This window comes from Homo sapiens, chromosome 11, assembly GCF_000001405.40.
Source record: "Homo sapiens chromosome 11, GRCh38.p14 Primary Assembly".
NCBI classification, from domain to species: Eukaryota; Metazoa; Chordata; class Mammalia; order Primates; family Hominidae; genus Homo; species Homo sapiens.
In genome coordinates, this window is record NC_000011.10 from 94016321 (window position 1) to 94122595 (window position 106275).

Consider the following 106275-nt stretch of genomic DNA (forward strand, 5'->3'; position numbering starts at 1 on the left):
TGGCTTCCGAAAGTGCTGAGATTATAGGCATGAGCCACCACACTAGGCCAATAAATTTTCAATGTAGACCAAACATCCTTATAGTAGAAGAGGACAAGTCGATGCCTGGCTTTAAAGCTTCAAAGGATAGGCTCACTCTTGTTTTTGTTTGTTTTTACAAGATGGGGTCTTGCCGTCTTGCCCAGGCTGGTCTCAAACTCCTGCACTCAAGTGATCCTCCCACCTCAGCCTCCCAAGGTGCTGGGATTACAGGCATGAGCCATTGTGCCTGGCCCAAGGATAGGCTAACTATCCTAGCAGATGCTAATGCAGCTGGTGACTTTAAGTTGAAGCCAGTGCTCATTTACCATTCCAAATGTCCCAGGACCCTTAAGAATTATGCACAGTCTACTCTGTCTATACTCCCTAGATGGAATAATAATGTCTGGACAACAGTACATCTGTTTGCAGCATGGTTTACTGAATATTTTAAGTCCAGGGCTGAGACTTACTGCTAAGAAAAAAAAATTCTTTCAAAATATTACTGCTCATTAACAACGCACCTAGTGACCCAAGAGCTCTGACGGAAATGTATAATGAAATGAATGTTGTTTTCATGTCTGCTAACACAACATCCATTCCGTATGTCATAGATCAAGGAGTAACTGAATTTCAATCTTATTACTTGAGAAATACCTTTCTTGAGGCTATAGGTGCCATAGATAGTGATTCCTCTGATGAATCTGGGCAAAGTAAATTGAAAACCTTCTGGAAATAATTCACCATTCTAAATGCTGTTAAGAATATTTGTGATTCATGAGAGAAGGTCAAAATATCAACATTGACAGGAGTTTGGAAGAAGCTGATTCAAACCCTCATGGATGACTTTGAGAGGTTCAAGACTTCAATGGAGGAAGTAACTGCAGATGTGGTGGAAGCAGCAAGTGAACTACAATTAGAAGTGGAGCCTGAAGATGTGACTGAATTGTTGCAATCTCATAATAAAATTTACATGAATAAGGTGTTGCTTCTTATGGATGAACAAAGCAAGTGGTTTCTTGAAATGGAATTTACTGGTGAAGATGCTGTGAATATTGTAGAAATGACAACAAAGGATTCAGCATATTACATAAACTTAGTTGATAAAGCAGGAGCAGGGTTGGGAAAATTTATTCCAATTTTGAAAGAAGTTCTTTTATTGGTAAAATACTATTAAACAGCATCATGGGTTATAGAGTAATCTTTCATGAAAGGAAACCAAATGATGTGTCAAACTATTGTTCTTATTTTAAGAAGTTGCCACAGCCACCTCAACCTTCAGTGACCACCATCCTGATTAGTCAGCAGCCATCCACATTGAGGCAAGACCCTCCACAGCAAAAAGACTGACTCACTGAAGACTCAGGTGATTGTTAGCATTTTTAAACAATAAGGTATTTTTAAATTAAGGTGTGTACATTTTTTAGACATAATGCAATTGCACACACACTTATAGACTGTAATATTGTGTAAACATAACTTTTTTTTTTTTTTAGATAGGGTCTCCTTCTGTCAGTGAGGCTGGAGTGCAGTGGCATGATCTTAACATACTACAGCCTCGACCTCTTGGGCTCAAATGATCCCCCCACCTCAGCCTCCTGAGTAGCGGGGACTATAGGTGCACCCCACCATGCTTGGCTAATTTTTTTGTATTTTTTATGGTGACAAGTTTTGCCATGTTGCCCAGGCTGGTCTCAAACTTCTGGCCTCAAGTGATCCTCTCACCTTGGCCTCCCAAAGTGCTGGGATTACAGGTGTGAGCCACTGTACATGGCCTAAGCATAAGTTTTATACGCACTGGAAAACCAAAAAATCCATGTGATTCGCTTTATTTTGATATTCACTTTATCATGGTGGTCTGGAACCACACCTGCAATATCTTCAAGGTGTGCCTGTACCATAATTTCAATAAAATGTGATTTAACCCAGCATTATCTTTCTCTGCTATTGATGCATGATGTCAAATTTACCTTATCTGAAACCTGGTGAATGTTTTGAGGAATGGAGTGAATATTTAGAACTGGCCATCTCACATAATAAATGCTTGATAAATGGGTTTCTTGACTTTAAAAAAATGTCTGACTAGTGTTCAATGGAGTTGGAAGTATTTGCTAACATTATTACTTACACAGGTTACTTAATCAAATTTTAAACATTGTCAAACATATCTTGTATGTAACTGTGGGTTTTTAAAAATGAGTGTTGATATGATAATTCACAGGTTTCCTAATAAAATTTAGACACTGTCAAACACATTGGGCGTGGAACTGTCGCTTTTCTGAAATGAGTGTCACAGGAACACTGCATTGTCTCATACCAGTTTATTTTCTTTAGCTCCTATGGCATTCCAATGCTCTTTGAGTAACACCTTTATTGTCCTAGGATAAGGAAGAATTTAAGAGAGCTTTCCAGAACCCTATTTCATTGTTTTTAATAAATTCTTTCCCACTTTTGGCCCTCTGTAAGCAAGTTCTCTGCTACAAATAGATTAAATGCGTTGACTTCATCTGCTATAGTGACTCAGATTTCTTGACCTGATCTATTCTGCAGATCTAGTTTTTGAATCAGAAGTTAGGTAATGCCTTCTCCTGGGTTTTAATTATATGCGTTCAGTATCTTGGGTAAGAAAGTTAACTCTTTTGTCTTTTTGAGCTGTATCACTTATACCTTTTTTTTTCTCCTGTCCAAAAAGGGGGGAATATGTCCTAATAACGTCTTTGATACGCCCAAAATAGCCAGCTTCTCTGGGATGTAAGCAACAAGATATTTGGTTTGGGACATTTCCAAATTCCACAACCTTTTTTTTTTTTTTTTTTTTTTTTTTTTTTTTTTTTGTGAGACAGAGTCTCGCTCTATCATCCAGGCTAGAGTGCAGTTGTGAGATCTTGGCTCACTGCAACCTTTGCCTCCAGGGTTCAAGAGATTCTCCTGCCCCAGCCTCCCTAGTAGCTGGGACTACAGGCATGCACCAACATGCCCGGGTTATTTTTGTATTTTTAGTAGAGACAGGGTTTCACCATATTCGGCAGGCTGGTCTCGAACTCCTGACCTCAGGTGATCCACCCACCTCGGCCTCCCAAAGTGCTGAGATTATAGGCATTAGCCACTGCGCCTGGCCAGATTCCCCATACTTTGAACTCCCTACTTCTTCTGAGGCCAACCTCAGGCCTACCACGTAAGTCCTCCTCTATAGTGTCCGTTGAAGTGCCAGACTCATACGAAGCTCCCAAACTCATGTTGAAGAGGAGATTTTAGCTAAATGGAAATGTGCTGTGGCAATTATTCTACCAGTGTCCTTGATACAACAAACAAATCAGTAAATCAAAGTTGTAAAGAGCCTGGCTATGAAACAGGATACTCAGTATGTATTTTATTATTTATTTATTTATTTATTTACTTATTTTGAGAAGGAATCTTGCTCTTGTTGCCCAGGCTGGAGTGCAGTGGCACAATCTTGGCTCACTGCAACCTCCACCTCCCAGGTTCAAGCGATTCTTCTGCCTAAGCCTCCCAAGTAACTGGGATTACAGGCGCCTGCCACTACGCCCGGCTAATTTTTGTATTTTTAGTACAGACAGGGTTTCACCATGTTGGCCAGGCTGGTCTCAAACTCGTGACCACAGGTGATCTGACTGCCTTGGCCTCCCAAATTGCTGGGATTACAGACCTGAGCCACCGTGCCTGGCCTTTTATTAATTAAGATGAATGCTAATACAAACTGTGCTATGGGACATTTATAGGGTAGCTACCATTTAAAGAAAAAGAATTCTCTTACTTGAGACTGGTGGAAGGCATGGCAGATAGGACTTTGGCAAAGAATAGTGGAAAGAAAGTTGAAGACTGCGGGGAAACACAAGTCTGTGGATACACAGGTTGATACAGTCTCTCTTAGAGGGCATGAATGGGCAGGAAGGACTTTAACACTTACTTAGTACCTACCCTATGCTAGGGGCTGGGGTAAGCACTTTGCAGACATCATCTTTTAAAAAGTTCCTTAAGAATCCCTCAATCCTTCTTCTATAGTCTCCAGCTCAATGATGTTAAGTGATTCCTCCATGCCACTAAATTGGAAAGTGGTGGGAACTCACATTCAAACCCAGGTCTGACCAACTTCAAAGGCCAGGAGGCTGTTTCCTTCATTCCATGGCTGCTCCCTCAAGAGTAACTGTGCATGGGGATAAGAGTAACTCTTTTCCAAGGTTGATCAAGGTCTCTTTCAATACCGAGATTCTGGGACACAGATTAGAAGACACAGAAGAATGGCCCAGCCTTTTCCACCCAAAGACCTGTTACTGAATTTTGTCTCCATGTGTCTGAAGGGTACTTCCCCATCATCATTTTCATTCATCCTAAGAAAGGCGGCTCCCTGTGTGGAGGTGGTGGCCGCGAACATTTTGGCTGAACTGAGCAGTCAACCTTCTCATTTTTGCTGGAAGGATTTGAGAGAATATGGGGGAGATGGTACACGAGCCAGTGGAGGATTAGTGGGGTTTTATGTTGTTGTGATGAACTTTATGATGTTAGTTTGTGGTTTCACATAGCCTCATAAAACAAGCTGGATGGTGATTATGTCACTTCCTCTGCCCTCCCGACAGAGAGGAGGCCTTCTTTAGTGCCTGGAGTGTTTCCTGATGCTCCACTCAGGCCAGCTCACTTTTCAGATTTTAATGTAAGAGGTGTGGAGAAGAAAAGAAGAAGAAGGGGTGGGGGAAAGCCATCGGCTCAAGTAGTCACACTGTCATCCTGGCTGACAAATGACTGATGTCAGAGCATGGTACCGAAACGTATAGAAACAGGCCTGTTGGCTTGGGCAATACATAAATGAGCCAGTCACACATTTCTCGGATGGCTGGCAAAAGTTTTGTTGTCAAAGCAACGCCCCCATCGAGCTTGCTTTGCTTACGCAAGGCCTCAGCCTTTGCCTCTTCCCCAAACCCAAGCTACCTGAGGAGGAGGAGCTGAGTGAGGGGGAGGGACCAACAGATTTGTCCCCTGTGCAGGCTGCCTGCCTGCTTGAGTTACATCCACAAATGCCTCGGAAGCAGCCAGCTGGCTGCATCTTTCTCCTCACATTCCTGGGTCTGTCTGGGCTGGTTGGCACAGTTACCAGAACGTACTACATTGGGATTGTGGAAGAATACTGGAACTATGTACCCCAAGGGAAGAATGTTATTACTGGGAAAAGTTTCACAGAAGACAAGTGAGTGAACTTAGGGTCCTCATTGACTCCCAGGTTTGGCCTCTTTTTGACTTTGTGTGGGGAAGGTTGTATTTCTTGGGTACTTACAATGGGGGTGAGTTGATCTAGACCAAGAGAAGGTGTTTTGTTTTTTGCTTGAAGAGCCCTAGTATGGATGGGTGTGTAATCTGGAAGAGATATTCATAGCTCCATGTATTTGTTGAGCCACCTATTAATAGCCTTGCCTGTGAAGGGACATATACACAACCAGGTGTTTGACAATTTCCACCAGGTACTACTAGTAACTTCTGGGGGATTCTGTTTGTTTGTTTGTTTTTAAATGACAACACTTGGGATGAAGATTTGAGAAATTTCAAGAATTCCTTATGGTTAAAACACAGTGTTTTCTTAGTTTGTATTTCTGGAATGAAACATCATAATGGGAGATAAGTATGCTAAGTCATGTTTTTCAACGTTTAAAAGAGGGGGAAGTCACAGGAGATTTGCCTGCTATTTTCAGGGTTTCCTTGAGTCTACTTAGAATTAGCGCTTTCACTGGTAAAAAGTTTATTCCAGCTCCAAGTCATTCTTGCTGAGGGCAATATCTTATCCCAGAACCTATAGCATAGCTAGGTGAGATGGCGCCACGGTGTTCTATGTTCCTGATTTTTAATTTGGGGCAGAAAATAACCCTTTCTCCCTGCCCCCTCCAGGGCCTAGTATCTTAACCATCTAATTTGTTTCATGGATCTCCCTCTGAAGTCACCTCCTGACTCCAGAAGATGTCATGCTATTTTCAACTTTGTGGTTATTAGAACATCTTTTCAGATGTTTTGGCAACCTCTGTTGGATATTTGAATGCTTGCTTCTTTTCTGACAGGCAGAACCAGTTGCATTCTGCATCCATGTTCCATTTCCTAAAGATGAGTTTAGTTGATAAAATTCAGGAACAGCACAGGGCCTACCAGCAAGTCTTTAAGAGCCAGGGCCCCTTGTCTTTGAGGAAAGACCAAAGATCCAGTTGGCTTGGAAATACAGCTTCCAAGTTTTCTAACAAAACAAAGGTGGTATAGTCATGTTTTGTTTACCAAAGATGAAGCCTGTGCCAGACAAGCTGCCAAGGCAGACTTTTCCTTAAGCTTTGTACCTGGAAATGTAATGTCTGCAGGGCTATTTCCAAAGGAAACTCTTGATTGCTTTCAATCCCACATCTGCTGACCATTGGTGGTAGTGTCTTTACTGTGATGAATAGCTATGGGATTGAAAGGGTACCAAAAATGCCAGGAGCCTTCTCTACAAATAGAGCTCTGCTATTCTCAGAGAGGGCTCAGTAGGAAACAGTCAATGTGAGCAGCTACTGGGGATAAGAATGTTGAAAGTGTGTACACTGAGTGTAATGAATATAGCGTTTAAGCTAAATGTGATACTGGATTGCCTTTCCATAAGATTAACACCCACAGAAATTCTTCTTCCTAAAATGCCCACGTCACTATAGCTGTGTATGGGCATTTATTCTGACCCAAAAATTCTATGAGGGATTTTTCAATTCATTACTGCTTGCAGATATTATTATTCTCATTTTATGAACCAGGAACCAAGGCTCTGAGGTTAAATACTTGCCGGAGTTTATAAGTAAGTGGTAGCACCAAACTCATTGCTTTGGTTCCACAGCCCATATTTCTTTTCACCACACAATCTGTTTCTTGGTAAAGGTGATCCTTCTCCAGTGAATTAAAACAACTTTGAGGGAAGCCAAGGATCACAGTAATAAGAACTTTCTAGAAAGTCCTAATTTTTGCCAAAGGCATGTTTAGTCTCTTTTGTCACTCTTCCTAGAAGCATATTGAAAGGGATCACTGGTGGTCAGTGACCAAACAAGTTATCTGGGTTAATTCAAAACCTCAAAGAATCATAAATACTCAAGTACTACAATGCTGTTTTCACAAAGTGGGGTGCTGGAAGAAGTTGGGGTCTCTGTTGATCATTTCAACCAGAAGATGGTGCTTTGATGAAAGTACAATAAAACATATAAAAATTGCTATGGTGAAAAAGAAAATAGGCATGATGAAAACAGTTGGTTTGGCATCAGATTTGAGTGAGATGGTTTCAAAATGCATGGTCCCATATGATAGTGCGTTTGTTCTTAGAAGCAGCTGGCATGCTAAGGTGTCATACCTAGAACGCCAAGGTCCCCAAACATTTCTTTCTGGTATGCGAAGGGACAGAGTTTGTGTCAGACAGACTGCTACCTCTTGGAAGGGAAATCCAGGTGAGTATGCAGTGGACGTTGGCTTTTATCAGTGATCCCATCAGAATACTGGTTTTTATCAGTGATCCCATCAGTGCTAGTAGTTGTGGTAGGTGGCTCAGACAAGTTCCTAAAAAGGTAGGGCTGTCGTAGGTGGCTGACATTGCTTGTGGACCACAAGATATCCATCCTGGGTGTATGTGAAGATGCTGTGACTGGGACATAAGTGGAGTTCAGTGTGTGTACTCTGTGTTGTGCCATTTCCCCAGGAGCAGGAAGGAGCCATCGTGGATGATGTAATCATGCCCCTCTCTCAGCCTCCTGGAGGGTGAATAGGCTGCCTTTCTGAGGACAGTCTGTTGTTTTGGATATTCACACTTGGGCAAATGTCTGATATTTAAAGGACCAGGAGAGCCAGGTGCTCAGAATTCCACCATGAATGGAAAGAACCTGAAATAGAAATCCAGAGACCTAACTTCTAATGCTTGCTCTGCCCAACTTGCTGTGTAATCTTGAACATGTCATATAATCTCTCTGAATATCACTTTCCTTAATTTGTGTAAGAAGGGAGTTGAAATGTAATCCCTAGAGTCACTTGAGAAGTGTAATGCCAAAGCATTAGAAATAATTTTGAAACTGAATGAAAAATATCTTTCCTGACTTGCCAGTTCTAGAAAGATTTTTGCAATGGTGAAAGAAAGGAGAGAGATGATTTGCAAATGTTCAGTCCTAGAAATTAGAGTTGGAGAAGACCTGGGACTGATCGTGGGCATATGTGACAACTTTTGAAGTAGTCTTTATTTTTCTTTCTCCATTTTTTCCCCTGTCCTTTAAGAATTATCTCCAATTCCTCACTTCATACATGAAGCTTTCCCCCATGACCCTGGCTTGTACTGATCTGTTTCCTTCCTAACCACTCATGGAGCTTGGGGTCTTTATCATGAACTTGGACACTGCATTTTCTTCCCTCTGCATTGCCCTCTAATTGCTTGATGTACATTAGTCATGTCTGCAACTGCAGTAAAACACCCTGATGATAGATAAGAAGTTTTGGCGTATATTCAATAATCCCCCTTCCCTGCACGGAACTTTGTCATTGACAATATCCTATGGAGGATCCAGTACAGGGCAGGCATTCAAAATCATTGAAGTAAAAGCTAATCACCTTATCAACTGAGTTGTTCTGGTTGTTTTATCTTTGAATAAGGGGAATGGGCAAAAATCTGGGGAACAAGATGGTGGGTGCCAAAGTTTCAGTAATGTGAAAACATTTGGAAACCAAAGTTAGGCACATCCTTATGCACAAGGACGAGATCGAAAATGAATTGAAATCATTTTGCTGAGACTCTATAGCCCTCAGATGGTGCAAATTAACTTTTATGCTTGGTACCTATGCTTGATTATAGGGTTCAAAAATATAATTGAGTCTATAATCACTAATGTTTCCTAGAAAGTATAGGATTTAGGAGTTAGATTCTATTTAGAAATACTTTCTCCAGATAAATATACTTCTCCTCCTCCTTGGAGTAAATGGGGACACTGGGCTCCTTTGAGTTGCCTGGGGATGGTGTCAGTATTTTGATCTATTTATACCAGTCCTGCTCAGGCTCATAAAGTCCTTAATTAAGGTGTGTGTTTGGTGGTAAAGCCTGATCCTTAATGGAAGTAGGGTGGGGTCATCTTATTTAAAGCCACAGTTCTCACCATAGACCTCATTAGGCCATCAACACACATTCAGCCTTTTTCTTCCCAGTGAAATGCAGGGTTTTCATGGACGCTAACTCATGGGTGGAACTGCGCTTGAACATAAGTGAGGCTAGCCACTGCTCAAACCCCATTTTTGTAGAGTCTGTTAGTTGACCCAGCCACATCACTGCATCAGCCCAGTGTATGGCAAGGGGCTTTGAGTATTCTAAGAAGCAGGCCCTAGGATAGGTGTGAGAGAGAACTCACACATCTATCTGAAAGAAGGACCAACTGAGGGGAAGCAGGGAGGAGACAGAGGTTTTTGTGAGCTTTGAAATAAAGAAAAGAATATCATCTGGTAAGTGCATGGTCTAAACAAATGGTAACTTTCAAATCTCAACTTCTGTCTTATCAGCACCAAAAATATTTTGTTTGGACTGATGCCATATGAATCTCTGGGAACTGCTGTTCTACCCTATATCAGTAAGTGATTGTTTCTGGCTGCCACTAGAGACTGGAGTATAATGTCTTTAACAAATTAGGATTTTGTATTCATTTGTAGAAGAATCCAGAAGTGGGCAGTCCAAGGCTGGTGGGATAGATGGTATAACAAGATATCAGGGGCTTTCTGTATTTCTGATCCACCATCCTTAGCCTATGTGCTTTAAACCCTTTGTGGTTTCCCTCCTCAAGCACATTCATGGTCACAAGATTGCTGTTGGATCTCCAGCCATCGTGTCTACATTCCAGGAAGAAAGAGAGAAAGGCAAAAGGTAGAAGCAGAACAATTTTTGCTGCATCAGCCTTTCAAAGGGTTCTCATTGAAACCCTACCCAACCAATTTTACTTAAATCTCATTGGATACTCATAGCCACAAAGAGGACTTGAAAAAATATAACGTTTCAGCTGTGTACTTTTCTGCCTGAATAAAGATAGAATTTACCTCTGACACTAAGAAAGAAGGGGAGCATGAATATTGCAAGGCAGCTGGCAGTCCCTGCTCCCCTCCCCTACCTCAGTTCTCTCCTGTTTTCCATGATTCACAGGCATCCTCTTAGTCCCCATCTTGCTTTTCCCACCTCCATATGATGGACCCCCAAGGCCTGGTTAGCAGGATCTGAAAGATAACTCATTGACAGTATAATAAGTTAGCTAAGTGTCACTGAGTATTTACTATGCTCCAGGCATTGCTTTAAAAGGTTAGCACACCATGAAGTGGGGTGACCAATCTTCTGTCTCTGGGAGGGAGATCAGGTGGCATCGGGAGGATTTCTCCAGCCAAGTGTAGCCCAGCCTTGGTCTTAGGGAGATGCCAAGGCAGTCCAGTTTGCTGGTAAAGTATGGGGCTCTGGCATCAACTGTCACATTTAGAATTCTTGCCCCACTTTATGGGCAAGTAATTCAATCTCTCTTTGCCTCAGTTTTCTCATCAGTAAAATAGGGATAGTGACAGTACTTGCTTTGAGGGTGTATCAGTTTTCTGTGGCTGCTGTAACAAGTTACAAACTAGGTGGCTTCAAACAACAGCAATTTATTCTCCCCCAGTTTTGGAGGCCAGATGTCTGAACTGCATGTGTTGTCAGGGCCACAATGCCTCTGGAGGTTCTAAGGGAGGGGCCATTCCTTGACTCTTCCAGGTTCTGGTATCTGCCAGCATTCCTTGGCTGTGGCTGCATCACTCTGATCTCTGCCTCCATTTTCATATCGTCGTCTTCTCTCTGTGTGTCTAGCCTATCTTTGCCTCTTACTTATAAGGATGCTTTTGATGGTGTTTAGGGCCCACCCAGCTAATCCAGGATGATCTCCCCATCTCAAGATCCTTAACTTAATCACATCTGCAAAGACCCATTTTTCCAATAAGTTTCTGTGGATGAGGACTGCGGAGTTATCTTTGGGACTTAGGATCTGCACATACTCAGACACAGTGCCTGCCACTTGAGAGCACTTGATCAGCTCTCGTGGTAGCTCTGCCGTCTCACGGGGTTCTTTGGAGAGCAGGAGCCCTGGGGGAAAGACCTTGGCTGGTCACATTTTCCTCTTTTCTAACAAAGCTTTACGCTTTACCAGAAATAATCATAACTGTCATTGATTCAGCACCACTCTCCCAGTTGCTGTGTGTGTGGCTCTACACCTCTTCTCATTGAATCCTTATGATAGCTCTACCATGGTCACTGCTTTACAGCAGAGGAAACTGGTTCAGAGAGGTTAAGTCTCTTCCCCATTTCACAACCAGCAAGTGAGAGAGTTGGGATTCAAGCTCATTTTCATTCCCCCTCATCATGCCATTTGTTTTGAACACACCTTGTATATGAAGGGCTTCTGTGGAAATGAAGAGTGAAAAGGAAGGACCCAAGACATAGGTGGTGCCAGGGACCCAGAGTGAAAGAATGTATATAGAAGCACATCCAGATGGTATTAAAAATTATTAATCTAATAGGGAGGGTGCAGCTTCACCAAACTGAATGTGCAATCTCCGTCTCCACCCTTCCTTTTTCCAAGTGACATTTGTCTCAATCTCATCTTTTTTTCTCCTTGGTGAAGAACGTTCCTTCTCAAGCTCAAACAATATTTCTTGTCCTTATTGTGACTCTTATGATCTCACATGTTGGATCTGACCACACTCTCTGCTAACATTATTTTGCAGTTTATCTTCATCTTATATTTCCCTGCCCTCTACACAGACATGTGGGCTCTGGACAGTAGAGTTGGCAGTTAACATTGTAAAACTGTGTTTACTGTCAAATGCATGTTTTGCTTCCCAACTAGATGGTAAAACTCTTGCATGCAGGGACTGAGATTAATACATCTTGGCCCCAGTTTCTAGTTTTATGTCCCAGACATAGTAGATGATCAGCAATTGCTCCAAGGAAGCTATCAGAAAACATCCCTCTAAAAGATGCAGAGGTCATGGGATTGCTGGGTGGTTTATATCCCTGCAAGCTACGAACTCCTGAGAATCTAACCTGGAAGTCCAACTCTGTACTGTGTAGGGGATTCCCAAGGGCAGGTTTGTTCTGATAATGATTAATCTCCTCTGCTTTTGGAAGATATCTCCATCCACAGGATTGGCCCCAGGCACTGGCAATGTAATGTTCCAAGTCCCCATCTTGTCTTTAAGGCAGTTGTTAATGTTAACCTTCCTGGCCCCACTGGATTCTTTTGCAGCAGGAAGTAGACACCTCCTTAGCTTGAGTCAAGATGTTAGAATGCAGATTGAAAATGTTCTTGAGGAATAGTGATTGCTCAGCCCCTCGCCATGGCTACGTGATAAACAACAGATGGCTCACCAATGCAACATTCTAACAAATATACTCCATTTAAATTGGAGGTTGCTTCATGGGGATGGCTCCCTTGAAGTTACTTCCTTACTTTGTTTCTTGGGCAAATTTGCATTTTATAGAACTCAAAGGAGCTGGAGTTTCTGTTCTACTATTACAAATGCATAATATGTTCTCAATGGGTGGTTTGCTGTGTAGACACTAAAACAAACTACTTTCTCTTATTTCTATCCCTTCCCACTTCTTTTTTTACTTTCAAGCTTTTTTTCCTATTAGTTAAAAAAGTATAGGATCTCACTGTATTGCCCAGGCTAGTCTTAAACTCCTAGCCTCAAGTGATCCTCCCACCTTGGCCTCCCAAAATGCTGGGATTAGGCATGAGCCACCACACCCAGCCTCAACAAATTTTTATCAAATAGTTACTATAGTTTTTGTTTTGTGTGAAGTATCTTCCTAGGGCACCTTCATGGGTCAACCCTGTCCTACTCTTGATGTGGAGTCAGTGCAGGGGAAGAAGTCCTGGGACAAGGAGGAAGCTATGGGTTCTCTTCACTGTCTGAGCAGGAGGCTCCTCCTGCAGCAGAGGAAGAGAGGGTCTTGCAATAATAATTAAATGCCCCCACCCAGAAGTGACACGTGGCATTTCCACTCACAGCCAATTTGCCAGAACACTATGGCCCATCTAACTTGCAAAAGCAGAATCACTGTGGTCTTCTTTGGTTAGGAGGAAAGAAAAATTAGAATACGCAAGCCCTAAAAAGCTCTACTACAGGAATCATTTGGTGATCTTAGGAAAAAATACAGATACCATGGTCTTGCCAGTAGAAAGTCTGATTCCATTGCCCTGAAGTGGGGCCTGAGAATAAAAATTTGGCAAATGTTCCAAATGATTCTGATGCAAGTGGTACATGGGTGGACATTTGGGAACCACTGCTTTAGAAAACCCAATCCCCCCTTGGGGTGACTATTGGCTGTATAGGTGATAAGACTGATATGTGTCCAGGAATATGAAAAACAGTCAATGTATAACTCAGTGCCAAAATATGAAGCATACCATAAGTGCTCCAGTCCCTACAGGGACTCAGCAAACACTTCACTGCCCCTCCTGATACTTATTTTGCCTCTTATTTAGTGCCTTTGCCAGACAACTCATGGTAAGACCTGGTCTTGTGGAGGTGATGGAGAAAGGTCTTGGGCAGAGGTGGGGTCAGGACCTCTTAGCAGATTAAAAGCAGGAGTACATATGTGAAGATGTGAGCATGTGTGCTCCACATGCATCTGCATGTGTGTATACTTTTGTGTCTTCATGTGTGCAGTGGGAGAACAGGGTAGAGAAGTAGAGTCCAATGTCCATCCTTCCCTATAGGGCCTGTTGGAATGATAAGGTCCTATGAATAATAGTTTTGTATTATAGTTTTTACCCATCAGGCTGAACCCAGAGAGCATACCAGGGATTCTGAATCTAATCCTTGCTGTGCCACCTTACTGGGTGACCCATTGTCAGCTATAAAACTGGGCAACTCTGAGGCTTATTAGCAAGCTTGGGGATGACTCAGTTCTTCCTCTGCCTCTTCCTCTTCCTTCTCCTTTTGCACAGCCTGTTCAATCAGGAGTTGTATTCAGCTACTCTTTAACAGAATCCTGAAAAACAGAAGTGGTTTAAATCGATTAAAGATTTATTATTATTGCTTACATAAAAGAGAGCCAGAGGTTGGCAATCATCTGGGTCCCAGGTTCCTTTTGGCTCTCACTTGACCATTCCTAGGGTGTGACCCTCTTCCTCGTTATCTCAAGATGGCTGCTGGAGCTCCAGTCATCATGTCTACATTTCAGGCATGAATAAAGGGAAGAGAAGAGGAGAAAAATGGTGTCTTCCAGCTACACCTGGAGAAGTATCATTGAGTGACTTCTGCTTACATCTGATTGGCTAGAATTATGTCACATGACTATTCCAAGTTGCAAGCAAGTCTGAGAAATGTAACAGCCTCTATTATAAAGGTCCAGGGGTCAGGCATCCCAACTTTTATATCCCATTCTCTTGCACAGGGAAATGTAAGTCTTTGCCTTATAGAGTGGGAGAGGGCTAACTCTTGCTCCTGGGTAGACACATGCAGGCTTAGTGGATGCTTGGATACAAGAGACCCAGAATGTTCATACACAGTCCCAAGACTTCAGCCTCAATGCCTGAGAGGAGAGTTGGCAAGCCAGAGGTTGAGCAGGGATAGTGAGCAGATGCCATGCTCTCTGCTCCAGAGGCCAATCCCCTTGCAGAGCAGAACTCAATCCAACAACACCCTTTGTTGTGGCAGCTTTGTTTTTAGAAATAGAAGGCATGCAAGAGAATTTTGGCCCCTTGGAGGCCAAACAGCATGGGTCTTCTTTTTTTTTCAATAAAACGTGAGCTTGTTTTTAGTATTGAATTTGTAGGTACAGAGTAACCGCCCCTCCCCCTACAACAGTATAAAAGAGGATGAGTGAAAGTAAACTTCTCCTCCGTCCTCCCTCCCACCTGTGGCTTCAGTCTCATAGTCTGGAGGCTACACTTTGTTTCCCTGGTCACTTTCCAGATGTATTCTTTGCATATGGGTAAATGTGCATTGTTACACACACACACACACACACACACACACACACACACACAAATGGGATAATACTTTACATACGGCTCTGCAATTTGCTTTTTTTTTATTAGTATCTTGGTGATCACGCCATATCAGCACCTGTAGACCACCTTATTCTTTTCTTATGGGTATGTGGCATGAATGCCATCATTTATTTACCCAGCTGCCAGTTGAAGAACATTTTGGTCTTTCCAGGCTTTTGCTATCAAAATCATTCTCTAATTTTTTAAACAGGATTCCTCTCTTGATCACATTGTTTGGATTGGAAGCTGAACCTAGTAATTGGGGGACAGAGAACATTGCTGCCTCTGGGAGGTCTTGTCCTGTGATTCCTGGGGTTCTTCTCTAGTCAGGCCCATCTCTGGCTTCTCCATCGGGGGTCTAAACCCATGGGTTCCTTCTTGTCCCAGGACCTCCTCCCTACCACGGACTCCACCTCAAGGGTGGGATAGGGTTAACCCTGGGAAGGTTAATAATCAGATGCTCTGGGCAGATAAATAGCACGGATCTCCTTCATCTATAGGAGAGGCTGAGTACTGAGGAGAGGAGAAAGTGGTCTGGTGATGGCCATTCTTACCTCCCTTTGGCTGCAAGCCAAAAGCAGTCTACTCTACAGTTCACTGCACCAATTCTCCTTGGAATAGATTTTTGTGGCCACCTGTTAGTATTCGAGCATAACCTTTGGGGTCTCTTCACTCACCTCCCAAACCCCATCTCAAACAGCTAATCAAAGCCTCCTTTCCAATGACATACAGTGCTTACCCCACAGAAGTTCCACAGGTTGCAATTTTCTCCAACTTCAATGTCATTTCCAGTGAATTTTATCCACCCTGAAATGCTTCCAGCTCCCCAGTGATGTTCCAGTGGCCTTTAGATCTGAGACCCAGCTGCTCTACCCCTTAATCTGGCTCAGCTGAAAACCGTGGGGGATTCTCCAGCCTCCGAGGCCAAGGCCTGCTTCATTTAAAAGAGGCTTTGTTGCTGGTGGGTTTGACCTGGCTTATGATTTTATTACGTGGTCTGGGGCAGGCTGGATACCTCAGCTGGCTAGACAGCGGGAGTGATAATCACTTTTTAGCTTGACTTTTAAACCTTGCTGCGCTCTCTTTAAATTATTTTCTTTTTAATTTTGCTATGCTGTAAGCTTCAGTTTACAAATTAGAAAATGTCAAGGTGGCTGTAAACCCCATTTGTTAGCAGGTCCCAACAGTCTTTGGGAGGCATACCCAGCAAACTGAAGCCTATAAGGTTGTTATAGTAGGTAGCTAGTCAGGCATGAGCAGGGCAGGAGAGGGGTCCGCCTGACCAGGAATGTCAGGTAACCACCAGGTGATGGTCAGGCGGTTGTTAACTGTCTCTCTAAAGTAATAATTGGTCACAGTCAGTGCCAGGGAAAGGCAGTCTCCCTATAGATAGAAAAAACCTGAAACTGGTGATCAGCAGCTTCCTGATAAGATCTCAGGAGTTGGGCAAATGGGCTCAAGCAAGTGCATTGAGGGGCAAAACGGCGGAGTTTAACTGGTATATGACCTTCCAGGGACATTCCACTGGTAAGGGAAGAATGCCTCACGTGAGCATGCGTACAGCTCCAGTAAACACACCGCACCTGCTCATCTCCCAAGTGCTAGGAGGCCACTGCACATATGGACAACCCATGCCAAGGGAAGAATCAGGGGAGAAGTGACACAAGAGCCCAGAAGTATGCCAATGTATAAAACCCCAAGTCAAAAGGTCAAACTGCGCACTTGTTTTTCAAGTCGCCCGCTTGGCCCTCTTCCAAGGGTGCTTTCCTTCCTTTTGTTCCTACTCTAAAGCTTTTTAATAAACTTTCATTCCTGCTCTAAAACTTGCCTCAGTCTCTCCTTTTGCCTTATGCCCCTTAGTTGAATTGAATTCTTTCTTCTGAGGAGGCAGGGATTGAGGTTGCTGCAGGCCCATATGAATTTGCTGCTGGTAACAAGGTCATATGTTGAATTTCTGAGAGCAGCTGGGTCTCAGATCTAAACAACTCAAGTGTGTTTTCTCCCAGTAGTAAGATATGATGTCATCCAGGTGTAGAGAGGACCCGAAGACTCTGGAGCACTGTGTGGCCTGGCCATTTGTGTAGGGTAAGAAGAGCAACTATGTGCTTGGAGTGCCCCCACCCTCATATCCACAGCGGACATCTAGTGTGGATCATGGTGTTCTTCTCTCATTGAACTCAACCTTGACTTCTTTTCTAAGCAATTACCACCAATTAGATTTGGTGCACAAGATAAAATCTATTGGCTGTCCTGGACCTAGAGGGTATTCAAATATGGTAACCTATGCTTTTCAGCAAATAGAGTTTGCAACACCATCCCAGCTTTAGCTTGCCAATATGGGGACAAACTCACACTTGTTTGTTTGTTTTTAAGTGCCAAAGCCATTAAACACCAACTCTTCCAGGCGAGTTGCTGGGGCTTAGGAATAAAAAGGATGTTTAAAGGGGTATTGTCTTCAATGAGCTCACAAACCAGAGATGTGCATATCTCACTGTAACACGCTTTGGTGAGTACCATTATTAGCACATGAACAGAGCACTGTGTATGTAGAGAGGAGGAAAAGAGGAAGAGTGTGAGTCTACCTCAAAGGGTGCTTGGCAGGTAGAGAATGAGGAAGACCACTGAGGCCCAGGAAAAAGAATGTGCTGAAGTCTTAAAATGCTGAAAGGACATGGTGTGTACCAAGAAGAGAGTGTCTGATCTGGCAGAAGCATGGGGACCTGGGAGTTGGGGCAAAGAGGGAGGAAATGAGGTTGGAGAGAAAAGCTGTTGCTTCAAAGAGGACTTTTTCTGCTTTGATTTGAACCTGTGGATCCTTCTTCCCAGCTTGACTCAGATGTCCTTTCCTCCATCTGCCTAAGTGATTCTTCTACCTTCTAAGGTGGTTCCCATCTTCTGCTCCATGCGGGATGGATTCCAGGCTGCTCAATATGTTGATCTCTAGCTCCATCATCCTGAAAAGTCTGCAGGGTGGGCAAAGCCACCATTTATTATTAAGACTGCTTAGGAGCTTTGAAGTAGGAGCTGCTTTGAAGTAGGAGTGCCTGAGTCACTGTATACTAATGTGATCATCTCTTTGAGGAAATGAAGATGAAGCCCTGAAAATATCTCTTTATCTTTTTGATCTATAGTGTTTTTCCCAACCTTAATGAAGCTAACAAAGATTCATTATTTAATACAAAGGCTATCAGACCTGGTGTGACTCCATCAACAAAGGAATGTGGCTGTAAACCCTATTTGTCAGCAGGTCTGCCCCTTGTCAGAAAGAAGGGAGAGCAATGCAGAAAAGATGACATTTAAGTAAAGAAAGATAATAAAACTTCACAAAGAAAGTCCCAGACTAGACAGGCAAGCAGATGCCACCCTGGGCCACTGGGAGTAGGAGGGCCAGCTGAATCCGATACCAAGGAATAACATCCCCCAAATCAGGCATGAAGTTAAACAGAGCCCTGGTGAGCATACAGTTGTAATGACTCAGTATTCAGAGGTGGAAGGTAAGGAAGGGGCTTGATCCAGTGAGCAGAAGCAGATGAGAAAAATCATGTGGGCAGGTATGATGAAAAGGAATCAGATATAGGATCCTTCCAAAATTGTCTTCCCTAGACACAGATCTGGTCAAATACATCTGTTTAAGAATCTTCAGTGGCTCTTAGTTGAAGATACAATTACATCTAAATGCCTTAGCCAAGCACTCAAATTTCTCCACAGTTTCACTCTTATCAAATTTTCTGGTCCTATAAAGCTGCCTGTGATTTCCTGAACTGACCTCTAATTCTCTCACCTGGATACCTTTCTCAAGCTCTTCCTTCTATTTGAGTAAGGTATTGAGGTGTCTCTCCCTCTGTCCTAAATTCCCATAACACGTTCTTTTCCTACAATTCTTAGCAGTTTCCTTTGTGCAGGTAACAATGGCTTTGTTCCTTCCTCTTGACTACAAACGTACTTATTTAGAGATTGTACCTTTTTTATTATTGTACTCAAAACAACATCTAGCCCAGTACTTTGCATGCTATAAATCCTTAATCTGTACTTGTTGGAAGTCAGCAGAATGGCTTTCAAGCTTACCCAAGACTGAAACAGAGGCGATGCCTGTGGGATCTTCTGGGAGAGTTCCTTTTTTTAAAAAATCTTTTATTATACTTTAAGTTCTAGGGTTCATGTGCACAACGTGCAGGTTTGTTACACATGTATACATGTGCCATGTTGGTGTGCTGCACCCATTAACTCGTCATTTACATTAGGTATATCCTGGGAGAGTTCTTAAAGGGGTCATGCGGGGTGATAGGGGCAGCCAGAGCCTATGACAAAGGCAGGCAGAGGCTTCCTGTTGGTCCCCCTCCAGAGTGGTCATGAAAGTCTCTTTTATTTTATTTTATTTTTTGAGACGGAGTCTCACTCTGTCACCCAGGCTGGAGTGCAGTGGCGCGATCTCGGCTCACTGCAAGCTCCGCCTCCTGGGTTCACGCCATTCTCCTGACTCAGCCTCCTGAGTAGCTGGGACTACAGGCGCCCGTTACCACGCCCGGCTAATTTTTTGTATTTTTAGTAGAGACGGGGTTTCACCGTGTTAGCCAGGATGGTCTCGATCTCCTGACCTCGTGATCCGCCCGCCTCGGCCTCCCAAAGTGCTGGGATTACAGGCGTGAGCCAACGCGCCCAGCCTGAAAGTCTCTTTTAAATTTAATTTTATTTATTACTTTCCTTTTATACCACCACTGAAATGCCTGAAGTTCATGGAAGCCCTTAAGGGCGTATTTCATTAGGGTGACACAGTCATACATGAGTAGAAACTTTATATATTCTGGTCCAGGAAATATGTCCACCTCAGAAGGAGCACTGTCCCTGGGTCTGTCTCTGGACAGAATAGGAATTCAAATGAGGTACAGTTAAAGGCTGAACCCCAAGGGTCTATGAGTTTATAGCTCCACCTGCTGATGTCTGAGGCTGGGGCTTGGGACTAGACAAGGGTGCCTGACCAAGGTATCTGCCTAGGATTCTGACTTGGAGAAGGGAGAGAAGAATCAAAGAGGATCGCTGTGCCCTATGCTGAGAGGGGTGAGGGATGGGAAGAGTTGGTGCAGGACACTCTAGAGGAATTTTTGAGACTTGAGTCATCTCACAACTTTTCAGGCTCCAATGCCATAGAACAGAGCTTCTAGAGTCTTCTAGATCCAACTGGTCTACCCATCTTAGAATTACCCTGACACTCACTGTGGATCTGGAATGAACAAAACTGCATGAATTGGAGGTCAGGAGATTGAGACCATCCTGGCTAACATGGTGAAACCCCATCTCTACTAAACAAAATACAAAAAATTAGCCCGGCGTGGTGGCAGGCGCCTGTAGTCCCAGCTAGTCTGGAGGCTGAGGCAGGAGAACGGTGTGAACCCGGAAGGCGGAGGTTGCAGTGAGCCTAGATCGTGCCATTGCACTCCAGCCTGGGCAACAGAGCAAGACTCCGTCTCAAAAAAAAAAAAAAAAAAAGGGAGGAGCCAAGATGGCCGAATAGGAACAGCTCTGGTCTACAGCTCCCAGCGTGAGCGACACAGAAGACGGGTGATTTCTGCATTTCCATCTGAGGTACAGGGTTCATCTCACTAGGGAGTGCCAGACAGTGGGCGCAGGCCAGTGGGTGCGCGCACCGTGCACGAGCCGAAGCAGGGCAAGGCATTGCCTCACCTGGGAAGCGCAAGGGGTCAGGGAGTTCCCTTTCCGAGTCAAAGAAAGGGGTGACGGACGCACCTGGAAAATCGGGTCACTCCCACCCGAATATTGCGCTTTTCAGACCGGCTTAAAAAACGGCGCACCACGAGATTATATCCCGCACCTGGCTCAGAGGGTCCTACGCCCACGGAGTCTCGCTGATTGCTAGCACAGCAGTCTGAGATCAAACTGCAAGGCGGCAGCGAGGCTGGGGGAGGGGCGCCCGCCATTGCCCAGGCTTGCTTAGGTAAACAAAGCAGCCAGAAAGCTTGAACTGGGTGGAGCCCACCACAGCTCAAGGAGGCCTGCCTGCCTCTGTAGGCTCCACCTCTGGGGGCAGGGCACAGACAAACAAAAAGACAGCAGTAACCTCTGCAGACTTAAATGTCCCTGTCTGACAGCTTTGAAGAGAGCAGTGGTTCTCCCAGCATGCAGCTGGAGATCTGAGAACGGGCAGACTGCCTCCTCAAGTGGGTCCCTGACCCCTGACCCCCAAGCAGCCTAACTGGGAGGCACCCCCCCAACAGGGGCATACTGACACCTCACACAGCAGGGTATTCCAACAGACCTGCAGCTGAGGGTCCTGTCTGTTAGAAGGAAAAATAACAAACAGAAAGGACATCCACACCGAATACCCATCTGTACATCACCATCATCAAAGACGAAAAGTAGATAAAACCACAAAGATGGGGAAAAAACAGAACAGAAAAACTGGAAACTCTAAAACGCAGAGCGCCTCTCCTCCTCCAAAGGAACGCAGTTCCTCACCAGCAACGGAACAAAGCTGGATGGAGAATGATTTTGCCGAGCTGACAGAAGAAGGCTTCAGACGATCAAATTACTCTGAGCTACGGGAGGACATTCAAACCAAAGGCAAAGAAGTTGAAAACTTTGAAAAAAATTTAGAAGAATGTATAACTAGAATAACCAATACAGAGAAGTGCTTAAAGGAGCTGATGGAGCTGAAAACCAAGGCTCGAGAACTATGTGAAGAATGCAGAAGCCTCAGGAGCCGATGCGATCGACTGGAAGAAAGGGTATCAGCAATGGAAGATGAAATGAATGAAATGAAGTGAGAAGGGAAGTTTAGAGAAAAAAGAATAAAAAGAAATGAGCAAAGCCTCCAAGAAATATGGGACTATGTGAAAAGACCAAATTTACGTCCGATTGGTGTACCTGAAAGTGATGGGGAGAATGGAACCAAGTTGGAAAACACTCTGCAGGATATTATCCAGGAGAACTTCCCCAACCTAGCAAGGCAGGCCAACGTTCAGATTCAGGAAATACAGAGAACGCCACAAAGATACTCCTCGAGAAGAGCAACTCCAAGACACATAATTGTCAGATTCACCAAAGTTGAAATGAAGGAAAAAATGTTAAGGGCAGCCAGAGAGAAAGGTCGGGTTACCCTCAAAGGGAAGCCCATCAGACTAACAGCAGATCTCTCGGCAGAAACCCTACAAGCCAGAAGAGAGTGGGGGCCAATATTCAACATTCTTAAAGAAAAGAATTTTCAACCCAGAATTTCATATCCAGCCAAACTAAGCTTCATAAGTGAAGGAGAAATAAAATCCTTTACAGACAAGCAAATGCTGAGAGATTTTGTCACCACCAGGCCTGCCCTAAAAGAGCTCCTGAAGGAAGCGCTAAACATGGAAAGGAACAACCGGTACCAGCCGCTGCAAAATCATGCCAAAATGTAAAGACAATCGAGACTAGGAAGAAACTGCATCAACTAACGAGCAAAATAACCAGCTAACATCATAATGACAGGATCAAATTCACACATAACAATATTAACTTTAAATGTAAATGGACTAAATTCTCCAATTAAAAGACACAGACTGGCAAGTTGGATAAAGAGTCAAGACCCATCAGTGTGCTGTATTCAGGAAACCCATCTCACGTGCAGAGACATACATAGGCTCAAAATAAAAGGATGGAGGAAGATCTACCAAGCAAATGGAAAACAAAAAAAGGCAGGGGTTGCAATCCTAGTCTCTGATAAAACAGACTTTAAACCAACAAAGATCAAAAGAGACAAAGAAGGCCATTACATAATGGTAAAGGGATCAATTCAACAAGAGGAGCTAACTATCCTAAATATATATGCACCCAATACAGGAGCACCCAGATTCATAAAGCAAGTCCTGAGTGACCTACAAAGAGACTTAGACTCCCACACATTAATAATGGGAGACTTTAACACCTCACTGTCAACATTAGACAGATCAACGAGACAGAAAGTCAACAAGGATACCCAGGAATTGAACTCAGCTCTGCACCAAGCAGATCTAATTGACATCTACAGAACTCTCCACCCCAAATCAACAGAATATACATTTTTTTCAGCACCACACCACACCTATTCCAAAATTGACCACATAGTTGGAAGTAAAGCTCTCCTCAGCAAATGTAAAAGAACAGAAATTATAACAAACTATCTCTCAGACCACAGTGCAATCAAACTACAACTCAGGATTAAGAATCTCACTCAAAGCCGCTCAACTACATGGAAACTGAACAACCTGCTCCTGAATGACAACTGGGTACATAACGAAATGAAGGCAGAAATAAAGATGTTCTTTGAAACCAACGAGAACAAAGACACAACATACCAGAATCTCTGGGACACATTCAAAGCAGTGTGTAGAGGGAAATTTAGAGCACTAAATGCCCACAAGAGAAAGCAGGAAAGATCCAAAATTGACACCCTAACATCACAATTAAAAGAACTAGAAAAGCAAGAGCAAACACATTCAAAAGCTAGCAGAAGGCAAGAAATAACTAAAATCAGAGCAGAACTGAAGGAAATAGAGACACAAAAAACCCTTCAAAGAATTAATGAATCCAGGAGCTGGTTTTTTGAAAGGATCAACAAAATTGATAGACCACTAGCAAGACTAATAAAGAAAAAAAGAGAGAAGAATCAAATAGACACAATAAAAAATGATAAAGGGGATATCACCACCGATCCCACAGAAATACAAACTACCATCAGAGAATACTACAAACACCTCTACGCAAATAAACTAGAAAATCTAGAAGAAATGGATACATTCCTCGACACATACACTCTCCCAAGATTAAACCAGGAAGAAGTTGAATCTCTGAATAGACCAATAACAGGAGCTGAAATTGTGGCAATAATCAATAGTTTACCAACCAAAAAGAGTCCAGGACCAGATGGATTCACAGCCGAATTCTACCAGAGGTACAAGGAGGAACTGGTACCATTCCTTCTGAAACTATTCCAATCAATAGAAAAAGAGGGAATCCTCCCTAACTCATTTTATGAGGCCAGCATCATTCTGATACCAAAGCCGGGCAGGGACACAACCAAAAAAGAGAATTTTAGACCAATATCCTTGATGAACATTGATGCAAAAATCCTCAATAAAATACTGGCAAACCGAATCCAGCAGCACATCAAAAAGCTTATCCACCATGATCAAGTGGGCTTCATCCCTGGGATGCAAGGCTGGTTCAATATATGCAAATCAATAAATGTAATCCAGCATATAAACAGAGCCAAAGACAAAAACCACATGATTATCTCAATAGATGCAGAAAAAGCCTTTGACAAAATTCAACAACCCTTCATGCTAAAAACTCTCAATAAATTAGGTATTGATGGGACGTATTTCAAAATAATAAGAGCTATCTATGACAGACCCACAGCCAATATCATACTGAATGGGCAAAAACTGGAAGCATTCCCTTTGAAAACTGGCACAAGACAGGGATGCCCTCTCTCACCGCTCCTATTCAACATAGTGTTGGAAGTTCTGGCCAGGGCAATCAGGCAGGAGAAGGAAATAAAGGGTATTCAATTAGGAAAAGAGGAAGTCAAATTGTCCCTGTTTGCAGACAACATGATTGTTTATCTAGAAAACCCCATCGTCTCAGCCCAAAATCTCCTTAAGCTGATAAGCAACTTCAGCAAACTCTCAGGATACAAAATCAATGTACAAAAATCACAAGCATTCTTATAGACCAACAACAGACAAACAGAGAGCCAAATCATGAGTGAACTCCCATTCACAATTGCTTCAAAGAGAATAAAATACCTAGGAATCCAACTTACAAGGGATGTGAAGGACCTCTTCAAGGAGAACTACAAGCCACTGCTCAAGGAAATAAAAGAGGATACAAACAAATGGAAGAACATTCCATGCTCATGGGTAGGAAGAATCAATATCGTGAAAATGGCCATACTGCCCAAGGTAATTTACAGATTCAATGCCGTCCCCATCAAGCTACCAATGACTTTCTTCACAGAATTGGAAAAAACTACTTTAAAGTTCATATGGAACCAAAAAAGAGCCCGCATCGCCAAGTCAATCCTAAGCCAAAAGAACAAAGCTGGAGGCATCACACTACCTGCCTTCAAACTATACTACAAGGCTACAGTAACCAAAACAGCATGGTACTGGTACCAAAACAGAGATATAGATCAATGGAACAGAACAGAGCCCTCAGAAATAACGCCACATACCTACAACTATCTGATCTTTGACAAACCTGAGAAAAACAAGCAATGGGGAAAGGATTCCCTATTTAATAAATGGTGCTGGGAAAACTGGATAGCCATATGTAGAAAGCTGAAACTGGATCCCTTCCTTACACCTTATACAAAAATCAATTCAAGATGGATTAAAGATTTAAACGTTAGACCTAAAACCATAAAAACCCTAGAAGAAAACCTAGGCATTACCATTCAGGACATAGGCGTGGGCAAGGACTTCATGTCCAAAACACCAAAAGCAATGGCAACAAAAGCCAAAATTGACAAATGGGATCTAATTAAACTAAAGAGCTTCTGCACAGCAAAAGAAACTACCATCAGAGTGAATAGGCAACCTACAACATGGGAGAAAATTTTCGCAACCTACTCATCTGACAAAGGGCTAATATCCAGAATCTACAATGAACTCAAACAAATTTACAAGAAAAAAACAAACAACCCCATCAAAAAGTGGGCGAAGGACATGAACAGACACTTCTCAAAAGAAGACATTTATGCAGCCAAAAAACACATGAAAAAATGCTCATCATCACTGGCCATCAGAGAAATGCAAATCAAAACCACTATGAGATATCATCTCACACCAGTTAGAATGGCAATCATTAAAAAGTCAGGAAACAACAGGTGCTGGAGAGGATGTGGAGAAATAGGAACACTTTTACACTGTTGGTGGGACTGTAAACTAGTTCAACCATTGTGGAAGTCAGTGTGGCGATTCCTCAGTGATCTAGAACTAGAAATACCATTTGACCCAGCCATCCCATTACTGGGTATATACCCAAAGGACTATAAATCATGCTGCTATAAAGACACATGCACACATATGTTTATTGCGGCATTATTCACAATAGCAAAGACTTGGAACCAACCCAAATGTCCAACAATGATAGACTGGATTAAGAAAATGTGGCACATATACACCATGGAATACTATGCAGCCATACAAAATGATGAGTTCATGTCCTTTGTAGGGACATGGATGAAATTGGAAACCATCATTCTCAGTAAACTATCGCGAGAACAAAAAATCAAACACCGCATATTCTCACTCATAGGTGGGAATTGAACAATGAGATCACATGGACACAGGAAGGGGAATATCACACTTTGGGGACTGTGGTGGGGTGGGGGGAGGGGGTAGGGATAGCATTGGGAGATATACCTAATGCTAGATGACGAGTTAGTGGGTGCAGCGCACCAGCATGGCACATGTATACATATGTAACTAACCTGCACATTGTGCACATGTACCCTAAAACTTAAAGTATAATAAAAAAAAAAAAAAAAAACTGCATGAATTGCTCATTCTGGCCCAGAGTGGGTGGATTGAATACTCTGTTAGACATTAATTCCTTTGGGAAAGGCTGGGATAGGTTTCCTTTGGAAAGGATTGGGAAAGAAAAGAAAAACAGAAAAAATTATTAGGGCCACAGAAAAGTAGAACAGAGAAGTGCTCCATGATACCTGACACGTGCTTAACACATTTTTTAAATAAATTATATGAATGATTGAATTCTTGGAACTGAGTAAAAGAATAGAAAGTACAATAAAATAAAAACAGAAAAAATGAAAAGAAATAGTCTTACGATGATGAAAACAAGTAGGAGTTGATTAGAGGGGAAAAAGTCAATAGCCAAATTTAAGAGATTAGAGGAACAAACAACTCTCAGACAGACTTCCTCCTGTGGTTACCTGAAGCTCCAGACTCATGTACCAGTCCCAAGTACACAAGAAAGAGATCCTTCACAAGTCCCTGGATTTTCTCAGATTTAACCAACGAGACACTCTGTGGCTGTCCCTGAACTAATCATGGTGGCCCAGGGTAGGCTGGCTGGGGGATGAATGATATCAATTGGCCAGGTCTGGATCACAAGTCCTGCCCTAACAACAGCTTATTAGAGAAATTTGGCGTGCTTATAGGCTAGGCTGAGGCACTTGCTCCATTAGTGGGGCTGGGGGATGGAACCCCATCCGAAGCACAGAGAATGAGAGTGGGACAGGTGTGCTCTCCCACTCTGGGCACACTCCTCACTCCTCAAAGAGTGGAGTGTGTGTGCCGAGTTGCCAAAACTTAAAAATGTCTTCTACATCAACTTTTTCTATTTTTTTTTTCTTGAGTAACTCTTCATTGTTCGAGAGTATACTGAAGCATTACTTCCTTAAGGAAACTTCCCCTGACTTATCTTTGACTCCAGATTAGATGCCCCAGAACATAATGTGTGTTCTCATAACTCTCCCTTCCAGAATAGGGGCTCCTTCAAGGCAGGGGCTTTGTCTTTTTTCCTCCATATCCCTGGTACTGATGGCAGGGCTTGGTATAATTAATATTTGTTGGATAACTGAGAGAGAATAAATGCACGGACACTTGCAGGAGTGTGTCTCAGAGTAAGATGTGGCCTCTTACCCCCAAAAGGGACACAGCTACATTGGGATGGCTGCACCCAGGAGTGGTGGAGCTTTTGCTCAAGCAGAAGCCAGTATTTATGGAGCTGGAGCTAGGATGGGAGCTCCAAGCCAAGCAAATAGACCGAGAATGGGGAAGGGGGCTTCACCTCTCCAGGAGAAGATTGTCAGGCACCTCCCAAGTGGTGCTATTGTTTCAGGCTTCCAGACACCAGGGACTGAGTCTGCCCTACGTCTAGGTCCCCAGGAAGGCATCTGGTCATCTCAAGTCTTAGAATTCTGTTTTTCTCATGTCCACCCCTTTTCTTCTATTGCACCACCCACTTCTGGTCTCATAACAGTGTCTCTGCCCCTCAACTTTGCTCTGCCTTTTCCTCAACTCCTTTAAAACTTGCACACCACTGCCATAGAAGGGTCCTTGAACACATGATTATTATGTCACCCATTTTGTGAAAAACCTCAGTGAGTCTCAGTGCTTCCAAGATAAATTTTAAATTCTCCAACCCGGAATTAAACTTGTCAGTCTATCTCCGGAACTTACCTGCATCCTTATCTCTCACTCCTCACTTCCTAGACCTGTGCACCAGCCTATAACCTGCACTTCCCATTCCATCTGCACTGCTTCCTCCTCACTGTACATCAGTTGTCCCACTTAGTGTCCTCACTTTTCCCTTTTGTTATCCAATCCTACTTCTCCTTAATTCTTGCAATTGTCTGACCTCTTGTAACCACAGCAATCTTTTCATTCTCCAAACCTTTTTTTTTTTTTTTTTGAGACAGGATCTTGCTCTGTCATCCAGGCTAGAGTGCAGTGGTGCGATCTTGGCTCACCAGAGCCTTAACTTCCCAGGCTCAAGTGATCCTCCCACCTTAGCCTCCCAAAGTGGGATTACAGGCATGAGCCACTATGCCTGGCTATTTTTTTTAAGACGGAATCTTGATCTGTCACCCAGGCTGGCATGATCATGGCTCACTGCAGCCTTGATTTCCCAGGCTTGAGTGATCCTCCTGCCTCAGCATATCAGGTAGCTAGGACTACAGGCGGCCCACCACCATGCTCGGCTTTTTTGTTTGTTTGTTTGCAGAAACAGGGTCTCACTATGTTGCCCAGGCTGGTCTCAAACTCCTAGGCTCAAGAGATCTGCCTGCCTTGGCCTCCCATTGCTGGGATTACAGGTGTGGACCACTATGCCTGGCCTCCCTGAACTATTACGTTCCTAGAAATGTTGAGCCTGTATCTGTTGTATCAATCATTCACTTGACACTTAATTATCTAAGCCCATTATTTGATTACAAACTTTTGTACACCATCTAGTCACAGGCTGAGAATGCAGTAAATGTGCAATGAGTGTTAGTTAAATGAAAAAGCAAAGGGGAACATGTTGAGTGGAAAGGGGCAAATTTGTAGTGTGGCTTTAGAGTTCTTTGGATTTGTTTTAGTTTGATTGTGAATACTGCTTGTGCCCTTTGGCTTGCCACTTCATTGCTGAATCTCATTTCCACATTAGTAAATTGAGGATAATCTTCCGAGCCCTACAGAGGTTGCAGCTTATAGTGAACACCAAATGAGAGGTCATACATGCAATACTTTATAAACTCCTAGTGGTAAGCTATTAGGTCTTCTCTTTTCATTTCAATTAAAAATGTTTTTCTTCTTACTTTTAGACTTGCAACCTTATTTCTCGAAAGAGGGCCCAACAGGATAGGCAGTATTTACAAAAAGGCTGTTTACAGACGCTTCACGGATGGAACCTACTCCATAGAGATCCCCAAACCTCCCTGGCTTGGATTCCTGGGCCCCATCTTGAGGGCCGAAGTGGGTGATGTGATTGTCATTCATTTAAAGAACTTTGCTTCTCGACCTTACTCTCTGCATCCACATGGCGTTTTCTACAACAAAGATTCAGAAGGTAAATATCAATCCTTTATTACTGGGGTCTTGTCTCTATTTCATAAGTAAGGTAACTGTCAGAGTTAAAGAGATTTTAGGAGCACATTGATTACATGGATATATTTATCTTCTCTCTGTCTGCTTCTCCATCCATCTCCATCTATCTATTCTGTCTCTCTCTTCCCTTTCTTGCTTTTTTTTTTTTTTTTTTTTTGAGAGGTAGTCTCACTCTGTTGCCCAGGCTGGAATGCAGTGGCATGATATCAGCTCACTGCAACCTCCGTCTCCCTGGTTCAGGATATTCTCCTGCCTCAGCCTCTCTAGTGCTGGGATTACAGATGTGCACCATCACGCCCAGCTAATTTTTTGTATTTTTAGTAGAGAAAATATGGTTTCACCACGTTGGCCAAGCTGGTCTCAACCTCCTGACCTCAAATGATCCGCCCGCCTCAGCCTCTCAAAGTGCTGGGATTACAGGCGTGAGCCACCATGCCCGGCTCCCCTTCATGCTTTTTCTTTCCCTTATTTCCTACCTCTCCTCTTTCTTGCTCTTCTTTATGTTGACACAGAACTCCTCAGTACCTGCTCCACCACGCACCAGGAACACACTAGCTTTCTTCCTTGTCACTTAGTTGTGCCTGATTTGCACACTAGATAAAGGGCAACATGCTCCTATCTCCGGTAGCAGCCTTGGCTGTGGGTACATTTTTATCAACAGAAGCTGATCCCCACTCCTTGCTTCAGGCGGCTGTTTTTGGTGCTGCCTTTGTGAAGCAGCCCTGTCTTCCTTCTTGTGTGTATGTTAGGAGTTTCATTAGGGCAGTTTCTGGATTCCTCCCTAATTGAAAAATATTAAACAACTTTCTTAGACTTTTGAGACAGAAGTATTTCTCCAACATCAAAAATATTTTTTTTGAATCCTGTATTTCATTCTTGCTCATGACCTGGTGGAATAGGTTGAAAGGTGCTGTACCTGCTAGGTGACTGCTTCTAGGAAATGTGCCAGCACAGTGCCATTAACTCTGATGCAACTCACATTATCATCAAGGAGGAGTTTCTGGGCATTAACAAATATCCCAAGGCAGCCTAACTTGTGAGGCAGCTGCTCCAGCCATGTCTCTATAAGCAGCGAGAGGAGAGAACTCTGATGGTGAACACACAACTGGGATTGCCCTTTGTTCTGGGCTCTTTTCCTCCACCTGGAGTGCAGCCAAGATTTGGTAGTTCTTAGTTGTTGAGGATGAGCACAAAAATTGTGCCAGGTAAACTTTAAGGTGTAACTATGAATGCATTTTCTTTAATATAGTTTTTTTAACTTTTATTTTAAGTTCAGGGATATAAGTGCAGGTTCGTTACATAGGTAAACTTGTGTCATGGGGATTTGTTGTAAAGATTATTTCATCACCCAGGAATTAAGCCTAGTCCCCATTAGTTATTTTTCCTGATCCTCTCCCTCCTCCAACCCTCCACCCTCTGCTAGGCCCCAGTGTGTGTTGTTCCCCTCTATGTTTCCATGTGTTCTCATAATTTAGCTCCCACTTATAAGTGAGAATATGCGATATTTGGTTTTCTCTTCCTGTGTTAGTTTGCTAAGGATAATGGCCTCCAGCTTTATCCATGTCCCTGCAAAGGACATCATCTCATTCTTCTTATGGCTGCATAGTATTCCAAGGTGTATATGCATGTCATTTTCTTTATCCAGTTTATCACTGATGGGAGTTCAGGTTGACTCCATGTGTCTTATTTATGCTGCACGTAGCAAGTAAAGATGTACCAAGATAGTTGTGCCTGCCTTTTCAAATATGGAGAAAATAGGGGCATTTTTAAGTGTAATTTTTGTCTTCAATCCTCCATCTGTTTCTGGAAAGCATACCTTAATAGAGTTAATGGTGTCCTGAAAAATCATTTAGGCCAGTGATTCTAAAGCTTTATAGGGCTACAAATTCTTTTTTCAAAAAAATTGTGGTAAAACATATGAACATAAAATTTACCATTTTAACCATTTTCAAGTGTTCAATTCGGTGGCATTAATTACATCCACAAGGTTGTACAATCATCACCATTATCTATTTCCACAACCTTTTCATCATCCCAAACCGAAACTATATAGCCATTAATCAATACCTCTCCATTCCTCCCTTTTGCTGCCCCACTGGTAACTTCTATTCTATTTTCTATGTCTATGAATGTGCCTTTTGTGTCTGGCTTATTTCACTTAGCATAATATTTTCAATGCTTATGTATATTTTAGTATGCATCATAATGTAATTCCTTTTAAGGCTGAATACTATTCAATTGCATGTATATACCACACTTTGTTTATCCGTTCATCTGTTGATGAATGCTTTGGTTGTTTCCACATCTTGGCTATTGTGAATAATACTGCTATAAACATTGGTGCACCACAGATCTTTCTGAGCATCTGTGAGAGCCATGAGCCCTTGCACCAGAAAAATATGTATGTGCATAATTTTTTTTTGAGATGGGGTCTCGCTCTGTCACTCAGGCTGGAGTGCAGTAGTACAGTCATGGTTCATTGCAGCCTTGAACTCCTGTGCTCAAGTGATCCTCCTGCCTCACCCTCCCAAGTAGCTGGGACCACAGGCATCTGCCACTACACCTGGCTAATTTTTAAAATTTTTTCATAGAGATAGGATCTTGCTGTGTTGTCCTGGCTGGCCTCAAACTCCTGGCCTCAAGCAGTCCTCCTTCCTTGGCCTCTCAAAGTGCAGGGATAACAGTAATGAGCCACTGTGCCCAGCCTGTGGACAAAATTTTGAACCCACTTTTAAGAGGTTCTCAGAGTCCCTGAAAACATTCATAGGTCCTTAAATTAAGAACATTTCAAATGTTGTTTACCCAGGAAACCTTCTCTCTATCCTGTCTGCAGGACTGTCCCATTTCAGAAGTGTGTTGGTTTATCTCATAACACTTAATACTGGCTGGACATGGTGGCTCATGCCTATAATCCCAGCACTTTGGGAGGCCGAGGTGGGTGGATCACCTGAGGTCGGGCATTTGAGACCAGCCTGGCCAACAGGCGAAACCCCATCTCTACTAAAAATACAAAAAATTAGCCAGGAGTTGTGGCACATGCCTATAACCCCAGCTACTTGGGAGGCTGAGGCAGGATAGTCGCTTGAACCTGGGAGGTGGAGGCTGCAGTGAGCCGAGATCATGCCATTGCACTCCAGCCTGGGCAACAGAGCAAGACTCCATCTCAAAAGAAACAAAAAAAAACAAAACAAAAACAAAAACAAACCACACTTAATACTGGTATAGTAGACATACAAATGGCCAACAGGTATATTAAAAAAATGCTCAACATCACTAATCATTGGGGAAATGCAAATCAGAACTACAATGAGATCTCATCTTACCCCAGCTAAAATGGCTATTATCAAAAAGACAAAAAGTACCCCCTCCAAACCCAAAAAACAAAAACAACCAGATACTGGCAAAGACACAAAGAAAAGAGAATACTTATACACTCTTGGTGGCAATGTAAATTAGTACAGCCACTACGGAAAACAGTATGGAGATTCTTCAAAAAATGAAAACTAGAACTCCCATATGACCCAGCAGTCCCACTACTGGGCATTTATCCAAAGGAATAAACCTTTCATTGAGCACCCACCAGGTGCCAGACACTGACTCCCAGGTGCCAGACATTGACTCTGGGTCCTGAGAATAAAAGATGAATGAATCATAGGATGTAGTAAAAAAAAAAAAAAAATCAATGACCATAAGTATAAGGAGTTAATTTCAGTGCTCTTAATTCTGCTCCATTGATCTATATACTTATCCTTGGACCAATGCCACAGTGTCTTGATTACTGTGAAATTCTAGTAAGTTTTGAAATGGAGTCACATAAATCCTTCAACTTTGTTATTCTTTTCAAGGCTTTTTGGCTATTTAGGTTCTTTCCCTCCATATATATATTTGATCAGCTTATTAATTTTTACCAAAAAACATCAGCTAGGATTTTGATAGCAGTCGCTTTGCGTTAATTTGGTTGATAAATTGTAGGAAAATTCCATGTGCATTTAAAAACAAATGGCCATCTTACCAACATTGAGTCTTTCAATCCATGAACATGGAATTTAGGTCTTTAATTTCTCTCAGTAATGTTTTAGTTTTTAGTATACAAGATTTGCATTTCTTTTGTTAAATTTATTCCAAAGTATTTTATTTTTTCTGTTGATGTTATGAATGGAATAGTTTTCTTAATTTCATTTTTGGATTGTTTGGTGCTAGTGCATAGAAAGAATTAATTTTTGTATGTTGAAGTTATATTCTACTTCCTTGCTAAACTTGTTTGTTAGTAGATGTTTAGTGGATTTCTTGGAATTTTCTACATACGGACTTAAGCCATTGTGAATGAAGAGAGTTTTAATTCTTCCTTACCAGTCTGTATACCTTTACGTTTTTTCTTTTGACTTATTACACAGCTATAACCTTTAGGAAAATATGTAATATTAGTAGTGAGACCAGATATTCTTACCTTTTTCCCAATCTTAGGAAGAAAGCATTTTGTCTTCCTCCGTTAGGCATGAGGCTAGCTGTACATTTTTTTCTAGATGGCTTTTTATCAGATTGAGAAAGTTTCTTTCTTTTTTTTAATTTTGAATTTTTGTGGGAACATAGTAGATGTATATGTTTATGGGTTGCATGAGATATTTTGATACAAGCATGCAATGCATAATAATAACATCATAGTACATGGAGTATCCATCACCTCAAGCATTTATCCTTTGTGTTTCAGACAATCCAATTATACTCTTTTCGTTATTCTAAAATGCACAATTAAATTATTTTTGACTATTGTCACCCTGTTGTGCTAGCAAATAATAGGTCTTATTAATTCTTTCTAACTATTTTTTTGTATCCATTAATCATCCCCACTTCCTCCCACCTTTCCACTACCCTTCCTGGCTTCTGGTATCCATCCTTCTATTCTGTATGAGTTCAATTGTTTTAATTTTTAGTTCCCACAAACAAGTGAGAACATGTGAAGTTTGTCTTTCTGTGCCTGGCTTATTTCACTTAACATAATGACCTCCGGTTCAATCCACATTGTTGCAAATTCTTTCTTGTGGCTGAATAGTACTCCATTGTGTATATGTACCACATCTTTATCCATTTGGCTGCTTATTGACACAGTTTGCTTCCAAACCTTGGCTACTGTGAATAGTGCTGCAATAAACATGGGAGTACAGATATCTGATTTCCTTTTTGGGGGGTACATTAAAATGGGGTATGTACCCATACCAGTGGGATTTCTGGATCACATGATAGCTCTGTTTTTAGTTTTCTGTGGAAATTTCAAACTGCTCTCCCTAGTGGTTGTACTAATTTACATTCCCACCAACAATGTACAAGGGTTCCATTTTCTCCACATCCTCACTAGCATTTTTTATTGCCTGTCTGTTGAATAAAAGTCATTTTAACTGGGTTGGGAGAATATCATGTTGTAGTTTTGATTTATATTTCTCTGATGACCAATAATGTTAAGCACCTTTTCATACACCTGTTTACCATTTGTATGTCTTCTTTTGAGAAATAGCTATTCAGGTCTTTTGCCCATTTTTTAATCTGGTAATTAGATTTTTTCCTATAGTGTTCCTTATATATTCTGGTTATTAATCCCAGATAGGTAGTTTGCAAATATTTTCTCCCATTCTATGGATTGTCTCTTCACTTTGTTGATTGTTTCCTTTGCTGTGTAGAAGTGTTTTAACTTAATGTGATCCCATTTGTCCACTTGTGCCTTGGTTGCCTGGCTTGTGGGGTATTACTCAAGAAATCTTTGCCCAGACTAATGTCCTGGAGAGTTTGCCCAGTATTTTCTTGTAGCAGTTTTATAGTTTAAGGTCTTAAAGTTTTTAATCCATTTTGATTTGATTTGATTTTTGTCTATGGTGAGAGATAGGAGTCTAGTTTTATTCTTCTGCATATGGGTATCCAGTTTTCCCAGTACCATTTATTGAAGAGACTGTCTTTTCCCCAGTGTGTGTTCTTGGCACCTTTGTCAAAAGTTAGTTCACTGTAGATGTATGGATTTATTTCCAGGTTCTCTATTCTGTTCCATTTGTCTGTGTGTCTGTTTTTATGCCAGTACCATGCCATTTGGGTTACTATAGCTCTGTAGTATAATTTGAAGTCAGGTAATGTGATTCCTCCAGTTTTGTCCTTTTTACTTAGGATGGCTTTGGCTATTCTGGTTTTTTTGTGGTTCCATATAATTTTAGGAATGTTTTTTCAATCTCTGTGAAGACTGTCATTGGTATTTTGATAGGGATTGCTTTGGGCAGTATGAACATTTTAACAATATTGATTCTTCCAATCCATGAACATGAAATGTTTTTCCATTTTTTTGTCCTCTTCAATTTCTTTCATCAGTGTTTTATAGTTTTCATTATAAAGATCCTTCATTTCCTTAGTTACGTTAACTTCTAGGTATTTAATTTTATTTGTAGCTACTGTAAATGGGATTACTTTCTTGATTTCTTTTTCAGATTATTCACTGTTGGCATATCGAAATGCTACTGATTTTGTATGTTGATTTTGTATCCTGCAACTTTACTAAATTTGTAAGTTATAATAGTTTTTGGTGGAGCCGTTAGGTTTTTCCAAATGTAAGATTATATCATCTGCAAATAAGGATAATCTGACTTTTTCCTTTCCAGTTTGGATGTCCTTATTTCTTCCTCTTGTCTGATTGTTTTAGCTGGGACTGGAGGAAATTCCTTTGTATTCCTAGTTTGTTGAGAGTTTTTCACTAAGTAAGTACTGGATTTTTTTCAATACTTTTCTGTATCCATTGAGATGGTCATGTGGCTTTTCTATATCTATTGAGATATATTGATATATATTGCATTAACTAATTTTTGGATGTTAAGCCAACCTGGCAATCATGGGATAAATCCCATTTGGCCATGGCATAGAATCCTTTTTATATGCTGATGGATGCAATTTGCTAATATTTTGTTAAGAATTTTTGTGTCTAAGTCATGAAGGATATTGGTCTGTAGTTTTCTTGTGATGTTTGTATCTGATTTTGTTGTCAAGGTAATACTTGCCTCATAGAAGGAATTGGAAAGTCTCCACTCTTCTGTTTTCTGAAAGATTTTGTAAAGGATTGGCATGGATTTTTTTTTTAGTATTTGTTAGAATTTTTATATAAAACCACTGGACCTGAATTTACTTTCAGGGAGGATCTTTAGTTACTAATTCAATTTCTTGTTATAGGTATATTCCAATTTTTTATTTTTATATTTTAGTCAGTTTTGGTAACTTGTGTCTTCCTAGAAATTCGTGTGTTTCATCTCAGTTGTCTATTATTTTGGCAGAAAGTTGCCTATAATATTTCCTTATAATCCTTTTAATTTCTGTATGGTCAGTGATGTTGCCTCTTTCATTCCTGACTTTGGCAATTAGTGTTCTCTTTCTCTCTTGGCCAGTCTAAATGAAGTTGTCTCAATTTTGTTGATCTTTTCTAAGTACCAACTTTTGGTTTCATCTATTTTGTATTTTTTTTCTGTTTTCTCTTTCACTGATTTCTGTTCCAATCTTTATTTCTTCTTTCTACTTGCTTTGGGTTTGTTTTTCTCTTCCTTTTCTAGTTTCTTAAGATGAAAGCTTAGGTTATTGATTTGAGAGTTTTTTTTAACTTCTGAGATAGATGACTTAAAATCTAAATTTCCTTTTTAAGCATGGCTTTACCTGTATCTCATAAATTTTGATATTTTTGTCTTCATTTTAATTCAGTTCAAAATATTTTACAATTTCCCTTGTGATTTCTTCTTTGACCTGTGGGTTACTTAGAAGTGTATCATTTTATTTCCAAATATTTAGATGATTTCAAAGATTTCTTTCTGTAGATATTTAATTTAATTCCATTGTGATTGAAAAATATGCTTTGTATGATAGTAATCCTTTTCAATGTATTGAAACTTATTTTATGCCTAGTATGTGCTCCATTCTGGAGAATCATCCATGTGCTCTGTAAAGAGGGTATATTCTACAGTTATTGGGTGCAATGTTCCAGAGACATCATTTAGGTATAATTGGTTCATAGTATTGTTCAAGTCTCCTATATCCTTGCTGATTTTCTGTTTAGGTGTTCTATCAGTTATTGAGAGTTGAGTATTGAAATCTTCAACAATTATTGTTGAGTTGTCTATTTGTTCTTTTTTTGGGGAAGGTCTGAGTGTCATTTATTAACAACAGTTTATACAGATCTATTTTCAAAGCACAGGCACAGAGCCCTGGAGAAGAGCAGTCTCTGAACAAGGAAGCCAGGAACACAGGATGTACACATCTTTGGCAGGCATGTTTAGCCCCAGAAGGATTCAATACTTCAAGTTGGAATTCCATTGGATATTTGAGAGGGACCAAAATTGAGGGTAGAAAGAAGTCTTCAACAGGACTCAGATCTCAGTCTAGGGCTCCTCTTGCACTATCTAAGTCCATCCGGGTATTAGGACCCTGGGGGGCAACAATCAGGCCTACCCATTTCAACAGAAGCAGATTCTTCAATCTACACTCAGTTAGTTCACACTTGTTTCCACTGGTCACACAGTTAAAGAGAATCAGCCTTATAGTAAGAGACAGACCACTTTCTCTCTGACCCTCTCCAGCACCTCTCTTCAGCTTCATCTGTGCAGGAACTGCTGGGAAAATTGAGGCCTACCTTTTCAATTCAGCTGCATGTGCTTTTACCCTCAAATCTTCAATCAACGATAGGATGGAGGCTACATGTGTACTCAGGCTGACAACTGTTCTTCCCAGTCCATCACACACATTGCCCTACCTTAGTTCTGCCAATTGCAGTACCTAGGCTGGAGCTACAGTAGACCTCAAATTGGGACCTAAAGCCAGTCTGCATAGGCACTTGGGAATTTTTCGTAGGGGAGTAGATAAAAAAGTCTTTGAATATGCGAAGAAAGAAAGAGCTTCATTTGATAATTAGACATCTGAAGTGATTTTACTTTTATTTTCTTCACTTTAAGCCAATCATGAAATTTCACAGTGATTTCTCAGGTAGGAGCAGAAGGAAGACACTGTTACTCATTGGGGCTGTGGCCCAGTTGGCTTGAGGAAGTACAGGCAGGGTGGGTCCTTACTGGGGCAGCTGGAGGGGCACAGACTGCTCTGCCGGAAGGTAGGTGATGATATGAGAGCATAAGAACTGGTATGTAATATCATCTGCAGCTTCCAGCTTGTGTAGCTCAATCTGGCCATCACCTGTGGTGGCCAGTGAATTGGCACTCAGCTCAGCTGCCTTGGAGACTCCCTTGGCAGAGATGATGGCCACCTTTTTCTGCTGCTCAGATTTTCCACCATGAATCTGGCCCTCTCTGATTCCTGTTGAGCCACCTGTTTCACTCCCACCACTTCTGTGAACTCCTTCCCAAAGGTCAGATGTGTCAAGGACACATCATCCAAGATGAGCTCAAAGGTGGCTACTTAGTCTGCAAGGTCGTTGCTAACCTGCCTGGAGACCAGCTCTCTCTGGGTGATCAGTTCTCCATCATCAAAGTAAGCCATCAGTAACATGAGGATCTTTTCACATCATCCAGGATGAGCTCAAAGGTGGCTGCTTGCTCCGTAAGGTCGTTGTTAACCGGCTTGGAGACCAGCTCTCTCTGGGTGATCAGTTCTCCAGTATCAAAGTAAGCAATCGGTAACATGAGGATCTCTTAGTGATGTACAGCAGCACACGCTCATCATAGTCCTTTCCAATGCTGGTGAAGATGTGAGGAAGCTGGCTAGTGACAGGCTGGAAGACAATGCACTCTGTGATCTTGACATTCTGTAAATCTTCACTACCAGTGATGACTGGTGTGTTATGTGATCAAGAGTAGCAGTCAACGATAATTGGTTTCTGTACCCATAGGATGAGAAAATGAGTTCCTTTCCATACTGCAATGTCCTGTACTCCATGGAATCTGCCAAAGATTTAGCTCTGTGCTCAGCATCCACATAATATAAGGCAGAGCCTACCGTGCCTCCTGTAACAGCTAAGGCCAGGCCAAACTTGCCAGTGGACTCTAACACTTTGGCAGCCATGTTTCCTTCTGCTGGACCCTTTCGCAGCCAGCTTCCATTCTCTGTTCTTTAAATTAAGTCAGTTTTTCCTTCCTGTATTTTGATGCATTTTTGTTAGATATGAATACATTTATAATGTTATATTTTCCTGATATATTGACCCTTTTATCGCGACAAAATATCTTTGTCTCTAATAGCATTTCTTGTCTTAAAATCTATTTTGTCTGTTATTGATATAGCCTCTTACTTTTGCTATTTGAATTATTTTACTTTCAACTTATTTGTGTCTTTCAATGTAAGACACAATACAAACAGCATATAATAGAATTTTGCTTTTTTTCCCCCAGTTTGACAATCTCTACATTTTGATTGTGGTGTTAGACCATTCACAGTTAATGTAATTATTTATTAGTTTGATTTATATTTGTCATTTTGCTAATTATTTTCTATATGTCTTCTGTATTTTTTGTTCCTCTGGTCCTCTTTTACTGCCTTCTTTTGTGTTAAACAAATATTTCTTAGAATAATGTTTTAATTTCTGTTTATTTTTTAGCCTATATATCATTGAGTTATTTTCTTATTGGTTTGCCTCGGGATTGTAATATGCACCCTAGTTTATTACATTTACCAACTAAATTCTGGTAAAATGTAGAAGCTTTGCTCCATAAAGCTCCATTCTCTCCCCCTCCTTTGTGCTATTATTGATTATCTATCTATCTATCTATCTATCTATCTATCTATCTATCTATCTATCTATAATGCCCTTCTCTAAATAAACCCAGCAATACGTTGTTATATACTTGGTGCTTTATATTACTTTATGACTTTTAAAAAATAAAATAAAGGAAAATATATTTATAGAACCTTTTATATTAAGTCATATATTTCCCATTTCTGGTGCTTTTCATTTCTTCCTGTGAATTCAAGTTACTCTTTGGTGTCATTTCCATTTATTATGAAGTTTGATTGTCCTTTAGTATTCCTTGTAAGGCAGTTCTGCTAGTAACAAACTCACTCAGTCTTTATTTATCTAGAACATCTTGCCTTTAGTTTTGAGGGATCGTTTTGCTGGATATAGCATTCTTGGCTAATATTTCCTCCCTGGCACTTTAGGTATATCATCTCATTGTCTTCTGGGTTCGAATGTTCAGATAAGAAGTCAACCATTAATCATATTGATGCTCCCTTGTACGTGATAGGTCATTTTTGTCTATCTGATTTCAATATTATCTTTTTGTCTTCCTTTCCTCTTTCCACAGTTTAGCAATGATGTATCTATTTGTGGACCTCTTTGTATTTATCAAATTTTGGCTCATTAGGCTTCTTTGATGTGTAGGTTAATGTTTTTCATCAAATTTGGGAAATTTTTGGCCATTATTTCTTCAAATATTTATCCCACACTTTCTTTTTGTTGTTCTCCCCTCTTTCTGCAGACAACTGTTATACACATGTTAGTAAATACATTGTCCCACTGGTCTCTGAGGTTCTGTCCATTTTCTTCTATTTCCCCCACCTCTCTTTTTCAGATAGGATAATTTCTATTGATCTAGCTTTAAGTTCACTGATACTTTCTTTTGCTTTCTTGAATATATTGTTGAGCTCCTCTAGTATTTTATTTAATTTATTGTACTTTTCAATGCCAAAATTCCAATTGGATTCTTTTTAATATTTCTATTTGCTTATTAAGATTCTCTATTTGTTGAGTTGTTTTTCCCACTTTTCTTCAGCCCTTTACACATAATTCCTTTTAGTTGTTTGAACATATTTATTATAGCTGCTTTGAAGTCTTTCTCTGCTAAATTCAACCTATAAGGACATATAGAGAGATAGTTTCCACTGGCTGCCTTTTTTTCTCTATTAATCACACTTGCCTGTTTCTTTGTGTTTCTCATATTTTTGTTGTTCTTGAAAACTGGATATTTTTAAGAATATAATGTAGCATATCTGGATTCTCATTCCTTCATCAACTCTAGGTTATTTTTTTTGCTTGCTTCTTTGTTTAGTAACCTGTGGGCTAAATCTGTGGATTATCTTTCCTATAGTGTGTGGCCACTGAGATGTCTGCTTTTTTTATTATTTATTTTTATTTTTAAGCCTGGCTTCTGAGAGGTCATTCCTATGTCTGCTTAGCTCAGTGGTCAGCAAATGATTTGAAGAAGTTGTGCCTAAGCATCTTGAGCCAATAAATCTTATATTCTCTGCTAGTGGATCTGTGAGTGGTTAGAAAACCAGTGCTGTAGAATCCTACTCCTCTTAGCTGATGTTCAGCAGTTTCAAGCATAAACATTGCTATATGTTTTTATTCAATTTCTAGATACCAAAATGGTTTGTTATTTTTTTTAAATCAATTTTGTCTAACTTTATAGTTGCTTTTTTGGGAAGAGAATTTGCTGACTTCTTTGCTCTCCTTTAATAAGGTTTTGTCTTTGCTACAGCTGTAAGCTTAAAAGTCTTGAAGTCTCTGCTTAATTCAACTTAGTGTTTGCTGTGAGCCAGACACAATACTGGGTTGCAAAGAAGAGTAAATATACAGTTGTTGCTTCCAAAATATCATCCAGGGGAGGGGTAGAGAATGGAACTTAGAAGTGGGTTGAGCGGGTGGGGCTAACATTAATTGAGCAGCTATTTTATGCTAATGCCTGAGCCAGACCTCTTATATACATTCCTTCATTTAATGATAGAATGAACTAGTGCTTTCTTGACCTACATCTGAAATATGCTTAAGTATTAGGACTATTTAAAAATAAATTTTATTGTTTTTTAAATTTTATTTTTATTTTATTTGTTTTATTTCTATAGAGATGGGGTCTCGCTATGTTGCCTAGACTAGACTCAAACTCCTGGCCTCTAGCAATCCTCACATCTTGGCATCTCAAAGTGCTCATATTACAAGTGTGAGTCACTGCCTCACCTGGCCTGGTTTTTGCTTTAATATAAAAAAGTATAAAGAAGAGGAAAATTGCACACAATCTGATTCTTTACATATTCACTAAATTAGTTCAAAATAGAAAATTAAAGTGCCAAATGAACATGGTTAGAAGTTCTTAAGAGTAAAGAGGTATAAGAAGAAAAGTTAAAGCCCTGCTCACTTGTCTTTCACTCCAAAGGCAATAATCTTAAACAATTTCTATGAATTTTTCACAGACTTTTTTCTATACATATATTAGCATGTATGTATGTGTATATCCTTGCTCATTTGTATAAAAGGGATTATGCTATAATGCTTTCTGTTTTTCACTTTTTACTTTGTCTTGGAGATTTTCTCATATTAGTACATATAGTGAGACTTGCATTTAACAATTGTGCAATATCCCACCATATGAACATATCAGTTCAGTGCTGATAATTATTTAGGTTGCTTCCAGTTCATGTAATTTGAAAAATAGTTTCAAGTATGTTTGTACAATACATTATTACAAATAAAATTGCTGGTTGTATATACTTTCTTTGAATAGGAATTGGCAAGCTGTCTTCTGAAAAACTGCAAATTTTACTCTCTGCCATTTGTTTATGAATGAGCTTAATTCTCCCATGACCCCATCAATCCTCAAAATTCTCAAATCTGATGGGTAAAAAAATTGTGTAAGTTTTAAAAGCTCACACAGCCTAGAACATATATAAGCAAATAAATAGTGTTTTATACTTTCATATTGTTAATGACACCATTGATCAAAAGCCTTAATAAATTCTTTTGAAAATGACTTTCAGAACAACTTAATAAATTACCTATCTCCAAGTCACGTCTTCCTTTATATTTATACTTTATTTTTGATTCCCAGTGATATTCTTCAACTTGAGTGGTGGCACAAAGGCTCTGTTAGGGGATTCTCTCTCCTCATTTCAGTAATAGCCTTCAATAACTCCTAATAATAATAAAAACAAGGCCCATTAAGTAAATTGTGAACATAAGAATTTCTAGAACAATTGTTATTTGTAGTGATTTGTATCATATAATCAATTCAAAATAAGTGATCTCAATCGAAACTTCGAGACAAGTCCACTGCTTACCCACTCTCACTCAACTCCTGAACCTCTGTATATAAATCTCTCCATATAGAAAAGAATCTTCCAAGCCATGCATTTTATTCAGAGGGCTTTGGACAAAGGCAGTGTAAGGTAATACCACTCAGTCATATTTTATTATATATATATATATATATATATATATATATATATATATATATATATATATATATATACACGCACTGGGGTAGATCTTGAAGATACGATCATGAGCAAAAAGAAGCCTGGTATTTGCTTTAATGCAGCTTACAGTCTAACATGAGAAAGAGACATTAGTGAAGCAATCATACATACACACATATGCACACATGATATATATATGTGTGTGTATATGTATACACATATACATACTATATATGTGTGTAAATATATATATGGTGTGTGTGTATATATACACTTACATATACACACATATAATTAAAAACTTAGGCACATGTTATAAATGAATAAGATAGTTTACTGAAAGGCTACTATATACCAGGCACTGTGATAAGTGCTTTATAGATATCATATCCTACAAGTCTCAACAACTCTTAAGAGGTAGGCATTTATGATTATCACCACCTAACAGATAAGAAGCTAAGAGTCATAGAAGAGAAGGAAATTGCCCAAGCTGCATACCTAACAAGTGATGGAGGTAAGATTCCTTTCCAGGCAGTCTAATTTCAGTGGCTGTGAGCTTAACCAGTGGCTCTACTGCCCTTCTCTCAGTGTGAATGCATTTTAGATAACTGACCCAGTCCAGGGAGTTCAGGATTGCCTGAGCCAGACCATGCTGGACCTTCTAATCTATATTAAACACATTTGACCTTCATCCCAACACTGATGGGAAGCAATGAAATGATTTTAAACAGGGAACAATAGAATTATATTTAAGATTTGAAAAGATCACTCTTGTGGTAGCTTGGAAAATGGATTAGAAAGGCTAGAGGAAGGGAAGCCAACTAGGAGGTTACTACAAAGTCCAGGTGAGAGATGATGGTAGTTCAGACTAGGGATGTGATGTTGGAGATCAACATAAATAAATGGATGCATTTGAGAAGAAGCGGAGATAGGACCCTGTGGTATTTTGGAAATGGAAAGAGAGGAAAAGGAAGAAAAATGCTTCCTTTGTTTCTGGCTTGTGGCTGAATATTGGTAGTGCCTTTTACTGGGAGTAGTGGCAGTGGCTGAGGACCAAGCTTGGTAGAGGAGAGCTAATGATCCCTGGAAAAGGTTGCATTTGCAATCTTCTTGAGATTTACAAGTAGGGATGTCAAGCAGACAGTTGAATATCAGTGTAAAGTGCAGAGGTAAGGTCCTGGCTGGAGATAAACATGGGGGTCACTGGTGTGTGGCTGATGGGTGGCACTGTGGGGATGAGTGCTATCAGCTGAGGAGAAAGCACAAGGCATGGAAGGAAGAAGCCAGCGTTATACTTTGAGGATTTCTGACAAAAAAATGGCAGATACAAGAGAATGAACTGGAAAAGTGGACTGAAAAAGAGTGGTCAAAGAGTATGATGTGATGTCCTATGAGTCAAGGAGGGAGGGAGCTGACAATAGTATCAAATGCTGCTGAGATAACATAGTTTTTTTAAATGTCATTTGGATTTAATGGATGAGGGGCAGCTCTCTGGATTTTTTCCTATGTCCTGTTCCTCTATCACGTTAGATAAGTATCAAGTGAGAAAGCGGCAAATACATTAATTTAACTTTGAGTACAAATGATTCTGTCAAAATACTATTGAGTATTATATTCTCACCTCGTATTGAGAGAAAATGTAAGAAATTGTTTTAAAAAGAATGTTTTTGCATCTTTTGGAAAGCATTCTTGAAAACATTGAAGACATAATTCATTACATTACTGAATAATTTATATATAATAATTTTCTTGAAAATACTCTCTCAGAATCTAGTACTAGCAAAAAGTTCCTTTCTCTTAATGAACTAGTAAGTTTCCCTTTACTGGACAATGAAAGAGTATAAGCTAATTATATTGACCTAATATATATTAACTCTATATCTAACAATATAACCTAAATATAATCAGGAAATTCAGAGCTACAGTTAATATGAATGGGCTGTAACTAATTATGTAGCATATAGGTTTATTTGTAAAGTGGCTCATATTCTTTTTAGAATAAAAGTAATTAAAAGTATGTAAAGGAAAGTTAAGTGAATAAATAAGTAGAAAATAGTTTGTACATTATATTGCCAGTAACTTTGATGGGAAGTCAGGTATAAATAGATTCAAATTTGACTCAAGAACATGCTAGGAGTGTTACCTTAACTTAATAAAAAATGAATATTAATACTTTTCATATGGGATTGCTTTGAAAAGTAACTGTGATAATGTATACAAAGTATCCACTATAGTTGGCACATAATAAGGGCTTAACTGTTGTTGCTTTCTCATGACATCTTTCTCCAAACATCAAACCACGCTTTCATGGTAGAATTTGTTAAATGGTAACATTAGATTTTTTAGTTTTATCTTTGCTTTGGTTTGTCTTGGCCACACTGGCTCTTGCTGTGTTATTTGAATTTGTATTCCTAATGCCTAGCACATTGGTAGCATGTGTTCAATATTGAATTCACATTCTTGAATGACTGTGTAAATGAATGAATGGCAAATGGATGTGGAATGTGTGCACTTCCATCTCCTTCTCTGTCCCTTACCATCCAGCTTTTTTTTTTTTTCAGTACCAGTCTAGCTCCTCCCGTCCTTTAAGGCCCCTTAAATCTCACCTCTGTTGTAGAGCTTCTGATAACTATAATGTGCACAGACTGGTCTCTGTCCTTTTAGCCAGGTGGTTTTTATCCTATTTTTAGCAGTCGGCTTTCCTTAATTGAAAAATCATGTGCCATCTTGGTTTATGAAACAGAGAGTAAGGGGCTGTTCTGCCCCTGCCCACTCTGTGGTGGACCCTCTACCTTGTATAGCACAGGCATCCTCTGGGGTATGCCATATATTTTGACCCAAAATGACATTCAACACATTCACTTTGCTTTATTCTCCAGTTGTCCCATGTGTTTAATACGTATTCTAGTCTGCCCAACAGAACTATATGATCCCCAGAGGCAGGAAGAATGTCTTACACTTCCTTCCTATCTCTCATGAGACCTACACAGGTGGTGAATCTGAAATAAGTCCCCAAGAAGTGTTTATTCATTATTTCTTCTTAGGCTTCTCCTTCCCTTCTTGAGTCGATGTCAACTGAGGGGAATTGAAATCTTCCTGGTTGATATGGTAGCCTCATCAGAAAGAGTCCTTATTATGAACATTTATTAAGTTCCTAGTTCTGTTCAAAACACTCTGTATACATTGCCTCATTTAGTTCTTATATCCCTGTAGGATAGATATCAACATTTCAGTTTTACTGATAGAGAACAGAGACATTGAGAATTTAAGTAACTTGCCTCAAGTCCCATAGCAAATAAATTTTAATTCAGTTATGTTTGATTCCAAAGCTCTGGCCCTCTCTACTATAGCATGTGATCTCTCTGTTTTAACTATGTTTTACCTTTTTTTTTAATTTTATTTTTTGGAAGGAGCCCTATACCCAGATGGAACATCTGGAAGGAACAAAAATGATGACATGGTTCCTCCTGGGAAAAACTACACCTACGTCTGGCCGGTGAGAGAAGAATATGCACCTACTCCAGCCGATGCCAACTGCCTGACCTGGGTGTACCATTCGCACATCGACGCCCCAAAGGACATCTGCTCTGGGCTAATTGGGCCCCTGCTGGTCTGCAAGGAAGGTAAGGAGCTTTGTTTCCAGGTAACTAGGGAGTTGAAATGTGAATAAGATTCAGGTCTTATTTTGCCTACCTCCTTTGCTCCACACAGAATGTGCCTCTTCCAAATTTCTTTAGAAATTCTGACATGGAAGATCAATCTGACACCATAGCAGAGGGCAATAATTCAGATTTTTGTCTAAGAATCATCACAGCATTCTGAGACTTTATTGTTATTTTAAAAAATGATATTTCATAACACAATGTATAGAAAAGTGAGAAATTTAGTCAAATGACCAGTAATGCCTTCTGCTTCATTATTTCACCCAAATAATCATTTGCTATTTTATCCCTTATTAGTTGACTTAGCATGTCTGTAGTTTGTCAATAAAATGGACTCCCTTTAGAGACAGCCAGTCTTCCAAGTATGTGATTATGAAGATTTCTGTTTTATGACTTTTCTCTTCTATGGCTCTGTCATCTCCATTAAAGCCTTTTGCTGATTTTATATGGTGGGTTATCCTTGTAGGTATAGGTCTTCACCAAACTTCACACTTGCCTGACACTATTGGAAGGAAGCAAAGCTCATCTTGATTTAGTTCTTTCTCTCTACTCTTTTGAATGTGCCTGACAGGTATCCTGAATAGATATTCAGGGACACGGAATGATGTGGATCGAGAGTTTGTTATAATGTTTACTCTTGTGGATGAGAATCAAAGCTGGTACCTCAATGAAAATATCAAACATTTCTGCACCAACCCTGATTCAGTTGACAAGAAAGATGCTGTTTTCCAGAGGAGTAACAAAATGCATGGTGAGTACCTCCCATGTTCCCAAACGTATACCAGGCCTTTTATACTATAAGGTACTACAAGGGATAAAAAATACACAGAAATGTTGATCTGAGTTTGGCATGATTTATAACTCAGGGATGACCATGGTTAGAAAGTGATACAATACATGACACATGTTTGAACCTGAAACAATCTGAGGGGGACAGAGCAGTGGATGCATGCTAAATTGGGCATGCAGTGTGGACAAAGCCACAGGGCTTTGGGAAAATGGAGGGATCGATGTTATATTGTAATTGGAAAAGAATCGGTGCCTGAGGTGAGCCCAGAGCATGGGTGGGCTTAGACTGACTGGAAGGAGAAAGGAGAATGAAATCATCGTTCTATAATAATCCTGTGTTTTGCAACATTTTGCTTCATCCAGTAACCATTTTCTGAGCCGCTGATAAATTTTAAGAACTGAGTTATGCATGGGGTTTAAATAAGCACTTGTGAATTCATTATATTTCCCAGGCATTCTTTACATCAACAAAATTTACTGAGCATGCACTATACATCAGACTCCATATTTGTTCAAAATAGTGAACTTCTATAGTTACTTCATTAGTTGAGATGGGGCACTTACTCATGCCTGTTTTGCAAAGCAGTAGCTTAATGTAGCATTTTAGGATTTTCTTAGAGAGTTCTAGTGAACATAAAGGAAATAGTCAACCTACATATCCCACCTTATTCATTGACATATCTTCTCCTTCTATTGCTTCTCTGTCTCTCAGAATTGTTCTAACCAAGGTATCCTCAATATAGTCATAAAATCATAAGAGGAATAGAAGGAGCTGAAGATCATCTAACGTCTCCATTTTACAGAAGAGAAACTGAGGTCAAGAGACTATCAATGACTTGCCTAAGGTCAAAGTGATAATTAATGCCAGAGAGTTTCCTGAGAGAAGTCCCATAGCAAATAAATGTAAATTTGGCTGTGTTTGATTCCTAGGCACATCAAGGCATGATTGTCAGTACATTGATTATTTCCATTGTATTGCATGCCTTCTTTTTTCCTTCTAGTGGTATTTTGGCAACCTTATGTGTAGTGATTCTTGGAAAATATTTTAGGAGGAAAGGAAGTAAGGGAGAGAAGGAAAGGGGAAGGCAGGGAGGCAGAGAAAACAATGAAGGATGGAGTCAATGAAGACATAAATTCAAATCATTGCTGTGACCAGTTGTAATGCATATCCTTTACAAAATGGGAGTGATGATCTCAAATATTGCAGAAAACTACTAATTGTGATTACTTAAGACTCACCTGCCCAAATAATTCCTCTTACTCTGTATTTATTCTTTTGAAGTGAAAATGTCCAACAAAATGAAATGAATTACATAAGCAAACATAGATTACATGTATCATAAAAAGAAGCCTGTCCAGGCACAATGGCTCATGCCTATAATCCCAGCACTTTGAGAAGCAGGTGTGGGAGGATTGCTTGAGGCCAGAAGTTCAAAACCAGCCTGGGCAACATAGGTAGATCCGTTATCTACAAAAAATTCAAACAAACAACAAAAAAAATCAGCTGGGCATAGTGGCACATGCCTGTGGTCCCACCTACTTGTGATGCTGAGGTCAGAGGATTGCATTAGCCCGGGAGTTTGAGGCTGCAGTGAACTAAGTGCCACTGCACCCCAGCCTGGGTGACAGAGCAAGACCCTGTCTCAAAAAACAAAAACAAAAAACCCTAGCCTGTATGCTGAAGTAGATGTGTGTTTGCAAACAATCCTTCAAGACTGGAAAAGGGTGGGGTATTGTGGCACACGCCTGTAATCCCAGCACTTTGGGAGGCCAAGGTGGGAGGATCACTTGAGGCCAGGAGTTCAAGACCAGCCTGGCCAACATGGCAAAACCTGTCTCTACTAAAAATACAAAAATTAGCTGGTCATGGTGGTGGGCACCTGTAATCTCAGCTACTGGGGAGGCTGAGGCACAAGAATCTTTTGAACCCAGGAGACAGAGGTTGCAGTGAGCTGAGATTGTGCCACTGCACTTCAGCCTGGGTGTGACAGAGCGAGACTCCATCTCAAAAGAAAAAAAAGAGAGAGAGACTGGAAAAAGAGACCTAATCAAGTAAAGGAAAAAATTTAATTAAAAAAATCTAGACTATGGAAGATAATTAATATGTACAAGTTTTATTGATCAATTTATTTAAATTTACTAAAATAATTTAGAATTAATTGTGCTGCCTAAGTCATCAGGCATTTCAGCAACAATTGCTTTTAACTCAGTTCGAACTTAAGAAGGGATATTGTGACTTTTTAAAGCCCTGAATCAAGTTCTTTTCTGAACTTGGTCAACTCCCAGCTGCCATTTAGATGGTTTTAAAGTATTCGGTCCTGGATTTACGCCATAAACTTAATAAGATTCTGCTCCAGCAACATGTAGTAAAAACTGTTTTTCTCTTGGCTTTTTAAAGTAAACAAACAAACAAACAAAACAGTTCTCATAAATTCCTTTTAATCAATTCCTTTTCTTTCCATCTTACTACATGCTTTTGTCACTTCATTAAGTAGATACTATGTGCCAGTTTTTCTGCTAGGTCCTGATAACTGTTAAGATGAACAAGACAGGGTTTCTAGTTCCAAGGAGCACAGAATCTGGTGAAGACAGCAGATATGCCAGTGAAGGATTATGACAGAAGGTGACTGAGCCTCCTGTAAATATGAGCAGCACTCTGTTTTCTCCTGACCTCATATTGCGTTCCCACAGCAGCTCCGAGGCTGTTCTCAGTGTATGCTGATCTTCACTTTTATTGAGTGTTTTCTCTGGAAAAAGGCCAATAAAAACATTTCATTTCTCTTTTGGACAATATATATTTCTAAGAGCCAGGTTTTTCTGCACCAAAACCTTACAACCAATGGTCTGCACTGGTTTTCCAGCCATGCTTAAGCCCGTATTACCAACATTTCTGGTCCCAGTCGCCTCTGCAGGGGAGTCTCTTCCACTAGCGTGTTTCTGTTTCCAGCCCTCAATGGATACCTCTTCGGAAACTTCCCGGAGCCTGATATGTGTGTTGGAGAATCTGTGTCCTGGCACCTATTTGGAATGGGGAATGAAATAGACATCCATTCTATCTATTTCTATGGTAACACCTTCATCAGCAGAGGGCATCGGACTGATGTCGTCAACCTGTTCCCAGCCACCTTCCTTACAACAGAAATGATAGCCGAGAATCCTGGGAAGTGGATGATAACCTGCCAGGTCAGCGACCACCTACAAGGTAAAAAGGATAAAGACCAGAGTTGATATGTTTAGAATGGTACAATCAAACCACACAGTCACTAGTGCTCATCCAGTACCTACTGTTAGATAGAGCCTTGTATGTACTATATTTAATTAGGTAATAAATATACAGGAAAATATAACGCTCATCTCTTTGATATTCTATCAACAGATATTTATTGACCACTTCTGTATGAAAAAAGTGGGGAAGTGATTAAAAATTGATGAGACCTTCGAGGAACCTGTAGTATAGTTGTTAGACATAGTTAGACATTCACAAAATGAATACGATTTAAGGCAGAATGAGATAAATGCTCTTTGGGTGTTGCAGTCACTACTCTGGAGCAATCAGAGGGGCTTCCTGAGGAGCTGGCTCCTAACATGAGCCTTGAAATATGAGTAGGAACTGAATAGATGAAGAAGGAAAGAAAGACTTTTGAGGAAGCAGCATGAACTGGGAAAAACACATGTTCTTTTTGAGCAACTGTAAGTAGAGTAATAAGGTTTTAGCACTGGAAAGGACTTTCTGGATAATAAGGACCAATCCCCCCTCGAATTATTTAATTTCGTTTTGAACATCTCTTGTGAGTAGTTATAGCAGCTCATCTCATCTCTGGACTGCTCTATTGGAATGTTCTTCCTCAAATTGAGACAAAATCCATTGACCTATAGCTTCCTTCATGTCCTATGATAGGTGCATGATAAACATTTGTTGGCTTAAATGCCTGTTGAATGACCTGGTCCTGGTTTCTTCAGACATCATACACTATGTCCTTTCTTAGCTGGACCATAATGTTCCTTACAGAGAAGTGATGACAGAAGAGCCTGGGAGGCTCATCAGGCCCCTTAGCAAAGCTAAGGAGGTGGGGCTGTGTGATCCTTAGCTCTTTTGGCACACTAGTGACATAATCGGTGCAGTTATTTAAGAAGATAAATGTATGCATGCAAGAAGGACTTGATGGAGGAATTCTGACCACTGGATGCTAGTTAAGAAGCATTTGACAGTGTTAGAGGTCTAACACCTAAACGTCTGCCCTAAGATGATGAAACCAAGACAGAAAAAATATGTTAATGGAATAGACACAGAAGAAATAATGTCTGATATTTGGATACTAACTTCCCATAGTCACTAATAGGTGCAAAGATCCAGCTGCTCAGGGCTGCTTTTGTAACACATTCTTGTTCCTGTCCACCTTCCACAGTGAGTCATAGCATTAGTCAACTGCAGTATCCCAATTACATTCAACTGAAAAATTAATCAGTTAATATGTACTAGATGCTCTTCTGGGAAAACAAAGATTAACAAGAGAAGGTTTCTATTCTCAAAGAGTCTTATGCTGTTAAATCTGGGAAGAAACTGTAGATTTAAAATCAAGATATTAGCTGCCATTTGAGACTAGTAAGATCGCTAAATTAGCCCGATAGTTGTGGACATAAGCTAGTATTTATACGTTCCCTGAAATACAGTATTTCTAAATTGTCCATGCCTTCAGAAAAAAGTTATTGTAAAAAAATTAGAAAATACATATAATTGGAGGTTTTTTAACAAATAGAGACAGGGTCTTGCTATGTTGCCCAGGCTGGTCTCAAACTCCTGGGCCCAAGCAATCCTCCCACCTTAGCCTTTCAAAGTGCTGGGATTATAGGCATGAGCCACTGGATCTGGCCCCTATAAATTGGTTTTAAAATCAGTAGTTCCATAATAGAAATATTTTATATTCACATTTTGGTGAATATCTTCCCTATTTTCTATTTCTTAATATGTAAATATATATGTATTTTAAAAAATGAAATCAGTCTATTAATGCTGCACTGTAGCTAATTTTTCTCATTTACAAATATATCAGAAACACATTTTCATGTCGGTGAATATAGAGCTTACTTCATCATGGTTAATACTTCCAGTGTCCATTATAAGGAGATTACATCTTGCTTAATCAATACTCTATTGCTTAATGCTTATGTTTCCCACCAATTTTTTTGCTATTATAAACAGCACTGATGACTATTATTTATAGATGTTTGCACTTTTGTCTGAACATTTTCTTAGAAAAACTCCTAGATTTAGAATTTCTGGGTCAAAGAGTATGATTTTTTTAAAAAAGCTATGGACATACATTGCCACATTCTCTTTTGGAAATTGTTATTCTTCTACACGAAGTGTATGAGTATGGCTCTTTCCCCATTCATCTACCAACACTGAGAATTATTAGTCTTTCTAATCTTTACTAATCTGATCAATGAACAATAGTATCATTTGAAAACTGTTAAGGTTTGAGTACTATTTGAGTACTGTTAAGGTTGAACCTCTTTTTCATTTGTTTATTGGCCAATATTATTTATTTTGTGAATAAACTATTTCTGTTCCTTGCTCATTTTCTATTGGAGATTTACTTGTTTTCATCTTTATCTGTAAAAGTGATTTACGTATTAATCTTTTGTCATATGTGTCACAAATATCCCTCCTGTTGCCATTTATCCTTTTTAAAAAAACTTTCTTTATGGTCCAATTTTCTGTACAGAAGCCTAAATGTTCAAGAGCCAAATCTATCAGTCTTTTCCTATATGATTCCTTTTGTGATCATTTATGCCTCAGCTCGTGGTTTTCCTCTGTTCTGCAGCTGGTATGCTGGGGCAATACAATGTTGATAACTGCAAAAGTGATATTTTCTACCCCAAGATGAAGGGTCAACAGAGGCGCTACTTTATAGCAGCTGAAAAAATTCTTTGGGATTATGCTCCTCAAGGCTATAACAAATTCAGTGGTCTTCCTCTAAACGCCTCTGGCAGGTAAGCACCCTTTGTTGGTGTTTCTAAGCCTCTCGTCAGAGAAGCATGTGTTAGGCTTTCTCTGTGATCTAATTTGTATTCCAACCACTGCTCTGATGAGCTTATACTGCATAGATGGCATAATGTAGCTGCTTAAGGTGTTCTTAATACTGCAAAAGCACTGCTGAGAACTGGTAGAATATTTTTTGTTTTGTGACTTGACGGCTGAATCAAAACACTAGATCATTCACTCATTGATCAAACATTTCTTGAGTAGGCACTATGTGCAAACTATAGTGCAAAGTGCCATTAGAAATACTAAGCTGACAAAGAATAGAGTAAGGCCTTTACACATATGGAGCAGACAGTCTTGAAGAGGGAATGACAGGAGATGGAGATGACCTGGCCTAAGAGGGTTACCCTTTTTGGTTCAAGGATATCCTGATTTAAGTTGTGTCCCCTTTATGTCCTACAAATATTCTTTTCCTTTCTATTCAGTAAAATGCCATTTTTCTTTCAAAGCCTTACTCTAATGTCACCTCTGAAGTGAAACCTTTGACTCTTGATATAAATGAATTATGTTCTCTCTGCGCTCCCATAGAATATACTATTTAAAAAATTAATCTAGCAATTTATTAGGTGGATCTGGACTCCTGTGACTTGTTAGTATATAATCATATGCAAAGTTGTCTGTGAAGATACTAAAAAATGTACAGTGTGATATCAAGAATCCTTTTTTATATTTAAGGGAATGTTTTAAAAATTCTCTTTGTGATCAATAAAACATCATTTGTTTCTTTAATTGTACATTTTATTCATTCATTCATTCATTCATTCATACTTTCACTCATTATTCTACCAAACGGATGCACTTGAACCCTGTCTAAAGAATTTGTGTGAACCATATGTGAAAGACTCTGATATCAACATTCTCTATTGACTAGTATTTCTCCATAAACAGAATAATGAGAATTAGCATTCAAAATTGTCTTAGGAGCCTTCTAGAATTCTGAAGTGCCTTCTGAAATAGGAAAGATTAAACTATATTCAATCAATGTTTAATGTGATATATGAAAGCACAAAGTGCAAGATGACATGAGGGATGCAAGGATATCTAAAGCAATAAAATGCAGAGGAAGAAGCTGGGTTCACAAGAGTAGAGAAGTAACTGCAAGTTACAAATAAAAGTGAGGTGAGTTGTCCTGGTAGTGAGTTATCTGGATGCTCAGAGAGAGCTAAGCTGGCCAGGGAACACATTATAGAGGAAGTGAGACTTAAGCAAAATCTTAAGGAGTGATAGAATTTATTTAACTGAATAGGGAAGAGAGGAATTTTAGATGGAGGGGTTGATGCAAAGCACCTGTGGCATGGGAGGAATGAACAGATGAGACTGCAGTAACAATTTGCATAGAAGAATGGGCACTGGCATGGAGAAATAGAGAATTGGGGTAAACGGGATATCAATTGCAGAGGTCCTTTAATCTTTTTGAACATTATTTGATTGGCAATTGGAAGCAATTGAAGATTTTGGAGCAGGTAAATAGCAATAACAATTGCCATTTTGGAGATTAATGTATTAAGTGAAAAAATAAGCACAGTCTTGGCCATTGAAAGTAATTTGTAATCACGGTCTTGGCCATTATGACCATTATGGCTTACTTTTGCACCAATCTAATAGTTGTGTGTCTATGCTGAGAAGAAAAGTGAATGAGCCAGTATCAGATAGAGGATGCAGTTCAGAGGTTCATATAATGGGCTCCACCCAGTGTGATTAGGGCATGAACTGGGGTCGTGGTAGTGGGAAGAAAGGAAAAGAAAAGATGCACAAGGAGGATAGAAAAGGAAGAGTGCCAAAAAATTTTACAAAGTAAGGATGAATGAGTTAAGGGAATGAAGCAGAAAAAGAAAATCTACGTGGCTGCAAGAGTGATGGCACCATTGATGGAAATAAGATAGTATAGAGACAGTATTAGTCAGAATTTATATTATCATATTCACGACTTGGAAATTTTGCATTTCATGCATATGGTTTATATGGTAGCCCTCCAATAATTACACTATTTGATTAACTAGACACTCCATTCCTTAATAATGCCAGAAATCAAAGAGCTTACTAGATGCAGAGAATATTCATATTAATATCAGCAAGAGAGAGAGGGATGCTTATTCTGCAGAGAAACCAGTTAGCTCTTTGTTACTTTGTAGAACACCATTCTGGAACTCTACTATTGGTAAATAAGGAGTTTACTTGTGACTGGTTCAGTGCTGGACCTCTTGGGAAGAAAGTACAATGGCTGAGAGAAATGAGCTTGAGTATCACCCAGCCTCTGAAGACTTTTAGGGCTGGTTAACTATTCCTGGGAACTCTGTCAAGGCCTGTGCTGTCTTTTCTGGGGACATGGGTGGGCGAGTGGACTAAAAGTGATAGAATGAAGTTCTATAATTAAAGTATTTGGTGGATATGTTGAGAAGTGTCCTCAATCACATTCCTATGTCTTTTCAGTGACTCTGATCTCTACTTCACACAAGGGGACAACAGAATAGGAGGAAAATACTGGAAGGTTCGGTATACTGAATTTGTTGATGCAACTTTTACTAAAAGAAAGAGACTCTCTGCTGAAGAAGCCCATCTTGGAATTCTTGGTACAGTAAAACCATCCCCCATGCATTGAACCCAGGGAGATGTTTTAGCTGGGCATGTACATCTGCACAGAATGACTCTTCTGCTTTACTTCTTTCTGTCTCTTTTCATTCTCTTCTCTCTCTTCTTCTGGATATTTTTTCAGGCCCAGTCATCAAGGCAGAGGTGGGTGATACCCTGTTAGTGACCTTTGCCAACAAAGCCGACAAGGTCTATAGCATTTTACCCCATGGTGTGATCTATGACAAGGCATCTGATGCAGCCCCAAACCTAGATGGTAAGTCTCACTCTGGGCTTAGGGAGGAAACAGGACGGGTGAGCAAAGCACTTAGAAATAAACAGTCCTGGTTCAAATCCTGGTCCTTTCCATTACCTGCCCTGAGAGCTTGGGCAATCACTTAAACTTTCTGAACCTGATTCTCTCCTGTCAAATGCAGATAACAATACTCACCTCACAGGGCTTTGGAAAGGGATGGAGAGAATTTAGGACAAGGTCTGGCCCATGGTAGGTTCTTAGGAAATGTTCATTTCTTTCTTTTTTTCTCAGCAATATAGTAAATCTCAAAAGTAAGCTACTTTCACAGTCACTTCTTTTTCTCTAAGATGGAGAGCTTTTCAGTTGCAGGTTGCATAGGATTCTGCAGGTGAAGGCTGAAGGGAAAATTTGATTTCTAATGGTTTGTTGACATCGAAATCTTACACATGGTCTTTGCTCTGTATCAAATCAACAAATATATTTATAAAAAACAGTAATGTGTGCTTATCATCTGATATGGCCTCTCCCCATCACAGAGTACATGGCATAGGTTCTCTAAATGTAAGAAAGGTAGCTGTTGCCCAGTGGCTGTGGGAACTCTAATCCATTCATGATACTGCTCTTGGGAAACTTCTAGTTCCTTGGTACTCATCCCTATTACTGCAGCAGACACCCTGGCTTCCTGGGATACTCTTCACACTCGAGTGTGATGCCAGGCCCAGTTGAGAACAGGTTTTGTGGTGATAGTGAGGGGACAGAAGAGAAAGGAATGGAAGAGAATTCCCTCTCCCTGGACCCATCCTCACCCTCTCTTGCTGCGGTAACAATTCCTAAAACCATCCTCTCCTCTTTGGTCAAAATACCAAAATGGCTGCGTGCAGTGGGTCATGCCTGTAAGCCCAGCAATTTGGAAGGCTGAGGCAAGAGGATCTCTTGAGGGAATTCAAGATTACAGTTATAATCATGCCACTGTACTACAGCCTGGGTGACATAGCAAGACCTTGTCTCTTAAAAAAATAAAAGAAAAAAATGCTCAGAATGACTGTGTGTGTGTGTGCAGAAAGAACACTAGAACTGACAAAATGTTTGTTAACTCAGCAAACATACTGGGCACCTTTTTGCAGAGCACTGGATAAAATGCAGAATGAGCCTCTGGCCTTGTCTAGTAGGAAAGAATCAATGTGTTTTTTGGCAGTACGGTGTAAGGGTTAAGTGCACAGTCTTTGGAATCAGACAAAAACTGAGTTTGAATCCCAGATTTGCTATATATCAATGTCATAACCTTGGGCATTCACTAAACTCCTCTATCTTGTAGTTATTTGGATGATTTCCAAGTTCAGTCTCCTATATTTCAAACTCTTTAAAGATAGGTTTCTTGCTTAATTCTTTTGGGTATCTTCTGCAAGACCAAGTGTAATATATTCTACATAGAAAGCATTCCAATGATATTTTATGAATTTTCACTTAACTGTTGAATGGGCCACTATCAGTCTTTTAATATTTGCTAAGGCTGGCATTTGAGCAAGAAATTGTATGGGATTTATGAAGAAGATAATCCTTTGATTTAAACTTTTATCTCATAAGCCAGCAGATTGTGGCAGTGGCCTCTTCTGGTAGGATACATAAGAGAAAACCACTCTCCTGGTACAAAATTCTTCATCATCAGAGGGAGGCACCCAGGGCTGGAAGACCCAGTCTGACCAATGTAATGTTCTTGCCTGTTGTTTTGAATAATTGTTTTGTTTATATCCTCAGGATTTGTGAAACCAGGGGCGCATGTTAAACCAGGTGAAACCTTCACATACAAGTGGACAGTGCCTGAGAGCGTAAGCCCAACTGCTGGTGATCCTCCCTGTCTGACCTATCTTTACTTCTCAGCAGTTGATCCAATTAAGGACACCAGCTCTGGCCTGGTAGGGCCTTTGCTAGTCTGTAAAAAGGGCGTCCTCAATGCTGATGGGACACAGGTAGGCCATTGAGTGTCACCAGTTCTTCTCAGGGTTGTATGTGGGAGAGATCCGCAAGAGCCAGAGACGAGACAGGAATAGTCAGTTACAAAAAGCAATTTGTCTTTCTTCCTCTTGAAGTAGATTTCTACATAATGGAGATTTTATTTGATTTTCTGGTGAAAATGTAAGATCTAAATTTATAGTTACAAATGCCCACTCAGGAACCTAGAATCTCTGCTTGTTGTGGTTAGGATTTGGCAGGCCTCTTTTTCTGTGTGCTGCTTTTATTACAGAATCTTTAGAGATCCACATGGAATGCTAATTGGAATTATTCTTCTTGGACAAGGTTTCTCAAATCAAAATTACTTGGGGACCATTTAAACATCCATTATTCAGATACTACAGACTAATTAAATCAGAATCTCCAGATGATTCCAATGTGCAGCCAACGTTGAGAACCACTGTGACCCACAACTGTAAAATGAAAGTTAATCACTATGGCTGAAGGAAAAAGAAAGCATTTAGATAACTTCTTGCAAGTCCCAACTTAGAGATTTGAATTGTTCAACTGATTAGTGTAGCGAAGCATAGCCTTTCAAGCTATGTCTACATGATATTAAACATATTAATGAAAAGAGAAAAACAGTCATTTAAGCATCTATTTTACCAATCAGAAATAGCAAGGACATTTATTTAAATGGTATATTTTATAATTTTTGGCATTGTGTGGCTCCACTTCTGGACTCAAAGGAATTTCCAGATTTAAAAAACACAAAATATCTTGATCCTATTTGGATTTTCCTTTCTCTACATGAAGGAACAATCCCGGAAATGTCTATTGCATGTGTTATAAGACTGAATGTTTATGCTGTGCCTCAACAAGCACACAAGGCAAAGCGGAATGATTATTCATATTTTAAAGCTGAAGAAACTAAGGCTCAGAGACATTGAGTAGAATTCCAGGAAATACACCTAGTAAGTAGTGAAAGTTGGCAGTAAAACACAGGACCTTGAACATCCAACTTTGTCCTTTTCCAATGCATCCTCTTGCTTCCTCGCAGCTAAATACCTAAGCCAAGGAGATGTAGTGCCAGAAAATGTTTGAAAGGTAGTGCTAATTTTGCCCCCGCTGTGTCCGTTTAATGGTACCTTTGAGGTTTGCTAGAAGCACCTCATAGTCTGTGGGAATTGTTGCCTAAGCCAAATACTATTCATGGTCAGTCCACTTACACAAAATTCATGAAAAAAAAAAAGTACCCTGAAACATCCTATACCTATAACTTGGCTGAGAGAGAAAACCATTTGGCCAGATGGAAAGGTATGTTCAATTCAAGAGTTACTTATGAAATACCTGCTATGTGCCAGGCCCTCTATAAGCAAAATGGTCAGTCTTCTTCTAGGCAGGTGGAGAGATGAAAATGGGAATAAGTGTTTGCGTCTCTTTCCAGTAAATTGTCATAAATTCTCCCAGTGGTGAATGGTCAGGTACAGAATGTCATTTACTAACACCCCTAGTCCTCCACACTAACCATTCAGTCAAACTCCCTACTCCCATTCTGTTTCTCTCTTTGAATCCACCTCTCTATAGATCTCACACTTTTTTGGAAATAATCTGACTTATGAAAAAGTAGAAAAAATTTACAAAGAATCTTCATGTACCCTTCACCCAGATTCATCAACATTTGATCTCATTTGCTTTATTATTATCTCTCTTTGTTTTTATGGGTTATTTTTCTGAACTGTTTGAGAGTAGGTTGTAGACATAATGTCTTTCAGTGTGTGTTTCCTAAAAACAAGGACCCTCTCTGACATAAACAAAGTAAAATTATCTGAGTCAGAAAATTAACGTTGACATTATCAAATCTACATACATTTTAAAATTTTGCCGATTGTCTCATTGATGTTCTTTATAGCAAAAGAAAAACATGTTTTTCCTGGTCCTGGGTCTGATCTAGGATCATGCATTGCATTGAGCTGTCTCCTCTTTCCCCCATGATTAATTTCTTTAAATTTTTTTTATTTTTAATTTTTGTGGGTACATAGAACTTGTATATATTTATGGAGTACACGAGATGTTTTGGTACAGGCATGCAATGCATAATAACCACATCATGGAGAATGGGGTATTCATCCCCTCAAGCATTTATCCTTTGTGTTACAAATAATCCATTTATATTCTTTTAGTTATTTTCAAATGTACAATTAAGGTGACTATAGTCACCCTCCCCATGATTAATTTTATCACAGGGCACCAGGCATGATTTTTCTAAAGTGCAAATGAGATCAAGTCACTTTCCTGTTCAACACTTCCAGTGGTTTCCTGTCACACTTAAAACAAAAATCAACACTATTTAGACATGCCCCAGCCTCTTGTTCCCACAAGTGGGCACCACGCTCCCTCATGCCCACTTATGCTCCATCCACATTCTGTTCCTCTCTCAGGCCAAGCTTGTCTTTGGCTTTGGGCCTCTGTACCAGGCTCCTTATGCCTGGAATGTCATCCCCTGACCTTTGCGTGGCTAGTTCTTCTTGTCACTCCTCAGAGAAGCCTTCTCTGATCACCAGGCTAAGGTCACTTTCTTTTATATCACCTGATTTTACTATCACTTACCACCATAAGACAGTTTCCTTGTTTATTTATTTGCTTATGTGTATAGTATGTTTCCTCCTACAAGAAGATAAGTGCAATGGAGCAAGGACCTTGCCTATCTTATCTTCCTTTCCCAGAACAATGCATGGCACATTGTTGACATGCAACAAATATTTCTGGTTGGATAAATGCAATACAGGGTAAGTACTCTTATCCCCAAGGTTAAGAAGTTTAGTTAGCAGAAAATGCCATATTACACACATCTTAAACATTGTGTGGCCTGCAAACAAACACTGAAAATTCCAGTGCAACCTCATTTAGAAAACTCATTTTCCTTATCCACATTTCAATACTCAGAGTTGTGTAATGGGTTATGGTTTAGACCTCTCACCTTTCTTCCCTGCTGCTGTGGGAGCCTACTATGTACTAACATATACTGTTCACAAAATAGCTGTGTGCTGCAGACACCAGCCACTACTCAGATGTTCCATATATATATATATATATATATATATATATGGAGAAAGAGACACACAGAGAGATATTTATTATGAGGAATTGGCTCATATGATTATGGAGACTGATAGATCTCAGCACCTGCAGGCTGAGTCAACAGGCAGAAGACCCAGGAGAGCCAATGGGGTGGCTCCAGTTAGAAAGCTGACAGGCTCGAGAACCAGGAAGAGCCAACATTTTAGTTTAAGCATGAAGGCAAAAAGAAGCCAATGTCCTAGTTCAAGGACAGTCAGGTGGGAGAAATTCCCTCTTATTTAGAGGAAGGTGAGCCTTTTGGTTCTTTCTATTCAGGCCTTCAACCAATTGGATGGGGTACACTCATGTCGGGAAGTACAATCAGTTTTATTCAGTCTACTGATTCAATTGTTAATCTCATCCAAAAACATCCTTTCAGAAACATCCAGGATAATGTGTGAGCAAAAATCTGGGCACACTGTGGCCCAGTTAAGTTATTCATAAATTCACCATCACTCAGGGTTCTGTCACCTTCCTTCTAATGTTTTCTTGGGCTAACTTCCCACCCTCATTAAACCCAGTTACCCTCCAAATACCTGTCAAGCAATGAGGTTCTTCAATGCAACTCCTTTCAATTGTTCATTCTTCTACTATGGATGATTGCAGTCTCACCTAATAATAACAGCACTGAGTGCTTAATATTTGTCAGTTGTTGCGTTGAGTGCTTTAGCTAAGTCATCTCATTTAATCTTCACAAAAAACATGATGTGGGGACTCCTATTACCCTCACGTTGCAAGTGAGGGAATTAGGGCTTAGAGAGGATAAATCACTTGCTCCAGGCTTCACAGTGGGTGAACAGAAGAATAGCATTAGAACCTAGGTTTTTCTGTTCACATAGCCCATGATCTTTTAAAATATATTTTGATCCTTTATGTTCTTCCAATTTTTAATATTTTATTCTGAAAAATTTCAAGTCTTCATTGTTTTCTTCTGTAGCTCAAGCTTTTATACCACTGCCTTCTAAAGCATCATGTAATTAAGGAAATAACTATATATAAGGAATAGTAGGCGCAAGGAGTACTCACCTCGTTGATGAGGAGTTAGGAAAGCATCACAGAAGTGGGCAGCTAAGCAGAACCATGAGGTTGCTTAGTGGTTTGCAAGAGAAAAGAGTGGCAGACTATCAAAGCTGAGGGAATACATGCATGAAGGACAGAGGGATGCAGAACACAGCAAGTGCAGAGGGTGACAAGGAGCTTGGCCTTGCTTCAAAGTGCCAGGAGGAAAGAGTCAAGAGATGAGGCTGAACAGGTAGGCAGGAACCGGAATACCATTAGATGAGACTGTATTGTCCAACATAAGGAGAGAGATATGGTCAGATGACATTGCTGAGGGTCCCTCCAGAGCATGCAGCAGGATGAAGGTGGCTTGGGTGGGGAGCATGTTAGAGACAGGAAAGCATTGAGGGATAGAAAGGATGGTCACCTCCATTCTTCACAGAATTAGAAACAACAACTTTAAAATTCATATGGAACCAAAAAGGAGCCCATATAGCCAAGGCAATCCTAAGCAAAAGGAACAAAGCTAGAAGCATCATACTACCCGACTTCAAACTATACAACAAGGCTACAGTAACCAAAACAGCATTGTACTGATACAAAGTCAGACACATAGAGCAATTGAGCAAAATAGAGAACTCAGAAATAAGACAGCACATCTACAACCATCTGATCTTTGACAAACCTGACAAAAACAAACAGTGGGGAAAGGATTCCCTATTTAATAAGTGATGCTGGGAGAACTGGCTAGCCATATGCAGAAAATTGAAACTGGACCCCCTTCCTTACACCTTATACAAAAATTAACTCAAGATGGATTAAAGACTTATGTGTAAAACCCAAAACTATAAAAACCCTAGAAGAAAATCTAGGCAATACCATTCAGGCCATAGGCACAGGCAAAGATTTCATGATGAAAATGTCAAAAGCAATTGCAACAAAAGCAAAGTGTGACAAATGGGTTCTAATTAAACTAAAGAGCTTCTGCACAGCAAAATAAACCATCATCAGAGTGAACAGACAACCTGGAGAGTTGGAGGACATCTTTGCAATCTATCCATCTGATGAAGGTCTAATATCCAGAATCTACAAGGAACTTAAACAAATTTAAAAGAAGAAAAACTCATTAAAAAGTGGGCAAAAGACGTGAACAGACACTTCTCAAAAGAAGACATCTATGCAGCCAATAAACCTATGAAAAGAAGCTCAACTTAACTGATCATTAGAGAAATGCAAATGAAAACCACAATGAGATACCATCTCACGCTATTCAGAATGGCAATTATTAAAAAGTCGAGAAATGGCAGATGCTGGCAAGGCTGTGGAGAAATAGGAACACTTTTACACTGTTGGTGGGAATGTAAATTAGTTCAACCATTGTGGAAGACAGTATGGTGATTCCTCAAAGACCTAGAACCAGAAATACCATTTGACCCAGCAGTTCCATTACTGGGCATATACCAAAAGGAATATAAATCATTCTATCACAAAGATACATGCATGTATGTGTTCATTGCAGCACTACTCACAACAGCAAAGACATGGAATCAACTGAAAAGCCCATGTCTTTTGACAGGCTGGATAAACAAATTGTGGTACACGTACACCATGGAATATCATGCAGCCATAAAAACGAATGAGATCATGTCCTTTGCAGGGACATGGATGGCACTTGAAGCCATTATCTTCGGCAAACTAAAGCAGGAACAGGAAACCAAACAATGCATGTTCTCACTTATAAGTGGGAGCTGAACAATGAGAACACATGGACACAGGGAGGGGAACAACACACACTGCGGCTTGTGGTGGTAGGGGTGGAGGGAGGAAGAGCATCAAGATAAATAGCTAATGCATGCTGTGCTTAATACCTAGGTGACAGGTTGATAGGTGTAGCAAACCACCATGGCACATGTTTACCTATGTAACAAATCTGCGCAGACTGCACCTGTATCCCAAAATTTTAAATTAAATTGAAAAGAAAACATAGTCATCTCTCTGGTCAGTTCTAAAGGAAAGCATACTGCAGCGATCTGTGATGCTGTGTGATCAGATAGGCTCAAATAGACTGATTAGGAATACATGCTGTGGGAAGTCATATCCATTGTCCCCTCACTATCCACTCAAGTTAACATAATTTAGCTAAGTCTCGTCAGTTATATGAATTCATTATTTCACTCAAAAATGTATACTTGATGCCTGCTTTTCCAGGCATTTTTCTTGGTGATGCAGGTACAGAGAGGAATCCAAAGTGTTCCTATCCTCATGAAACTCACATTGCAGTAGGAAAAAGTTAAAAAAAATAACTTCATAAATAAAATAGTTTCAGGTGGAGATAAGTGCTGTGAAGAATAAAATAGGGTAAAGTGAGTGAGTTTCTGGGCAGAAGATGGAGATAAGTTTAGAAGGATGGTTAGGGAAGACCACTCTGAGGAAATGACATGCAGAAAAGTGAATTGAGGAAGGGAGTTCTTCAATTCATGTTCCACAACACATGGAAAGACCCTGAGGCAGGAATGAGGTTGGTGTGTTCGTGGAAGGGCAAAAGGCCAGGGTGTCTGGAGCAAGCTAGGAGGTGAGTACAGGGAAATGAAGTCAGAGAGAGAAGCTGGGCCAGGGCTGGCAGGTCAGGGTAAGGAGAAAAAGTCCTTGAGGACCAGCCTGGCAACAGAGGCCAAAAGAGTAGAAAGCCTTCTAAGCAGGGGCTGATTTCCTTGGAGGACGGATGTAACAAGAAAGACAAATTTTCTGAGTGGGGAATAAATTCATCAGAGCAACATTCAGTATCTTTATTTAAAAATGACCTGCGAACTCTTGGGCTGATGTTGATCTGCCCTGACTTATTAATATTTTGTGTGAACTTTGAAGGAAAGCAATTCTGTGAATTCCTCCAAGCTGTACCTTTTATGTATTCATTTCTTTCTTCTCTGTAGAAAGGAATAGACAAGGAGTTTTACCTACTGTTCACAGTCTTTGATGAGAATCTGAGCAGATATTTTGATGAAAACATTCAGAAGTTTATCTGGCATCCCTTCAGCATTGACAAAGAAGATAAAGAGTTTGTGAAATCCAACCGAATGCATGGTATGACAAATGACATTCCCGCCTGTAAATGAAAGGCTGACTTGCATTAGAAGTGAAAATGATTGGTGTGTTTGAATTATATTAATTTTGGTTTCTTGGATATTGTTCTTGGTCATGAGTAAGTTATTTCATGCCTTCAGCTTTAGATGGTATGGTGAAACCTCCCTATCTCTCAGAGATGTGAAATTTAATACTTCTAGAGCACTTTATCAGCCTTAGATGAAGGAACACAAATTTTAAACTAGCGGCCAGGCACAGTGGCTAACACCTGTAATCCCAGCACTTTGGGAGGCTGAGGTGGGCAGATCACGAGGTCAGGAGACCAGCCTGGCCAATATGGTGAAACCCCGTCTCTACTAAAAATACAAAACTTAGCTGGGCATGGTGGTGCGTGCCTATATTCCCAGCTACTCAGGAGGCTGAGGCAGGAGAATTGCTTGAACCCGGAGGTGGAGGTTGCAGTGAGCCAAGTTCGTGCCACTGCACAGCCTGGGCGACAGAGTGAGACTCCGTCTAAAAAAAAAAAAAAAAATTTAAACTAGCCAAGTTCACAGTATATCATAAATGTAGAAAATTACTGACAAACTACTCTCCCTTGGGTTCACAATAACATTAAGTCTGAAAACCAAAGTGACAATAGGAGATAATCATTACATAGCAAAGTGTCTATAATTAAGTAGTATGAATGATTTAATTAAGTAGTATGAGTGACTGGTGAATGTTAATTTGTGAAACACTAGCTGTTCCTATCCCAGATCTTCATTTGAGAGGAATTACTTAATTCTCTCTCCCTGTCTCTTTGTATCAAGTGTTACAATAGCAAACCACCTGCTAATTGCTTGTGAGTAACACAGGATGTCATTACTCTTAGGCATATTACCTAAGGTAGCAGAGTAATGAGAGTCCAAACTCAATGCCTGCAAGAGTGTGCAGTCAATAAAAGTGCCCGAAGCAAGTAACGTAAGACAACAGGTGCTAACCTGCTTGTTTTAGGACCCAGCATAAAATCTATTTATTGCCTTTTAAAGCATTATGGAAGAATAACAAAATAGCCCTTAACCTCCCTTCCTTGCATGGAAGTAAAAAATAGTCCAAGGTTACAAGTGCCCCATGGCAACCAGGTCACAGACCCTATGGTCCCAGATGCTCATTTCCAACAGAGTCCCCTCTTGTGCCAATGGAAAGCATGGAGTAGTACATTTCAGTGTCATCTTCTACAAAAGGTTTTGCTGTAACTGAATATGAATATTGTTTCCAAACTTCTTAGTAGACAATATAAAGGGGAAATTAAGGTGGAAATAAGGAAATATAGCAGTTTCTTGGTGGAGAAACTAAATTGTAAAAGAAATTTATCATCAAAGAGGTTGGTCTTCATTTAAAAAGATAATAAACAACTGAATGAACTACATCAAATCCAGCCCCACCCTATTTTGGCAATGTGAAACTACTTTCATATTTAGAAATACAATATATAGTCCAGGCACTGTGGCTCATGCCTGTAATCCCAGCACTTTGGGAGGTCAAGGTGGGAGGATCACTTGCATCCAGGAGTTCAAGACCAGCCTGGGCAACTTAGTGAGACCCCATCTCTACAGAAAATACAAAATTAGCCAGGTATGGTGGTGTGCACCTGTAGTCCCAGCTGCTACTCAGGAGGCTGAGGTAGGAGGTAGGAGGATCTCTTCAGCCCGGGAGGTTGAGGCTGAAGTAAGCATAATGGCTCCACTGCACTCCAGCCTGGGCAACAGGGTAAGACCCTCTCTCTGTTTAAATAAATAAATAAATAAATAAATAAATAAATAAATAAATATATAAATACAGGATATATCATTGTTAAAACAAAGTTCAAGGCAAATAATGCATCTTAATTCAAATGTCACATTAATTATAAACTAAGTTCTAGCTTCAGTCTTGCTTGCAGGGAGTGGAAGGAAGACAGCAACAAAGCCAAAAAGAAAGGGCCTGACATGGTGCACAATGCTTTGTGTTGTGTTTATTATATAGTCTGTATTCAAAATATGTTTATTGAAAGAAAGAATGGATGAGTGACTGTTGTAGAAAGAGAGGCTTTAAACAAGCATTCCAAGGCAAGAGAAGATTCTCTACCAGCCAGCCAAGGACTGAATTTATTAGCACCTTGATTTATACTCAGATTTCATTAACATTTGATGGACAAGATTTAGATCATTTATTTGCAAAGACATTATCAAAGATTTTTTTTTCATAAAATGTGGTGTCCTTCTCAGAAGTGCCAGAATTTCTTGGAATTTCTACCAATAATCCCAGATCTGAGTACAATTACCAAGCACCACTGGTTTTGCAGACACAGAAATATTAGGATAGTACAAAAGTAATTGCGGTTTTTGCAATTACTTTCAATGGCAAAAACTGCAATCACTTTTGCACCAACCTAACAAAAAGTAATTTTATTTGACAATGGGATTATAACAGAAGGTCACTCATGTGCATGATAATAGTTCCTTCCTGCTATAGGCTTAGTAGAGAGCAGGAGGGGGGTAGAAATATTTATTTCTCCAAGAAACATCAAGCATGAGACACAATTATGTGCATTTACCAGTCAGACATTGCGTTATATCATGGCTTTCATCCCCATGGGGTGAGAATGCGGTTTCTAAATTCTTGTCAAGGCACTTTTTCAGATAGCCACTATCAATGGATTGGGGTTGATGTCAAAGATAAAAACAATTTGCCACTCTGGAAGCACAGAGGGTCTTCATATCTAACTAATCATTATTTATTAATAAAGTCCCTCCAGTAATTGTACTGGGGTAAGGAAGTACGAGTTATCATAAAGCAAATTTATTTACTCAAAGACTAACCTCATATAAGCTTAAGTACCCCCTAAAAAACAATCCTTCTCCACTAACTGCATATGCACATATACTGTCAATTGATTTAAAAATCTTTCAAATAATGCTGAATCCATGTAATCAGTAAAAGCATGTCTGATAACTTCTAGAATCAAATGCAAAGCCCACTGGCAAATGAGGGTCTTGTAGAATTCAATGAATTAATAACTGAGGAAGAGACATTTAACAAGGGAGATCATAGGAAAATAACCACAAAAGAAAAAGATTTTCATATCGAGAGCCTTAGAGAAGAGTATGGGGAAATTATTTCATAAACAATCTGATTTATCCCTTAGTCATTCTTAGAATTAGTGTCCTTGCATATGTGTTGTTAAAGATAACATTTAAATAATTTCCTTATATTTTCATTATTCATTGTTAATTTTGGTCTCCATTTTAAGTGGATTCACCATGTGGCTTTTCCCTGGTACTGTTTATTCTCTGAAAACAAGGATCTTTTGTAAACAGTTTACATATTTGAAGCTCCCCTGCCCCATACACACTGATAATTTTTCACCGTCTTTCTTCTTCCATTTAGCTGTTAACGGCTACATGTATGGCAACCAGCCAGGCTTAAACATGTGTAAAAGGGATAGAGTTTCCTGGCATCTGATTGGATTGGGCACTGACACTGACATGCATGGAATTGTTTTTCAAGGGAACACCATCCACCTACGAGGGACTCACCGAGACTCCCTGGCCCTGTTTCCCCACATGGCCACAACAGCATTCATGCAGCCAGACCATGCAGGTAAACTTGCTGGGTCCATCTCAGGTGACCAGATTTCTACCTTCAGGCTCATCCTCTTAGAGTTCTCCCACAGAAGAAATTGGTAGACTTTGTGCACTTCAAGTGGTGTAGAAATAGATATAGTCTTGATTAGAATCAGAGAATCCTGACTTATTAGTCCAAACACATAGTATAAGGGACAAAGGGGAAATATCTAAAATAGCATCCACAAAACAGAAGTGGGAGCCTTCTAAAGTCTTTGGTGCATAAATCCTAGGAGAATGTTTTTGATTCACAGTCCATAAAAATTCAGCCCTGATAAAGTGGATATGTTTTGCTCTCATTGAGCATGAACATAATTTCAGTTGCTTCTCTGAAGCATCTACCAGGCATGGACATCCCAGTGGATGCTTCCAGATTACAGATGTAGCCATAACTGCAGCCTGGTCTCTCTTCTGTAGGTACTGATAACAGCCTTTTGATTGGGGGAATTCTCTGTTTTCATTCTGTTGGGCACCCTTGGTTTCCCAACAGGGCAAGCTGCATTGGATCTGGAATTTATGGAGACCCCTGTATAATGCCAGTACCTGGAACTTCTTCTCTTAGAGATTCCAAGCTAATGAGATAATTGGGGCGTTTTCATAAAAGATCTAGAGCAACACGTGGTAGCACATGCTAATCACTGCATGAAAAGTGAGGAGAACAAGCCCTATAGACATTGAACATGTTTTTCCAAACCAATTTTTTCATCAGTCTTAACAAGAAACCAATATGCTACCTAAGATGAGTACTTGCTGTTTACTAATGGATGTTCTACTTCTTTGCTTTCCACTGGAACTGCAGTTTAGATGTCTCTGTGTCATCAATTAAGAACTTGAGGCTTGGGCTTCAAAATCTTTGCCTAAGGACTGCCTGAGACTAGGAGCTCCATAGTCTTTTCTATGTGAACTTTTCCTAGTGTCCAGTCTCTGTACATTAGTATAGTTGATCAATTATGAATTACTCAAATCAAGAGATGCCTTGGACACAACTTTTTTTTTTAATACGCTCTTCAAGACCAAAGAGAGGAGGGGATTGGGAAATAGCCAAATCATTTTAATTCATAGAAATAGGCACTCAAAGTTAGAGCTGCCCAGAATAATTTTAGAAATGGAGCTACTTATTCTAGTGCTTTGATCATTACTCCATGTGTCCTATACATTTCTAAAGAGCTTCACAACAGTGTTTTCCAGTTTATGTTTGGTGATAAGCATAAATCTGTGACTGCTTAAAAGCTTAGTCATTTCACCAATTCCTGTCCCTTACCTATAAGTCAAGAAGGAGGGTGCTCAAGAGTGGGTAGAGTAGACTATATGCTGCAACTCAAACATTTCCATGTTCTTCTATTATTATTATCATTATTATTAGTTTTGTTTTCTTCTTCATGCTACCTTGTCTAAGATCCTCTTTGTTCTTAGAGGAGACAATTCCTCAACTATTGAAGTGCCATGATCAATACATAAAAAATAGGCTTCCTGGAAAAAACAAATGTAGGGGACAGTCTTTCCAAGTCTGTCTTCAAAGGTATCTTCTCTGTGGTTTCATATAAAGACCCTTCCTCATGTGTCCTCATCAGTGCCTGGGTGTGCTTGGTACCCATTGAATCAACCCATTGAATTTTTGCTCATCTAAAAGGAGTAACTAGGCGATGTTTAGACAACAGAGTTACATGTATAGCAAGATAGAGGATACCTCTGTACATTGTAGAAGGTTAATGAAAGGTACACTCATCCCTCACCTCTAAAAACAGAGGCTACTAGAGAAAGGGGAGAAAGATTTATTGATCCAATATTTTCATTGAGAGTTAATATCTTCAATAATTTTATCTGTCTTATGTGATTTTATGGTGAGTTAAGAAATATCTATCTGATGCCAATGCATCTAGAAAATTCAATCTAAAAATTACATAATTTTTGACAGACAGGATTGTCAGTATTATGTAGAAAAATCTAATTGATTGTTTTTCTGTTTTCTGTTTCCTTTTCATTTAGCATAATGTAGACCTATCATTGGAAATGAGAAACTTCTTTGCTCAAGGGCTTAATGAAGTAATACATTTGGCTTTAATAATAATAACACTTACATATTTATTGCACTTTAGAATTTATGAAATCCTTTAGGGCAAAATACTCATCAGAAATATGGCTTAATTTGAACCTTGTCTAGGATAATCATCTTACAGGTAATTAGTTCTTTTTAAACTGGGCTGGACTAAGACAGTCATTGGTGATTTTCCAGGACAGACTGTCTTCTAATAGGTGTGAATTATATGGGAGACCCAGAAAAGTCATTTCTTGGTAGCAATATTGTAAGTTTCTTTTTTTATAACAAATGAATTTTGGACAGTATCTTTCTCTCCACAGAAGTAAATATATTCAAAGTAATCTATACCCCCTGGGGTCTGATTTTAAACTACTAGACAACTGGTATTTTAAAAATCCACCTAACTGGTTATTTTGTAATAAAATATGCAGGTTTGCTAAAAACAGACCATCACCAACAAAAATACCGAGCACCACACTCAATGCCGAGCCATTTCTCTTGCAGGTATTTTTAGGGTGTTTTGTGCCACCATGCCCCACCTCTCGAGAGGCATGGGTCAGATCTATGAGGTCAGCAGCTGTGACAACAGGGACCCTTCTGAGCAGCGGTACGGGATGATAAGAACTTTTTACATCGCCGCTGAAGAAGTAGAATGGGATTATGCCCCTAACAAAAACTGGGAGTTCGAAAAGCAGCACGTGGACGCAAGAGGGGAAAGGTACCACAGGCGCCGCCGCTAGGGCTCCTCGGTGGGATCGCGCATGCTCCGTAGGTCTTTAGTAAGTGTGGCTCCCTGCAAATTCCCAGGTTGTGTCTCCACAGTTCCGGCCGACAGAGACTTTTACTTATGTGCACAGATTAGGGAAGCTGCCCACCTCGGCCTCCGGAAGGCAGCGTGCGGTGTCTCGCAGGCCCTCGGCGGGCTCTGCTGGGTGGTCATGGGATGCAGGGCGTGCCTGGGAGTGCGTGTGCAGGGTGAAAAGGCTGAGGGAAAGAGGCAGATCACATGGTTATAGTGGGGCTGGGAAGACAAAAAGGGCCAGAGAAGGCAGAGAGGGTGTATGATGTGGGGTGAGAGGATGGGCTGCTGTGGATGCAGGACCTCAGGAAAGGTTGAGGCTGAGCCACTGGCAGAGCGCTGCTCTAAGTGGGGGACCACCAAGGAGGGACAGGAGGCCATTGCCTTGTAAGAGACTCCGGGATCGGGGTAGGAAGAACAGGTTTCTCTACTAGGCCCTGTGCCCAGAAAGTCTGCAAGACTGGCCCTCCCTTAACAGTGCTGTTGGCCAGTGATGCATGCCCAAGACTCAGCAGCTCTCAGGCCGCCAGCAGCCTTGTAAGCATTGCTCCTCCAGGGCGCTAAGCCCAGAGTCCAGGAACCAAGATCCCTAGGGTGCACTGGGATGGAGTTAAACAAGGGAGAAGGCAGGCGCAGACCACAGACCTCCTCCCCCAGGGCTAATCCCCTCCCTCCACAGCAACCCACTGCCTGGTATTACTGTTCTGATATGCAGATGAGGAAACTTGGACGCAAAGAGTTAAGGCGCCCAACTAGACATTGGCAGAGTTAGAACTGAACATAGATCTTTTGAAAGACAAATAAATCCACGTTCTCTCCGGCACACTACATTGTCCCTCCTGGCCCAGTTCCTCTTTGTTCTTTATTGCCACCTACCCTCGCCCCCTGCCACCATACTCCCCTCCCCTCACCTCATAGACATCCTCCGTGGCTGCGAGACAAACACGACATGCTACTGTTCCTATCTTAACACAAGTATTTCTTTTCTTATTTATTGGCCTTTGTTTTGAGGGGCTGTACTTATGGAAAAGAGATTATAATGGTTCTACCTTCTGGATACTTTTTTTTTTAAGATTTCCCTTAAGAACAGGAGAATTTTAAATCCATTCAATTACTCACTAACCTATTTGTTAGGCCAAACACCTGTATTCTGCAAAACTAGTGCTGCCAATACAAGCTGAAGACTGGTGCTGGTACAGTGGAAAATGAAATGAATTCCAATCTGGCCCTTTCTAAAATGATTATTTCATTAAAAGGCTACCATAACTAAAGAAATAATTGTATAATAACTTTGTCATGTGTACAATCTTAGCCCATGAATGTATAAAAATATAGCCTTTATGATGTTCATACAACTAATATGAACTCCTACTTTAAGTCTCCATCCCACGGGGCTAGCAGGAAGGTCTAGCTTCAGTCTTCTGAGACTCCCTCCCAAGTGACATAAGGAGATAAAATGTGCTGGTGGGGAAGGGGGTGCAATGCCATAATTACACCTTCCCCTGTCACTCTGATTCTTGCCCATACATAGATGAAAGCAAAGTGAGATAAGGACAAGTTCACATGTTCAAAGTTTAACAAATGCTGTAGATAACAATTCAGTATGGAATTGAAATGGCAGTTCTCTTAGGGCACATCTGAGGCATGTCTGTAGATAAGAGCCCAGTGACACATACCCCTTCTGCACCCTAGTTTCTATGTGTCTGCCCTTTGTCCCATGGCCATGGTAGGAGCCCATCTGGTTTTTGAACCATTTGTGGGTACAGGCTATCCCTGAGACATTTATTATCCTGGTCAGCACAGGCCCTCTGCCCCACCTTGGGACCTAGAAGTCTTTCTTTGGGGCTTCCTAAAACATGCTGGGAAGGTCTCAGCATCCCAGAAAGCCAACAAATGGGACCATCGGTACAATGTCCAGGGGAAGTTTATGCAGTGGGAGGAAATTTGAAAACAGAAATTAAGTTGCTATGAAAAAATAAAGTTGTATTCCTAGTACTCCTGAGCTTGTAGACTGATAGGTGTGTGATTTAGTCATCCTGAGATTCTCCACAATAAACCACTGCCTATTGAGCAGCTACTGTGGACCAGGCATTCTGCTAGGGATTTTACAAACCTTATCTGACATAACCCTTACAACACACCTGACCTACTCCACCAGTTTTTGCTCAGCATCTCTTGCACCATTCTCACAAGATGATGAAAAAGCAAGTGCTTATATAGTGCTGAACATGGGCCTGACATGTGCTTTACAGATACTGACTCACATGACCCTCATATCAATTCCATGAGGTAGAGGAATTATTATCAGCCTGGTTTGCAGTGGAGAAAGCTGGGAAACGGTGGAATGTGGCTACAGGTTCTGCACTGGTCACTACCACATGTAACTGGGTCTCCTGAAAAATGAAAGTAGAAGAAAAGTTCTCTTCCCTTGGAAATCATACAGTCTAGGGTGGAAGTATACATGCATTTATTAAATACCTACTATATGCTAGACATTGTGCAATGTGCTGGTGAAACAGTATGGAGGATAGACAAGGTCCTTTCCCACACAGAATTCCTGGTCCATGGTAAGACTTTAGAACAAGTATGTTCTATGAGAGGGGAAGGGTAGAGTGCAACAGGAGATATGGCAGAAGCACACAGCCCTGTCTTGAGGAAAGGTAGGGAGAAGGTTGGTAGTCGGCGGGGGCTTCTGGGAGGAAGTAGTCTTTGAGTTGGGACATGAAGAGTAGTCCACTTGAAGAGGAAGGAAGCATGTTCGTGGCAGAGGGAACAACCTGTGTAAAGGCCTGGAGGTGAGGGAGAGCACATCATGTTCAAGAGAGTGAATGTTTAGAATGACCAGAACATAGAGCCTAGGGGCTAGTGATGGGAAATGAGGCTCAGGAGGTGGCAAAAGCAGACAGTGAGGCTTGAGAGCCAAATTGAGGAGTTTGGCAGTGGGAAATCATAAAAAGGCTTAACATCAACGTTGTTAAATGTATAGCTTAGGATCCCTCTGCCTGCAGTGTGTGAATAGAGGGCAAAGAGGAGTACAGGTGGCAGGGAAAATGATTAGGAACAATTCCACCCAACCTAGGTAAGTATTACAAGTGGCTGAGATAAGAATGAAAGCTCCCTCAATGGAAGGGGTGGGTCTCACTGTATTTTAGAGATAAAATTAAAAGATTTTAAAAATCTGTCTTTTGTGATGATCTGCCTTGGTAATAGATGAAATGTACTATACATGTAAGGTACGTATACAGTCTATCCTCGTTATTTGTAGATTCTGCTTTTGCAAATTTGCCTACTTGCTAAAATTTATTTTTAACCCCAAAATCAATTCCTGTGACATTTTTGTGGTCATTTGCAGGTACATGTAGAGTGGCAAAAAATTTACGTTGCTTGATGCACACATTTTCAGCTGAGGTCAAACAAGGAGTCTCTCTGCCTTCTTGTTTCAGCTCTCATACTGTAAACAAATGTCCTTGTTTTCAGATTATTTAGTGCCATCGTTTTTGCACTTGTGTGCTTTATGTTGGTGCTTTCACTGTTTAAAATGCCCCCTTAAACAGAGTTTTGAAGCAGTGTCCTCAGTGTAAGAAGCCTCTGATGTGCCTTATACATGTGAGAGGGGCTTTGTTCCTGCATGAGTTACAGTGCTGTTGGCTGTTGAGCTCAGTGTTAATGAGCTCAACAGTGTTAATGCTGTTGAGCTCAGCAATATATATTAAATAAAGTGTGTTTAAAAAGAAACAGACATAAAACAAGGTTATATATTGATCTGTTGATGAAAATATTGTGACCAGAGGTTTGCAGGAACCTAACCCTATATTTTCCCTAGGAACAATGGTTCAGTCTTTATTAGTCCAGTTATCACAATGACTTTCTAGAACATAACTAGGGTGAATAACAAGTATCAACTGTATCTATCTATATTTGTATATGGATGTATACACAATACATGACTATGGTCCTTCTTGAGATCCTTCAAAGTGGAAAAGCATTACCATGTACAGAAAGATGCATATGAAATCTGGAGAAACTCAGGGTGGTAGAGGGTGGACGTGTATGTGTGTGTGTGTGTGTGTGTGTGTGTGTGATGACACACACATGAAGATGCAAGTGTGTAAGGTTAGATGGTCCCAGAAGAGAGGCGCAACCTCAAAGGATACTTAGGAGTCTCTGAGGTTGGCCCTACTCAGTGCTTAGCAGAAGATTACAACCGTGATTTCCAAGGGTGGGCCATGGACTGGTGCTGGGCTGCCCATATCAGAACTGAAGGAGCTTTAAAGTGCAGATGCCTGGCCTCACTCCCAGAAAGTATGGTGCAAAAGGCCTGCTCCCCAGGGAGCACTTGATCACAGCCAGGTTTGGGGAGCACTTCTCCAGAATACCCCTGAATCACTTAGAAGCGCTCAAAGCTTTTCTGCTTTCTGACAACTTTAATTTCTGATGCTTCTGATTTGCAGACATGGAGATATATTTATGAACCGCACTGAAAATTGGATTGGCTCTCAGTACAAGAAGGTGGTTTACAGGGAATATACGGATGGAGAATTTGTGGAGATCAAAGCCCGACCACCACGAGAGGAGCACTTAGAACTCCTGGGTATGGCACAGATTTCAGGCGTGCACTGTCAGCCCCAAGCATGTGCATGCACACATACTCATGTGTTCTGTTACACTTGTGGCTAAGAAAGGATAGAAGAAACAGAGTAGCTTGACTGCATTCCTCCAAGTGTAATATCTTCCTGCTCTACCATTATCAGGGAGTGTGCTGAGTGCTCAACTCATACAAAAACTAGTCATAATAGGACTACCAGATAATACACAAATAGGAATCCATGACATCAGGGCAGTCTAACTGGTGTATGATACCCTAAAGCTTCTTTCCAACCCCTATACTGAGCCAGGAAATTTTCTTTTAAATCCTCCAGCAGATATATATATATATATATATATATATATATATATATATATATAAAACTTTAAGTTCTAGGGTACATGTGCACCACCTGCAGGTTTGTTACATATGTATACATGTGCCATGTTGGTGTGCTGCACCCATTAACTCATCATTTACATTAGGTATATCTCCTAATGCTATCCCTCACCCCTGCCCCTACCCCACGACAGGCCCTGGTGTGTGATGTTCCCCTTCCTGTGTCCAAATGTTCTCATTGTTCAATTTCCATCTATGAGTGAGAACATGTGGTGTTTGGTTTTTTGTCCTTGCGATAGTTTGCTGAGAATGATGGTTTCCAGCTTCATCTATGTCCCTACAAAGGACATGAACTCATCATTTTTTATGGCTGCATAGTATTCCATGGTGTATATGTGCCACATTTTCTTAATCCAGTCTATCATTGTTGGACATTTGGGTTGGTTCCAAGTCTTTGCTATTGTGAATAGTGCCACAATAAACATACATGTGCATGTGTCTTTATAGCAGCATGATTTATAACCCTTTGGGTATATATCCAGTAATGGGATAGCTGGGTCAAATGGTATTTCTAGTTCTAGATCCTTGAGGAATTGCCACACTGTCTTCCACAATGGTTTAACTAGTTTACAGTCCCACCAACAGTGTAAAAGTGTTCCTATTTCTCCACATCCTCTCCAGCACCTGTTGTTTCCTGACTTTTTAATGATCGCCATTGTAACTGGTATGAGATGGTATCTCACTGTGGTTTTGATTTGCATTTCTCTGATGGCCAGTGATGATGAGCATTTTTTCATGTGTCTGTTGGCTGCATAAATGTCTTCTTTTGAGAAGCATCTGTTCATATCCTTCACCCACTTGTTGATAGGGTTGTTTTTTTCTTGTAAATTTGTTTGAGTTCTTTGTAGATTCTGGATATTAGCCCTTTGCCAGATGATTAGATTGCAAAAATATTCTACCATTCTGTAGATTACCTGTTCACTCTGATGGTAGTTTCTTTTGCTGTGCAGGAGCTCTTTAGTTTAATTAGATACGATTTGTCAATTTTGGCTTTTGTTGCCATTGCTTTTGGTGTTTTAGACATGAAGTCCTTGCCCATACCTATGTCCTGAGTAGTATTGCCTAGGTTTTCTTCTAGGGTTTTTATGGTTTTAGGTCTAACATTTAAGTCTTTAATCAATCTTGAATTAATTTTTGTATAAGGTGTAAGGAAGGGATCCAGTTTCAGCTTTCTACATATGGCTAGCCAGTTTTCCCAGCACCATTTATTAAATAGGGAATCTTTCCTCATTTCTTGTTTTTGTCAGGTTTGTCAAAGATCAGATGGTTGTAGATGTGTGGTATTATTTCTGAGGGCTCTGTTCTGTTCCATTGGTCTATATCTTTGTTTTGGTACCAGTACCATGCTGTTTTGGCTACTACAGCCTTGTAGTACAGTTTGAAGTCAGGTAGCATGATGCCTCCAGCTTAGTTCTTTTGGCTTAGGATTGACTTGGCAATGTGGGCTCTTTTTTGGTTCCATATGAACTTTAAAGTAGTTTTTTCCAATTCTGTGAAGAAAGTCATTGGTAGCTTGATGGGGATGGCATTGAATCTATAAATTACCTTGGGCAATGGCAGTATGGCCATTGGGAAATGGCAGTATGGCCATTTTCATGATATTGATTCTTCCTATCCATGAGCATGGAATATTCTTCTGTTTGTTTGTGTCCTCTTTTATTTTGTTGAGCAGTGGTTTGTAGTTCTCCTTGAAGAGGTCCTTCACATCCCTTGTAAGTTGGATTCCTAGGTATTTTATTGTCTTTGAAGCAATTGTGAATGGGAGTTCATGATTTAGCTCTCTGTTTGTCTGTTATTGGTGTATAAGAATGCTTGTGATTTTTGCACATTGATTTTGTATCCTGAGACTTTGCTGAAGTTGCTTATCAGCTTAAGGAGATTTTGGGCTGAGACAATGGGGTTTTCTAAATATACAACCATGTCATCTGCAAACAGGGACAATTTGACTTCCTCTATTCCTAATTGAATACCCTTTATTTCTTTCTCCTGCCTAATTGACCTGGCCAGAACTTCCAACACTATGTTGAACAGAAGTGGTGAGAGAGGGCATCCCTGTCTTGTGCCAGTTTTCAAAGGGAATGCTTCCAGTTTTTGCCCATTCAGTATGATATTGGCTGTCGGTTTGTCATAGATAGCTCTTATTATTTTGAGATACATCCCATGAATACCTAATTTATTGAGAGTTTTTAGCATGAAGCGCTGTTGAATTTTTTCTAAGGTCTGTTCTGCAGCTATTGAGATAATCACGTGGTTTTTGTCTTTGGTTCTGTTTATGTGATGGATTACGTTTATTGATTTGCATTATGTTGAACCAGTCTTGCATCCCAGGGATGAAGCCCACTTGATCATGGTGGATAAACTTTTTGATGTGCTGCTGGATTCGTTTGCCAGTATTTTATTGAGGATTTTTGCATCAATGTTCATTAGGGATATTGGTCTAAAAGTCTCTTTTTTGGTTGTGTCTGCCAGGCTTTGGTATCAGGATGATGCTGGCCTCATAAAATGAGTTAGGGAGGATTCCCTCTTTTTCTATTGATTGGAATAGTTTCAGAAGGAATGGTACCAGCTCCTCCTTGTACCTCTGGTAGAATTCGGCTGTAAATATGTCTGGTCCTGGACTTTTTTTGTTTGGTAGGCTATTAATTATTGCCTCAATTTCAGAACACGTTATTGGTCTATTCAGTAATTCAACTTCTTCCTGGTTTAGTCTTGGGAGGGTGTATGTGTCGAGGAATTTATCCATTTCTTCTAGATTTTCTAGTTTATTTGCATAGAGGTGTTTATAGTATTCTCTGATGGTAGTTTGTATTTCTGTGGGATCAGTGATGATATCCCCTTTATCATTTTTTATTGCGCCTATTTGATTCTTCTCTCTCTTCTTCTTTGATAGTCTTGCTGGCAGTCTGTCAATTTTGTTGATCTTTTCAAAAAACCAGCTCCTGGATTCATTGATTTTTTGAAGGGTTTTTTGTGTCTCTCTCTCCTTCAGTTCTGCTCTGATCTTAGTTATTTCTTGCCTTCTGCTAGCTTTTGAATGTGTTTGCTCTTGCTTATCTTGTTATTTTAATTGTGCTGTTAGTGTGTCAATTTTAGATCTTTCCTGCTTTCTCTTGTGGGCATTTAGTGCTATAAATTTCCCTCTACACACTGCTTTAAATGTGTCCCAGAGATTCTGGTATGTTGTGTCTTTGTTCTCATTGGTTTCAAAGAACATCGATTTCTGCCTTCATTTTGTTATGTACCCAGTAGTCATTCAGGAGCAGGTTGTTCAGTTTCCATGCAGTTGAGTGATTTTGAGTGAGTTCCTTAATCCTGAGTTCTAGTTTGATTGCACTGTGGTCTGAGAGACAGTTTGTTATAATTTCTGTTCTTTTACATTTGCTCAGTAGTGCTTTACTTCCAACTATGTGGTCAGTTTTGGAATAAGTGCGATGTGGTGCTGAGAAGAATGTTTATTCTGCTGATTTGGGGTAGAGAGTTCTGTAGGTGTCTATCAGCTCTGCTTGGTGCAGAGCTGAGTTCAATTCCTGGATATCCTTGTTAACTTTCTGTCTCATTGATCTGTCTAATGTTGACAGTGGGGTGTTAAAGTCTCCCATTATTATTGTGTGGGAGTCTAAATCTCTTTGTAGGTCTCTAAGGACTTGCTTTATGAATCTGGGTGCTCCTGTATTGGGTGTATATATATTTAGGTTAGTTAGCTCTTCTTGTTGAATTGATCCCTTTACCAGTATGTAATGGCCTTCTTTGTCTCTTCTGACCTTTGTTGGTTTAAAGTCTGTTTTATCAGAGACTAGGATTGCAACCCCTGCCTTTTTGTTTTCCATTTGCTTAGTAGATCTTCCTTCATCCCTTTATTCTGAGCCTGTGTGTGTCTCTGCACGTGAGATGGGCCTCCTGAATACAGCACACTGATGGGTCTTGACTCTTTATCCAATTTGCCAGTCTTTGTCTTTTAATTGGAACATTTCACCCATTTACATTTAAGGTTAATATTGTTATGTGTGAATTTGATCCTGTCATTATGATGTTAGCTGGTTATTTCACTCATTAGTTGATGCAGTTTCTTCCTAGCATCGATGATCTTTACAATTTGGCATGTTTTTGCAGTGGCTGGTACTGATTGTTCCTTTCCATGTTTAGTGCTTCCTTCAGGAGCTCTTGTAATGCAGGCCTGGTGGTGACAAAATCTCTCAGCATTTGCTTGTCTGTAAAGGATTTTATTTCTCCACTTATGAAGCTTAGTTTGGCTGGATATGAAATTCTGAGTTGAAAATTCTTTTCTTTAAGTATGTTGAATATTGGCCCCCACTCTCTTCTGGCTTGTAGAGTTTCTGCTGAGAGATCCGCTGTTAGTCTGATGGGCTTCCCTTTGTGGGTAACCCGACCTTTCTCTCTGGCTGCCCATAACATTTTTTCCTTCATTTCAGCTTTGGTGAATCTGACAATTATGTGTCTTGTAGTTGCTCTTCTCGAGGAGTATCTTTGTGGCATTCTCTGTATTTCCTGAATCTGAATGTTGGCCTGCCTTGCTAGGTTGGGGAAGTTCTCCTGGATAATATCCTGCAGAGTGTTTTCCAACTTGATTCCATTCTCCTCGTCACTTTCAGGTACACCAGTCAGACGCAGATTTGGTCTTTTCACATAGTCCTATATTTCTTGGAGGCTTTGTTCGTTTCTTTTTACTCTTTTTTCTCTAAACTTCTCTTCTCACTTCATTTCATTCATTTGATCTTCAATCACTGATACCCTTTCTTCCAGTTGATCGAATCGGCTACTGAAGCTTGTGCATTCATTATGTAGTTCTCGTGCCATGGTTTTCAGCTCTATCAGGTCATTTAAGGACTTCTCTACACTGGTTATTCTAGTTAGCCATTCATCTAATCTTTTTTCAAGGTTTTTAGCTTCTTTGCGATGGGTTCGAACATCCTCCTTTAGCTTGGAGAAGTCTGATCGTCTGAAGCCTTCTTCTCTCAACTCGTCAAAGTCATTCTCCATCCAGCTTTGTTCTGTTGCTGGCTAGGAGCTGCGTTCCTTTGGTGGGGGAGAGGCACTCTGATTTTTAGAATTTTCAGCTTTTCTGCTCTGTTTTTTCCCCATCTTTGTGGTTTTATCTACCTTTGGTCTTTGATGATGGTGATGTACAGATGGGGTTTTGGTGTGGATTTGCTCTCTGTTTGTTAGTTTTCCTTCTAACAGTCAGGGCCCTCAGCTGCAGGTCTGTTGGAGTTTGCTGGAGGTCCACTCTGGACCCTGTTTGCCTGGATATCAGCAGCGGAGGCTGCAGAACAGCGAATATTTCTGAACAGCAAATGTTGCTGCCTGATCCTTCTTCTGGAAGCTTCATCTCAGAGGGGTGCCTGGCCGTGTGAGGTGTCAGTCTGCCCCTACTGGAGGGTGACTCCCAGTTAGGCTACTTGGGTGTCAGGGACCCACTTGAGGAGGCAGTCTGACCATTCTCAGATCTCAAACTCTGTGCTGGGAGAACCACTACTCTCTTCAAAGCTGTCAGACAGGGACATTTACGTCTGCAGAGGTTTCTGCTGCCTTTTGTTCGGCTATGCCTTGCCCCCAGGGGTGGAGTCTACAGAGGCAGGCAGGCCTCCTCGAGCTGCGGTGGGCTCCACCCAGTTCGAGCTTCCCAGCCGCTTTGTTTACCTACTCAAGCCTTAGCAATGGTGGGCGCCCCTCCCCCAGCCTCACTGCCACCTTGCAGTTTGATCTCAGACTGCTGTGCTAGCAATGAGTGAGGCTCCTTGGGTGTGGGTCCATCTGAGCCAGGCACCGGCTATAATCTCCTGGTGTGCCGTTTGCTAAGACCATTGGAAAAGCGCAGTATTAGGGTAGGAGTGACCCGATTTTCCAGGTGCCATCTGTCACAGCTTCCCTTGGTCGGAAAGGGAATTCCCTGACCCCTTGTGCTTCCCAGGTAAGGCGATGCCTCTCCCTGCTTCGGCTCACGCTCGGTGGGCTGCACCCACTGTCCTGCCCCCACTGTCTGACAAGCCGCAGTGAGATGAACCCGGTACCTCAGTTGGAAATGCAGAAATCACCTGTCTTCTGCGTCGCTCACACTGGGAGCTGTAGACTGGAGCTGTTCCTATTCATCCATCTTGGAACTACCCCCTAAGAATATTTTAAGAAATTGAGAGAAAATTGAAAATAATAACCGTCCAACAAATTTTAGATTTATATATACCTTTCTCAGAAAAGCAATTAAAACCATGGCTTGAATCAGCAAGGAATTGATATGTGTGGCCAGACCACCAACTGTCAGTGTATCTCCCTGTGAATGTAGAATGCACCAGATACCCAAGAGAGAGCCATAGGGATCAGGCACTTCTGAAATGGGAGTCTACTGACCATGAAGCAGTGCACAAGTCATGCTGCCACAGGCCCTCTGAGCCAGGTGTGGGCTCATCTCCATTGGCACCCAGCCTGGTTGCTTCCAACAGAAATGCACACACCAGAGGGGCTGAAGAGTGCTTGTCTCCTTGGGTAAACAAATATTGAGAAACAGAGTTAGATGTGCATTTGTGAAGTCACTATATTAATCATAAATTAATACATAAATGATTTTATTTCCCTCTACTCTTTCAGATTCCTTTTACACACATTATTTCATTGGATCTTCATTATTATTGTCATCCATTTACCAGATAATGAATAATTTCAGACTTATCAAAGGTTATACACAGGGGGATTACAACTGAAAGTCACCATATCATGTGGATATGGCTTTTCCTGGAGATGATTTCTCAGTAGTAAAAAAGCATTTACCAAGTACTTATGGTGTATCAGTGCACTGAAGTAAACACTTTTAGATACATTATCTTATTCAACCCTTACTATAATCCCACATAAAAGTTATTACTAAACTGATGTTACAGATGAGGAAACTGAAACTCAGACAGATTACATCACTTACCCAAGGCCCCTCTAATAAATGAAGGAAGCAGAATTTAAACCCATTGCTAAAGACTACATGATATTTAATACTACACAATGTTGCTCTCTAAAGTGGAGTAGAGTTATATATGCCTTTCTCGGAAAAACAACTAAAGCCAAACTATTTTATTTGACTAACTACTGCCTATATTTAAATTACACTAATGTTGAAAGAGCAATAATAATGCACACAGGCCTGTGTTTTGCCTTTAGGCCCAATGATTCATGCTGAGGTGGGCAACACCGTCCTGATCATATTTAAGAACAAAGCCAGTAGGCCCTACTCCATCTCAGCCCAGGGTGTGGAGGAGATGGATAGTGGAAAGCAATTCCAAGTGCCCATGACAAAACCAGGTAAGTTGTGTCAGAGGTCTGCTCCATCTTGAAGAAGAACATTGGCGTCAACTCTTTTCTGGTCTCAGAGGTGTCTTAAAGAGCTCATCTTAATGTCAATGTGTTTCAGCCATCATCTAGTCACTCTGGTATGAGATCATCATTCATCCAATGACCAAATGTTTAGGAATTTCTAGGGTTCCATTAGAAACCTCCATTAGGGACCCCATTGTCAACATCCCCCACCAGAGTAGTACATTTGTTGTAATTGATGAACCTACATTGATACATCATTATCCCCTAAAGCCCATAATTTACATTAGGGTTCAGTATTGGTGTGTATACTCTAAGGGTTTTGACAAATGCACAACAACATGTATCCACCATTTTAGTCCTATAAAGAATAGTTTCACTGCCCTAAAAATTCTCCGTGCTCTGGTGTTTATTTTTTCCTCTTCCTTAACCCCTGGCAACCACTGATCTTTTTACTGTCTCCATAGCTGTTCTTACAGTAGCTCCCCCTTATCACGGTTTTGCTTTCCTTAGTTTTAGTTACCTGAATCAATCTTGGTCTGAAAATATTAAGAAATTTTGAGATAACTTCAATTAGAGACAATAAAAAGATATTTTGAGAGTGAGAGTCTACATTCACATAGCTTTTATTATAGTGTACTGTTATAATTGTCATATTTTATTATTAGTAATTATTGTCAATCTCTTACTGTGCCTAATTTATAAATTAATTATAGGTATGTCTGTATAGGAAAACACATAGTATATATAGGTATGGCACTGTCTGTGGTTTCAAGCATCCCCTGGGGGTCTTGGAATGTATCTCTCCTGGACAAAGGGGGACTACTGTAGTAAACATAAAAATTAACACATTAACTGCCTTCAAAATGAAGCATTATCCTGTGTATTTAATGACATTATTTCATTTAATCCTCACAACAATTAGAAAACTATGATGACCAACCCACTTTACAGATAAGGATACTAAAGGTTAGTGACATTAGGTAGCTGGTCAAATGTGGGATAAATAGGAAGTCATAGGGTTGAGATTTGGAACTAGGTCTCTCTGATTCTGGTTCTCACCAGATCTCACCTGCCCACTTGAGAAGCTTTTAAAAAACACTGGCACCAGAGTCCTAGACCCTAGACTCTCTGATTTCACTGTCTGGGGTGAGGCCTGAGCAGCAAGGGCTTACAAAGCTCCCTGGTGACTCCCATAAGAGGCCAAAGCAGAGGTCCTTGATGACAAAGATGTGCTCAAGGACAGCTCTTGGGAAGGAGATAAAACATTTAAGGAGGAAAAACAGTGAGGTATAAAATGTTTTTATTTCCTGAATACACACCAGTTGACAATAGAAAAATGCAAACTAGAGGGAAGGCTGGAGCCTGAAATGACAAATCTGCCATTTCATTTTGAAATAGTAGAAATCAAGATGGGAGTTTAATAAGAACATTTGTAATGAATGAGTAATTCTCTCCAGCAATAAACATTAATGAAAATATATAAAGACCTGCTTATATTTCTTCAGATAAATCATCTGAAACACAGATAATTCTAATAAATTTTTTCCATTTCATTTATTACAGGAGAAGTAAAAACTTATAGATGGAATATCCCTAAAAGATCCGGTCCAGGGCCTTCTGATCCCAATTGTATTCCATGGGTTTACTATTCAACAGTAAACTTTGTGAAGGTAAGGTGGAGAAAGCAACCAAAAGGCTTAAAATAATTTGGATGAAAGTTGACTACTTGGGTCATCACAATTTGGGTTGGTATATGTGAAAGCGTATAATGATTTAGAGCAAGGGTCTCATACTATGGCCCATTTACGAAATCTAGACATGCTGGACGTTTACATTGTCAATGGTTGACTTGAGTAGCTGCAACAGAGACTATATGGCCCACAAAGTCAAAAATATTTACTATCTGGTGATTTTTTTTTTCCCAAAAAAAAAAAAAAAAAAAAAAAGTTTGGTGACCCTTGACTTAAAGTATGGGGAATAAAAACAAAATCCCAATGTTTCAATTACCAAATTTAGAACTTAAAAAGATAAAAGGTTTGAAGCAAAAGAGGATATGTAAATATACAACAATAAAATAAATATAACTTAGAGTACAATTTATGTATGGTTTTGGATGTGTGAAATCTGTTTATTTTAAATGCATTATTATCAGGGCTACTAGGGCTCAGGAGAAGAAAGTTCACTCTAAACATAGTAACTGAAACTACAAAATTGTTTGAATGATTAATGATCTAACTTTGAAATAAAAGGCAAAGATTCAACATTGAATTTGAGCCAGGTATGTGTATGTAAAACAACCACAGTCTTTAATTACATGCCATAAACCAAAGTCCAATCTAAAGTCGTTATTTGATGTAAAATGTAAGCATTGCCTATTAAAGAAAAAAAGGGAGGGATTATCATAACCTTCCTCTTAGGTATTAGATGGCTTGTATTAATGTCTTTGAGTTATACTGGACAGTTCTAGAGTTCAGGAGATAGAAATACAAGGCACTTGAATAAATAAACTTACATATGAGAATTATGGGAAAATCCAAATTTATTTATGCATCACAACAAATACTTATTGAGCACTTGTGATGTGCAAATGACCCCACCAAATACTATGAGAGATGCAGATACTCTTGTCTTAAAGAAACTTATAACTTTGTGGGAAAATAATATGTCCACACTTGTAACTGTAATAGAGCTCTGAATCTGGTGAATTCTATAGGAGTGGCAGGCTAACTAAAGTACTATAGAAGGTTTTGGAGGGAGAGTCTAGGAAGAAAGAGCATTATGAGCACAGCTGAAAATAGGGAAGTAGAGGGAGTGTTTGGGACATGTTGAGAGTCCCATTTGGCTATCATATGGGGTCCAGTAGTAAATCAAGGGGTAGCCTAAGTCAGAAAATTTCATTAGGGGAGCACATGGAGGGCTCACAGACCTGCAAGGGTTTGTATTTAATTCTGTAGGCCACGGAAAATCACTGAAGACTTCTAGATACGGGAGTATAAAGATTACTGTGATGGTGGTCAACAGGATGGGCTGGAGGTGGGGTGAATCAGAGCTGAGAGAAGAATCAATTTCTAGTCCAGGGTGAGGTATTATGACCCTACACTAGAATGGTGGCAGGTGGAATGAAATATTATTAAATTACTTAATGGCTCTTTTAACTCAGTTTATTTTTTCTTCCAGGATACGTATAGTGGTTTGATGGGTCCTCTGATTACATGCCGAAAAGGAGTCTTGAATGAAAAGGGAAGAAGAAGTGACGTTGATTATGAATTTGCTCTCTTGTTTTTGGTATTTAATGAGAATGAATCCTGGTATCTGGATGACAATATTAAGAAGTATCTCAACAAAGATCCACGAGATTTTAAGCGCACTGATGATTTTGAGGAAAGCAACAGAATGCATGGTATATCCAAAGTTTAAAAAGAAGCCTATGTTGAGATAAGCTCATAGGAATTCCTGTAAATGTAGGAGGCTCCCAGCATCCTTCTCTGAGCCTTTCCTCCTTCCCAGGGGCACCTGGACTGAAGAAAGTCCTCTAATGCTTTCCTTCAGACTGAACCAGCCTAGCCACTGATTGGCTGGCAGCAAAGTCATTGAGGCTTTGTACTAACTTGTAGGGACATGTATTTCTGAATCCTGGGATCTCTAAGCTCTAAGACTGTAAAGTAATTCTTTAAAAACAAATCATCATTTATTGTCATATTTTTATAAGAATATGCCATAACTTCTATTTGTTTAAATTTAAGGGCCAGGTTTAATTGTCTCTGGGATATGAAACACTACCATCAAATTTCTGTTTTAATGTATCTGTGTTACTTCTACATAATTTAAGGTAGTTTGTTGGTGGGAGTAATGTGTTCACATTGACACATCCACAGTTTCTCACCAACAGCTATTTTTGACCAAAAGTGCACAAAAAGGCCTTGCCCAAGGTCACAAAGCTACTTGTTAATATAGATTAGAATATAGTAGCCTGATTCCCCATTCAGCTACTCTTTCCCCTACCAGTTTTGCTTTCTTCTCCTAAAGATGTCTTAGTATGCTCTCCATTTTTAATGAATGCAGGTCATTTGGTTGCACCACAATGCACAGAATCAAAAGTCAGTAGACAGTGGAGGAGTGGGAGTCACCATCATGTAAACTCAGTTTGCTTTGGTCATTGTTAGGTCATGAGCTCAGCCCGTGTGAAGCTCTCTTTTATTTTTGGAGATTCAGCCAGGCTTAAACTATTCTCAACAAGTGAAATATTAAGAAAATACCTTCTAAGTCACTCAATTTTTATTTACATAAACTTGTTTATGCCTTGATTTGTTCTCTGTAGAGTGGTATAAATCTGACTACCTCTCCAATGAGACTGTATTTCCCTTCATAAAGAGATTATGCTGAATAAACAAACAAAACACTGCCACCAAGATACGGCTTTAAAACTGCTATTTCTCTGTTCTCGCTCTCTTTGTAGAAGGATTTCTCAGTTATCTGAATTTTGGGTCTAGAATGGTAGGACACTGCTAGGGGTGAGTGAGATTGTTGCATGTTTACTAGACAGATGAAAATATCAGTGACCTAAAGATCTTCTGGAAACATTTAAAAAATCAGCTTATCTTTTAACTAACCAAAGGTTATTTTCTTATCACCTTTTAAAGCCATTAATGGAAAGATTTTTGGGAATCTCCATGGCCTCATAATGAACGAAGATACAATGACAAACTGGTATTTGTTAGGGATAGGAAGTGAAGTGGACATACATACCATCCATTATCATGCTGAGAGCTTTCTTTTCAAAGTAAGTATAAGGAAAGTGCTTTGGGAAAGACGTTTTTGAACTAACAAATTCAATGTATTTCCAGTGGAAAATAAGAGTTACTTGGCAATAATGCTTGTGAGGATAGGTGAGAATGGAACAGAATAATGTGATTGTACCGTTTCCCTGGTGGATATTTCTTTTCTTTTTTTTTTTTTTTTTGAGACGGAGTCTTGCTCTGTTGCCCAGGGCGGAGTGCAGTGGCACAATCTCAGCTCACTGCAAGCTCCACCTCCCGGGTTCATGTCATTCTCCTGCCTCAGCCTCCCGAGTAGCTGGGACTACAGGTGTGTCCCACCACGCCTGGCTAATTTTTTTTGTATTTTTTAGTAGAGACGGGGTTTCACCATGTTAGCCAGGATGGTCTCAATCTCCTGACCTCGTGATCTGCCCGCCTCGGCCTCCCACAGTGCTGAGATTACAGGCGTGAGCCACCACGCCAGGCCTGGCTATTTCTTAATATGTATATGTATATTATTGTGCTTATAAAAATCTCTCCAAGCCTCAGGTGAGAGTTTTCTCATTAGTGATCTGGGGATAACTCTGACCACCCTGGAATATGCTGTTAATATTGTATATGAAACCACGGACACTGACAGCATTCGTCCCTTTTCCTCACCCTTCCTTTTTTCTTTCCCTTTCCTTCTCCCCACCCTTTTCTTTTTCTGTGTGATTAGCTAACAGAATAGCTCTATCCAGTAAAGGAGCTATTTTGAGCTCTGGCCTAAGCCCTGAAACTTTATCTTGACTTTTGCCCTAGTGAGCTGGGCTGGACCATGTGTGACTTTCTACCCTCTAGCATCAAGCTGTACCATATGGGTGGTGCTCACTGTACAGCAGAGCCATCTGGGGAACTATGTAAAAACCCAACTGCCAGGCCCGACCCAGACCTGCTGAATCAGAATCTCCATGGAAAGGTCCAAATAGTCTGTCATCCGAAGTTCTCAGTGCTTTCTACAAGGAAGTGGAATAGAAAAGAACAATCATATCCAATGTGTGGAGAAAACTGGAATTGATCTTTTCTAGTTAGACACGAATAAACGGTAACTTTAATAAAACATTTAATATCCTTTCTCCTTTGTATATTTCAACGTTGTTTACGACACCAAGTATTAGCCTGCTATGATTAGAGTTTCACATATTAAATGGCTATGCTGCTTTTCAGAATTTGGCTTTTTTAAACTCACATTTTAAAAATTATATTAAAAATTTATAAAATTTAATACACAAAATTATAAAAATTTACATATACACTTTAAAAATAAGATATAATTTACATTGAATACAATTCACCATATTTAGTGTACAGTTCTCTTTTGATAAGCACATACAGTAGTGTAACGAACAACAATCACAATATAGAATACTTTTATTTCCCCCACAAATTTTACCATTGCACCCTCTAGTGTCAACTACTTCCCCATACTTAACACTTGTCAACCACTGTCTCTATAGTTTTGCCTTTTTTGAAAGGTTATGTGGAAATCATAGGTTGTAGCATCTTGAATCTGGCTTGTTTGATTTAACATAGGCATTCAAATTGTATCCATCTTGTTATGTGTATCAGTGGTTTGTTTCTTGTGACTGTTGAGTAGTATTCCATTGTAAGGATATAATGCAGTTTGTTTATCTATTCTCCTGTTGAGGAACATTTGAGTTATTTTCAAGTTTGTTTATTACAAATCAAGTCATTACAAACATTTGTGCACATGTTTTTGTGTGAACATATGTTTTCATTTTCCTTGAGAAAATACCTAGAAGTAGGATTGCTAAGCCATGTGATAAGTGTATGTTTGATTTCATAAGAAACCACCAAACTGTTTTCCAAAAAGGCAGTATCATTTTGCATTTCCAAGGAAATATACGAGAACTCCATATGTTGCACATCCACATATGCAGTTGGTATTTTTAGTTTTTATTTCATTTTTTTCCCTTAGGCATTCCCTCCTTGGGGAGGGGATATAGTGGTATCTCATTGTTTTTCATTTACATTTTCCCAGTGGCTAATGATATTGAGCATCTTTTCATGTGTTTGTTTACCATCTGTCATCTGTAAATCTTTGGTGAAGTGTCCAAATTGTAAGCCCATTTAAAAAAATTGGGTTACTTGTTTCCTTATTGTAGAGTTTGAGGGCTTTATATATTCTGGATACAAATCCTTTTTCAGTGATGTGACTCACAAATATTTGCTTCCAGTTTGTGGCTTATCTTTTCATTCTCTTAACAGCTTTCAAATAGAAGTTCTTAATTTTTGATGAAGTAAAATGAAGTACAATTTTTCTTTTTTCTCTTTTATAGATCATACTTTTGGTGTCATGTATAAAAAATTTTGGCCTTACTGAAGGTCCCAAAAAAGGTCTCTGTTTTCTTTTAGAAGTGGTATAGTTTTAGATTTAGGGCTCTGATACATTTTAATTTTCATATGTGGTTCAAGATATGAAATAAGGTTCATTTTTTTTTCATATATATGTCCAAATGTTCCATCACCACTCATTGAAAAGATCATCTTTTTTTCCCACAGAATTGACTCTTTACTTTTGTGAAAATCATATTGACCACATATATGTGGGTCTATGTCTGGGCGGTCTCTTCTGTTACACTGGTTTATACTCTGCCCTTTCTTGAATGCCACAATGTTTTGATTACTTTAGTATTATAGTAAGTCTCAAAATCAGATGGTGATTGTTTTAGCTATTCTAGATGTTTGCCTTCCCAGATAAATTTTAGAAATAATTTGTTGATTTTGATTTTTAAAATCCTGTTGGGATTTTGATTGGTATTGCACTGAAGCTATACAATGGGTTGGACAGAACTGACATAACAATATTGAGGCTTCCAATCCATGAACATGGTATATCTATCGTTTAGCTCTTCTTTGATTTCTTTCATCAGCATTTTGTAGTTTTCAATATAGAGATCTTGCATATACTTTGTTTTATTTATTTATAACTAAGTATATAAAAGGCTTTGGTAATAGTGTAAATGATAGTGTTTTTATTTTGATTTATAGTTGTTTATTGCCAATATTTAGAAATATAATTGATATTTGCATGTTGACCTTGCATCCTGCATCTTTGCTAAACTCACTTTAGTTCCAATAGTTTTCCTATAGATTTTAGGGGGATTTTCTATGCAGACAATCATGTTGTCTGTGAATAGACATGGCTTCATTTATTTTCAATCTGTATGTCTTTTATTTCTTTTGTCTTACTGCAATGGCTAGGACCTGTAGTGCAATTTTGAATATGAGTGGTGAAAGTGGACATCCTCAGTTTGTTCTTAATCTTACAAGGGGAGCATTTAGTCATTCACCTTTGAATATAAAGTTAGCTGCAGCTTTTTTGTGGATCCCATTATGAGGTTGAGGAAATTTCCTTCTAAATTTGCTCAGAGTTTTGATCATCAACAAATGTTAAATTCTATCAAATGGTTTTTCTGCATCTATTGAGATGATCAGATGCTTTTTCTTCTTTAATCTGTTGCTGAATTACATTTATTGATTGTGGAGTTTTTAAACACTTTTTCATTCCCAGGATAAACCTTACTTGGTCATGATGTATTATTCCTTTTTGTGGAATTGATTTGCTAGTATTTTGTTATGGATGATGGTATCTATGTTCATGAGGAGTATTGATTGTAGCTTTTTTTCCTCACAAAGCATTTGTTTAGTTTTGGTATCACAGTAATGCTGGCCTCATAAAATGAGTTGGAACTGTTCTTTCCTCTTCTATTTTCCAGAACAGTTTGTTTACAATTGGTATTATTTCTCCATTAAATGTTTGGTAGAATTTGCCAATAAAGCCATCTGGAGTTTAATTTGTTGGAATATCTTGAAGCAATTACAGTTTCTTTAATAGATATAGTGCTATCCAGGTTATCAATGTATTCTTGAGTAATCTTCAGGAGTTTGTGTCTTTTAAGGGATTTGTTCATACCATCTAAGTTGTACAATTTTTGGATAAGAGGTGTTTGTCCAGTATTTCCTTTTTAATATTTGTAAGATTTTAGTGATGTCCTCACTTTCATTCTCAGTATTTTTAATGTGTCCTTTTCCCTTTTCCCTTGGTTAGTCTGTCCAGAGATTTGTATTAGTTATCTATTGCTGCATAACAAATTACTCTAAACTTAGAGTAATTCTTGGATCAGGAATTTGGGATTAGTTTAACTAGTTGGTTGATTCAGAATCTTTCATGAGGAGGCAATCAAGATGTCGACTGGAGCTGCAGTTTTCAAAGGTTTGACTGGAGCTGGAGGATCCACTTCCAAACTTACTGATATGGTTGTTAACTAGAGGGTTCAGCTCCTGATCATGTGGATAAGACATGAAAACTGGCTTCCTCCAGTGAGTAATCCAAGAGAAGAGGGTGACAGAGTATCTAACACAGAAGTAATGATAACCTAATCTTGGAATTGGAATGCCAGCACTTCTTCCACATGCTATTGATTTCGCATACCAACCCTTATACAATGTAGGTAGGAACCACAAAGGTTATGAATACCAGGAGGTGGGGATCATTGTGGGCCATCATGGAAGCTGGCTACTACAGAATTTATTGATTTTATTGATCTGTTCAAAGAATCAGTTTTAGATTTCTTTGACTTATCTCTATTGTACTTCTATTCTTGATTCCTGCTCTTTCTTATGTCCTTCCTTTTGCTTACTGTGGGTTTTATTTGTTTTTGCTCTTCTTTCTGTTCTTGCTGTTCTGAGCAAAGAAGGCTACTAGCTGTTGTTTTTTAAAACGTTTTTGCAGATAGATAAATCTTACCGAGAAGATGTGTATGATCTCTTTCCTGGGACATTCCAAACCATTGAACTGTTTGCAGATCACCCAGGGACATGGCTGCTACACTGTCATGTGTCTGACCACATCCATGCTGGCATGGAGACAACCTACACGGTCCTTCGTAACATAGGTACGGTTGTCTGTCAGTGATGCCAGATGATGGCACCGAGCTTCCTGTAGACCCCCAAAACAGGAGGCATGACAAAAACCCAGATATAGCCCTCAACAAGCTCAGAGTCAAGTAAGAGAGACATATATGTAAATATGTAACTATAATCAAGTATGCTATGTGCCGTAGCAGAATGCAGAGTACAGGGCTTAATAGCAGCAGTAGGAGTGAATGGGTAACAGTTGGAGGATATGAGCCAAAGTTTCACAGAGGCCATGATGCTCCAGATAGACTCAGTGGGTGAGCAGAAGTGGGAAAGACAGCTGGGGCAGGAAAGCATGTACATGGGAATGAAGTAGCACAGTAAGAATCCAGAAATGATTGGCAGATACTGATGGGATAAGTCCTCGCTGGTGAAATGAAATGACTAGTGTCATGAAAAGAATCCCCTTCTGTTGTTAATAAAACAATGAACTTGTTTTCTTTGTGCAGACAACAGGATTCCTTACTCCACCACATCTCCTGGAGTGGCATCTCACCCAGCCACGGTGCCATCTAACGGTAATGATACCCTCTCCCCATGTAAATGAGTCAACATTTCACCCCTCAAAAATGTCAGGGGCCTGACAAGTTTATCTTTTTCACAGAACGACCTGGCAAAGAGCAGCTCTATTTCTTTGGCAAGAATCTGGGTCCAACAGGAGCCAAGGCAGCCTTGGTCATCCTTTTCATCATTGGACTCCTCCTTCTAATCACCACGGTGATTCTCTCCCTCAGACTCTGCTCTGCAATGAAGCAGACAGATTACCAGCAAGTCCAGTCCTGTGCTCTCCCCACGGATGCTCTGTGAACCATCTGGTCTCCCTCAACAGGAAAGGGTGATGTCCCACAGCTGGCCAGATGGCAGCCAACAGGGAAACTGGACCAAGGCATCACTCACCAAGGAAGGTTGACACTGTATCCTGGATCAGCCTTCTGATCCTCTCAAACATCATCCAAAGCAATTTGCTTTTATTTATTTATTTTTAAATGGGCTGCGAATAATCCTCAGGTATAAAACACAGAAAAAGGAGAATGGGCATGGCTGAGAATGTCAACTCTTAGTCTATTCTTTGGTTGGATTCACTGAATAGGAGACACTCTGAAAGATATCTTTATATTCCATCTTTTATAATTCTTGAACAGTGCTTTCTTAGCTAACCACCAAAGTTTCTAGGTGAACAGCTTCTAGAAAAAGTTAGAGTGCCTCAGACATTTAACTGGAAGGGCACTACTTTTTCAACATTGTTGCATAACATGCATCCCTTGGTTCTGTGGAAAATATCTTTCTTAGGAGTTCTTGGCAATGTCTAAGTCAGTGTCTGCTGATAGAATTAGACCAAATAAATTTTTTGGAGGCTTTAACCAGCTCTCCTGGCCTTTTCCTCTTTGATATAAATAGCCTGTGCAGTGCTTGTTTTAAAAAGCAAAGTTATACGTTTTTTAAAAAATTGCTGCTGTTTTTATTCAAACCTGTAGAAATACTTGAATGTTTACAACTCACTTCATGTTACATGTTTTTACAATATGTTTCTGTGGCAATGTTTGTACTTTCAAAAATCAAGTAGAGAAATTGTATTTCTACTGCAGACTGTGGGAGGGCTGAAATCTGTAAAAGAACATGTTAGGCTCTCCCTTTATGAATCAGGGACTCCCTGAGAGTTTAGAGCAAGCTTTCTATCAGGGAGGGAAGCTTTGCAGGAGGCAAGTCTGGGCTTGAATTTGGAGTCTGATTTTTCATTCAGTTAGAGGGAATCTTTACAAGTCCTCATCTTCTATGAAATTATAACATTCTCATTGTATGAGAAACATCAGGAGGAATTTATCAATGTAGGTGACTAGATAGGAGAAGGGACCTCTAAATATCCTAGATTCTATGGCTTTTAAAGACATACCTCTTCATGGAAGGAGAAAAAAGGAAAAGGAAAGGTGAGAAAAAGATAATCTTGGTGGCAGATTCTCTTAAACCATTAAACCAGCTTTGAAAATTAATAAATAATTTCCAAGGTTCAAATGCAAAAAAATTATTGAACAACTAAACTCAACCCATTATGAGGCAATCTACACTGTCCATACCTATGCTTAGACAGTAGGTGTAAGATTGATAAAAGTAACATTGTTTATTACAAGACTGAGAAATTGCTTTTAGCTCTGGGCGAGATGCCCTGAGATTCCAATGCCAATGCTAGATGAGTGATACTGGTATGCCTGCCTTAGCAGTGGGTAATTTGAATGTCAAAGTGAGTGACAAGGACCTAAGAAATATTCTGGTGGAGGGACCTTTCACACTGTCTCATCTTCATCTTCATGAGGGGAAATGGGTAATTGGATAGAAGCTATAGTCTTAACATAAAAGGGGATGCAAATGCTAATAGTTCTGTTCATAGTTTGCTTGAATGTCATATCAAACAGCATACACAAAAGATTTTGAATTTCAATCTGCTAACCATTGACAATGTGATTTCATAGTACATGTTCTACAGTTTTCATACATGTGTAGGCTGCATAATTTCATAATTATGGTAAATGCCTTATTTATTACCCACCTTAGTAAGACAAGTTGTTCAGTTGTTTTTTTTTCTTTTCAGTTTATTTTTTTAATGAAAACAAAACCACAAAGTAGTTTGATTGCATCATTTATCATTTTAATAAAGTGTCACATAAGGTGGCTATTTGCATGGTTATTTTCACTTAAAATTATCTATCACTGAACTAGGGGAGGTGGTTAAAGTGGAATTAATTTTTAGATATTTAGGGGCTATGACTATGCCAATGACACTTGTTAGAGGAAATGAAACAAAATAGTGTATCTCCACAAATAATATGACTTCTCAAACATTGTTTCCTCAAACATAACTACACTCCTTGTTCTCAGCCTCACTCTTGAGAAAATCAACTCTGCCTTCACTTACACACATATTTCTTCCTATTACAATACACGTGTCCCTGCTCCTAGCAGGACAGTCTCTTCATTTGACTTTGGGTCTCATTGCTTCTTGCTTTCTCAAGACTTCATTCCCTTGGGTATCCATTTTTCCTCCTGCATCTTTCTATGAAACCATCAGCAATGTCCGCCATTAAAAACAGAAAGCAATGTGCTGTCTTATTTAACTCTATAACCCCCTCCGACACAGTTTCTCTCTTCCTTTGATAGCAGAACATAGAGGTATTCACACTTGGTGCCTGTACTACCTCACCCCATGCATTCCTCAGCCCATTCTGATGGCTTTCAATCCAGCGTGCCCAGCCCCCACACCCCAATCTGCTGTGGTAGAGATCACCAATCATGATGCCATTTCCAGTGGCTTCTTCTCCATCTTTATCTTACTCAACCTCTCAGCAACAAGAAACAGCTCCTTCCTTCTGAACACTCGGAGTCTCTAGTCCCTTGGCTCTGCAACATGACTCTCTGCCAGCCTTCCTTCTTCCTCAATGACTATTCCTTCTCAATCTCTTTTTCTAGTTCCTTCTCTTCTGTCTGACCTAAATGTTAGCATGCCTCAGAACTTGACACTGGGTCCTTTTTCGCTTTTTACCCTCTGTGGTAGGCTGAATATTGCCCCAAAGATGTCATGTCCTAATCCCTGAACCTGTGAATGTCACCCTATGTGGCAAAAGGGACTTTGCAGGTATGATTAAGGATCTTGAAGATAGGAAATTTATACTGGATTATCCATAATGGCCCTATATGTAATCATGAGTGTCCTTATGAAAGAGAGGCAGTGGGAGATTTGGCTACAGAAGAAGGCAATATGACAACCAAGACAAGATGCCATGCTGCTGGCTTTGGAGATGGAGGAAAGGGCCATGGGCCAGGGAATGCAAGGAATGCATCTCCAGAAGCTGGGAAAGGTAAGGGAAAGGATTTTCCTCTAGAGCCTCCAGAGAGAGGTTGGCCTTGCAGATATCTTGAAACTGATTTTGGACTTCAGAGGTCCAGAACTGTAAGAGAAGAAATGTGTGCCAACAAGTTTGTGGTAATGTGTTACCAGCCACTCCATAGTTTATTTTATCCATCCTTATGATCGGAAAACCATTTTTATGCAAACAAATTCAAAATGTATTTCTCTAACCCTGACCTTGGGCTGCAGATTCACACAAATCCTGCTTGAGTAGGGCCACTGCAGCAGTCCCCAAACCAGCCTCTCCATCATCACTACTGCTCCTTTCCACCACTGTCCACACATTGCCTCACGTTTTTCCAAATTTCATCACTTTCCTGGTTACTACCCTTTACTGTCTTCCCATTTCACTTTTAATAACATCCAAACTCTTTACCTTGGTCTTTAAGACCCAGCTTGACTTGGCCCATGCCCACTCCTCCAACTTCTTGAACTCTGCTCCAGCTTTCATCCGCTCCTATACTCTGCTAGTTCTTTCTTGCCTCAGGGCCTTTGCACATGCTGCTTTCTATGCCTGGAATGCTCTCCCTCCCTAGCTTCCTCATTCCCTCTCTGTATTAGTCGGGGTTCTCTTAGAGGGACAGAACATATATATATATATATATATATATATATATATATATATATATATATATATATGTAAGAGGATAATAATACCGGTCTTGTGCTTTAAGATGATTAATCTGCCAGTCATGTGTAGAATAGATCATTTTATATATATATATATAATATATAATGATATATAAACTCATTTTATATGTATATAATGATATAAAAACTCATTTTATATATATATATAAGTTCATTAAGTATTAACTTACATGATCACAGGGTCCCACAATAGGCTATCTGCAAGCTGAGGAGAAAGGAGAGCCAGTCCAAGTCCCAAATCTGGAGAACTTGGAATCTGATGTTCGAGGGCAGGGAGCATCCAGCATGGGAGAAAGATGTACGCTGAGAGGCTAAGCCCATCTCTCCCTCTCACATTTTTCTGCCTGCTTTATATTCACTGGCAGCTGATTAAATTGTGACCAATGGATTACGGGTGGATCTGCCTTCCCCAGCCCACTGACTCAAATGTTAATCTCTTTTGGCAACACCCACACAGACACACCCAGGATTAATACTTTGTAGCCCTCAATCCAATCAAGTTGACACTCAGTATTCAATATCATATTCTCCTAGCTTTTCTAGTTCACATGTGGGTTCCCCTGACTTCCCTCTCTAAAGTGGGTCCTTCCCTCTGTTATTTACTATCTTCACTGTTTTCCTTTGCAGCACTTATTACAGGACATAATCATTTTATGTCTGTTGGCTTAAGTTTTGTCTGCCTCTTTGGCTGGAATGTAGCTCTGTGGAAGCAAGGATGCCTGACCTGTTTGGCTCAATGTTGCATCCCCAGCAGAGATCATAGTACAAATACATAATAGTTTATCAGCAAATATTCATTGAATGAATGAATATATAAAGAGATTAGGCAGTCTACTGAACTTCACTATTTTGACTTAGACTATTTTGGTTGCAAAACTCTCATATTCAAATGTCAAGGTTCTCAAACAAGTAAAACAGAGTTCTGAGAGACTGCCTATGAGTTTCACAACCTACCTTGGCTTCTTTTTTGTTTGTTTAAGACAGAGTCTTGCTCTGTTTCCCAGGCTGGAGTGCAATGGCACAATCTTGGCTCACTGCCATCTCCACCTCCTGGTTTCAAGCGATTCTCTTGCCTCGGCCTCCTGAGTAGCTGGGATTACAGGCATGTGCCACCATGCCTGGCTAACGCCTGGCTAGCTTTTGTATTTTTAGTAGAGACATGGTCAGCCAGGCTGGTCATGTTGGCCAGGCTGGTCTCGAACTCCTGGCTTCAAGTCATCCACTGGCCTCGGCTTCTTAAAGTTTTGGGACTGCAGACATGAGCCACCACACCTGGCCTCCACCTTGGCTTCCTTCTAACAAATGACACTGGGACAAGGGGAGAGGCAGGTGGACATGGGAGGAGGATGTGTGATTTAATCCCTAAATGTATAATTATTAAAAAGTGATGTCATCAAAAACAAAGCATGAGAAACAGCCAGGAGGAGCTAAGAAGACATGCTGATGAAAGAAACATACTGTGGTACCCTAGATGGGCTCCTGGAACAAAAGGATATTAGGGGGAAACTAAGGAAATATGAATAAACTATGGACTTTAATTAATGTACCAATATTGTCTCATTTGTTGTAAGAAATATACCACACTAATGTAAGATAATAATAATAGGGGTCTTGTGTTTTAAGATGATTAATCTGCCAGTCATGTGTAGAATGGATGCAGGAATGGGGTATATGGGAACTCTCTGGGATGTGTGTGTGTGTGTGTATGTGTGTGTGTAGAGATAGAGTCTGGCTGTGTCACTCAACCTGGAGTACAGTGGTGCAATCACAGCTCACTGCGGCCTCAGACTCCTGGGCTCAAGCAATCTTCCTGCCTTATCATCCAGAGTAGCTAGGACTACAGGCACACACCACCACACCTGGCTATTTTTTAAATAAAACTTTTTGTAGAGATGGAGTCTTTCTATGTTGCCCAGGTTTGTCTTGAACTTCTGGCCTCAAGTGATAAAGTCTATGTTTTAAAAAAACAATGTTATCTACACTCTCATTTGACATGTTAAAGTCCTGTGGTTGGTAATGACAGCTATCAAATGCTAAATGCCACCAATGTGGCAGGCACTGTTACATACATTATCACATTTGATCCTCAGAACAACCCATGAGGTCAGAAGCATTATCCCTATTTGGAGAATAGGGAAATTGAGGCTTAGAGATTTCCAGCGACACAGCCTTAGTCATGTATCAAGTAAGTGACAAACCCAGGAGTTGAACCCAGGGTCTTCTCATTACCCTGAAAGAATGCTGGCACATGTCAGATTGTCTGATTTGATTTTTACAGTAGGAAAAAATGGTTCCCTTAGCTACCACACCCTTCTGTGCTACCCATTTCTATCCTCCAGACCACAGCACCAGTTTGGGCCTTTGTTACTTCTCCTTTGCCAAACTTTGACAGCCTCTTACCCAGCCTCTCCATCTCCACTCTCTGCATTCCAGTCTATTGTATACATGGCTGGCAGATTAATCATCTTAAAGCACAACATCCTTTATATTCCTCCCTTCCAAAAACCCCCTAATGCCTACTGAAAAAAATCTGAACTACCTCCTCTGCCCCAACCTTTCCATCTTTGACTTGGCCCTATACCAGTGTCCAGTGGCTCTACATCCTAATGAGAGGTGAAGCCAGCTGGGCTTCTGGGTCAGGTGGGGACTTGGAGAACTTTTCTGTCTAGCTAGAGGACTGTAAACACACCAGTCAGTGCTCTGTGTCTAGCTAAAAGTTTGTAAACGCACCAATCAGTACTCTGTAAAAAAGCACCAATCAGCGCTGTGTGTCTAGCTAAAGGTTTGTAAATGCACCAATCAGCACTCTATAAAAATGGACCAATCAGCACTCTGTAAAATAGACCAATCAGCAGGACGTGGGTGGGGCCAGATAAGGGCATAAAAGCTGGCCACCCGAGCCAGCAGTGGCAACCCACTCAGGTCCCCTGCCACACTGTGGAAGCTTTGTTCTTTCGTTCTTCACAATAAATCTTGCCACTGCTCACTCTTAGGGTCCGCACTACCTTTAAGAACTGTAACACTCACAGTGAGAGTCTGCGGCTTCATTCTTGAAGTCAGTGAGACCAAGAACCCACCGGAAGGAACCAGTTCCAGACACATTTTGGTGACCATGAAGGGACTATTGCCTATTGCCAAGTGGTGAGTACCATCGGACCCCTTTCCCTTGCTATTCTGTCCTATTTTTCCTTAGAATTTGGGGGCTAAATACTGGGCACCTATTGGCCAGTTAAAAGTGACTAGTGCGGCCACTGGACTAAAGACACAGGTCAGGCTTTCTGGGAAAGGGCTCTCTAACAACTCCCGACTCTTCGGAGTTGGGAGGGGTGGTTTGCCTGGAACCAGCTTCTGCTTTTCCTGTACTTCTGGGCTGAGCCAAGTGTCAACAGAGAGGAAAGTCATTCAGCTCTGGGGTCCTGACAACAAGTTGGTTGACCCTGCGGCCATGAGCAGAACTCTCAAAGTCATGTCACCCAAGCGAGACTCGCCCATCTATCCTATCTATCCTGACCCTTGCCTACTGGGTCCTAATGCCTGTCAGACAAACTTCCTCTCCTCTCTCTTCTCCAAGGCTAGTCCTGCTTCTAAAAACCACTCCTTGCCTCTGGTGCTTTTCTAGTTTCTCCTATAAGAATGATTTCTAGTATAAACTTCAGGACTCTATTCCCTTCTTTAGGCACCCAGACTCACCAACCAGAAAGACATAATTTTTGCCCAAAGCTCCATCATAGCGGGGACTACCTGGAATTTTAGGATCCCTCCTCAGACAAGCAGGCCTAACAAAAGCTATTCCTGAAGCTAGGATATGGGGAGCCTCAGAAATTTTATCCTTCCTATTCATATAAGTGAGGACAAAAGGCATCACTCTTCCAACTCTGGAGTTCCTGTCCCTCCCTCAGGGTATGGCCCTCCACTTCATTTTTGGGGAAAAACATCTTTATAGGACACAAGTAAAGTCCCAATACTAACAGGAGAATGCTTAGGACTCTAACAGTTTTTCGAGAATGCATCGGTAAGGGCCACTAAATCTGATTTTTCTCGGTCCTCTTTGTGGTCTAGGAGGACAGGCAAGGGTGCGGGTTTTCGAGAATGTGTCTGCAAGGGCCACTAAATCTGACCTTCCTTGGTCCTCCTTGTGGTCTAGGAGGAAAATTAGTGTTTCTGCTGCTGCATCAGTGAGTGCAACTATTCTGATCAGCAGGGTCCAGGGACTGTTGCGGGTTCTTGGGCAGGGGGAGAAACAAATAACCCGTGGGTGGTTTTTGTCTTTCAGATGGGAAACACTCAGGCATCAACAGGCTTACCCTTGAAATGCATCCTAAGCCATTGGGAGCAATTTGACCTGCAAAGCCTGAAAAAGAGGCAGCTCATTTTTTTTCTGTACTACGGTCTGGCCCCAATATTCTCTCTCTGGTGGGGAAAACTGGCCACCTGAGGGAAGTATAAATTACAATACTATCCTGCAGCTTAGCCTTTTCTGTAAGAGGGAAAGCAAATGGAGTGAAATACCTTATATCCAAGGTTTCTTTTCATTGAAGGAGAACACACAACTATGCAAAGCTTGCAATTTACATCTCATAGGAGGACCTCTCAGCTTACCCCCATATCCTATCCTCCCTATAGCTCCCCTTCGTATTAATGATAAGCCTCTTCTAATCTCCCCCACCCAGAAGGAAACAAGCAAAGAAATCTCCAAAGGACCACAAAAACCCCTGGGCTATCAGTTATGTCCCCTTCAAGTTGTAGGGGGAGAGGAATTTGGCCCAACCTGGGTACATGTCCCCTTCTCCCTCTCTGATTTAAAGCAGATCAAGGCAGACCTGGAGAAGTTTTCAGATGATCCTGATAGGTACACAGATGTCCTACAGGGTCTAGGGCAAACCTTTAATCTCACTTGGAGAGATGTCATGCTACTGTTAGATCAAACCCTGGCCTTTAATGAAAAGAATGTGGCTTTAGCTGCAGCCTGAGAGTTTGGAGATAACTGGTACCTTAGTCAAGTAAATGACAGAATGACAGCTGAAGAAAGGAACAAATTCCCTACTGGTCAGCAAGCCATCCCCAGTATGGATCCCCACTGGGATCGTGACTCACATCATGGGGACTGGAGTTGTAAACATCTGTTGACCTGTGTTCTAGAAGGACTAAGGAGAATTAAGAAAAAGCCCATGAATTATTCAATGATGTCCACCATAACTCAGGCAAAGGAAGAAAATCCTTCTGCCTTCCTCGAGTGGCTATGGGAGACCTTAGGAAAATATACTCCCCTGTCACCTGACTCACTAGAGGGTCAATTGATCCTAAAAGATAAGTTTATTACCCAATCAGCTGCAGATATCAGGGGAAAGCTCCAAAAGTGAGCCCTGGGCTCTGAACAAAATCTGGAGACATTATTAAACCTGGCAACCTCAGTGTTCTATAATAGGAACCAAGAGGAACAGGCTCAAAAGGAAAAGCGAGACCAGAGAAAGGCCGCAGGCTTAGTCATGGCCATCGGACAAATAAACCTTGGTGATTCAGACAGGACAGAAAATGGAGCAGGCCAATCACCCAGTAGGGCTTGTTATCTTTGTGGTTTACAGGAACACTTTAAAAAAGATTGTCCAACAAAAAAGAAGCCATCCCCTCGTCCACGTCTGCTATGTCGAGGCAATCACTGGAAAGTGCACTGCTCCAGGGTGCAATGGTTCTCTGGGCCAGAAGCCCCCAACCAGATGATCCAACAACAGGACTGAGGGTGCCCGGAGCAAGCACCAGCTCATGTCATCACCCTCACTGAGGCCCGGGTATGTTTAACCATTGAGTGCCAGGAAATTAACTTCTTCCTGGACACTAGCGCGGCCTTCTCAGTGTTAATCTCCTGTCCTGGACAACTGTCTTCAAGGTCCGTTACCATCCGAGGAATCCTGGGACAGTCTGTAACCAGGTATTTCTTGCACCTCCTCAGTTGTAATTGGGAGACTTTGCTCTTTTCACATGCCTTTCTTGTTATGCCTGAAAGTCCCACGCCCTTATTAGGAAGGGATATATTAGCCAAAGCTGGAGCTATCATCTACATGAATATGGGGAACAAGTTACCCATTTGTTGTCCTCTACTTGAGGACGGAATCAACCCTGAAGTCTGGGCATTGGAAGGACAATTTGGAAGGGCAAAAAATGCCTGCCCAGTCCAAATCAAGCTAGAAGATCCCACCACTTTTCCTAATCAAAGGCAATATCCCTTAAAGCCTGAAGCTCATAAAGGATTACAGGATATTGTTAAACATTTAAAAGTTCAAGTCTTAGTAAGGAAATGCAGCAGTCCCTGCAACATCCCAATTCTAGGAGTACAAAAACTGAATGGTCAGTGGAGACTAGTGCAAGATCTTAGACTCATCAATGAGGCAGTAATTCCTCTATACCCAGTTGTACCCAACCCCTATACCCTGCTCTCTCAAATACCAGAGGAAGCAGAATGGTTCACAGTTCTGGACCTCAAGGATGCCTTCTTCTCTATTCCCCTGCACTCTGACTCCCAGTTTCTCTTTGAGGATCCCACAGACCACACATCCCAACTTACGTGGACTGTCTTGCCCCAAGGGTTTAGGGATAGCCCTCATCTGTTTGGTCAGGCATTGGCCCAAGATCTAGGCCACTTCTCAAGTTCAGGCACTCGGTCCTTCAGGATGTGGATGATTTACTTTTGGCTACCGGTTCAGAAGCCTCATGCCAGCAGGCTACTCTAGATCTCTTGAACTTTCTAGCTAATCAAGGGTAAAAGGCGTTTAGGTCGAAGGCCCAGCTTTGCCTACAGCAGGTCAAATATCTAGGCCTAATCTTAGCCAGAGGAACCAGGGCCCTCAGCAAGGAACAAATACAGCCTATACTGGCTTATCCTTGCCCTAAGACATTAAAACAGTTGCGGGGGTTCCTTGGAAGCACCAGCTTTTGCCGACTATGGATCCCTGGATACAGCGAGA

General features: G+C 40.3%; 1 protein-coding gene, 1 long non-coding RNA gene and 1 pseudogene across 2 annotated transcripts, besides 4 other annotated features; 1 reads left to right on the forward strand and 2 right to left on the reverse strand.

Moving 5' to 3' along the window:
* The first annotated feature begins 5033 nt into the window (after positions 1-5033).
* On the forward strand, positions 5034-97888 carry HEPHL1 (hephaestin like 1). Its single transcript, NM_001098672.2, has 20 exons — positions 5034-5218; positions 29353-29597; positions 47188-47400; positions 48011-48190; positions 51176-51430; positions 54054-54222; positions 56705-56844; positions 56988-57119; positions 58854-59065; positions 66098-66248; positions 69657-69869; positions 72435-72648; positions 77181-77320; positions 84875-85015; positions 86594-86700; positions 88208-88430; positions 89671-89810; positions 94583-94745; positions 95217-95285; positions 95372-97888. Exons 1-20 carry the CDS (start codon positions 5049-5051, stop codon positions 95572-95574), a joined length of 3480 nt encoding a protein of 1159 aa, NP_001092142.1. The 5' UTR covers positions 5034-5048; the 3' UTR covers positions 95575-97888.
* Positions 37771-39786, reverse strand: PHB1P16 (PHB1 pseudogene 16; annotated as a pseudogene).
* On the reverse strand, positions 50651-51192 carry LOC124902735 (uncharacterized). Its single transcript, XR_007062840.1, has 2 exons — positions 51115-51192; positions 50651-50975 (listed from the first exon to the last, which is right to left on the reverse strand). It is a non-coding gene; the product is annotated as an uncharacterized LOC124902735 (long non-coding RNA).
* Positions 72364-72922: an enhancer, noted in NCBI's record as "H3K4me1 hESC enhancer chr11:93821850-93822408 (GRCh37/hg19 assembly coordinates)". NCBI's record gives its function as "activates a minimal SCP1, AML or CMV promoter by ChIP-STARR-seq in naive H9 embryonic stem cells {active_cell/tissue: H9 hESC(naive)}" and the evidence as "EXISTENCE:reporter gene assay evidence [ECO:0000049][PMID:30033119]".
* Positions 72923-73479: an enhancer, noted in NCBI's record as "H3K4me1 hESC enhancer chr11:93822409-93822965 (GRCh37/hg19 assembly coordinates)". NCBI's record gives its function as "activates a minimal SCP1, AML or CMV promoter by ChIP-STARR-seq in naive H9 embryonic stem cells {active_cell/tissue: H9 hESC(naive)}" and the evidence as "EXISTENCE:reporter gene assay evidence [ECO:0000049][PMID:30033119]".
* Positions 89454-90035: an enhancer, noted in NCBI's record as "NANOG hESC enhancer chr11:93838940-93839521 (GRCh37/hg19 assembly coordinates)". NCBI's record gives its function as "activates a minimal SCP1, AML or CMV promoter by ChIP-STARR-seq in primed H9 embryonic stem cells {active_cell/tissue: H9 hESC(primed)}" and the evidence as "EXISTENCE:reporter gene assay evidence [ECO:0000049][PMID:30033119]".
* Positions 103266-104230: an enhancer, noted in NCBI's record as "OCT4-NANOG hESC enhancer chr11:93852752-93853716 (GRCh37/hg19 assembly coordinates)". NCBI's record gives its function as "activates a minimal SCP1, AML or CMV promoter by ChIP-STARR-seq in naive and primed H9 embryonic stem cells {active_cell/tissue: H9 hESC(naive and primed)}" and the evidence as "EXISTENCE:reporter gene assay evidence [ECO:0000049][PMID:30033119]".

Excerpts from the sequence above, each read along its gene's own strand:
- HEPHL1 (NM_001098672.2), top strand. The coding sequence starts at position 5,049 with ATGCCTCGGAAGCAGCCAGCTGGCTGCATCTTTCTCCTCACATTCCTG. Across the intron at positions 29,598-47,187 it reads CTACAACAAAGATTCAGAAG|GAGCCCTATACCCAGATGGA; the intron begins GTAAATATCAAT and ends ATTTTTTGGAAG. Across the intron at positions 59,066-66,097 it reads TCAATGCTGATGGGACACAG|AAAGGAATAGACAAGGAGTT; the intron begins GTAGGCCATTGA and ends TCTTCTCTGTAG.